At 33.6% G+C, this 139,162-nt stretch overlaps 17 protein-coding genes and 1 long non-coding RNA gene across 29 annotated transcripts; 4 read left to right on the top strand and 14 right to left on the bottom strand.

Moving 5' to 3' along the window:
• Nucleotides 1-16,740: 16,740 nt before the first annotated feature.
• Nucleotides 16,741-17,253, bottom strand: LOC144555246 (transcriptional activator hap3-like). Its single transcript, XM_078303509.1, has one exon. The coding sequence runs from the start codon at nucleotides 17,251-17,253 to the stop codon at nucleotides 16,741-16,743; it is 513 nt and encodes a 170-aa protein (XP_078159635.1).
• Nucleotides 17,254-28,642: 11,389 nt separating this feature from the next.
• On the top strand, nucleotides 28,643-32,041 carry LOC144556138 (uncharacterized). The gene is made up of 8 exons (XM_078304629.1): nucleotides 28,643-28,722; nucleotides 30,000-30,368; nucleotides 30,473-30,591; nucleotides 30,703-30,785; nucleotides 30,899-31,020; nucleotides 31,293-31,457; nucleotides 31,548-31,641; nucleotides 31,763-32,041. Exons 2-8 carry the CDS (start codon nucleotides 30,326-30,328, stop codon nucleotides 31,983-31,985), a joined length of 849 nt encoding a protein of 282 aa, XP_078160755.1. The 5' UTR covers nucleotides 28,643-28,722; nucleotides 30,000-30,325; the 3' UTR covers nucleotides 31,986-32,041.
• Nucleotides 32,042-34,406: 2,365 nt separating this feature from the next.
• On the bottom strand, nucleotides 34,407-39,292 carry LOC144556085 (uncharacterized). Its single transcript, XM_078304581.1, has 4 exons — nucleotides 39,177-39,292; nucleotides 37,572-38,138; nucleotides 36,406-36,671; nucleotides 34,407-35,588 (listed from the first exon to the last, which is right to left on the bottom strand). The coding sequence occupies exons 2-4, from the start codon at nucleotides 38,136-38,138 to the stop codon at nucleotides 34,568-34,570; spliced, it is 1,854 nt and encodes a 617-aa protein (XP_078160707.1). The 5' UTR covers nucleotides 39,177-39,292; the 3' UTR covers nucleotides 34,407-34,567.
• A 6,894-nt stretch (nucleotides 39,293-46,186) lies between these two features.
• Nucleotides 46,187-51,775, bottom strand: LOC144555233 (cysteine synthase). Of its 3 annotated transcripts, none has more exons than XM_078303493.1 (11): nucleotides 51,669-51,775; nucleotides 51,400-51,451; nucleotides 51,206-51,315; nucleotides 49,931-49,988; nucleotides 49,256-49,519; nucleotides 48,450-48,587; nucleotides 48,303-48,354; nucleotides 48,033-48,112; nucleotides 47,663-47,722; nucleotides 46,924-47,004; nucleotides 46,187-46,488 (listed from the first exon to the last, which is right to left on the bottom strand). In XM_078303493.1, exons 2-11 carry the CDS (start codon nucleotides 51,439-51,441, stop codon nucleotides 46,396-46,398), a joined length of 978 nt encoding a protein of 325 aa, XP_078159619.1. In that variant the 5' UTR covers nucleotides 51,442-51,451; nucleotides 51,669-51,775; the 3' UTR covers nucleotides 46,187-46,395. The 3 variants fall into 3 exon arrangements, with proteins under 3 accessions (XP_078159619.1, XP_078159621.1, XP_078159620.1); XM_078303495.1 differs by having other exon boundaries at nucleotides 51,665-51,713; XM_078303494.1 differs by lacking the exon at nucleotides 51,669-51,775 and having other exon boundaries at nucleotides 51,400-51,584.
• A 2,048-nt stretch (nucleotides 51,776-53,823) lies between these two features.
• On the top strand, nucleotides 53,824-55,158 carry LPA19 (photosystem II 11 kDa protein-like protein). The gene is made up of 4 exons (XM_078303392.1): nucleotides 53,824-53,972; nucleotides 54,075-54,188; nucleotides 54,322-54,731; nucleotides 54,843-55,158. The coding sequence occupies exons 2-4, from the start codon at nucleotides 54,095-54,097 to the stop codon at nucleotides 54,978-54,980; spliced, it is 642 nt and encodes a 213-aa protein (XP_078159518.1). The 5' UTR covers nucleotides 53,824-53,972; nucleotides 54,075-54,094; the 3' UTR covers nucleotides 54,981-55,158.
• LOC144555155 (uncharacterized) lies at nucleotides 55,141-55,707 on the bottom strand. Its single transcript, XR_013511989.1, has 2 exons — nucleotides 55,622-55,707; nucleotides 55,141-55,296 (listed from the first exon to the last, which is right to left on the bottom strand). It is a non-coding gene; the product is annotated as an uncharacterized LOC144555155 (long non-coding RNA).
• Nucleotides 55,708-56,013: 306 nt separating this feature from the next.
• On the bottom strand, nucleotides 56,014-61,599 carry LOC144555153 (uncharacterized). Its single transcript, XM_078303391.1, has 9 exons — nucleotides 61,381-61,599; nucleotides 58,703-61,171; nucleotides 58,200-58,285; nucleotides 57,736-57,980; nucleotides 57,475-57,561; nucleotides 57,279-57,378; nucleotides 56,969-57,185; nucleotides 56,396-56,890; nucleotides 56,014-56,290 (listed from the first exon to the last, which is right to left on the bottom strand). Exons 2-8 carry the CDS (start codon nucleotides 61,161-61,163, stop codon nucleotides 56,400-56,402), a joined length of 3,687 nt encoding a protein of 1,228 aa, XP_078159517.1. The 5' UTR covers nucleotides 61,164-61,171; nucleotides 61,381-61,599; the 3' UTR covers nucleotides 56,014-56,290; nucleotides 56,396-56,399.
• Nucleotides 61,600-63,599: 2,000 nt separating this feature from the next.
• Nucleotides 63,600-65,380, bottom strand: LOC144555983 (late embryogenesis abundant protein D-34-like). Its single transcript, XM_078304446.1, has 3 exons — nucleotides 65,085-65,380; nucleotides 64,371-64,736; nucleotides 63,600-63,850 (listed from the first exon to the last, which is right to left on the bottom strand). The coding sequence occupies exons 1-3, from the start codon at nucleotides 65,316-65,318 to the stop codon at nucleotides 63,677-63,679; spliced, it is 774 nt and encodes a 257-aa protein (XP_078160572.1). The 5' UTR covers nucleotides 65,319-65,380; the 3' UTR covers nucleotides 63,600-63,676.
• Nucleotides 65,381-67,867: 2,487 nt separating this feature from the next.
• Nucleotides 67,868-70,141, bottom strand: LOC144555245 (late embryogenesis abundant protein D-34-like; the record flags this gene model as incomplete). The annotated part of the gene is made up of 3 exons (XM_078303508.1): nucleotides 67,868-68,150; nucleotides 68,772-69,131; nucleotides 69,884-70,141. Coding segments are annotated over 3 exons (789 nt in total), but the record flags the coding sequence as incomplete, so codon positions are not given.
• Nucleotides 70,142-72,610: 2,469 nt separating this feature from the next.
• On the bottom strand, nucleotides 72,611-76,340 carry LOC144555444 (uncharacterized). Its single transcript, XM_078303774.1, has 10 exons — nucleotides 76,337-76,340; nucleotides 76,014-76,084; nucleotides 75,309-75,368; nucleotides 75,187-75,226; nucleotides 74,787-75,001; nucleotides 74,182-74,268; nucleotides 73,951-74,011; nucleotides 73,677-73,798; nucleotides 73,028-73,119; nucleotides 72,611-72,896 (listed from the first exon to the last, which is right to left on the bottom strand). Exons 2-10 carry the CDS (start codon nucleotides 76,059-76,061, stop codon nucleotides 72,782-72,784), a joined length of 840 nt encoding a protein of 279 aa, XP_078159900.1. The 5' UTR covers nucleotides 76,062-76,084; nucleotides 76,337-76,340; the 3' UTR covers nucleotides 72,611-72,781.
• A 3,153-nt stretch (nucleotides 76,341-79,493) lies between these two features.
• On the top strand, nucleotides 79,494-81,059 carry LOC144556102 (uncharacterized). Of its 2 annotated transcripts, XM_078304593.1 has the most exons (3): nucleotides 79,494-79,548; nucleotides 79,585-79,711; nucleotides 80,525-81,059. In XM_078304593.1, the coding sequence occupies exons 1-3, from the start codon at nucleotides 79,531-79,533 to the stop codon at nucleotides 80,920-80,922; spliced, it is 543 nt and encodes a 180-aa protein (XP_078160719.1). In that variant the 5' UTR covers nucleotides 79,494-79,530; the 3' UTR covers nucleotides 80,923-81,059. The 2 variants fall into 2 exon arrangements, with proteins under 2 accessions (XP_078160719.1, XP_078160720.1); XM_078304594.1 differs by lacking the exon at nucleotides 79,494-79,548 and having other exon boundaries at nucleotides 79,556-79,711.
• Nucleotides 81,060-82,436: 1,377 nt separating this feature from the next.
• LOC144555494 (CDPK adapter, putative (DUF1423)) lies at nucleotides 82,437-90,898 on the bottom strand. 6 transcript variants are annotated; one of them, XM_078303846.1, is made up of 14 exons: nucleotides 90,748-90,898; nucleotides 90,137-90,178; nucleotides 89,720-89,946; nucleotides 88,735-89,039; nucleotides 88,385-88,565; nucleotides 87,027-87,401; nucleotides 86,868-86,932; nucleotides 86,637-86,742; nucleotides 86,476-86,562; nucleotides 86,021-86,238; nucleotides 85,081-85,232; nucleotides 84,161-84,756; nucleotides 83,528-83,591; nucleotides 82,437-83,124 (listed from the first exon to the last, which is right to left on the bottom strand). In XM_078303846.1, the coding sequence occupies exons 3-14, from the start codon at nucleotides 89,783-89,785 to the stop codon at nucleotides 82,622-82,624; spliced, it is 2,718 nt and encodes a 905-aa protein (XP_078159972.1). In that variant the 5' UTR covers nucleotides 89,786-89,946; nucleotides 90,137-90,178; nucleotides 90,748-90,898; the 3' UTR covers nucleotides 82,437-82,621. The 6 variants fall into 6 exon arrangements, with proteins under 6 accessions (XP_078159972.1, XP_078159969.1, XP_078159970.1 ...); XM_078303843.1 differs by having other exon boundaries at nucleotides 89,720-90,178; XM_078303844.1 differs by having other exon boundaries at nucleotides 85,093-85,232; nucleotides 89,720-90,178.
• A 6,179-nt stretch (nucleotides 90,899-97,077) lies between these two features.
• LOC144555244 (two-component response regulator ARR11-like) lies at nucleotides 97,078-97,753 on the top strand. Its single transcript, XM_078303507.1, has 3 exons — nucleotides 97,078-97,204; nucleotides 97,294-97,446; nucleotides 97,584-97,753. The coding sequence occupies exons 1-3, from the start codon at nucleotides 97,078-97,080 to the stop codon at nucleotides 97,751-97,753; spliced, it is 450 nt and encodes a 149-aa protein (XP_078159633.1).
• A 2,279-nt stretch (nucleotides 97,754-100,032) lies between these two features.
• On the bottom strand, nucleotides 100,033-108,956 carry ATSUV3 (ATP-dependent RNA helicase). Of its 3 annotated transcripts, XM_078304059.1 has the most exons (17): nucleotides 108,687-108,956; nucleotides 108,295-108,409; nucleotides 107,324-107,445; nucleotides 106,479-106,669; nucleotides 105,968-106,108; nucleotides 105,304-105,426; nucleotides 105,145-105,222; nucleotides 104,429-104,597; nucleotides 103,808-103,920; nucleotides 103,358-103,438; nucleotides 103,158-103,223; nucleotides 102,759-102,823; nucleotides 102,622-102,667; nucleotides 102,209-102,325; nucleotides 101,758-101,849; nucleotides 100,940-101,041; nucleotides 100,033-100,241 (listed from the first exon to the last, which is right to left on the bottom strand). In XM_078304059.1, exons 1-17 carry the CDS (start codon nucleotides 108,745-108,747, stop codon nucleotides 100,202-100,204), a joined length of 1,722 nt encoding a protein of 573 aa, XP_078160185.1. In that variant the 5' UTR covers nucleotides 108,748-108,956; the 3' UTR covers nucleotides 100,033-100,201. The 3 variants fall into 3 exon arrangements, 2 of the variants coding, with proteins under 2 accessions (XP_078160185.1, XP_078160186.1); XR_013512078.1 differs by lacking the exon at nucleotides 102,759-102,823 and having other exon boundaries at nucleotides 102,622-102,758; XM_078304060.1 differs by lacking the exons at nucleotides 108,295-108,409; nucleotides 108,687-108,956 and adding an exon at nucleotides 108,152-108,289.
• Nucleotides 108,957-110,035: 1,079 nt separating this feature from the next.
• On the bottom strand, nucleotides 110,036-111,035 carry LOC144555152 (uncharacterized). Its single transcript, XM_078303390.1, has 2 exons — nucleotides 110,667-111,035; nucleotides 110,036-110,371 (listed from the first exon to the last, which is right to left on the bottom strand). The coding sequence occupies exons 1-2, from the start codon at nucleotides 110,986-110,988 to the stop codon at nucleotides 110,085-110,087; spliced, it is 609 nt and encodes a 202-aa protein (XP_078159516.1). The 5' UTR covers nucleotides 110,989-111,035; the 3' UTR covers nucleotides 110,036-110,084.
• A 426-nt stretch (nucleotides 111,036-111,461) lies between these two features.
• Nucleotides 111,462-115,730, bottom strand: TRM82 (Transducin/WD40 repeat-like superfamily protein). Its single transcript, XM_078303389.1, has 10 exons — nucleotides 115,496-115,730; nucleotides 114,839-115,003; nucleotides 114,581-114,743; nucleotides 114,433-114,489; nucleotides 114,244-114,314; nucleotides 113,690-113,768; nucleotides 112,966-113,025; nucleotides 112,726-112,829; nucleotides 112,416-112,476; nucleotides 111,462-112,151 (listed from the first exon to the last, which is right to left on the bottom strand). The coding sequence occupies exons 1-10, from the start codon at nucleotides 115,633-115,635 to the stop codon at nucleotides 111,744-111,746; spliced, it is 1,308 nt and encodes a 435-aa protein (XP_078159515.1). The 5' UTR covers nucleotides 115,636-115,730; the 3' UTR covers nucleotides 111,462-111,743.
• A 4,725-nt stretch (nucleotides 115,731-120,455) lies between these two features.
• Nucleotides 120,456-122,424, bottom strand: LOC144555739 (C-8 sterol isomerase). Its single transcript, XM_078304154.1, has 3 exons — nucleotides 121,677-122,424; nucleotides 121,320-121,472; nucleotides 120,456-120,747 (listed from the first exon to the last, which is right to left on the bottom strand). The coding sequence occupies exons 1-3, from the start codon at nucleotides 122,304-122,306 to the stop codon at nucleotides 120,484-120,486; spliced, it is 1,047 nt and encodes a 348-aa protein (XP_078160280.1). The 5' UTR covers nucleotides 122,307-122,424; the 3' UTR covers nucleotides 120,456-120,483.
• Nucleotides 122,425-123,763: 1,339 nt separating this feature from the next.
• On the bottom strand, nucleotides 123,764-127,379 carry LOC144555707 (serine/threonine-protein kinase 52-like). 2 transcript variants are annotated; one of them, XM_078304112.1, is made up of 7 exons: nucleotides 127,316-127,379; nucleotides 126,376-126,668; nucleotides 125,652-125,773; nucleotides 124,927-125,132; nucleotides 124,672-124,846; nucleotides 124,235-124,372; nucleotides 123,764-124,137 (listed from the first exon to the last, which is right to left on the bottom strand). In XM_078304112.1, exons 2-7 carry the CDS (start codon nucleotides 126,659-126,661, stop codon nucleotides 123,955-123,957), a joined length of 1,110 nt encoding a protein of 369 aa, XP_078160238.1. In that variant the 5' UTR covers nucleotides 126,662-126,668; nucleotides 127,316-127,379; the 3' UTR covers nucleotides 123,764-123,954. The 2 variants fall into 2 exon arrangements, with proteins under 2 accessions (XP_078160238.1, XP_078160239.1); XM_078304113.1 differs by lacking the exon at nucleotides 127,316-127,379 and having other exon boundaries at nucleotides 126,376-126,755.
• Between the last annotated feature and the right edge of the window lie 11,783 nt (nucleotides 127,380-139,162).

Below are 139,162 nucleotides of genomic sequence, written 5' to 3'. Positions count from 1 at the left end.
ATTTTTTTTTTTTTGAATCGTCCCCGCACAACTGGAGACCATTAAATAAACAATCATCTCACCCAATGATAAATACTCTGAGACATAATGATAAATATTTTATGTTACATGGGTAAATACTTTACATTATATGGATAAATACTTTATGTTACATGGATAAATATTTCTCAGGCATACTTGCAACTTTCAGTAAAACATCAATGATAAATACTCTCATGCATAATGATAAATACTTTATGTTACATGGATAAATACTTTGTATTGCATAGATAAATACTTCTCAGACATAATTGCAACTTACAGTAAAACATCAATGATAAATACTCTATGTTACATGGATAAAAATTATATGTTACAAGGGTAAATACTTCTCAGAAATAATGATAAATACTTTTTTGAACATCAATTAACAGATAAGCATTTATTAACAGTGATTGTTATTAGATAACAGTATAATTAATGCGCAGATTATTTTTAAAGCAATAATTAACGCGAGAATTGTTATTAGAGGAATGCATAATTAATGCGGGGATGGGAGTGGGGGGTTTCTTATAATTAGTGGGGGGATAAAAGGAAACTTTTAGGGAAATTAGTGGGGGGATATATGGCAGTTAAGGAAGAGAGAGAGTGCGGGGAAAATGGGGGGATGGGAGTGGGGGGTTTGTTATAATTATTCTTTTAATATAATAATGAAAAACTTAACTGAGCGATCGTATATTTTTTAATTTAATATAATTATTTCTAACAAAAATATTTTTATAAACACTTATTACCTTATAATATATTTTTTTAACCTGTTTAGCACTATTTTTTTTAGGAGCATGATAATTGCTTCCCAAACAAATTTCCGAGCGCACCGCTCAAGTACTTTATGTCTAATTAACTTCAATTTTCAACGCTTATGTCTAAGCTTTAAATCTCTGTTTATAACCTTTTACAATGCTACTCACAAGTTTTTAAACCTCTATTTACAAGTATTTAAATCTTAAATCTGAGTAGTTTTAACTCCTAACTATTTTTTGTCTTCAAGTCAAAAAAGAAAATATTCTTTTCAGCCACTATTTTTTTCCCTTGATCACTATCGTACATTTTCTAACGATCCATGATAAATTTTGCGAATCTAAAAATACAAATATTTTATACTCGATTTTCTCTTTTAAATTAGACCCATGAAAAAATATTTTTGAGTTATTTTGAAGTTTTTTTTTTAAAGTAAGTCAATAAGTATTTTAAATTCTCAAGCTTTTAAAGCTCAGTCTACAACCTTTTAAACTTGATGTGTAAACTATTTGAATGCTTGACATAACTTATTTAAATGCTTGACACAACTACTTTAAACGGTTGTAGATAGAGGTTTAAAGGTTTGACACAAGTACTTTAAATGCTTGAGTGTACTACTTTAAATGCATGATACTATATGATCGACATCAGAGGTTTAAACGCTTGAATGTAGTAGTTTAAATTATAGACATTATAAGTTTTAATGGTTATAGACCAAGCTTTAAAAGTTTGAGAATTTAAAATACTCATGAGCTTGACTTAAAAAAAAAACAACTTGAAAATAACTTAAAAATATTTATTCATGGATCTCATTTAAAAGAGAAAATCGAGTAGAAAATATTCGTATTTTTAGATCCGCAAAATTCATCACGGATCATCAGAAAGTGAACTTTCATTTATTAACTTAAAGACAAAAATAGTTATGAGTTAAAACTATCCATATTTAGGATTTAAATGTTTAAATATAGAGGTTTAAAAACTTGCGAGTAACATTGTAAAATGTTATAAACAGAACTTCAAAAACTTGGATATGAACGCTAGAAAAAGAAAGATAAAATTGAAAGGTTTTTGTTCAGTTAAACTAGTTGGGCCGCGGGGGGCTGCACTTGGGTATGATGGTTTGGAGAGCCAGAATATTTTTCTTTTTAGAGATTTTTTTAAGACAAATGAAGATTTAACTCTTTTAAATTCTAATATTTTTTTTAAAATTTCATCTAAATATCAAATATGTGGTTTCTAACGCGGAAGGAGTTATCCTATGTCACTAAATTAAAGACAGATTTTTGTCTTATTTTATTCTTAATTTGTTAATATTTTCAGTTAGCAAAAAATATATTAACATTAACAGGATAATTTTTTATACAATCATTTTTTTACATATATATATATATATATATATATATAGAGAGAGAGAGAGAGAGAGAGAGAGGAACTAGGGTGCTCTTAAGCTTACCAAAGTTTTGGTGAGTTTAACTCTAAAACTCATCAAATCGATTTCAAATGACGAATCCGAACCGTTGAAACTCACCTACCTTAAGTGTGATGCATCTACATGTGAAATTTTTAAACATTCGAATTAATTTAGTATAAAGTCAAGCGGTCAAAAACGTCCAAAAAATGAATGCACTAAAATTAATTTATTAACCTTCTAATTTTGACTGCTTGACTTTATACTAAATTAATTCGAATGTTTAAAAAATTTCACATGTAGATGCATCACACGTAAGGTAGGCAGGTTTCAACGGTTCGGATTCGTCGTTTGAAATCGATTTGATGAGTTTTAGAGTTAAGCTCACCAAAACTTTGGTGAGCTTAAGAGCACCCTAGTTCTACTCATATATATATGAGGAAGGTTCAAATACACCCAAATTTTTGTGCACCCAAATGCATCTTATCTTTCAAATCTTTTTTCTCTGTTTTCAAAGTCCGAATAGTCAATCCGAACCGTTAGATGCGATCTATATATTAAGATGTACTTGGAGACCAAATTTTACATTTTTTGGAACTTTTTTACTATTTATTAAGCCACTTTGAAAATCGCTGATTTTACATTTTCTGGACCATTGGATCAGCGATTTTCAAAGTGGCTTAATAAATAGTAAAAGAGTTCCAAAAAATGTAAAATTTGGTCTCCAAGTACATCTTAATATATAGATCGCATCTAACGGTTCGGATTGACTATTTAGACTTTGAAAACGGAGAAAAAAGATTTGAAAGATAGAGTGCATTTGGGTACACCAAAATTTGAGTGTATCTGAACCCTCCTCTATATATATATATATATATATATATATATATATATATATATATATATATATATATATTTATCTAACTGAAACAAACTAATTCAAAACCAAGTGAGCTACATGTTGATATGGAAATAAATTTATTGTTATTCCTTGGAAATAACATAAACATATTATATTTTAGAAATAATAGAAATCTGTTATTTCTTGGAAATAACAGGAATTTATTATTCTGGTCTTAATTGTTAATTTTTGTTAAAATTTGTGTATAAAAAAACTTACTTCGTTGACTTGCATAAAAAATAACAGCAGATTTATTTCCTGTTGATATAAAACTTGCTTCGTTGACTTGCCTTTAAAGGAATCTACCGCATTATGTATATGACGCACAATATGTCTAAGTGCGGATCTATATGTACGTGGTACACAATAGTGTCTATGTGCGGATCTATATGTACGTGGTACATTTAGTGTTATTTACGCAAATAATATTATAAGAATATATTTATACGGCCTCAAAACATATTAGAATTTTTATTCCATACGAATGGAAAATGACACAACTATTTTTATGTTAATCTTTTCATATGTTGACTCTTCCATACGAATATTATTTTTATGGAGATTTATTTCGCAACTTGCGGAAATTTTTATTAATACCCTAAAAAAAAGTTTTTAATGAAAATACCCTCAATTTTTTTTTTCAAAACTACCCCAACCGCCCCCTGGTTGGGCGGTCCACTCTGAGGACCTAACCGCCCATTGCGGTCCACCCTTTTTTTTTTAGATCTTAGTATTTTCATTTAAATAATTTTTTGGAGTTTTAGTTTTTCTTGTTTAGGGTGTATGCCAAAAAATAAGACATTTGATATATTGATGAGTGATATCGTAACTCGACAGCCACTGTTAAGATTTCAAAAAAAAAAAGAGTGATATCGTAACTCTTTATAACTTTGACTTGATTTGTCAGTTGGAGATAACAAGTCTAAAGATAACACTAGTTAAAAACTTGGCCTTAATTCTTAATAATTTATTTTATTCAAATATACACAAGTGAATATGGTTAGATTGCTTCAATGACCTTCAACTACATAAATATAACTATTTTTTGTATTCCAAACAATATGCTTTTGATGATTTTTGAATGATAAATATAACCATAATTCATGGAAAACATCAAAAAAAAAGTTTAGAACAAGATTGTGAAATATAATAGGAGACGGTTTTGAATTTTGAAAATAAAATAATAATTACTATGTAAATGACATATATTGAACAATCATAGATAATTTCAATTATCTTTGAATAATAAATAAAACCGCAATCCATTAAAAAATAAAAAATAAATGGACACAATAAATAGTAAATGCATTTTAAAGTTATAGTCGTTGAGAGAGCATTGGTGCGTCATCGATGTTTGACAATAATAAAGTTATGGCCATTTAGAGAGCATGGGTGAGTCATCGATGTTTTGGCAATGAAACATCGATGCACTTCTGCCATCGTTAAGCCGGGCATAAAACATCGGTCCGTTATCGGTGTTTTTGCATGGAAGCATCGTTTTTTTTCGAAAAAAAATTTAAACAGCTATAACTTTGTCTAGGAAAGTTGGATTTGCGCGTATGACCACAATTCGGAAAGGGGGACGTGACGGATCCGAATTTTGCTCGGGGGTAACCCCCGTACATCGACGGAATCAGAATTGCAAAAAAACATCGTTTAGTGCCTCAAAAATTCAATTTAAGTTTTCTATCAACGGTAGACACAACGATCGGTATTTTGTTTAGTCAAAATCCTAAGAGATTATTCAAGAATTATCCATATAATTATTTTAAAATGCATTTACTATTATTTATTGTGTTCGTTTGCTTATTCAAGCAAATGATATATGTTGACAATAATCCAATTATTCTCTCTCTCGCTCTCTAATTATTCTCTAAAAAAAAAGGAGTTGTGATATTTAGACTTGTGTATATTTGAATAAAATAAATTATTAAGAATCAAGGTCAAGTCCTTAATTAGTGTTATCTTTAGAGTTATGATATCCGACTGACAAATCAAGTCAAAGTTATAAAGAGTTACGACATCACTCATCAATATATCAAAAGTCTTATTTTTTGGCATACACCTAAACAAGAAAACTAAAACTCCACAAAATTATTTAAATGAAAATACTAAGATCTAAAAAATAAGAGGTGGACTGCCCCCCAGTGGAGCGGTCAGGTCCTCAAAGTGGACCGCCCAACCAGAGGGCAGTTGGGGTAGTTTTGAAAAAAAATTGAGGGTATTTTCATTAAAAAAAATTTTGGGGTATTAATAAAAATTTCCGCGCAACCAGATCTGTATTTATTAGTTTATAACTAAATGTTAGCTGCAACTACAATTATACATTGAACATAGACTATTTGATGATATAATCAACTTTACAACAAATGTTTTGAATCATAATTTATAGTCTTGAGGAAACAATGCGCTTGTAATATGATAATAGATGGTTTTATGAAACCGCCATGCACACTGCAATGATAAATAAAAGAAATGTTAAGCACTAATAACACTGACAACAACAGTAATAAATAACAACTGGATTATGTCTGGTTGACTTCTATTTAGAGGTGAAAACAGAACGGATACGCAACAGATAGTGGTAAAATCATATTTATATTTTTCTTTTCTTTTTTTTAAATACGGATATGGAACGGATATCATATGGATATAGATACGATATTTATTAAAATAATATAAACAATTACTAAAGTTCGTAATATTTATTTAATTATAACGGTGAATAACATAAATTTTTCATAATATATAATAAAATATATATGATATATATCTACTATTCAGATACAGATAATTAAAACATAAAATCATATCAGTATCTTATCCACACGAATATTCAGGATATCCACATCTAAGTTTTCAAATAAGAATTAAATACGGATCGGATATTATCCATACCGTTTTCATCCCTACTTCTATTTCATTATGTCCTTTATGGTTGTCTCAAGATCTGCATATTTTTATATAAAGAAAAAATGGAGTTTGTATTATTTTTGTTGTTAAATCCATAATGCTGCTTATTTTGAAATTTCTTTTAGTTTCATTTTACATTGCATTGTTGTTTTTGTTTTGCCAAATCGAACATGGTAACTAGCTAGAACGAACAATAACTACTACAAAAAAAATCCTTTTATATCGGTTGAAGTCGCGTTCCGCCATCGGGGTCCGATCCGATGCATATCGCCTCGATAGGAAATGTAAAAAAAAATTTAAATAATATTCCTTTAAATTATTTCAACGGAACAAGCCTTGTTTGGGTGTATTTTCGAAAACTAGCCTCCACTAATCCCTAGAATCGGTGGAGCAAAAAAAACCCAACCTACACCAGTTCTAGAGACTGGTGGAGCCAACATTTACTCCGCCACATATATGCTGCACCAAAGGCCACACTAAAACCTCCACCGATCCACATGATCGGTGTAGCTTCAAAAAATGTCTCCACCAGTCCTGTGGACCGGTGTAGGTTTAGGATTTATCAAAGGGGCCAGCTGCAAATCTGAGTTTGATAAGTTCTGTTGAAATTTGAATTTGAGTTACCGCGCTACAGCCGCAAATTTGAATTTGAGTTTAGGATTTATCAAAGGGACCAGCCTCAAATGCGAGTTTTTGTTAAAATTCAAAATAGGCTCCACCGGTCCTAGGGATCGGTGGAGGTATAGATGAGGGATCTTCTGTGGCGAGACTATCCTTGGTTTTTTTTTACTCCACCGATTCTAGGGATCGGTGGAGGCTAGTTTTCGAAAATCCCTTCAAATAAGGCTTGTTTCGTTGAAATAATTTAAAGGAATATTATTTTTAAAAAAATCGGAAATGTACATATATACGCTATCGGCTCAAACCGATGGCGTTAATTAATATACCATCGACAACGCACGTTCGGCCATCGAATTTGGCGAACCCAACGCCATCACTTTCGTTTCGCCACTGATAGCAAATGTGATTAACGCTGTTTATTGAATTTCAATAGCCGATTGCAATAGTATCTTGCACCATCTGTTTTGTTTGTGTTGGCGTTGACAGATCCCAATTTTCTAACGGGTCATTAATTTCTGGGCCGATGGTGATGTATATGTAATTATTATTATTTTTTATTATTAATTCTTGTATTACATGCTAGTCTAGCCATTTTTAAAACATATAATATAATCAACAACATATAGGTATCAACAACACATAAGTATCAACAACATAGGCATCAACAACATATATTATACATATACAAGTCATTCCCCTAGATAGGAAATACAAGAGTAGTTAAAATTAACTTGCAAGTCATAATTCAAATCATACAATAGGTACAAGTTGTCTTCATCATTCCCTCTAACCTGCAGCCTTTGTGCTTCATCAAACTCGTTAAGTACAGGAGTGACCAATATGTTGATTAAATAGGTACATCGTAGAGCCTCATCCGACGGTCCTCTCTCGGAATTACCTCCATATATATTCACTACTAGTGGCTGAAATTGGAACAAAATTTGAGTGCATACATTATTATTATTAATTAACAATGAATATTTTTCAAAACTTAAAACAAAATATGAATGATTAGCTTTACTACCTTTTGGAGATATTAATTGCAGTTTTTGTCTTTCCTCCAGTATCACGTTGAAGTTTTCCATGTCAGCCACTAACAAATAGAAAAACTGACAAGCATTACTAGTTTGTTATAATTTAGATGAACATATATGCCTTATGTTCAATGCCATTCCGGGTGCCACTTTCAGAGAGAAGATCGATGTAGGTGAACATACGTACAATAAGTAACATTGAATAGTTTTCTAAAATTGAAACAAAATACAAATGATTGCTTTACTACCTTTTGTAGATATTACAACATTGGTCTTTTCCACCAATATCACGTTGAAGTTCTCCATATCAACCACTAACAAATAGAAAAATTAACAATAATTACCATATTTTGTTATAATTTAGATGAACATACCTTCTGTTCAATGCCATTCCGTGTACCACATTCAGAGAGGAGATGTAGGTTCAGAATTGTACGGGAGCTCTCCTTGATAGATGAAATATAGAAGGGCTCCGATACCATTGGAAAATCTAAATCACCACCCAAGAATTGAAGCTGTAAATCAACAAAAGAAATTGACTCAGATCGAAAACCCAAAGTCCTAAACCCATTAGATTCCTAACCCTAGATAAATCCTAACAAAAGACATTGGCTCAGAAAATAACCTAATTACCTCTGAAAGAACAAAAAAATTAACCTTTTGGAGATAAATTAATAAGTAACAATGCAAAAATTGAAACATACAATTAGTAAGTAGCAATGAATATTTTTCAAAAATTAAAACAAAATACAAATGATTGGCTTGACTACCTTTTGGAGATATTGCAGCCTTGGTCTTTTCCTCCAATATCACGTTGAAGTTATCCATATCATCCAATAACAAATAGAAAAATTAACAAAGCATTATCATATTATGTTATAATTTAGATGAATAGACCTTTTGTTCAATGCCATTCCGTGTGCCACATTCAGAGAGGAGATGTAGGTTCGATCAAACATCACATTTATAAATAGCCAGTCTTCAGACATCCAAAACAACATGGTAATAAATCCTTCAGGCATCCCAAACAACATGCCAATTACTAAGTCTGATCAAATATCCAAAACAACCATCATAGTAGAACTCTAAAGTCCTCAGACAACAAATATGACCTAATCCTTTAAACATCACATTTAAAAATACCCATTCCCGATGGATAAAACCTGAAACATTCAGTGCTAGAAACGTCATTCTACAATAGTGTTCAAAACAAACAATCGTTGTAGCAAAGTTCCCAAAATTTCTCAATTCCCCTGTATGAATCATGAGATTATGTATCACTTGTTGTACCATGGTATCAAACCTCAACCATCTTGAGATTTCTTCTGTCAAATGCTTCAACCGGGTTGACTAAAACTAAAGTTGTTTGCCATTTATCACCATCCCGGGCACAAAACTGCAACAAATAATTCATCAAATATTGATAACTAGATCTTTGTACTTTAATCTTTCTTAAAAAAAACTTTAAACATCAAATTAAAAATGAAGAGAAGCTATGTATTTGGACCTAGCTAATGGTAATTGGCCGGTTCATGATAATGCTGATGACAAAACTGCAACAAATAATTGGCCGGTTGATAACTAGATCTTTACTTCAAACTTTCTTAAAAAAAAACTTTGAACATTACATTAAAAGTGAAGATAAGTTATGTATTTCGAAAAAAACTTACACAAAGCTGATGTTGTACCACTATAAGCTTTGTCAAATTTGGATAACTCTCAAAGATCCAAGTTTGCATTTCTAAATATGAATAAGAACATATAGAAACAGTGAGACGCGTCAAGTTCTCAAATTTGAGGTGATTTTTCTGCAACTCGTCAAAAAGCAGGGCCTACACATGTTTGGGAAAATAATATAAATATATATACACACACAATTAAACAATCTAACAGTAACTAATTATAATAATCTAATTGATTTGGTTTAGCATGTTTGGCTAGTCAAAACACAGATCTTTGACTTTGTCAACCTGTATTACCCTAGTCAAAATACTAACAGATTTGGTTTAGCATGTAACTAATTATAATAATCTAACTGATTTATTTTAGCATTAACTTGTATGTTTTCATGCATGCATATCAATTGAATCTTTTTAATTAATTCTCACAACATCAATTTAAAGATGGGTTCATCAATTGATAATTAATTAGGGGTCAATTGTTATATGAATGCATGCGCAGTATATAGTAAAAATGATACGATCGAGCTAGGTATATGCATTATACTGAGAAATATGTAACTTTGATAGCCACGATTGAGCTAGTATATGCATACCGTGTGCAGATGGCACCTGAGGTGAAACTCCAGAATATGAGCACCTCTAACCTTGTGTAGTAAAGTAGTGACTGTTCTAATGGAAGTCGAGGCTAAAGAATCCCCCGCACTGATGTTTAGGAAGGGCAAAGAGGTCCACAGGTTGCTCCACCTCTTCGCCAGCATGGTCGTACGCACCGCCTCCCTGGTGTCGAGCACCCCTAAGATCCTGTGAAGTATGTCATCCGACAAAGTACTTATGTAGTTACTAATGATTACGTAATTTGAAGGGGAACTAGTGAGAAGAGAGGAAGAAAGAGGTGATCACACAAAGAGGAATATAGAGAGATTTGAGAGTAACACACGGTACTTGATCATAGAGTTAATATGAAAGATCAGATCACAGAGTAAATGATCATCGGAAGATGAAGAGTCCAGAGCAAGCTAACCATCTTAGAAGTTAAAACATCTTCAAGTACCACATGGTTTAAATTTAGATCCAACTGTTGCATCTGAGCTAGCACGAATATTAATTCATGCAATTAAAGAACGAACGGACAAGATGTAAAATAAAAATGTCAAGTACCTTAGGCCCAACTCCGCAGTATAGTTATCTCTCACAGAAGGATGCGCCTCCCCAGAAATTGAATCACCATCGTAATGCACCGATAGCGATCATTGTGTTAATAAGGTACCTACACTATTGGTTAACCGATGGCGATTATTGTGTTAACGAGGTACACTATCGGTTAAATCGATGGCGATATTGTGTTGTCGTTCCGTCTTCCCAATATTTTTTTATAAATATTGGATCACTTTGTGTGTGTTATCTCCATATTCCTGGCCGGCCCCAATTTCAAATTTCGAAACTTCCTCTCTCACTAGAAACATTTTTGCCATCTTAGCTCTCTCTCTCTCCTCCAAAGGTTGCTCGCTATCACTCTCCGTCTAGGTTTTTTTTTATCTAGGGTTTTATGTAGTGTTTGCAGTAGTTTTTACCTATATTAAATACATAGGTCAAGATCTTATTGTTCTTTTTTTGAACTTAAAGTTTCTTGGTTAAATGTAGTTTTTCCTAGTGGTTTTCTAGTGGCTTTAGGTTAATTTTTTGGTTCTTTTAGGGATTGGGTTATTTTCTGAGCCAATGTCTTTTGTTAGAGTTTTTATAGGGTTTAGGAATTAAATGGGTTTAGGAGTTATGGTTTTGCAATTTGTTTAGGACTTAGGGTTTTCGATATGAGCCAAATTCTTTTGTTGATTTACAACTTCAATCGAATGTTGTTGCCTAAACACTAATTTGTAGTTATACTAGCTTATGTAGTTTTGTGCATGTATAGTTGTTTTGGATGTTAATCTGGTAATATTAATTATTATACCACTAGGTGCATTTCTTAATTGGGTATGTTTTAATTTAACTTTCTTATGTACTAACCTATTTGTTTTTAATTGTATGTATGAACTTATGATAACAAGTATTTATTGATTATGAATTAATTGGTACTTTAATTAATCTTGATAATAATGAGTATTTTTAATCTTGCTACTTAATTTAATCTTGATTATGAACTTATGATAACAATGAGTATTTATTGTTTTTAATTTAGCTAGTGATATTTTAATTATGAACATTTTATGTTAACAAATTATAACACAAAAATTTCAGGAGCCCGTACATTAATCCTTTTTATTTAATTAGATATTATTGAGTTGGTATTATATATATATGTTATTAAATAATTATCTCATTATATTAATTGCCGAGTATATATAGCTCCAAACTTAATGACACAATACATCACAAGGAATGCAGTTGGTATTGATCAAACTAATGCTGACGGCTCATCTACATCACGGATGGTAAATATCACCACATCTACACCATCGGATTAGTAGCCCAACTGATGTTAAAGAGTCGCTCAATACTAATTGTTCGTGAAATTTAACCGATGGAAAAGGAATGGGTCCATCAACGCCATAAGTTCGTTATCCAGAACAGACGGTAAAAAGTTCAACTTAATTACAGTGCTGCCACTCGTGATGAACGCCATCTGTACGGTAAAGGAGTGATGGGAAAAATGTTTTTTGTAGCAGTGAATATCTGCAAGAATAATTATAGTCGTATACTGTTAAAATTTGAGAAATTCAAAGAAAAATGATTTTATGTTGATTGGTTGATTATTTATTGCGTATTACAAGGGTTTATATAGGCTAATTAGTCATTACAATATTTTCTAATAATATATTTTGCTATATATACTAATTAATATTAATTGATATCTAATTGACCTCTAATTGATCTGCTACAATGCAATTGATTTCAAATTTATTCTTTATCTTCAAAACATACTCTATATAATATTTTTTAGTAAGACTATGGTAATATGCATATTATGAATCAATATGTATTATGAAATTATATTTTCAAAGTTCAAATAAGCAATCAGAAGAGTTAAATATGATATTCATACGAAATTATCTTCGGCGATCAAATTTTATATTTTTTTAGATAGGTAGAAAATTACTATTTTTGGATGGTCTTCTACTATTCGAAAAATAGTAAAAATTCTACAAAAATAAAAATGTAAAGTTTAGTCTCCAAATATATTTTCATATAGAAATAATGTTTAGCAGTTCATACTAATTGATTGTTTGAACTTTGAATATAAAAATATAGATCCACAAAATGAGTCGATCCGTAATATGTAATATGTGTATATTTATTGCACTAGAAATGCTTTTATAGTGCAACACTATAAATGGTTTTATAGGGGCGCAGATAAAAATGCAATAATAATTTCTCTCAATTATTTACATTTCGGTCAAAACTTCTGGAATATCTAGAAGAGTATGGGACTAACCAAATTGGTTTGCAACCAATCCGAAAGAGAATTTATGTGGTAGTGCTGGCTTGTTTTTGTTTTTATTTATTACACATCTCTCTTATTTTACTAGCTGACATCATAAATTAATTGTCTCCCAACTAAGAAACATCTTCCTTTATTTTATTATTATTATTTTTTTTTTTTTTTGGGGGGGGGGGGGGGGGGGGGGGGGGGGGGGGGTGTGTTTGAAAAGATGGGTTCACAAATTTGAGAAATGATGTGATTTTTTTTTTCCTTGTCAAAATAGGTTAGTTGAGATTGAAGCACAGTTAATGAACAGATTTTTACATCTTTTCTTGTACCATGATCTGTTCAGAATTTTTTTCCAAAGCAATTTTAATTGCTTGATTCTTTTCTTGTACCTACGATTAGTGGCGGACGAGCGCGTGAGAGGGAAAAAAAATAGAGGATGATAATTATTATAATATCTATTTTAAAATAAATTGAATATTTATAACAAAAATCTTACATTCAAGTAAACTTTTCAATTGCCAATTAATATTTTTTAAACTATTAAAATATATAAAAAATTAAAAATATGACTAACAATGTGAGAAAATCGCTTATAATTCATGACTCGCTTACATCTAGATTTCGAACCTACGATCTTTCACATAAAAAAAATATTATTTTTATCACTAGACTAAAAATTAATTCTCAAATATATATTTTCTTTTAAATGAGAAGAGAAAATATGAGTCATCCGATCTAAGTCCCACACCCACAGTGCTATGTGTCGTGCTTTAACGCTCTACCGATTCTATAAATAATAAGCACCCATTGGAGCGGAAACAAACGCATTGAGCTGCCATTTTTCCCACTCTAGTGAGTAGGACTGGGCAAAAAAGCTCGAACTCGTAACTCGCTCATTTACAGCTCGTTTAACTCGGCTCATTTACAACTCAGCTCATTTACAACTCGAGTTGGCCAACTCGTTTAACAAATGAGCTGAGTTCGAGTTGGCCCCAACTCGCTCATTTATAACTCGAGTTATATAAAGTTACATAGTATTGGTCACAATAAATTCCAAAATAATCAAATCTGAATCTCTAGACTGTTATTTGTACTTTGAGATTCATGTAAAATATGTTTGAACTTGTGTTGTAATACTATCACTGGTTAAACGAGTTGTGAGCCAACTCGAGTTGATAACGAGCTGAGTTTGAACTTGTGTTGTAATACTATCACTGGTTAAACGAGTTGTGAGCCAACTCGAGTTGATAACGAGCTGAGTTCGAGTTGGCTCTACAACTCGTTATTATCATCTCAACTCGAGTTGGCTCGCTCGTTTATTAAACGAGCCGAGTTCGAGTTGGAGGTAACTCGCTCAAACTCGGCTCATTTACAGCTCTACTAGTGAGCATAGAACGAATTATGCTTTCGCTCTTTACTAAAGAATAACGTGTCTTCCCCACTTCAAACTTTTAAGCAACATACATCAATTTTTTTGAGAAATATTTTGACAGAGCAGTTTGCTCATGAATTAAAAACTGCTCTGTCAAAATATTCACCCAATTTTTAAGTCTCTCTCCTGAGCTGTCCCTGACAAATTATTAACAAAGTTTTGTACTTTAAACTCTGAATTATGTACCAGTACTAGTTTGTCAGTTTGCTCTGCCAACACTGAGAGACAATGGGATATTAGGTTTTAACTTTTAACCCATTTTCCGGCCCAGGTAAAATAAATTGAGCCCATATATAATATCCTAAAATAATTTCTTACCCAGCCCAAGAAATAAATTTGAAAGATTAGCAATATATATACTAGTTCAGAAATCTCTCTGTTTATTTTTTAAGTAATATTGCCAGTATGACTAATCCAGAAATAACATAGCAAAGCTTGCTTATTACACTTTTTAGAAATTATTGTCCACAATTGTTTAGGATTGTTGAGCTTCTCTGTAAATCTGTTCATATGTTCTAACTACAAACAGATTAATCTTTAAGCATTGCATAATTGATTGTTATCCAAACATTTTTCTTGGGTAATTGCTCCATGTAGTGGTGTCGTATCTCGTGCATAATTAAGGCATTTTGATGCCAGATTATCTCACTTTGTAGAGAAACAATTGAAGTGCAAACATTTAGGGATCTTTTAAGCGATTTTTTCAATGGCAATAAGGCCATACAAGTTTTCTAATATTGATATAGAATGGAGGTGTATGTGCTTTATCTAACTCTCAGTTTTCATATCCAGTTATTTTGTGCCAGATTTCAGGTACACATGCTGGCCAACTCTTGGTAACTGGTATATGGTTTACATTTTGTCAGCATAAAGATAATCCTAATTAGTAAACAGTAAAATGTTCAACCACCCGTTCCGGTTGTTTATATATATGTATTCCCTGGATCTCATTCCATAACACTTGGAAGAAAATGTTAAGGTGTTAAGAAAGCAAAATTAAGGGTGTTGTACCAGAAGAATTTTGACCGTACCAGCATTGAAAACAAAACTTTTATGCATATTGGTGTTATCTTAACCTTTTCACTTGCAAAAAACTTTTGCATGAAGATTGAAAAGTTCAATTATTCAATTTTATTTTAGAAATTATGTTCTTTAATATATATATATTCATGTCTTCTCTATAGCATTTTCATGTGATATGTATGTATATTGTTTTAGGGATAACAATAAACAATGCCGATGATGTGACAAGGAGAATTACTTTTGAACAAAAGAGCAGTGTCTTCGCATGTAAGTTTTTCCCCTTTTATGTTATTCTCTAGCATGAACTCTCATTTGAAGATGGACAAAATGAATTCTATCTGCTTATTCGACTGTTCAAAACACTTGTCATTTTATTTATTTTGATTAATTAGCGCATCCACCTTTCGTGTACATTGTAATCGGCTTGGAAAACTTAATCTTTTTAATGTGGCAGTAATGGTGGTACATGACATAAGGTAGCTAGTAGCGTTAATAATGCTTATTTACCTAAATTCACCATCGGCGTGGTTATTCGAATAATGACATTCTCCTCGCAAAATGATTCCGACATTATATAGAAAAATAAAGGAGGACACTTCGCGTGCGGATCTTTTCATGATTTCGCCATCTTGTTGTATACAATATATTTATCGACATGCCCTTCTATGCTGTTCCGTGCCATTCAGTTCAACCTCTGATCTCACTACGCAACTTGACACTTGTTTAATTTTTATGCAACTTTATATATTCGATCGAATATATATATATATATATATTTGTTTATTTGTATATGTCATATCAGGGCTGAACCAATAATGTAGAACAACACATCTGATAAGAACTTTTAAGAACATGTTGCACCCTGCTGACAAAAGCTCAGATTATAAATATTTCAGAACTTAATGGTCCCCTCAAACTTTATTTCTGGAAAGGATAAAACCCTAATTAGCAAAACTATCTTTTTAGTTGTTCAACCCAACATTCCACCTTTGTGATTGGCTGATATATACATTGATAAAATGACTTGTTGGAAACTGAGAAAGCACCTTAACTACTTCAAATGTGTGCAAAGCACATGTGTGTTCTTTAGTAGTAAACTATAAACTGGTTGCTGTTCTTTCTTTTCTTAATTTGCTGATGCCTAGAGGCATCATATACTAGTGTGTACATTATATATACCATTTTCATAATAATATATTTCTATCAATATATGCAACTAATTAAAAGGATTCTTTTGGTGTTAACTATGTGGTAACTGTATAAAAGCAATTAGTAGTTTTGAAGAAATTTCAATTAAAAGTCATAGTTGTTACACTTTAGTTCGATAAATTCCAAAAGATGATCTCTACACACACACACACACACACATAATTAAATTGACTTGGAAGATAAAGGTACAATGCAATTGAAAAAGTTTCCATACAACAATAATTAAGTGACATTGCTAAGTCTTGCTCTTCTCTCTCTCACACATACAGATACACACAGACATACACTTACATGAAAACAAAAATCACAATTAGAGAAACTTCGTTGTGGTTGCAATAACATTTGAGAATGTTTGATCGTCTTCACACAAACCACCTCCAAAGAGAGATAATTCAGCTCTCGGGGAATCAAATTGCGCACTTGCATTCGACTTCAGGGATATCATATGATTTTCACATTCCCTATATCTTTCGACATACCTCTTCATGGCTTCTGCATAGTGATCAAGGCCAAGTGCTTCAAAAGCATGGCAAATGTCATCTCCATTTATAGTCTTGCGCCTTTCTTTTTTGCATCTATCCGCAGCTTCTCCTGACACAAATGCTATGAACTCAGATGCACACTCCTGCATTGTTTCCTTCGCCTTTTTTGAAATCTTGCTGTTTGGTGGTAGGACCTGCTTCATTATCCTTCCTACATTCGCAATAGGGAGTAGTTGATCTTCATGAATATTTTGAGTTAGCATCGCTCTTGGAAGAGCACAGTAATAGTTTGTGTCTCCCATTGGTGAACTCCCAAAAACCGACTGACGATCAACCTTCATTATTCTGCGTGTTCTTATAGGAAAACCCAAAAAAGGGGTTCGGTTCGGTCATGATATGGACAGAGATATTATCTCCTTTAATTTTTGTTGCATTTTTCGATCAGACGTGCTCAAAAGCCAAGAATAATGTTTTAATGCTGATGGCCTAACGCTGTTCCGTACATGTTTTGTCATCGTTGCTTCTACAATTAGTACCCACTTGGAAGGAATAACTATCTTTGTTTGATTAAATAATCTATCTTGGACACTCCAATAATAATGCTGTCTAATTTGGGCTTGACAAGTAGACATCCATATTTGATCGATACTGACAAAGTCGAGATGCGTGCAAATAAGAAAGTTACAAATGTTCTATCCATATCCAATGCTATATATTGTTGAGAAGAGATTGTCCCTTAAAATCAACAAAAAATTTGGCAAAATTATATATTACACATTGATTTCCATGCTAAAACTATTTTCTTAGTCTACACAATTGCTTTTAGATATGAGCATATAATTTGGCAAACTATTGGAAAGCACATGCAGTTTCTGTTATATATGTAGTTAGTTATCTCCACTAAGATATGATTACTTATTTTGTGATAATTAAATTTTTTTACATAATGAATATGAGAATATTTAGGCGACAATGGCCAATTTTAACATAGTTCTCTAGCCAAGCCCATAAAATGTGATCACAATATATAATTGCAGCCAGCGTTTTTCTGGTTCATCAAGTACTGTTTACTTGATATACACCCCCTTTAACTATTTTTAAAGAGTGTATTTTCTATAGCTCAGAATACTATGACAAATTTTATCTTCTTAATTAGTTATATAAGCAAGAAAGCACATCAGCCAAACATATTCTTTGTTATCTAAAATGCAAAGAATTAAAGTTTTCTATCAGCTCTTTCTGATTTTTCGACTTATAATTAAGTATATATGACAGCAAATTTTAATGTGTATATATGTTTATCTTTTGAATGTATTGTCATCTAGCTAAGTTGAAAAGATTTTTTTTGTCTTGCCTAATTAATAAAAGACAATGAGATATATACTCTTGGATGGTGACATTTGTTGATTGTCCTTTTAGTGCTGTATTAAATAAAGTTAATTAATACAAATATATATTGTAACTTAATTACAAAAAGAACAAAATTAAATATGGGCTTGACATGAGTGCAGAAATAGGTATTGCTACATTTAGTTCTTTGAAGAAAATAATATTTAGATTCCTAATTAATTAGAGATTTATTTAATGAAGACGATCAATTGGATATCGACACATGAGAACAGGTCACAATTAATTTAAGCATGTGGTAGAGTTCAGTTACAAATCCAATAACAGATCACGTGGCAATATTGATCTCTTATCATTGTGAGAATTTAGTTTTCTTATTAATTGTTTCATATAGTATGCTGTAAAGAGACTCCAGATCTAGTAGAAAGGCTATAAAATTTGTACTAAAGTTAGCATTTCATCTTTTCATGTGGTTGTTGCTTCCTAGGTCTTGACTTTCTCTTATTGGAATTAAGGAACACACTTAGTTATATATAAACACAAAACAAGACCTCTAACCAATACCAAATGGAACAAATTTGTTAACTATATTAAGTTGCAAAACTCACAGCAAAAAATTTCGGGTAAAGATATTGACAGTGTTGTTTTGACTTCATGTAGCGTACGTATAATAGAGTCAAAACAAAACAAAAAATTGTCAATACCTTTACCCAAATTTTCACCATAAACAAAGCATAGTATTAATTTATCTTTGGTCAAATAAGGTAAATGCAGCTTCCTACTCGATTTAAAGGAACAACTGTTGTATATAAATAATCCTTAATTAACAGCTGTATTAATTTTCTTATGATTAGGAAAGCTCATAATTCTTATAGGGAAATGAATTACTGTTTAGTTAAGCTTTTATATATTTCACATCCAGTTATATATGCATCTTACATAAATTGATCAACAAGACAAAAGATATTTTTTAAATTATAAGTATTGGCAATTCAAAGATTAATTTGAAGCCAGCAGATTAAGAAAAGTTGTGATAAAGTGATCCCAGAATTATAGAATATTAAACCAGCAAGCATATATCGTCCATTATAAAGGAATTAATTTAGCCAGAAAAGAGGAGTCAATGATTCTTAGCAAAAGATATTTAATTTTAAACTCAGTTCACTTATTTCAGGTAATGTATAATTTCTTATAGCAAGCATACATCTCATTACTCAAATTTGTGAAGATACCAAAAAGAAGAAAAAAAAAAAAGAAAAAAAAAAAGATATAGAAGAAATGTAAACCAATATGCCCAACAGATGGATGTATAGTTTATTTTTTTTTAGAAATAAACAATAATTAATAACCTATCAATTGTGATTATTATTATTATGTCTATCCATTTCTAGAGGATGACAAACTATTACTATGTATATCCATGCCATTGAACATAAAATGATCACCTTGCTCACCTCAAACATCATCCCCGATGTTCCCACCCGAGGCCGCTAGCTGCCCGGTCAGTTCAACATAATTATCTAATCCGAGCGTGTTAACTGTTAAGAGCTCAACAATAATAGTCTCCGACTCTCCGTTCACTGTCTTTCTCTTCTCCTTTTGGCCCTTAGTTATATATCCGCTGCCTCCTCAGTAACAAAACAGATGATCTCCATCAGACACACACTCTTGCATCGTCTCCTTGGGTTCCTTTGAGATCTTGGCATTAGGAGGAGGGGATCTTGTTGCCAAGTCGTCAAAGCTAGAGGCAGTTGAGGGACCTGCGCGCTAGCTCTCCTGAACCTCTTGATGAGGCGGCCCTCGGAGTCTGGACTGCTACCTGACATCAACTGTTTCACTTGCGCCTACTAGCTAGGTAAAAAAAACCACATTCCACTAATACCAGAGGTGGAGGGAGGAAGGATGAACGGGGTCAATTGACTTGTATTTTTTTTCCAAAATTTATATATTTATTTATGATTTTGTATGTAATTTAGAGTAAAATAGTATGGTACTGTAAAATTGATCATCATTCACTGTAGAAATTTTTTATATAATTAACCTCTATATGTATCTGACTCCATAGTCTGAAAGACTGACTTTTCCCCTAACTAATATGCTTCTATACATGCATATTTAGAGGTATATATTTGAAGCCTCCAAACTCATAGCTAGGTACTATTGACCAACCAGTATGCCTTCACATGTTGGGGTTGTTCAGCAACACAATTAGGATTAAATCTTAATCCGAAATAGACTACCTGACATCAACCCACAATTGGTCATGTTTATCACTGTTTCACTTGCGCCTACTAGCTAGGTAAAAAAAACACATTCCACTAATATGCTTCTATACATGCATATTTAGAGGTATATATTTCAAGCCTCCTCACTCATAGGCCTAAATGAATTATTTTACACGAAGTACTATTGACTATTGAGGGTGGAAGAAATGTTAAGATTTTTTTGTGTGCTTCTTTTGGGCAGTTGAGAAGGTTTGCTGATTAGGGAAATAAATATGTTGTTATATATTTCAAAGAGATCACATGACTATGTTATTTCGATAGATTCCAGCCGTTAATATTTGTCAAGATTCAGATACAAAAAACTTTTTTTCTTGAGATTCACGCATGAAGAACTTTGAACGGTTGTAATAGGAATAACAAGGTACTATGATCTCTTTGGAATAACAGCAGATTTATATATCCTGCATGCTGATTAGATGTATTAGTGACGCTGCTATTAGGTAATGGCTAAACCAACCATTATGCCTTCACATGTCGGGGTTGTTTGATAACACAATTAGGATTAAATTTAACTAAGGAGACTAATTCAAGGTAAAGGTGCCTTAAGGTCTGAGCAGGGAATAAGATCCAGATAAAAAGATGCTAAAGGAGGTGATCTTAATCACTAAAGAACCGGTGTTCGTCAGAATTAAGCGGTTAAAAAAAGTAAAGAAGATAAAAGAAAGCTTAAGGAGGCTTAATTTTTTTTGTTTGCCGAACAGGTCTATCGTGTCTACATCACTAGTGACCATCAAGGGCCTCAAGATTCTCGCATTTACTCGATGAATGGTTGACAAGGCACCAATTAATGGCCATAATCTCAATTCAACTATTCCAAAATAGTAGTTCAAATACTAAAGAATATTTAACTAATTATCAGTAAAAATCTATTGAGCTGTTTATATATAATCACTGAGATTTCTACAAGTACACTGGATGTATAAATAAAAAAAATAAAAAATAGAAAGTAGATATATAGACTGGGATTCACTCTTAGCAAATAGTGCGGAGACATCCAAAACATAATAAATTAAATACAAGTTCAGAAGATTCGAACGCGTATGTTAAGAACCGTACCGTTTTTTTTTTTTTTAAATCTCCATAATCTACATTGAGCACCTTCAAAAGTAAATTAAAAATGAAAAGAAGAGGCTGCTAGTAAAGCACGGTTTCCAAAGACAAAGTAAGAGCTGACCAATCACAAATTACAGATGTCAGTGCTATGATTCTTTCTTTTTTTTATTTTAATACACACTCTCTCTCACTCTATAAGAAATTTATATTTCTAGAAATTCAATAAAAAAATTATTGAAAAATGGATGGAGTGTTTTAGTTTTTCTGATTTCATAAAAAAAGTGGAATATTTTTTTTTTATTATAGCCCATAGATACTCACGCACACAACACATTCTATCTTATTTCTTGTAGGAGTTGAATCCAAGTTCTCATGTAGGTGAACGTGATGTTTATATCGTACGTTTGCGCTACGCAGTGGTGGTGAGAAAACTAAATCATTGATTCAGTGTTCCAATTAATAATTTAGTTCATTTAGTTGTTAGACTGCTATACATAAACCACACCATATGAAGGAATCAAATTAATAATTATGTATCTTTAGACATTTTTAAAAGAATCAAATCATTAACTCAATCGGTTTCTTTAAATTGCATCCATTTTAATTTTTTTTCATGTTTATCTTTAATTATTATTCAATATATCAGTCTATAATATTATTTTTGAGTAAAGGTTGAAAGTCAAGTCACCCAGCTATTTAATATCCATAAGAGATTCTCTCATCTGAATTTCGATCATGTTAGTCTATAATATTTTATAATTACAATTATTTTTATTCTTGATACTATAAATTATTTTTATTATTATTGTTACTATTGTTGTCATTTTGATTGTTATTTGTTTTACTGAAATTCAGAAATTTCAACTTAATTTTTTAGGCTTAAGATGATTTTTTTTGGTCTAAAACGATAACTCTAGACTTTGCTTTAAAAATCTGGTAGGTCTCTTTGCGGGTTTTATGAATTCATATTATTTAAAGTCAGAATTTTCATTCGCATTTTTTGTTGAATTTTTTCGGCATGCAAATTAATTTATTTTGATTAAAAATAAGTTAATTGTTGTCAATAAACAAATTAATTTTTTTTTTTTTTTAAATTGAATTTTGTTATTTATGGCTCCTAATTATTTTCAATACAAATTAATTGTATTATTTCTAGTTTTTTTTATTAATGCTGCCCATTCAAGTTTTAAATAAAATGATATAGGCTTAAATCATCACTAATTAAAAATCTAAAATGCAAAAAAAAAAAAAGGGAATCAATGATTTGGTTCATTTTTGTAGTTATTGTACACTCCTTCATACATTTGCAAGAATTCCTTTAAATATGCCTAAAGAAAACGGAATAATAATTCGGTTCATTCTATGTAATAAAAAATCATCAAAATACTCTATCTATTTTACTATGTTATTTTAATTAATTTCTAAAACCAAAAAATTATACCAAGATATATATATATATATATATATTTTTGGAAAGTGCGTCATGTGTGGATCCCTTGAGGCATCACCTCGAAAGATCAAAAGATGAAAGTGCACCATGTGTCAAGCACGCGTGCGGTCCAGCCCTTGAGGCATCACCTCAAAAGTTCAAAAGATGAAAATTATTTAATTGCCTACGCGCCACTTGACAACAACAAAAACAAAAGAAAGATGAAAATGTTAAATGATTACTACCATTTTTCATTGCTCCCCAAAATGTTAGCTATGATGAATTTTACAATTAGTGGATCCAACCGTTCATTTTAACTTGGCACGAATCTCAAAGCCCAATAATACTGCCCGCTATGCTAGTCCGAATCCCAAACCAGTTGAAATTTAATCTCAAACCGTAAAATGAAAGAGATTCTCTACGGTACCTGGGAGGATATGAATCTAAATTTTACAACCTTCTCGAGGAATGGAGCCGCATACAAAATTTGCCCCGGAATTTAAAAAATGAGATGAATAGAAACGAAGAAAAAATTATTCTATGTTATTTTAATGACCAAGTAAATAGGAAATAGGCGCAAGTATATATTTATTTTTGTAAAGGTTCAAAAAATGATGAAATATTAATGTATTAACATTAACTTATAAATTTGTATTTTTTTTACCTTTTGATTTAATTGGTGCTAAATTAATTAAAATTTATATAACTTTATATGTAAATGAATTACTCAAGAATAAATCGACTAGCCAATAATTTAATGGAAATTAAAAATTACAATAATTCGGATGGGCATGTGAGCAATTATATGCTATGAAATAGAATGATGATCTTGGTCTACCTGATAACTTGGTTATCACCCATTCTTAAATGCCTTAATTCTATAATTCGTATCCTATGCATTAACTCAAAAGGGAATCTTTTGAGTTAATGAATATTGATCATCTGATCTGCTTTATGATTCATGCAGACTACATACGCACCAATATTAAAGGGCTCCCTATAACATAAGCTGAGGCCAAATTGGTTCTGTTTAAAATTAGACGGTTGAGGTTCATTAACACAAAATGTTCCCTTTTGAGTTAATGCAGAGGATACGCATTCTTAATTCTAGGGGTGCAAACGGATCGGATAGTGGTAAAATCATATCCGTATTCATTTTTAATTTTCGGATACGGATCGGATATTAAACGGATACATATGGATATGGATCAGATATCGGATATCCGTAGATATATACATAAATTTTGTCATAATTTATGATAATCTATATGGTATATATATCTATTATTCGAATACGGATAATTAAAATCCAAAACTATATTTGTATCCATACCCATACAGATATTCAGATATCGGATATCCGTATCTAATTTTTAGATATGAATATGGATACAGTCGGATAATATCCGACCCGTTTGCACCCCTACTTAATTCATTAATGGCCTTAATAAGTGCAAATAAGTGGCAGGAGCACCATGGTAATTAATGAGAGTGACAACATAACCAATGAGAAATTAATCTCTGCATTAATTTTGAATTTTAGGGCAATTTCTAAGGTATTGCATGGTTTGTAGTGATAAGATAACTCATCAAATTTATCAAATAAACTTAATTTAACTTAGTTCTATTTTTATAATATGACACTACACTTATTTCTTCTTAACAACACATACATACTTTACAGTTTACATGTGTAAGTAACACATTTATTTAATAAAAATAATTTTGAGAATTAAGATATTTTCAAATACTAATAACACATTATTTTAAAGAAATAAAACATTCCAACATAAAATCACTAAATTTATTTTGTGATAACAACTAATTCATATATGAACATGCCATACTAATTGAAAAAATTACATCAGTAAGTAAAAGAAAATATGATATATAAATAATAGAAGAATAAAACAATTTCAAAGTATAAAAATTATATATATAAAAAATATTGAATGTATATCCAAGCACAAATAAAACTACAATATAAAATTTATGAAACTTATTATCTCACGTCAAGTAATGTGAAAATAAATATTTACTGGAATAAACAAAAATAAATAGACACTTAAACAAAAATAAACATAATAATCAGAAATAATCGGCCGATTAACCGAAAAAAAAATCCGTTAAAAGACCTCCAATTAGTGTATTCATAACAGTCTGGTGGTCGTTAACTATTATTAAACGTACATTTAATCAGACATTAAGATTGTTTTTTACAACACTGGTTCTAACAACTCACCTAATTAAGTCCCATGAACAGAAAATTCATATTGAAGAGGTAGAATGAATGTCAGTGGAGGTTCACTATGTAGAGTGTAGAGTTGTACATGTACAGCTTGGATGGATGTTGTATTTATTGACAGTCCTATTTTGATCTCATGCTGCACACGTACAACAATGTTAAGAAATGAAAAGGCATTTGACTTTTCACTTTTGAGTTGCATGAAGTCAAAATGTTACTGTCAATATTTTTATCCTGATGTTGGGCTCCGTTAACAAGCCACCAAAAAGGTCTAAACGTTATTTTGTTCTAATGTATTTTCTAATTAATAATCATTAACACAAAATTAATGGAGATTTCTCTTCGGATCACAGCCAATGAACTTTATATAAACCCTTTATCCAGAAGGAGAGCTCACAATTACTAAATATAGAATGAATTATATTATAAGTAGGATTGAAATGCATCATTGGTTTTGTGTTCCAACTATACCTCACATGTCTATTTTCGTTTTTAAAGTTTAAACAGTCAATCTGAACCGCTTAATGTGATATACATATTAAAATGTATTTATTGACCAAATTATATATATTTGAAAAAAAAATACTATTTTTTTAGATAGGTGCAAAATCATTGTTTTTGGATGGTCCAGAATGAGTAATTTTGTATCTATCTAAAAAGAAATGTAAAAAAGTTTCAAAAAATATAAAATTTGGTCTCTAAACACATTTCAATATGAAGATCATGTTGAACGGTTCAGATCGATTGTTTAAACTTTAAAAATAAAAATAGAGATATAGGTTATGGTTAGAACACAAAACCAATAATACATTTCAATCCTACTGTTCGCTTACAAAGGTATGCTACAAAGTCTCAGGTACAGCTAGCTGTACCAGTTTAAACCTTGAATCAACTCTCGTCTAAGATTGCAAGTGCACAATCCTATCCGTATAGTATAATAAGGTATCGATCCTCAGGGACGGTTTAATTCGATTCTAAATTCCTACAAATCCGAGTTAGGTACTAGAAGTGAAAGGTTTGGTTTGAATTCGTTTCAATTTCTCAATTCAATAACAAAAGATTGCAAAGGAAAATAAATGTTTGTTTCAGTCAAGTTTAAAAGGATTTTTCCAGGGTTTCAGATTTCATCCTCAGCTTTGCCTCTCTGGACCCTTACTCGACTCGCATCATCTCTGATGCGACCCTAGTGATGCGACCCGCATGGTCTCCCATGCGACTCGCATGGCCCTCGAGTGAATGCAGCATTGCACCTGTTTCTGAGTTATTCGATTGTGCAAGGTTCTACTGACCCTACCTACGATTCCTGATCCTCAACTCTCGTTTATTAGCACCAGAAACCTAGTAAGGAATTGGAATTTCACCTTCTTAGATCTACAACTTTCAACTCTCGTTTATTCGTGTTCAATCTAAGTCAATTGATCGGTTTGCTAAAGGTATCCACTATCTCTCAATAAATGGAAATCTCACCTTTCGGTTCAATTGATCTATCTTTTCATATTTCTAACCTACCTCATGTGCTTGATTAAATTGCAAGAAGGATCAAGTCAAGATATTAGATGAGATGCAAGAAACACTCAACAATAGACAATCAAGATTCAAACAATCAAAATCAAGCAATGAAAGAATAATACTCAATCAATTGATCACAAGAACAACTCAAATTCAAATGCAATACATACAATCAAAGCTTTAGACTACATCAACCCTAGAAACAAAGAAAGATCTACTCAAGCATCATAAAAGAAAATATAAGAGATGAGATAAGAGATAGGATCATGATGAAACCGAATCAAGCAAGGATCTTCCCTCCTTCCTCTCTTTCTTGATCAATACTCCAATTCTTGAGGTTTTGAATCTTCAAAATTGGAACTCCCTCTCTGGTGGCAGGGGTGGTCTATTTATAGACTTTTCAAAACGAGTCTTTCAATTCTGGGCCCTTATTGGGCCTTTGTTGTCTGCTCTGGAAACTCGCGATGCGACCCGCATCACCACTGAAGCGACCCGCATTGGAGTGTGATGGATGCGCCTCGCATGCAATGGCGCTGCGACATGCTGGTGCGGCTCTGAGTGGTTGATGCGCCTCGCATCAAGTCTGATGAGTGTCGCATCAAGGTCTCTCAACTTCAGCAATTCGCTTGATTTCACCAATTTTCCTGCAAGATAAGAATGAAAGCACAGCAGTACCAAATTCTACACATAATCATTATAATAGATGTTATTTGATGGCTCAGAATTCGTGTTTTGGTACTAAAATTGGTCAAAACAATAGGTCGGATATAGCAATATCACCTACTTATAATATAACCAAATTCTGACAAATATCTTTCCAAGGCTCTAGTAATTCTCTCTGCTAAAAACTCAGTACAATAATTTAAAGATCTATTAAATTTTTCAACAATCCAATACATTTAAAAAGGAAAAATTGTTGATATATCCATTAAATTTTAAATAAATTTTCTCAAATAAGTGGCTGAAGCAGATAACTCTTACTAGTAATTATGACAAAATATTGCATCGATCCCTACTAAAAACAAATAACTTTTTCCGTTTTTTCTTTCTTTAATTTAATTTAAAATTTTATTTGAGCTTATTATTAATTCATTATTCTTCTCTTCAAATGAACACATATTTATTATGAAACTACGATCAATATGCTCTTATATTCTTAATTTTTATTAGCTGAAGAACCAGTATTAATTTGATATAGTGACAAAAGACAATATCTTTCATGTGGGAGGTACCGAAATCCGGATGAAGAGTTCTTTATGAATATTAAAATTTTGAAGACTATACCTCCATTTTTCTTTCAAAGAAAGGAAAATAAAACCTTCTGTTTAAGGAGGATAATTAATCATGTTTTTGACACCATATTGCAATCCAAATTACCACTTAAAATTAAAATATATTTGTGGTTGGTTAAGAGGAAAAAAAATCCTTACTAAAGATGTTTTACTTAAATAGGCTATCAAGGCCCTGATTCTTGTGTTCCTTGTTCTATGAAACTTGGAACTAAAAAATTTCAATGGAGGATTACTTGTGAATATTTAAATTTAGAAGGCTTACATGTTCATCTTTCTCTTAAAAAAGAATTTGGAACTGGATAACTGTTTATAATTACTTTCAGTTTACAGGGCAAAACTCAATAATGAAAGATTTGTGAATTGTGGGTTTGTTCTTATCTGATGCTTTCATACTTGAACTTTTATATTATGGGCCTTTTACAAATGTTTTGGGCCTGGACTTGGCCTGTAAATAGTTTTTATAACGCTGAATTTTTAGAAGCAACACAACACAGGAATACTTCAATTCTCTTCCGCCCTCTCCTCTGTCTCTTCTCTTCTCTTCTCTTCTCTTCTCTCCCGTCATTTTCTTCTCTTTCTTTCCGTTTTCTTTGCTAATATTCCAGCTAGAAGGGAGGAAAGCAGTCCAGCGGTGCGCTCAAAGCAATCAGGTTGGTACATTTTCAAGATTTTTAGGTTTTTCAGAGAAATTTGATTTCTATGTTCGGTCGTTCATAAAATAGATTTCTGGGTTTGGGAGAAAATCGGCTCATCCCATTGTCATGTGTTATTGGGTTGAAACCTAAACCAGTTAACTTATTTGTTGAAAATTCAATGCCTTCTAAGTTTCTCCTTTCTAGTGCAACTCAATTATAAGAATGTTGTAGGCTCATGTGTTCTTTTGCAAATCATGTCATCAGGAATAAAAATCCAATTCCTTCTCAATTTCACCTTTCTTGCATATCCTAGAAACCCCAATGCCTTTTCAGTTTCACCTTACTTGCACAACCCATTTATAAGAGCAATGTAGGTCACAATATCGAGCTCCTGACATTTGGAAATGATGACATGCCGAAAATACAATGCCTTTTCAATTTCATCTTCCTTGCACATCGCAGCTATCAGAATGTTGTATGTCACATATGGCTGATGCAATTTTGAAATCATGATTTCCTAGAAAATCAAATGCTCTCTGGAATTCACAATTTTTGCACAACACAATTATAAGAGTGTTGCAGTTCAAAATATTAGGCTCATGACCTTTGGCAATCATGTCATGATAAGAGTTTGTAGGCCATGATATTAAGCTCAATCCCTTTGAAAATCATAACATCTAGAAAATCTAATTCCTTCTCTGTTTCAACTTTCTTGCACAGTGCATTATTAGAGTGTTGTCAGTCACGATATTGACCTCTTGTTCTTTGGAAATCATGACCTTCTCAGTTACACCCTTCTTGCACAGCTCGATTACAAGTGTTATACACCACAACATTATGCTCACCTTTACAAATCATTACTTCTAGGAAAACCTGAGGTAGTAAAATTTTTAGTATTTGGCATTGTAATTGGATTAATGTTTTCTACTTTTAACCATAAATTTTTAGCCAAATCCTCGAGTATTGTAGTATGTACTGCTACATGCAGATCATACTCTGTATTTCCTGATGCAGATCTTACTCCATATTTTCTAAATTGACGGAAGAAGTCAACATCTAACTTAAAAGTACTCACATCTTTAGATCATGAATATGGACATATGCAGCACTAATCATTGTTTTTTTAAACTGATGTTCCTTTAATGTACAAGTTGCAGGTACATATTTCTTAAAAAAAAGGTTTGCGTTGCCGGCAATTATTCGATATGATCTATTTTATGTTAAAACTATGTTTATACGGTCTATTTTTATAAATTTCTTCGCATTTTTGTGGGAATTGTATTTCTAATCAGGGAGAATTGAGGAGGCAACGAAGGCAGCGCCGCAGCGGTTAGGTCCTGCTCCGCTTAGAATAGCGGTGTCTCTCTTCTATTCCCTTCTTCCTCGTCTGGCGTAAATTTAAAATTGGAATTAGTGTCGTTATTCCGAGTAGTATTGGAATAGCGAGGGGATCGCGGTTTCAGGAACCGAAGGTGTAGTTTGAGAAACCCATAACAAATTGCCGAGAAGGGTTTGTTGGGTTCTGACTTCTGAGACAAAATTGTATATCGTTCGGGGCATGTCCAGAAGGAAAACAAAGAGAGAGATTGATTAAAACAGGGAAAATTACAAGAAAAGAATGACGCAATTGCTCCCCGACAAGAAATTAGTTGATTCTACTTGTGAGCTTTATATAATTTCAGTACTGGATTGTTTTCTGTTTTTGTTACTTCTCAATTTTTGTTTCCATTCACATTATCTTGAGCAACAATAACATTTTTGTCAGTGATTTCCAAGCAAAGAATTCTGATACCAAACCGGCATGGTGAGAAGCTGGTGGGAGTGTTGGATCAAGTTCAATCTAAGAATCTCGTGATACTGTGCCATGGATTTCAAGCTTCCAAGGTTTATTTAATCGGTTTTCAAAATTCAGTGCCAACTAGTTCATTATGACAATTTGTTAATGTTCTAAGCTTGATTGCGAAGCTTTAATGTAATTAAATTCTGGTAATTCAGGATGATAGCATATTAGTTAGCATTGCTGATGCCCTGATAAAGGAAGAGATATGCGCTTTTCGTTTTGATTTTTCGGGAAATGGGTAAAAAAATTTCATTCATTCCCTTTTTTTCTTTTCTTAAAGTATTCCTGAGGATAATTTATGTCTCCTGGTGTGTGATTTTTTGTGCTATTAATTGATTAAATTTAATTTAGGGAAAGTGAAGGTATTTTTCAATATGGACATTACTGGAGAGAAGTTGATGATTTGCGCGCTGTTGTTTCTTATTTTTCGAACCAGAAGTATAATATAATTGCAATTGTTGGACATAGCAAAGGTTTTACTCTTATTATATTAATAAATTTTAGGTATATTTTAGTGTTTCTTTTATTATCTTTGATATGCACAAAAGGGATTAGTGAAGTGCCTCTTTGTTGGGTCTAATGCCAGTTGGTGCCAGTAGAGGCACTAACTGCAAACCAGTTCATATATTCTGCTAATATCATGGTTAAAGTAAATTTATATATAAATTTCCCCGTTTCATGAATTGCATCTAGAAATACTGCATCTACATTTTTTAACATATTGGTATATTATGGGATATTTTAGGAGGAAATGCGGCGCTTCTCTATGCTTCAAAGTACCACGATATTCCTTTAATCGTGAATATGTCTGGACGATTTGGATTAAATCATGGAATACAAGGCCGTCTTGGTAAAGGGTTTATGCAAAGAATTAGAAAACATGGTTTTATTGACGTCAAGGATAAATTTGGTATATCCTCTCCTCCAAATGATTCAGGTTTTATATTTCTGTTTTAGTAACAATATCATCTGAAAAATTGTTCAATTTGGTCTTGTGCAGGTAATTTTGAATACCGAGTGACACTTGATAGTTTAATGGATCGTCTCAACACCGACATGCATGCAACTAGCTGTTCGATTCCCAAAGAAATCAGGTTAAAAATAAAATGCATTTACTAATGTTTACAGACACGTGCGTGTAAAATTAATTTCTGGTTAACAATGCTATTTTCATTATTCCTAATATTTTACTTGTTTTTTTTTATTTGTCCATAGGGTATTAACAATCCATGGCTCTAAAGATCAGACTGTCCCGGTACAAGATGCTTATGAGTTTGCAAAATTCATACCGAATCACAAATTTCATGTAATTGAAGGTGCAAACCATCGTTACACAGAATATATAGAAAACTTGATAGTCCTTGTATTGCAATTTATAAAAAGAAGTCAGATTTCTTCACCTAAAGGGGAAAAAGAAAAGTTAATGTCAAGACTGTGATCTTTGAGAAGACTGTTGTAGCTTAATAAATTAATTTCACTGTCAGTTTGGATAAATTTATCTTTTAAGAAATTAGTCCTGTGTAATTTCAATGATAAATTTCTTTTCTGCTTAGCCCTTGAATGGCTACTTTTTTTTGAAAAAATTTATATGAGAAAAGGTATTTAAGAATTTAAATTGAAAATTACTAAAATGAGAAAGACCAGACTTTAAAAGTATGGCAAGGTATAACTCTGGCCGGACTTTAAAAGTCCGGCCAGCCGGCCAGTCTGGTCTCCGGTACAAGTTTAAAGTGAGCACACGATCGAAAAATCAAGTTTGAAGATGGAGACCGCAGTTTGAGAGTTGTCCTTCTTTGTTTTTAATTATCAATTTTTATTGTTCTCAAACACCAAATTTCACCTTGATATGAACTGAATTATGTCAGAATATGAAGTTTTAATTTTCTACCTGTTTTCTAATTAAGCCTTCCCTATTGAGCTTATGTATTGTAGATGTTTGATAGGAAAAAGAAAGGTTTTTCTTCTTCAAATTTCTTAGGAAAAAGGAACAAAAAATAATAGCAAGATTGCATTTTGTTTTTTGGGGAAAAAAAAAGATAGGGGTCAAGAGAATATTGTATAAATTTCTGAAATCCCGCTCTTGAAAAACACAAATACTCGGGATCCTGAGTAGGACTGCTCATGAGCTGAGTTAAGTCCGAGTTGAGGACAACGTGAAACAATTTAATTTAATTATAACAAAAGAAATATTACATAGTTTATCAAAATAATACATAATTAAAGACAATACATAATGAGACAGATGCCAATACATAATTAAAAATTATGAAAATACCAATATAGTACATAATTAAAAATTACCAAACAAGTAAGGTTTAGTTGTTTGAGAAGCGGCGATTTTTTTTTAGTTTCATGCTGCAATACAGTAGATTGTGGAAAACATGTATAAGGTTTGGAGACGCAAAAAATTAGGAATATATGGAGTAAAATTTGGTGTGAGTCAAACTGAGTTGATTCCTAACCGAGTTGGAGGTAATTTGGATTCGACTTATAAATCAACAGAGTCAGTTAATTAGAGTCAGCTTTGACTCGAGTTAGTTTCAACTCGAGTTATTAGCGAGTTGAATCTGAATTGATTTCGAACTGATTTTTAAGTCGTGAGCTTTTTGTGCACCCCTAATCCTGAGTGTAAATTTCAGCCTTTGAAGACATGTCTCATGTCAAGAATGCATATGCAGGAAGTCAGGAACGAGATGATATATTTCACTGTGGGCAACTATCTAAATTTGATCTGTCTCGATATAACCATTTAATTTTGCTATTTGTCTATATTTTAGCTTTCATATTTCTCGTTTTTTTCAAGGAAGTTTCTATATTTCTCGTCGAATATTAAAACAGGAACTATTTTGTCTAGCAATCAAATCTCTCCGTGATATACATGTCAAAATTTCATGGGGGATTCCATCTAAACACCGAATTACACTATGTATTTTTAAAGTTTTTCAAAATCTAAACGGTCGATCCAAACTGTTCAACATGATGGATATATTAAAATGTGCTTGCAGATCAAATTTTATAAATATATTTTTTTACTATTTATTAAATATTATACAAAATTATTGTTTTCGAACCATTGAATTTTTGTACTCATCTTAATAAATAGTAAAAAAAATCAAAAAAATGTAAAATTTGACCTGGAAGCACATTTTAATATATCCATCATATTGAACGGTTTGAATTGACTGTTTGAACTTTGAAAATGTAGAATATATTCCGATGTCAGTAAAAAAGAGTGTAATAAGTGAATCCCTCCTCAATGAAATATCAAACTAATTCTAGCAAGATAAATTAAGTCTGATTTTTATAAGTGAATCCCTCCTCATTTAACTAATTATTTTCAAAGATAAATTAAGTCTTTTTTTTTTCCTGTAGTAAGGTTACATATATAGCTTCAATTTTAAGAACATTGCAAAAATATTGCAATTAAAAGCTATCATACCCTGATTTTATTAAATAAGCAAATTCTAACATTCCATTGACGTTTGCAACATTAGCATCCTGCCTATATTTTGAAATTTAATTGAGATTTTTCTATTTTTTTTCTATATAAAAAAAAATCGGTTATGTATCAAAGGATCTACCTAATTTTCAGTAGTGAAGTAGAAAAAGAAAATCAAACATACTCGACTATAAGACACATTTATTTTCGTAAAGTCAGATAGGAAAAAAAAAATAACCAAGAGCTTTTTCTTTTAGCTTGGATATTTATATTAGGAAAAAAAATATAATAAATGAATAACAAATTTTAACAAAAAATATCATTCAGTTTAAAAAATAATAACTTTCTTCAATGGCAGTTCAATAAAAAGTACTAATATGAACTTCCAAAGAGCAACCAAATATAATGAACATGATCATGTACATAGGTACCATTGCAAATTATGCAACTATAAAATCACAATGTTGACCAAATAATAAAATTCTATTTACACTTTTAATTTTGTTAACGCCATAATCAAAGAATAAACCAAATTTCTCTCCAGGATCAAAAATAAAACACCAACACAAAACAACTGGAAATTAAACCTGATCTATCAGGTCCTTGCTACATGCACATGGTGAAACACAAGCAGCCATTGGCACATTTTCATGGGACCTACTAATCACTGGTTCAACTGACTTGCGGGCCCGCCTTGTCGGTCTATTTGGGCAGATTTTAATTTCACTAGCCTTCCTCTTCGCTGTGCCAAGAAAACCCAGAGCAAGTGATTCCAATGCTTTAGTTGTCGGTGGTCGATTTCTTGTACCATGTCTCCGGCTATTATTCGAACTAGTCCCCTCATTTTCATTATTTTCATCACTAGTTGATGTTAGATCAGGCAGGTTTATTAGATCAATAGAAGGTTGGTACGCTTGGGATATTCGTTTTGCCTCTAAACTGAGTTCATCGGTACAAGGGGGAATACTTTGGTCATTTTTTCGGGTTTCTGTTTTGAACTTGGACAACCCCAGCTTTCTTCTTTTGCTCAGTGTTGTTGCGTCATTGACATATTCTCTTTTCTTAGACTTCAATTTTGCATCCTCTAAAGCATTTTTCTCACCTAAATTGATCTCGCCCGACTCATTTAGACTGTCAACCGGGCCCAAGCACTCAGGTGCTGATTTGTCAACTTCTGGTCTGTCAAGAAGATCACGTGTAGTAGTGGAAGTGTCAAGAGGTAAACTCCTAAGAGATCTAATTTTGCAATGTGCTCCTTCCCCTTCAACTATACTAGTGTCTATAACAGTATACTTCATGAGATTCGATTTGCTGTTTTGAAACTTGGGACGAATGCAGCTACTACTACTACTACTTGTGTTATTATTTTTATCATCATTTGCACCATTGTTTGGGACAGAGATCAAACTGGGGTCAGAGGTGACTTTTGATAATAAATCGGTCACGGAATCGAAATAGTGAATTCCCTTTACGAGATCTCCTCTGGGAAAACTGTCAATGCCTGGTATGAGAAATGTTAATGCGTGATCTTTTGGCTGCACAGAGATCCAGCCCTTGACCAGTAACCGTGGCCACACCGCCTCCCAAAATAAATCATTTGACCTAAAAGACGAAACAAATGAAGAGTGAGATCGATTTGATTAAGTTTTTTGTCTAAGAATGAGACATAAGCTATACCTAACAAGTAATATAACAATAGGTTGACTTGGGTGAGTCATGGAGTAAAACAGGTTTGTACTCCACATCATATTTTCATTTTGAAAATCCAAATAACTGATTCAAACCTTCCAACATGTTCTCTATATTGAAATGTGCTTCGAAACTAAATTTTACATTTTTTGGAATTTTTTTACTATTTATTAAGCCACTTTGAAAATCGCTGTTTTAATGTGAACAGTAAAAAACAGTAAAAATTTCTGGACCACCAGATCGGTCATTTTCAAAGTGACTTAATAAATAATAAAAAAAATACAAAAAATGTAAAATTTGGTCTCCAAGCACATTTCAATATGGAGATCATGTTGAGCGGTTCGGATCGGTTGTTTGAATTTTCAAAATAAAAATATAGTGCCATGAAGCAAAAACTTGTTTTACTTCATGGCTCATTTTAGCCCAACTCATATAACAAATACTATAGCATTTTGGTTTATCTTTTAGTTAAAACGGTTAAACCACACTCTCAATCATGAAGAAAAATACTAATACCAAATAACCAAGAAAATAATTTTGTATATTCAAGAAAAATCTGTAAAATATATTCCAGACCCCGCAAAGAGTTTTCTTTGAATCAACAATGACAAACATCTCTCTATCATCCCTCTAAACAGCAAGTGACAAGGAAAAGGTAAATGTGGAGAGTTCATTTGAAAAAGTGAACAAAAGTTGAGGGGCCAAATTGAAAACTTTTAGCTCAAATTACCTTGATTTTCCAAGCCTAAAACCACCAGTGAGAAACCTGACAACCTCCTCCGAGCAAAGAGATGACCATTCCTTCCCTACCGGCATCTCCAAATGGGTTTGGGTTTGGTTTCTGCCTCTAGTTGGGTCGGATCTAATTTTTGTCAGGTCATGCTTTCCTTTACCAATGCTGATAGCTTGGACAAGTGTGTGGGCCCCAGCAACCCCCTTAAGTGCAAAAATGAAATCTTCAAAAGAGGACCTATCCTCATTATATGACTTAAAAACCTGAAGACTTACAAAAAAGCCAAGTTAATTAACAACAGAAATTGAGTAGACCTTCATCTTTCTATCTTTTAAAAAAAAAAAAAAACTGAGAATCTGTAAATTGAAAAGGAATGTTGGTTTCAACCAAGGATAACAGTACAGGTTCAGGTCAGATAACAGTACTTCAAAAGTGCCAAAACAAAGGATGTATTAAACAAATATCGCACATGTTACAATCCCAGTTTGGTCCAGTACTGTGTTCTACTGGGATTTACTGGTAGTATCAGACTCAATAATGGATTCTAAAGGAAGCAAAAGAAAAAAAAAAAAAAAAAAACTAAGAAAGGAACAAAACTAGGAAAATCTAGTTTAGTATGACATTAGTAGCACCATTAGCAGTGATGATGGTAACGATAATGATAATAAATACGAAAACATATATATATAAAGAGAGAGAGAAAGAGATTGGCTGATATCAAAACGTTTGTTCCGGAGCCGTGGTGCAACCAATTGGTTTTCCGATTTTCAAAGTCCAAACAGTCGATCCAAACCGTTAGATGTGCTTGGGACCAAATTTTACTATTTTTGGAATGTTTTTACTATTTATTAAGCCAGTTTTAAAATCGTTGATTTTGATAAAAATTGAAAAAAATTTGGATCATTGAAAACAACGATTTTAAAACTGGCCTAATAAATAGTAAACAAATTTCAAAAAATGTAAAATTTGGTCTTCAAGCACACTTTAATATAGATTGAATGTTGAATGGTTTGGATCGACTGTTTGTTTAAAATTTGAACTTTGAAAATGTAAAAACTGAAACGTTTGTTACACAGCTAGGAACAAACGTTTTGATATTAGCCCATCTCTCTATATATATATATATCTATCTATATATATAAGACATGCAAGAAGAATAGTACCTCTTGTAATGCATCATGAGACTCCTGGAACATCGACTCTGTAAGGCGAGACAGGATCTGGTCCTGCCGCCAGCCTTGAAAAATGCGGGGCCCAAGCACACAATTTTTTATCTTATACTTCTTATACGGATCTGATTTGTAAAAATCCCCATAGTAGTATGACAGCACATCCCCCAGTGTCTTGCTATCTCCCTCCAGAAACCGACGCACCAGGTTCAGCCTCTTTCCAAATACGTACAATCCAAGAAGAAACATCTCTTTCTCAGACTCACCCCAAACAGATGGGTTGTGCATGCCGGGAAGGGGGATGTGTTCTACCTCACTTCCATGTGGGGCCCAGATGAATGGGATGCCTGGTGCCATTTTGACTTGGGTTTGGTAGACTGTTGTTGTGTCGGGTACTTGTACTTGATATTCATCTCCTACACGGGGTAATGCACTTGGCTCGCCACTGATTCCTTTGTTACAACTAATATTTTGTGAAATAGGAAGTTGCTCAGTCTGTATTTCTTTTGTCGGTTCATCGTGACTTTCTAGTTTGTGACTTTGTAGTTCTGGAGATTCCATCTAATAGGCCCAAAAAAAAAATGTATTTTATTAAGTCCATTTTTTTTTCTTTTTGATAACACGCTGGATCTATCTAAAACTGATTAACTAGTTCATGATTTAGAAATTCTTCCAAAGACAGGTGCTGTGCAAGGTTAGGGATAGAAAGAATATGTCTGATCAATACCAGGACATACCAGTTGCGGTACAGGAATCCATTTTACTTCCGTTAGTTAGAGAAACTGGAAACAGATGAATTGATATTTTAGTCAAATAGACTCCCTCAGTTACATATAAGATGTGAACCTAAGGCCAAACCGAATTTGCAAATTGGACCTCACATTATTGCAAAATTTGCAAAAAAAAAAAGACCCATATAAATTCAATGGGAAATGCCATTAGCACCTTTAGGTTTTTAACAGCATTTTTTTATCAGTTTTAGAATGCTGTTAACAATGGGAAGTTGACAAATTTATTAAAATTCTTTGGTATATTGATACTCTCTTTTTTATGAGGATGCATAAGCTTATTGATCTAAAATATGAACTGTGTGCTATATTGATACTCTTTTTTGTTTTTGCAACTATGTGAAAATTAAGGGCAAAAATGGCAGATCAAAGGCCTGAAATAAAGCCAAAGTGAGGACTATTTTGCAAATATTCTCCAATAAGGAAAGCTCAAACAATCAATCAGAGCTCTCAAATTAACATTACATACATTCTACAACTGGATAAGCAAGTTCAGAACTTAAGATCCAATTACCTTTATGTAAAATATAAATCCAATTTGATACATCTGATTCCCTAAATAATACTTTCTAACTAATTAATTGAAGTTTCACAACAACCTCCTGATTGCTCCCATAAATTTTTAAACAAGATCAGATATCCAATAAACCGTGCAAATCATAATCAAAGAGTTATGGATCAATTACCACATTCCCTTCAAAAGCAAGCACAAGTAACACGCGTCACCAATTGAACTAAAGATAAATTCGCGCTAATACATAACAAGATTATATGGCAGGATAGAGAAAGAGTGATGAATTGATATAGTTACCTCAAGTCATGCACCAGAGATTCCTAGAATGGAGATGGAGCCGATTTAAAGGAGAGAAATTGAAATGCGAGATAAAGAGAGAAATCGAGCTTTCTTTCTTTCTTTTTTTTTCTTTTTTTCTTTTTTGTCGCGAGAGATACAGAGAATAAATAGTGAAGAGAATAATAAAAAGACAACGTTAAATACAAGATCCATGAGGGTCAAAGTAAACCGAATCCGATATCTTATTGGATCGGGTACGATCGCAGCATACATCTGGAATTTGGTGATCTCTACCGTTGGATCAATAAAAATGCGGATCGGATTAAAGAAGAGGTGTTGTTTACCCATTTAAGCAATGGATAAACAGAAATTAGAATAAGATGTATATTTTGCGTGTGTAGACCTACTCGGGGGTAAACAAATATCGAATCGGGTTTAAATAGCTTATCGAATTTAAACCCACTAACTAATTGAGTACTCGATAAAAAAAATAATGCTTTGACTTATATTTTTCAATGCTCTAACTTATAATTTCTAATGCTTTAACTTATAATTCTAATTATCAATCATAATTCAAAAAAAATTATTTTGATTTTAACACTAAATTTAACCCAAATTACAAATCAAACATTCAAAAAGGGGCAAAAAAAATTCAGAGAGATGCAAAATCAATTGGTACCGATAGATCACCACTAAAACTCGAATTCCAGAGGAGCGGCTATCCCCTGTTCTACTCTAGATCCGCTCTTGGACCTATCAATTATTGGATATGAAATATATTTGTTGGAATTAATTCCACAATATATACTTGAAAGTTGAAAATAAAAATAAAAAAGTTCTTTGTTGCAAAATTTGGAATTGATTCTTGGAGAAGAGGATTTCTATTTGGGATTACCGATGCATATAGAGATGATTCAAGCTGTTCATTATTCTAAATAATAATCTCATTAAAAATATATATATATCTTAATTTTTTTATTAAAAAAATCATTTGTTGTTAGTGGTCTAGTAATTTAACAGCAATACTTTTTTGTTGGCTCAGGAGCGTCTGACAACCATCACCTATTACTATTCTGGAGTCCTTGATGCTAAATTATAAATTAACCAAATATTTAGAAGGGTACATGAATTCATGATCTCCTACAACTAGGGGTGGAAACGGAGCGGATACAGAGCAGATAGTGATAAAATTATATTCATATTTTTTTTTAAAAATTTCATATATCAGACGGATACAAATACAAATCCGGATCAGATTGGATTTTTATTAAAATAATATAAATAAATATTAAAAAATATTCAACTTCATAATATTTATCTAATGATAATGATGTATAACATAAATCTTCATAATATATATTAAAATATATAGTATATATCTACTATTCGGATATGAATAATTAAAATGTAAAATTATATCAGTATCTTTATCCACATGGATATTCGAATATCGGATATCCACATTTAAATTTTCGAATATGGATCAAATACGAATCAGATATTATCCATACCGTTTTCACCCCTACCTACAACACATGAATCAAGAGATTTAGAATTAAACTTTAATTCTTATTAAGAAGTTTGTGTTCGGCGAATATTAAGTGTAAAATAAAAGGTTTATTTTGGACATGTTGTATAAACTTTTTGTTTCGTAATGAAACCGGTGGTAAAATACCACTTTTGTCAAAAAAAAAAAAAGTGTAAAATAAAAGGAAATATAGCTCATTAAAGAAAAAGAAATGCGAGAGAAGGTGAAGGCCAGCAGACTAAATCTGATTAAGGTTGTTTTTCTGCTCCATTAGAAGAAAATCAGAGAAGAAGCGGAGGAGAACAAAGGAAAAATAAGAGAAATTCGTGTATAAACTCTTTCAAATTTATCACACCCAAATCAAGGTGTAGACAGAGTAAACTGATATCTGTTCTCTTCCTTTCTTTTTCATTCGTGCTCTCTACTCTACATTTTCTGAAGCACAGCCTTAATAACTAAGTTATTGACAATCCGAACTTTTCAATATTCTTATCTTATAATCGTTTTCTACTATTTAATTTAATTTGTATCAAGATTATCAATAAAACAATTAAGAAGTATTTTCTTTTTTAGTTAAAACCATCAACAAAGAAACTATGCAGCGTTTCATGCAATGGATAGCAAAAGTAAACGATAAAAAAATAAAATAAATAAAAAGTTAATTTGTAGTATTTTATTGTAATAAAAATGTCATTAAATATGGAACAAATAATTCCTCTCATCTGTATCATTAGAGAATTTCAATTCTCCCCAATTTTTTTAATTAGATGTAAATGACCAAAGTGCCCTCTCTTATTATTTTTGCAATGTAAATTTGTTTACTGAAGCAATTTATTTCCATGCTGTTCAAATGTAATAAATCTCTGGTTTATCAAAGCAAATCGTAATTAAATTTTCAACGGTCGACATGAGCTGGAAAATTAGAAATTAATCAACCAATACAAGGTGGCTAATTAAGAAAGTAAGTTTAATAACATTTTATGTTTGAAATTTTAAATTAAGATTTTGTTCATTATTTCTTTTTGCTATGATTTAATGTATATATAACAAAAGAACAAAAATAATTATTTATTTCATTTTATTCTATTTGTATTATATTCAATAAGATAGGTATAAATAAGAATTTATTTCATTTACGTACTAAGTAAAGATACAGGTAAAAAATATTTTTGTTTGATTAACGGGTATGGATACGAATAAAGAACTATTTTATGCATGTTATCCTACATAGTAATAGTAATAGTAATAGTAATAGATAAATATAAAATGACAAATTTATATTCGTACATATAACAATATAAAATTTGTTACTATATTGAGATTGATTTGCATAATATTTTATATTTTTTTTTTGCTGAGTATAGGGCTGCTAATGATTAATGTTCGGTTCAATGAGAGAAGCAAAATAATTTGGTACTAACTTGATTCAATTTTAAAATAAAAAGCTCGATTCGACTCATATAAACACTTAGCTTGACTCGTGAACCAGCTCATATTTTATAACGTTGATAAGTTCTTTTTTATTTACTTTTTTCTCTTTTTCATTCTACGTACGGTCACGTTTTGCTGTCTTGTCTTCTTTTATTTATTTTTTCTCTCTTATTTTTTTTTTAAATGGTCGGAAACTACATGGAGTATATTGACCCTTATTTAATTATTTAACCATTATTTTTTGTAATTTTTGGTGGTTAGTTTAGACTTTAGACTTTAGACCAAAGAAAAGAACATACAGCTAATTATGAAATTTTGATTTTGGAGATTTGTGGGGTTAATGCTGCTGGGATGAAATTCTGTGAAAATCTCTCTGCATTACCTCACCGTTTTGAGTTTGAATCTGGACGGTCCGATCAGGATTTTGGGTCAATCCTATTCAAGCATGTAATGTACGAAACTCTTTAAGAGTCGTGCCAAAATATAATGAACGGATCCGATTCAAACTCAAACGGTGAGGTGCTTCAGATGATGCTGGTTCTGCTGCACCTCTTTTATGAGCTTTTATTTGTGGTCCCCACAAATCTGACTCAGCTAGCCAGCTGACATGCATATATGTGATAATTAATGCATGCAATATATAAACTTAGAAAAATAAGTAAAAATATGAGCCAGCTTGCGAGTCAAGCCGAGCCGAATTGAGTCAAATATTTACATGAGCTGAGCTGAGCCAAGTCGAGTTTTTTCTTTCAAAATTGAGCTGAGTTGAGTTTGGACTTTTTTTCAGTTTCGAGTCCGATTCTGTAACATCCGGTAATTTTAATTATATTTTTACAATTTATATTGGATGTATTTATAATGTTGCAAAATCCTGAGGTTACTTATGTAAAAATCTTATATTTTGAAAATAAAAAGAAAAGGTGGCACTAGTACTTCCACGTGGCCAATGCATGTGTTGCCACATTTGTTTTTACCACCGTTGAAACTTTTTTTAAATAAGATCATTTTTTTTACTTTATCCGATCAGTATGATAGAAAAAAATGAGGAAAAAAAAAAGAGAAAATGAGGGAAAATAAAGGGAAATGTTTTGATAAATATTTTTGTTTCATATCTGATTGAAATTCCGACTACGTCGCGTTGATTCAAAACAAGTGTTGCATCTCGAATTGGATTTCTGAACTGATCGCTGACAGGTAACCGGACTTCTCTATAATTTGTGTTTTCGTTTTGTTTGATTTAATTGAGTTTTGAATTGGATAATTGAATTGGGTTTTGGATTATGATGCATATTTAACGGGATAGCGGGTTTGTGGTTCGAATTTGATTTGTGAAATGATATGATCGTGTGTTATGAGAATTTGAGAAATGATATGATTGTGTGAAAGGAAATGATATGGATATTGTGTGACTTGTTTTATTGATAACCCAGACCCAGGTGCTATCACCGGTTAAATATGTATTCATAATTTGATTCGAATTTGTGTGGATTAATCCAGTCTATTTGAATGGTTGTTTAATTTAGCCAATTATAGAGAAGCGCGTCGTTAAATAACCGGTTACTGAGCTTTGTAGCTGACTCCGTATTGTTTCTGTTTGTTATTTTTGTTTGCGACGTAGGTTGACGGGACGATGGATGGATGCGAGGGTGCCTCTCTTGTCGCGAATCCCGGCCCGGCGGCGGGGTTGTGACAATTTTGGTATCAGAGCATTCGTTCCTCGGACTGTGTTTGGGTCCAAATTTCGTTTGTGATCAATATTCTGTCTGAATTTTGATTTTTATGATTTTCGAGATCAATCCAAAAAGTTTTGAGTGATCCCGTTTGATTATCAATATTGAAATATCTATTATTTGTGATACGATGTGATTGTTACTGAATTTATCCATCTTATATGATTCTAGTTGATTATATTTGCCGATTAATCTATATTTAAGAAATTTGATTTCAATTTGGTTATTGTGTTCCGTTCGATTTGAATATCATCCGTTTGAATTTTGAGGACAAAATTCTTTTAAAGGAGGGGAGATTTGTAACATCCGGTAATTTTAATTATATTTTTACAATTTATATTGGATGTATTTATAATGTTGCAAAATCCTGAGGTTACTTATGTAAAAATCTTATATTTTGAAAATAAAAAGAAAAGGTGGCACTAGTACTTCCACGTGGCCAATGCATGTGTTGCCACATTTGTTTTTACCACCGTTGAAACTTTTTTTAAATAAGATCATTTTTTTTTACTTTATCCGATCAGTATGATAGAAAAAAATGAGGAAAAAAAAAGAGAAAATGAGGGAAAATAAAGGGAAATGTTTTGATAAATATTTTTGTTTCATATCTGATTGAAATTCCGACTACGTCGCGTTGATTCAAAACAAGTGTTGCATCTCGAATTGGATTTCTGAACTGATCGCTGACAGGTAACCGGACTTCTCTATAATTTGTGTTTTCGTTTTGTTTGATTTAATTGAGTTTTGAATTGGATAATTGAATTGGGTTTTGGATTATGATGCATATTTAACGAGATAGCGGGTTTGTGGTTCGAATTTGATTTGTGAAATGATATGATCGTGTGTTATGAGAATTTGAGAAATGATATGATTGTGTGAAAGGAAATGATATGGATATTGTGTGACTTGTTTTATTGATAACCCAGACCCAGGTGCTATCACCGGTTAAATATGTATTCATAATTTGATTCGAATTTGTGTGGATTAATCCAGTCTATTTGAATGGTTGTTTAATTTAGCCAATTATAGAGAAGCGCGTCGTTAAATAACCGGTTACTGAGCTTTGTAGCTGATTCTGTATTGTTTCTGTTTGTTATTTTTGTTTGCGACGTAGGTTGACGGGACGATGGATGGATGCGAGGGTGCCTCTCTTGTCGCGAATCCCGGCCCGGCGGCGGGGTTGTGACAGATTCATTATGAAATATTGAGCCGCTCAACTCATTGATTCCTGAGCCGGCTATACTCATTAGCAGCCCTAGCTGAGTACTTTATGCCTAAACTAATTTATGCAACATTTTATAAAATTTATACGTAGTAATTTATGACAAATTTTATTTATATAATATTTTATACAGTTTTATTTGATTAATAATTAATATTTTAAATAATGAGATCAATAATTGTAACTTCTATATTTACTGATATTATGTGTTTAATATATTTATTTGCTTTTTTTATTTTAGGTTAGATAATATAAACTATTAATTTATTCGATAATTACAACACCCACTACTGAAAATTTATGTTGCATAGATACGGGTACAGGTATTGTATCGAATACAATACGGGTACGAAGATACAACAATTTTCAACATGATATGAGTATTGAGCAATACGATGCATATCTAGGGGTGCAAACGGATCGGATAGTGGTAAAACCATATCCGTATCCGTTTTTATTTTCCGGATACGGATACGGATCAGATATTAGATGGATACGGATACGGATCGGATATTAACCGGATACGGATACGGATATCCGCATTTTATAATAGTGAATAACATAATTTTTTTCATAATTCATATTAAATTATATAATATATATTTACTATTCGGATACGGATAATTAAAATTCAAAACCATATCCGTATCCGTATCCGTATCCGTATCCGCACGGATATTCGAATATCGGATATCCGTATTAAATTTTCGGATACGGAGTCGGATACGGTCGGATAATATCCAACCCGTTTGCACCCATATGCATATCGGATACGGATACAGAACCATATATAAAGTATCGGGGTAACATAGCTGAAAACACATTTATCTTTGACAATCATAATTGATTTTATGATACTTAAAAAGGCTTATAAATTTGGTAATTTTCGTTAAACATTATCATCATGGTGTTTTTCGATCAACGTAAATTCATATACAGATTTGAATAGGGATTTGAATTTCATTCTTGCTTTGCATTGTTCAGTTTAATTTTTTCCTCTTTTCTCCTTTTTCTTCATGTAAATTTCGTTTAATAAAATCCTTTGGTAGACATTTCGCCTACTTAAAAAAAATTCAGAGGGATAAACAAACTCATAAACAGCATAAAACAAACAAATGCATAAACAGCATAAATTATTTCAGAAACACCACAATAACTGAATAAAATCACATGAATTCCAAATGAAATTACAAGGTTTGTTTTATTTCTCCTTAATTCTAGGCTGTTGGAAATACCTAAATTTCACAAGCACTAGCAGTTTATTCTGATAGAGTGAGAGGCCAAGACAAGGTCACACAATCAGGAAAAACCGAAAAGTGCTCGAATCTATGGCTCAAAAACCATATTCTCTGCCTCCTTTCTGATCGAGTCGAAGAGCACGGATGAAAGATAACGCTCACCAAAGCTTGGGAAAACAACCTGAATGAAACATAGCATGTGCTTGAATTGAATCAGTGCTGAATTGGGAAGTGTAATTTTGAACTTTTATTATTTTTCTTATTTTGCTTCTCCTTTTCTATCAGTATAGTTAATAGTTCTTATCAGGCATAGATTTTTATGTTGAGTGCTATTATTGTACTATTAAACTGACCAACTAAAATTGGTTGAGAACCATACAGTTTGTTTCATTGCACAAGGAATTTCACTTCATTATATATTTATTTATTTCCTTTTCCCTCTAAAATTAATGTAAGCTTCAAACATATAGTTCCAATAAAATCATATTGAAATTCTGTACTAGCAAAAAGATATAGTATGTAGTTTACTAGGAAGTATTTTAATTGTTAAGTCAAAAGGCATGTATACTAAACCAAAGTACTGGTAATGTAGAAAGAAAGAAGAAAAGATGCTTACAACAATGAGCTTTCCATCATTCTCTGGCCTCTGAGCAACTCTAATCGCTGCAACTGCAGCTGCTCCAGATGATATCCCAACCTAATATGAAAATTTAGTTCATCAAACTAAAAGATCAAGCTTATCCATGTGACAACTTTATCACTGAAATATACCTGAAACTGCGCCGCCCCCCCCCCCCCCCCCCCCAACGATTAATGTCTAGTGTCATTGCAAAGATATTGGAGCGAGGCTATGGTACTATGCATACATACTATGGATCAATATCTCCATGTTCAAAGTCCAAACAATCGATGAGATCAACATGATTTTCATATGAAATTGTACTAATAGATCAAATTTCACATTTTTTTTAGAATTTTTTTAGATAGGAAGAAAATGACTTGATCTAAAGATTATAGACCATTCAAAAGTAGTGATTTTCTACCTATCTAAAAACATAGTAAAAAAAAATGTAAAATTTAGTCTACAGCTACATTTTCATATGGAAATCATGTTGAACGGTTTAGATCGACTATTTGGAATTTGGAAACGAAAAATATTGATTCGTAGTACAGACCAATCTGCGCTATGCATAGTTCCATAGCCTCACTCAAGATAGTTAATAAAATAAAAGAGGTTATATCATGTTAAACAACTAATTGTGAAATAAGCCTGCTGTTCAAGCATTCAAATATAATTATTTTTTATCAGTTTTACTCTTACAAAATGTTATTAAACCAAGTGCATTGCAACTTACCAACAGCCCTTCCTGTAAGGCAAGAACCTTTGCCATCTCAATTGACTCTTCACTTGAGACCTAATCAACACCACATATGACATATGTATAATTGCATTAGTCTTGGATCTCAGCACAAAATCAGTCAGAACCAGTATCTATATTCTGGTACCTGTATAGTACAGCTACAGACCTAATATATATCCTTTGTTACAATTACTGTCTAGGATTGTAAGATATTTTGTCTCTACACCAATCAAATAGTTACTAGTACAGGATTTGAAGTTTGAGTTTGCTTTAGGTTCTATCAAGGGATCAAAATATGTGTTCTGGTGAAATGAGAATAAAATTCACTTAAGTGGCTGCACAAGTGCATTTCCTCATTGCTTACTTGTAGAACTTCATCTAAGATGTCAACTTCCAAAACACCAGGAATGAAACCAGCACCTATCCCTTGGATCTTATGTGGTCCTAAAGCACGCGAAGAAGACATCATATCAAAATAAGATTGCAAGGGGCACAAAATAAAAGGGAGATAGTTCATACCCTCTGAGGTAACAGAACATTTCTGTTTAGATCCAGAACCGTGGATCTAAACAGAAATATTATGTTACCTTAGGTGATATGAATTCGGGGGAGCGGGGGAGCGGGGAATACCAACCTGGTTTTCCTCCACACAAAACAGCACTCTCTGTCGGTTCTACTCCATACAGCTTCGCCAAATGATCAAAATTTCAGTTGAAAACAAAATGTCAAAGAAAAGTAGGATGCTTAAGGAATACAGAATAAGGTAGTCTTGTGATTGTACCTTAATATTGGGGTTCTTCTCCTTGAGGTACTTTCCAGTACCTGTGATGGTACCACCAGTTCCGATGCCAGATACAAGAATATCTATTTTACCAGCTGTTCCTTGCCAGATCTCGGGCCCAGTTGTTTCATAGTGTACCTACAAAATACATGACCATATATCATCAAAAAGAACAAACAGAATACTACTACTCTTATCATAAATAAAAATACTTTTTTTGTAATTTGCAAGAAACTTCCACTTTTAAATTTCAAATGAACAAGAATCAGGAGGATTCCTAAATTCTTTTCAGTAGTTAGATTTCGTTCTTAGAAAAATTCGCCCCTTCAATTTTCGAGTCACAAAATCATTCTTTGTTCAATTTACAAGCTAGAGTTAGGGTCATAGAGAGATAGAAGAAAGTATAAGAGCAAAGAAGGAACTTGATCTAGAGAAGAAAACCATTTTTATTGCCCCCAAAATGTGATCTACCTCGGTAAAGTACATGTAAAAGTTTTAAAAGGTCCGGCAAAGATTCCATTGTTTATTTTGTTTGGTACACTATTAACCAAACCAAGATACTGGACAACTCCAGTCAAAAGGAAGCAGAATGGTGTGCTGGCACACAGATTCCCTGATACAGTAACAATCAAACCTAGTGCTTAACCCAAGTTAATCATAAATGCCTAGTTGAGTTAAAAAGAAGTTTCACTATATTTGTATCTGTACAATCAATGTTTGAATGTAATACAGAAAATAGAAAACAAATTTACAAATGTTCTTGTGCAGTTTGTACAAAAGAAATTACTTGCTTAACCTCACAGTACCTTAGGGTTTGCAGGGTTTTCGAATTGTTGAAGGATGTAAGAATTGGGGATCTTGGATGCCAACTCCTCAGCCTTTTGTATAGCACCTTTCATGCCGAGAGTGGGATCCGTCAGCACCAGCTCAGCACCAAATGCCTTGAGAAGGATGCGTCTCTCTAGACTCATCGATGCCGGCATCGTTAGTTTCAGTTTGTATCCTTTCGCCGCTGCCATGAAGGCTAGTCCTATGCCCGTGTTACCACTTGTCGGCTCAATCAACACACTCTTTAAAGTGAAGGAAAAACATTAATTTATTAGTGATTTTTTGCTCAAAGATTGTAAACAACAACAGAGATTTCTCATTATAACTAATGTTCAGTATTTGTCAGGCTTCATTACAAATAATACCAACTATTAGAAAAGTGCAATTGCAAAAGTATGACACCAATCAAATGTTGACAGCTTGACCCCTTATTCTATGAACTCTTTTCTTATTTTAGTAAGAATAAGCCAAAATTGAACTGAAACTACGCATATCATGGTTGGTACACTAACTGTAGGGAACATTTTCAGCTTTGCACGACTCGGATTCCATGTAAAAGTCGGAGAACAATTGTGGATTTCCCGACAGATGTTGAGTTGGTAGCAAACATGAAAAGTTTTGGTGCAAATAGAATAAAATGTTAGGTTTTTAACCTGGCCTGGAGTGATCAGACCCTTTTCCTCAGCATCTGCAATCATACTATAACCAATCCTGCAATTACATTTTGTCAAATTTAAATATATTTTTTTCATCTTCCCGTTCAAAAAATTAACTCCGAGTAATTAAGATATTGAGAAGTTCATTTTGTACCCTTTCAAAAAATTGAAAAAAATAAAAATAAATATATATATATATATATATATGAGATGGGCTATGGTGCATTGCAATGCATAGGCCATGGTATGCATTGGACCATAAATCACCGATTCAAAGTCCAAATGACCGATCCAAACCGTTCATCTTGTTCTCCATATTAATATGTGCTTGGAGACCAAATTTTATATTTTTTGGAATTTTTTTACTATTTATTAAGCCACTTTGAAAATCGCTGATCCAACGGTGACTGTTTGGAACAGTAAAATCAGAAGCCACCGTTGGATCAACGATTTTCAAAGTGGCTTAATAAATAGTAAAAAAATTCCAAAAAATATAAAATTTGGTCTCCAAGCATATATTAATATGGAGAACAAGATGAACGGTTTGGATCGGTCATTTGGACTTTGAATCGGTGATTTATGATCCAATGCACACCATGGCCTATGCATTGCAATGCACCATATCCCATCTCATATATATATATATATATATATATAGAGAGAGAGAGAGAGAGATGAGCTACGGTGAGTTGCGAAGTAAAACACATTTCTACTTCACGCCGTATTTTTATTTTGAAAGTCCGAACGACCGATCCGAACCGTTAGATGTTTAATCCATATTGAAATGTGCTTGGAGACCAAATTTTACATTTTTTTGAATTTGTTTACTATTTATTAAGCATTTTTGAAAATTGCTGTTTTGCTGTGAACAGTAAAAACAGTAAAATTTTCTGGACCATCAGATCAGTGACTTTCAAAATTGCTTAATAAATAGTAAAAAAATTCCAAAAAATGTAAAATTTGGTCTCCAAGCACATTTCAATATGGAGAACAAGATGAACGGTTCAGATTGACGTTTTGAACTTTAAAATCGCAAAATATGAGCGTGAAGTAAAATAGTCGCTTTACTTCGCAACTCACCGTAGCCCATCTCATATATATATATCCTATAAGCCATGAAGCCCCATCATACTTGCTATCTCCTTTCAGCTTGTAATATTTTGTAAAACATTGCTTTTATTTAATGAAATTGCCGGTTGCTAATTGCTGGTTAACCTTTGGAAAAACAAAGGAAATTGCCCAAAAGAAGCACAGATAATATAAAATTAGCACCTATCCTTAACACTAGAGCATGGCTCCATGCACTCGAGCTTTGCTGCAATGCGGGCCCCGCATCCAGTCACCACCTTGTTCAAGTACACCAATGGTGTTTTCCCAATCAACTACAACATTTTCATAATATTAGCTCATAATATCTCAGTCAAAAATTGAAATTGGGGAAGTTGTTAAAAAAAAAAAAAATTTACCTCAGTGATATTCTTAGCGATTCCAATTTCCAACTCAGTCATTGCTATGATTCTGTGAAAACAAATTAGTTTAAGCTGTGAATTAGGGTTTATCTGACAACTAAATAAATTAAGATCAGAGCTCAATTATTAAAGCTAAAAAATGAAAAGGAAGATATAAAGCACTCAATTATTAAAGCTACCACAATATACAAAAAAAAAAAAAAAAAAAAAAAACCGTAGGAAATCATACAAAGCTAATCAAAAAGGGAAAAAAAAATATTACTTACCAGAGAGAAGGCAAATCAAATTTGAAGAGAAAGGCGAGATCTCTTCGCTTGGGTTGTATAATTGTGGTTCAGTCGACAGGTGGAAGTGGGTACATGATAAAGTAAGCCAGGAGCAAGTTTGGTGAAGTTTATATTATATTATATATTAGATAAGCAGATATGCAGCTACATCTGTTACATGCAATTACCATCATCTATTGGTTGTTATAACCAATAGTGACAAACGAATAGTTTGATTTCGGTTTGGCAGAATTAAAATTTAATGATTCGGTACAACAAAGAAGCGAAAAAAAAACTCCAAAATTATTTATTTTTAAATATATTTTTTTAATTTTGCATTTTCCTCATGAATAATTTGTGATTCGCATTTTATTCGGAGTTCGGTTTAAAAATGTAAAAAAAACGCAAATTATTCACGAATTTATCGCATATATTGTTACTATGGTTATAATCATTGTTGTTAATAACGATATGCGCTCGTCGGACGAATAGAGTATCGTCAAGCGATTAATCCAGAATAATCGACCATAATCAGAAATAATCGATCGATTAGTGAGGAAAATCCGTAACGGTTTGGTTATTACTAACGACTAATCGACCGATTAATCGATCTAAATGGACGTGTTTTACAACATTGGTTATTACAATTGGATTTTGTTTAAAGGCTTTGAACAAATTTTATTTAAAGCCGAATCTAAATTGTTTAATCTGTAATGAGACTTGTACAAAAGAATTTAGAACTAAATAAATTTAAACAGTTGCATCAATTTAAATTGTTCGCGCAAACTTTGACAAAAATCAAACACTTTGGATCAAGTTTAAAATTCTAATTATTGAAATCATCTGTTTAGTTTAAATACGAAACTCTCTCTAAAAAAAAATTGTCTTAGTAAATTGCGATAGACGTGATCATCATCAACCAATTTCTTTAATAAGAAAAAAAATAAACTAAAATTAAATAACAATGCAAAAATATTTCTTTATGAATCAGTATTTTGTGAAAAAATGAAGTGGTAATTCACAATAAAAAGAAGTAAATTTCATTATTTTTTGTTAAAACTATTGTAAATAGATTGCGCATCGTTTTTATTCTTTCTTATAAAACCGAACTTTGCTTTTATATCATTTATACGCCATTAAAAAGTACGAATCAAAGAGAGAGACTCGAATCATTTCTCAATTCTTTAAAACCAATACCATAACTTTTTAAAGTTAATCTTACGAAATTCGTCACGCATCTGAGATTCTGAGCTGATGATTAATTCTGATTAGGTCTTGCTCCTCTCCAAATTGAAAAGAACGCATTGATGGTTCCAACCAAATTTTGACCGTTTATTTCATATCCAGCGGTTCAGGCCTCCCTAAAACCATCAGAGAATTCCGATCGACTGGAGAGGATCCGACACAATTCTAATCTTGGTTTGATACTAAATTAGCTGTGGCAACGGCGTCGCAGAGCAGAAAATAGCAAGCATTTAGGATTTAAACTGGATCTTCTGTACCACCGAAGCATGTGGCAGTTCATGTAACGAGTTTTCCGTCAATCTCCAAAAGAGATGGACATGTGAGACTTGAGAGAAAACAATTGATTAAAGGAAATAAAAATATACAAATATTGGAGAGTAAGGGTAAAGCTAAGGTACTAATCAATTTGAAATTTTGAATTGTTTAACATGATTTACATATGTAAAATATAATTTTTTTTAAATTTCTCTTACTATTTTTTAATAGGTAAAAAATTACTGTTTTTGAATGGTCTATAATATTTAGATCAATTGATTTTCTACCTATTTAGATAGTAATCCAATTAATTGGCTGATTAGTCATTGGCGGTAACCAAAGCGTCATGGATTTTTCTGATTAATTGGCCGATTATTTCCGATCATTCCCAGTTAATAGCTTGGTGGCATGCCGGCACCATGTCCGTCCGATAATCGCATACTGTTATTTACAACACTTGTCAGAATACACACCTTTTGTCACAAAAGATCTCATAATTGGGTTGCATAGACCATGACCTCATCAATTGCAAAAACCAATTGCGCCATCAGATATTCAGATCTGGTTTCATCAATTGGAATTAAGAAATTAAAATATTATATTATGTTGTTTCAGGATGGATAACGGGTCCCATATAGCGACCACATATTTTAGGTAGCAAAGTGATAAGGTTATGGATAGGAAAAAAGAAAACAATTTTGCTTTACACTGCTTCATAGTTCATACAATCGTTTTAACTCTATAAATATAAATGGAAAGGGAAGTTTGGCAAATACTTTTTTAACACTATTGCTTGAACCCAAGGTTCGTTTTAATTTTGGTTCTATACTTAGAAAACATTTATTTAATTGCAAAAATACATGATAAATATTTGGTTTGAAATATTTTTTTCCCCTCCCTTTTCAGAAAGCACAGATTAATTAGCAATGGCTATTTCTATTTCTTTCTCCTTGCTAAGCAGATGCTACAGTTGTAACCATAAACAGCAAATCAACACAAACCATCCCAAGCTAAATTACAGTAATTCTCACCTAAATTTATCTTTGATTTCAATTCATATTACATGGCCATGTTGCAATAATTTTACTGGTAAACTAATTTTCTGAAATCCGTCGAGTAATTCCGTTGCCTCTTATTATGCGCAACAGAACAGACAAGAAACCTCGCTTGAAGGCTTGCCTAGCATCTCCACAAGGCGATTTTCTAAGCCGAAGAAATGTGCTTCTATCCCCATTAACTATATATTACACAACCTTAATCAGAACAAATCCCCTCAAAGCAGAAGAAGATACTCAGAGAAAAGATGGAGAAAACAATGAGGAAGGCGGGGGTGTTATCGGTGCAATTAAGTCAATATTTGATCCAAATGAGAAAACAAAATCAGGAAAAGTGTTGCCAAAGGCGTACTTAAAAGCCGCAAGGGAGGTTGTAAAGACACTAAGAGAATCACTAGAGGAAGATACAAATGATATCACCAAGTTTCGGAGAAATGCCGATGCAGCTAAGGAATCGATCAGAGAATACTTGGGTGGTTGGAGAGGACAAAGCACTATTGCTGCTGAGGTAAACAAATTTGGTAATGTATATATATATATATATATATCTTCTTGAAAATTTAGTATTTGCACAACACAGAGCAGATCAGACTCATTTGAAATTTGGTTTCCTAATCAGGAGTCATATGTTGCTCTGGAGAGAGCAATTAGATCACTCGCAGAATTCTACTCGAAAGCAGGGCCATCGGCATTGCTGTCAAACGAAGTCAGGTCGAGAATTTTGAATGACCTAAAGACTGCAGAGGAAAATCTGTAATAAATAGGCCATTTTTTTTCTTGCAAGCCTCTTCGGTTTTTCGTTTTTGTATTTTCTTTAGAAATGTATTTGGAATCATTGAGAGCAGACCAATATCAGTATGAAAATACCAGACACTGGAACCATTAAGAGGTTGGAAAAAAGGCATGCTGAAATTGATTCAGGTTGGGCCAAATCAGGCTCGGTTTTCTTTTTTTCTTTTTTTTTTTAAGATTTTCAGATCAAGGGCAGTACACTACCATGTAGAATGAGATCTACATCATCCTTTTAAACTGACACGAATCTTAAAGCAGATCCTTATAAATCAAATAGTCACCTAAATCTAGGGGTGCAAACGGGTTGGATATTATCTGACCGTATCCGAAAATTTAATACGGATATCCGATATCCGAATATCCATGCAGATACGGATACGATCATACGAATATGATTTTGAATTTTAATTATCTGTATCCGAATAGTAGATATATATTATATAGTTTAATATATATTATGAAAAAAATTATGTTATTCACTATTATAAAAAGCGGATATCTGTATCCGTCTAATATCCGATCCGTATCCGTATCCGAAAAATAAAAACAGATACAGATATGACTTTACCACTATCCAATCCGTATCTGATCCGTTTGCACCCCTACCTAAATCATTTAGCTCAGCTAGGAGCTCATTCTACCACATGCGGTACCTAAAGAATATGCATTCAAACACAAATAGTGCCTTTTGACTAATAAACTTCTCGTCTAATGGTATTTGAAATCTAATTTGCCCCAATATGATGAGGTTCATGTCAGCTATTTACACTGGAACAGTCTGTAGTAAGGTCATCTCAGTTTGTAACCTGTTAGGCCTTTTACGCACCCGAGTCCAGTTGGGTTGCACCAAATTGTACCAGTTGTAATATCAAAGGTATGTAGCCATTAAAAACCAACCAGGCAACTACGAAAGCGCAGCAGCGGAGTGGGACACACAAGGGAAAAAAAAAAGGCACAACAAAACATCTTGCATGACCATGAATTCAAAAGCGATCTCAAATTAGGAGAAAAGCATCATTGAATAAATGCAACATAAAAGCAGAAATTGCCCTAGGTACAAAACCATATACAAAAAAGGGCAAGGCATCAAAAGATATGCTTCTAAATAAAAATGCTGTTAGCACTATAAGAGAAGCACCATTTCTAAGACTATTAGTCTCTAAGCTTCTCACAGAGTCAACTACCCCTTAACATTGGAGAAACAAACACCTCTACCACTGCTGTCAGAAGCCAAAATGGTTTGCGACCCCACAAACTAAGGATTTTGGAAAATTCCTGAAAAATAACAGTCCAAAGAATTTGTAATATTAAATAAAATTTCCAAAAATGTATCAGCACTTTACTAACAGTTGAATGAAGCTATATTTAATAAAACCATACCTAATTAGCTGCACTTGCCAATGACTGCATCTGGAGATGCCAACTGAGGTCCTGTCAGGTGGCAAGCCCCATTCTCTGCACAGCCCTGTAGCCTGCCATTTTCTTCACAGCCAAGCGGACCAATCTCGTCAGTACTATCCAAAACATCTGTTTTGTCAGGTGTACCCTTTACCAGAACTGAACCAGACTTGGGTTCAGCCAAACCCTCATCGGATTGGACAGCTGGCATCGGGTCAGACTCTAGTTCAGCCAGCCCGTCACTTGGCTTGCCGTCATCTGGTTCAGCAGAGCCACAACAGCACTTAACGGATTGCATCACATCAGAGTCGGGTTTGGTGGGGCCCGCAACATCACCTTCTCCGCTGGCTGTAGCATAAGACGATACTTCACCAGAATCATCAGGTTTTATTTCTGCGCATGCATCAACAAACTCATGTGGTATGTCACCATTTGAGAGTTGCTGATTCTTTGGAGATTCTAGAATTTTTTCATTGCCTGCATGAATAATTAATTGGTTAAATCAATGAATATTTTTACATTTTTCATAAGAAAGTTATTAAGATATATATGAACCTTCTATAGGGGTTGTATCGCAATCTTCCCTTGAACTGGTACCAAGCATAGGCTTCTCCAAGAGACCGGTACCAGGGAAAACAACAATGCTTTTGGATCTGAGCTCCTGCCTTTCCGAGCCCTCGAGAGGTCTGAATCCAAACACATTTGTCCAGGTGTCCACTAGCTCCGTTATAGCCGGTATGATTAATTTCTCAACTTTCAGGGAGCTCAGAGCCTTTGAAAACAAATTAATAAATTCTAGGGTTATAATTGGTAAAAAAAAAAATTTATGGAAAGCGAAAGACAACTAATATAAAACTTGCAATACCGATTCAATTCCATCTAGGAGGTGACGGCACATCCCTTGGCGCCTGTACATGTACCGCGTCCCTATAAAGGGCATCTCAGCTAGCTTGTTACCATGTACCCTGTAATAGCAATGATAAAATAAACAAAATCAAAAACCAAAAGAGAAGGGGTGAAGGGAGATGGAAAGGGTGGCGGCAGGGGAGAAGAGAGTATACCTAACAGAGGCTGCACATATTATTTCATCATCTCTCTCAAGGAGAAAAGTGTAGAAACCTCTAAAGTTCAATCGAACGAAATTTGATCTGCAAACACCCGAAATAAATAAGCATATCCTGTCTTATTCATCTTAGCCTACCCCAACTTGTTTGGGACTACGGCTTGGTTGTTGTTGTCTATTCATTTTAGATCAGATATTTTGGACCTGAAAAGAAAAAAAGAAATACAAAAATGACCAACATGTAAAATTTTGAACATACTTGCAACTGTAGACGACATTTTGAAGTAGGTCAATCCCGCTTCTCTGATCATCAATTGGTAAAAAGCACTCATCCATGACAGTCATAGCAACAGCAACTTTTGTGTTGCACTCAGCACGTACCTCCGGCGTGTGCACCGGGTCTATGGAAGACTCATCCTCAGTTATACGCCTTATTAACCTCCATGAGAAGCCTCTTTCCATTTTGTGATTCACTCCCAACATAGCCTCCAACCCCTCAAAAAGCTATCATTAAAAATTTATATATGTTAGCATGCTATACTTTTGCTCAGGCAACATTTCATAATTCATGTGAGCGTGAGTTCCATCCATTCAACTAAGGAAAAATTATATTACGGTGCATTTAAAATAAAACACAAAAAAGCTACACAGAAATGAAGACATAAGCATTACCGAGGTTACCAGGTTGGGATTGTAAAGATTCAAAAGCAAAATATTTTGTACCTTTTTGCAACTTTCACCACAGAAAGAAATCCCGCCATCCTGGCCAACAGATGCTCCGGTCTTCTCAGATGCACACAAAGAGTGAACTGAGAAAGAAATTTGAAATGAAAATTGATGATGGATGGTAAATAAAATAAAGACAAAACACAACCTTTTATCAGTGTTTACGGAGGTCCACAATTTTGCAATAATTACAAAATTTCCCCCAGCTAACATGACCACATGAGCACTAAAGTTTTAAACAATTTCCTTTTTTTTTTTTCTGTTTTTGGCAAAAAAAAGGTCCATTTTGGCACTTAATTAGCTAATTAAGACCAAATTTTGAGACAACCACATGTTTTTCTTCTCTTAAATCAACATTTTTCTAATCATTAATTCTATCTCAATTCTTGCACCCTAAACCCTAAAAAAAGTCAAAAATCAATATAATAAACAACAATCTTTTTTGCAAATAAGGAAAACCAGTAAAAGCCCTAAATAAAATATAATTTAGTAACACGTACATTTGTCACTGCATTGGGTGCAAGAAAGCAGAGGAGAAGAGGAGAGCTTTTTGCAAAATGCACAGGAGCAGTAAGGGCAATGCCAGTCACCGGAAGGAAGCATCTCCATGCCGAGGCAGCTGAGATGAAACGTTGAGGGGCACTCGTCACAGCACACCAGGTCGCCGCCATCCCCACAAACACCACAGGTGTCATCGTTCTGGTCCACCCCATCAGCCTCGGCTGATGAAAAAAAACCCTTTGGCTCTGAGATGCTGCACTGTTTCTCCCAAGCCAGCACCAAGCATTGCAAGAAATTAAGACCCACCTCCTCCACAAAAAGGTATGACAGGCATGAGGTACCATTCTCCGCGACCATCGCATGAACCGCAAAATCAGAAACTGTAAAAGTCTTCGCACAACAATCACACTCAATCCCATCACGGCTGATCTTGCCCTCTGCTAATGGGTCGGGTTTGTTTGGGTCAATGTACTTAATCTTACCATTCTCTGACACCACCTCTAAGTCAATCATCCAGGAAACAACAGTGCGCTTCCATTCATACGGTATGTAGTCATTCTCACCACTTGCCTCCCCCTCCTTGTGGGACCCGCGTGCAAGCAAGGTAAGCCGTGCCTTCTTCTTTCGACCTCTTTTCGGATTCATCTCGTTAATACCACTACTTGCTGACTTTTCCCCTTCCTTCTTAATTTTCTTCTTGAGTTTTCCTTTCTTCTTGATTTTTTTGGACTTCACTCCAAGCCGCCATTTCCCTTTCTCTTTTGTCTTTCCTTTCAGTTTGTTTTTCTTCTTTTTTGCATCACATCTTTCCTTACAGACAGTTTTCTTAAGTATGTCAAGCAGTTCTTCCGGAATGGGTGTAAAATCAGCGACGTGTTTACCTTTTCCCTTTGACGGGCTCTGCAACGACTCCCTTTCTCGAAGAAAAGCATAATACGCCTTGGTGATAGACCAATGAGTGGTACCATCAGGTGATACATGTACCTGGTCCATATATTCTCTACCATACCGAGGCCTCAATTCAATTGTCCAGCCATGTTTTTTGAGCAAATCCTTTATCATATCCCTTACTATTTCCTTCGCAACCCGTCTCGGTTTATCATCCAGTTCACTCATAGACTCAACTTTGATAACCTTCTCTTTATTTTTGGAGCCAAGTGACCCTGCCTGTCTTTTCTTCTTCGTTTTTATCATTTTACCAAATTTGGCTTTTCCAGTTTTGTGTTTGGAGCCAGGCTGCCGACCCTGTCTTTTCTTCATTGCTGGCATCGCCACATCACTACCCAAAAAGTCCGAGTTGGAGCCTGAAGAGTCAAGCTCCTCACTCTCGACCTCAGGTTTCTTTGGTCGGTTCCGCTTTGTACCTGATGCAACTGAGAAATCCTTATCAACCTCAGCATTTGCTTGTTTCTTTCTGACTCTTTTTCTCACAGGATTAAATTCCTCATCAGAGTCGTCTGTCAGATCAGAGCTCTTTCTCCTATCAGATCTCGTTTTCTTGCCCTTTTTTAGCTTGAAATTTTTCAAAAGTTTATTATCGTCTGTATCAGTCTGGTCTAAACCGGAACTTTCTTCCTCCATCTGCCCCTCCACAATTGGTGCACCTTCAATTTCAAGGGCATTTTCGTGATTAACCAACTGTTTTGCAGCAGATGACCTTGTAATTCTTCTTTCCACAATCACAGACTCAACCTGGACCGGGGTGCTTCTTTTACCAGAGAAAAGTTTCTTTTTGGCCTTCTTTAGTACATTAAACTGCTCTGCCTCAACCGTTTTTCCCCCCTGTACGTCAGTGGACCCTGCTTCGACATTCATGGTTTCTATCTTAATTGCTCCTTTGGAGTTCTCACATGAAGCATCAACCTCTGCAGTTTCATGTCGAATATTTTCATTGCCGCTCTTGTCAGAGACAGCACAGGCTGTCACCTCATCTCCAGTGACACCCTTTCCCTTTCCTATCAATTCTTCTTCAGAAGGAAAATCACTTCCTGCAACTCCATTTGCAGCATCATCACCTTCCTTCCTTTCACCGACACCAAGCTCCTCATTACCCAGATGCTCAGTTTCGCCAATTTTAGTTACTTTTTTACCACTTACTGAACTCTCTTTATTTACCTTTTCATTTGCGACTTGCAGATCATCTCCGCATTTAACCCAATCCATGCCTTCCAACTCAGAATGTTTGAAGCCATTTCTAGCACCTCTTGCTTCAGTCTCTGCAAGTAGCCTCGCCACGTCAGATCTTAAGACCCTCCTCCTAGCCCCTCCATTCTCACTGGCAAATGCTCTCCAGTCTTTCCTCTTTCTCTTGCTTCCATTTGGGGTTATCTCATTTCGTTTTGACATGGAAACAGGATCTAATGGTACTTTGTCATCTATTGACTTTCCTTTATCATCTCCTTCAATCGATTTACTAGCATTGGGTTCATCACCTCCCTCTTCTCGATCAAACGTAGACATCAAAGAACCTTAAATTAAACAAAACAAGAACAAAAAAGTAAGAATTAACCAGCAAATAAAAATCTATTCCCAATACTTATCAGGTAAAAAAACAAAAACACTAGATGAACAATGTAGTCGAAAAACCTTGTCTAGTAAAATCGAGATTAAGGTTCTTAAAAGTTAAAAAATCGATGATTCTAAGCAAAACGAAAAATTCAAAGCCGATCAGAATTACCTCTTTCTTAAAACTGGATTACGCCTAATGGATTTCCCACATCAAGCTACTTAATATTGCGAGATCAAAGAAGGAAGGAAGTTGGGGGAATGAGAAATCGAGCGACGAAGAAATCGCTTTGATTTCCAATTTGAGAGAGAGAGATTGGCGATTTGGGGGCAGAGAGGAGGAGACAAGGGGTTTGGTTTTTTTTTTCCTTTTCTTTTCTTTTCTTTGTTCTGGGAAGAGATTTTTTAACTTCATGGCTTTTGGATTCGGATTCGATAAGTCGTACGGGTGCGCAAACGGGTTTAAACTATTAACCTTTTCCTTGGACCCGGTCTACCACGAAGCAGTAGAACAAAGGTTAATATATGGACACGGTATTTTTTTGCTTTACGCAGCTCATGAGTCATTGGAAAGAGTTTTTGACTTTATCGTCTATGCACTTTATAAGTAAAAATAGCTCTGTTAAATGTTGCGGGTAGGGGTGCCGTATTTAATCGTTTATTGGCATTTTTTTCTCCCGATGAAATAGGTTCATCCAAATTTCCACCTAAGAAATGCTTAGACTCATTCTTTTACCTATGCAACCCCTGTAAATTTCATTATTGAAATTTATCCCCAAAATAGAAATACATAATTTTAGCCAATCAGAAATAAAGTCTTTATATAAATGCAATTTTAAAATATGACGAGCAAATTTTAGAGCTGAATTCACTCTCCAAAATTATATAGCCGATTATAAAAAGGAATAATATGACGGATTATATAAAAAAAAATCATGCAAACCTATATATACCGAAATTTTTATTTATATCATCCTAAAAAAAATAAACCAAAAAAACTATGTTTTGGGAGATTTCGAAAAATACCAGGGTCTCTAAACCAATTTGTTGTCCCATTCTTGGAGGACAGCAGATTGGCTTGGCGACTCCCCCAAAAACCAAAAAATGCATCGTAATATTAAATATATTTAGGTTTTTAAGGAGCCTCCAAACCAATCTGCACCCCCTTTTCAAAGATGGAGCTGTATATTAACTTGGAGGATCTGTTATTTTTCAAAATCTCCATAATTTGAATTTTTTGGTTTATTTTTTATCGGGTATATATACAAGTGGTAGGAACAAATTGATAGAGCCAACAAATATTGGGAAACAATTGATAATTTGATAAAAACAGTGGGCTTCTATAAAATTTGAAAAAGTGTGGGGTGAACAAGCAAATATACTTGATGATTGATGATGACAATATCAACAGTTCAAAACAAGTCAAGGAGGGAAAGAATGATGTGCGTTTAGGTAACTTGTTATTCCATTGTTTTTAAATTTGAACTTGTTTGCTCATTTCTTTCCCTCCATAAATGGTGGTTTGTGAATTGTGACTGAAATTAAATGACGTTGATAAGGAATATTGGCTCAAGTGTACAACTAAATGAACAACTTTTAAAGGTCAATAACCAACTTCAAATGATGAATTCAAAAATTATATTGTTTTGAATGTTAAATAACATTATTTTCCCATATGAAAATATATTAGATAAAATTCCAAGATCATAAAATACTTAATACGATTCAAATTGTACATTTGAATCTCATAAAATAATATTTGCCATTTCAAGTGCTAATAGCAATCGTTTCGTTTTTTGTTGTGTTTTATTATTATTATTTTTGACATAAATATTTCTATTGCAACCATGCCATGACCTCTCATTGCTTATTCCTAATTAATCGACACTAACGAGGCGCGTGTAAAATACCTTATCTATATAGCGACATTCAAAATACCATCTTATGTTTAGTTAATTTCATTTCATTCTCTTGTAGTCGTTACCAATCTTGTCAGATAATTTTTTTGTTTTTTTTTAAATAAAAGAATCACAATATTATTGTATTTATCTGTATTTAAATATAAGTAATTTTTAAACCGAAATTAATAACTCAAATTCAAAATATTTTTATTTTTTATAACACACAAATAAATATTTTAATTTTTTTATAATTAATCGTAAAAAAATCAACTTAAAAAATATTAATCCAAATTATTTATCAGTCTATCTAATAAATCAAATTATATTCCATCCCAGCAAACTTTGACACTTCCAACTTTTAGTTGAGCAATTCTGAGCAGGTTCAAATTAGTTGTTAATTAATAAGTTCACACATGCTTTTGAATTAATTGTTAATAAACCATTATTCTAGACAATATTTTTAATATATTTGTATTCAAAATAACAGAGATAAAAAACTTCAATCTTAGCTATACCATATATAACTAATTATACATACACACAAAACCCAACAGCCAAAAACATGTTTCAGATTGTTTTTTTTTCAATGTCTTCATTGAGGCGAGCAGCGGCCGCCATCATCGCCGCAACTCCAGCCCGTGTCGTCCTGGCATCTTCCTTGTTACTGATCTCTGCTCCGACCACCCTCGCCGCATCATCCCTCTCCACAGGTTTGTCGGCCGCAAGCTTGCTCGCCGCATCCTGCTCAAAATCAAATCACATCACATCACATGCATGAATTATATTACCAGGTTCAGTTCAACACAGGTGGAGCTAACAGGTTTAAATAAGAACAGAGTAAAGAATGATAACAACAGTTGATTAATTTTCTCTGTCACAAATTAAGAATGGGAAAGAAAATGTCAACCAGATGCATTGGTTGATTAGTAAGTAGACTATGTTATAACATAATATATATATATATATATATATATATATATATATATATATATATAGATAGAGAGAGTTGGGCTATGGTGCATTGTAATGTATAGACGCTCTTGTACAACTATAAATCGTTGGTTTTTATTTTCAAACAACTGATCCAAACTGTTTAATTTGATATCCATATTAAAATGTAATTGGTGACCAAATTTTACATTTTTTTGAAAACTGTTTGATGTGTGTGCGCGCGCGCACACACAGCTCAGCCCTATTTATCATGCAAAGTAAACAAAAATAAAGGGACTAATAATGTAATTAATTTAATTTGGCCAATTACCAAGAGCACGTCGCCGAGCTTGGCCTTGTCTTCATCTTTGGTTGTCCAGAGGTTGGCATCGGCCGCAGATTGGGCATGCGCAGCAATGCCTAGAGGCATTGTTACGTTGAGTCCGATAGCCCGTGCCTCTGCGACTTGGATGGCCGCCGCGTCACTCTGCTCCACCGGCTTGTCGTACAGAGCATTTCCCGCTGCTTCCAACGCCTCGCCTATTGTAATTTTTATCGGGTCATCATTTTCACTATTGTCAATGCTGCCATCACCATCGCCACCCCCGCCTTCACTGTCAAGCCCACCTCGGTAACCTCCTCCTCGACCGATTGTGCCGGCATCGCCTGGTCCAGGTGCAATGTGCTGACTGATGACCTAATTAAATCAAAGCACATCAGTTAAGTTGAACATGTGATTGTTTCTAATGAGATTGCTCTCTAGATGACATCACCAAAACTAATCTATCTAGAAATTTTTTTTCATAAATTAAGCTTCTTGATTAGATGGAAGAAATTAATACAATAATCCAAATCTAAAAAAAAATGAAAACCTATATGAGAGATGCTTAAGTGTATATAAGCTAATCAATTCTCATATTATTTAATAAACTCTTAAATTTGTTTATTCTTTAACATACCCATTGCTCTATGAGACTAAGATTTATAAATAATCTCTCTCTCTATATATATATATATTATTTACAATTATAAATGCCATATATACCTGTCTAGCAACAAATTCGGTAATGATCCGACCACCCGGAACAAAGGTCTCAGTGATAGTCACAGTATTGTCCTCCGATAAATCGGTATCGGAATCATGGTCGGCGTCGACTCCGGCATGCTCGTTTTGGGTCTCTCTCAACACCTCGTTACGTGGCACATCATGCGGCGACAAGTCATGCTGTTCCTGCTGTTGCTGTTCTTCCTGATTTCTCCTTGGTTGATCTTGGCTCATGATTTTTCTTAATTTCTTTTCCTTTTATGGTTTATTTTCCTATGTATTTCCTTTCCCTTTTTATGGTGTCGATCTCTTCGGATTATACGGTGAGGAAGGGAAGTGGGGATGGTGACAGATCATGGGGTCCAGTGACACGTGGAGGGCTAGAAGGGGAACACGTTGTGAGGTCAAATGGTCAATAATGAAAATATCTAAGGAAATATCTATGCGGTCTGTGACTGTGCCGCTTGGAAGATTCTCTTTAGTTCCAGAATTCTTCACGCTGTATTTATTTATTTTAGCCAATCAGAAATAAAGTCTTTATAAAATGCAATTTTAAATATGACGAGCAAATTTAGATCTTAATCCACTCTCCAAAATTATATAGCCGATTATAAAAAAAGAATCATACGACGGATTATAAAAAGAAATCATGCAACCGTATATATACCGAAATTTTTATTTATATCATATAAAAAAAAATAAACCAAAAAATCATATTTTGAGAGATTTCAAAAAATATCAGGGTCTTCAAAACCAATTTGCTGTTCTATTCTTGGGGGCTGCAGATTGGCTTGGCGACCCCAAAAAACTCAAAAATGTACTATAATATTAAATATATTTAGGTTTTTAAGGAGCTCCAAACCAATCTGTGGCCCCCCAAGTAGGGGTGTTCATTGGGTCTGGTTTATTCGGTTTTGAACCGAACCGAATTAGTTCGGTTTAAACGGTTCGGTTTTTTCGGTTTAATGGTTCGGTTCGGTTTTCCTTTTAAAACCGAATTATAACTTCGGTTCGGTTCAGTTTGGAAAATGTCGGTTTAATGGTTCGGTTCGGTTTGAATTTGATCCGAACCGCCTCGGTTTATTTCTTAATACTCCGGTTTATTTCTTAATAAACTGCTTTAAATACTTCGGTTTATTTCTTAATATCTTAATTCATTTCTTAATATCCCGGTTTGTTTCTTAATATACTTCGGTTTATTATAAATCAATTGTTTTAAATAAACAAATTAATATATTTCGGTTTGAACCGACCAAACTGAAATAAAACTTTGGTTCGGTTCGGTTCAGTTCGGTTCGGTTCGGTTCTATTTTTAAAACCGAATTATAACTTTGGTTTGCCTAGTTCGCTTCGGTTGAAACCGAACCGAACCGATGAACACCCCTACCCCTAAGAATGGGGTCGTAGATTGACTTGGAGGCCCTAGTATTTTTCGAAATCTAAAAAATTTAGAATTTTTGGTTTATTTTTTTTGGGTATATATATAAGTGCTAGGAACAAATCGATAGAGCCAACATATGTTGGAAAATAATTTGATAAAAACAGTGGGCTTCTATAAAATTTGAAAAAGTGTGGGGTGAACAAGCGAATATACTTGATGATGACAATATCACATCAATAGTTCAAAACAAGTTAAGGAGGGAAAGAATGATGTGTTTAGGTAACTTGTTATTCCATTATTTTTAAATTTGAACTTGTTTGCTCATTTATTTCCCTCCATAAATGGTAGTTTGTGACTGAAATTAAATGACGTTGATAAGAGATATTGGTTCAAGTGTACAACTAAATGAACAATTTTGAAAGGTCAATAACCAAACTCAATTGAAGGATTCAAAAATTATATTGTTTTGACTGTTAAATAACATTATTTTCCCATATGAAAATATATTAGATAAAACTCCAAGATCATAAAAAACTTAATTTTAGTGTTCATATCACATTCAACAATTCAAATTTTAATTTGAATCTCAATTAATGAGAATTGGAGCCAAAATTTTTACCTAGGGTGGAAAAATCCACAACATGTCGTGTCATAATATAATTAAGTTATTTTTTCACGTATCGTGATCAAAATGATAAGAAATTATTTACATCACACAAATAATCACATAGTCACAATTTTATCAGCATACATAAAATGATAAGAAATTGAACGATCTCGTACCAAATCATGATCGGCATTCCATAATCGTTTTGTGCCTTGTTCCATATTGTTACCGTATTATTTTTGTCAAAAGTTAATCACAGCTAGGAGTGTCAACGAGTTGGCTCGGTCCGAGCTAGGTCCTAGCTCAGTTTGTCAATTCTGGACCGAACTACAGCCGAGCAAGCCGGACCTAGGGCATCCAAGCTAAAACCTAAGCTTGAACTCATGACAAGCCAGCCCGAACTAGCTCGCGAGCTGACGAGCTGGCTCGCTGGGTCTGACTGGATCTTGTTTTAAGAAGAAAATAATAGTTCAGATACAAAATATTTTTAATTTTTTTCAATAACACACAAAAATATTTTAATTTTTCTTGCAGCCACGAAAAATCCAACCTGAAAATTATTAATTCGAATTATTTGTCGCAGTTTATCTAATAAAAAATAAAATTGTGTAATATTCCATCCTATAGTCGTTACCAGACCAAGCAAACTTTGACAGTTACACCTTTTGAGCAATTCTGAGCATGTTCAAATAAAGTAGTGCATTAGTCACTATCATGCCTATTATTTAAATTAGTTGTTAATTAATAAGTTTATATATGCTTTTGAATGAATTGTTAATAAATCATTATTCTAGACAATATTTTTAATATATTTGTTTCCAAAATAACAGAGAGAAAAACTTCAATCTTAGCTAGTACCATATATAACTATTTATACATACACACAAAATCCAACAGCCAAAAACATTCAGATTGTTTTTTCAATGCCTTCATTGAGGCGAGCAGCGGCTGCCATCGTCGCCGCAACTCCAGTCCGTGTCGTCCTGGCATTTTCCTTGTTACTGATCTCTGCTCTGACCACCCTCGCCGCATCATCCCTCTCCACAGGTTTGTCGGCCGCAAGCTTGCCCGCCGCATCCTGCTCAAAATCAAATCACATCATATCACATGCATGAATTATATTAACATGTTCAGTTCAACACATGTGGAGTTAGAAGGTTTAAATAAGAACAGAGTAAAGAATGATAACAACAATAAAATTGATTAATTTGCTATGTCACAAATTAAGAATGGGACAGAAAATGTCAACCAGATGCATTGGTTGATTAATTTTACTGTTTGGTTAAGCCACCGTTGGATCAGCGATTTTCAAAGTGGCTTAATAAATAGTAAAAAAATTTCAAAAAATATAAAATTTGGTCTCCAAGCACATTTTAATATGGAGAACACATCTAACGGTTCGGATTGATCATTTGAACTTTAAAAATCGAAAAATGACTTGGTTGCACGGGAGGCGTGGTGCAAACGTTTTGATATTAGCCACACACTCTCTCTCTCTCTCTATATAGAGAGAGAGGTGCATTGCAATGTATAGATGCTCTTGTACAACTATAAATCGTTAGTTTTTATTTTCAAACAACCGATCCAAACGGTTTAATTTGATATCCATATTAAAATGTGTTTGGGGACCAATTTTTACCCTTTTTGAAAATTGTTTGAAAAGGACTCACAATGTAATTAAATTAATTTGGGCAATTACCGAGAGCACGTCGCTGAGCTTGGTCTTGTCTTCATCTCTGGTTGCCCAGAGGTTGGCATCGGCCGCAGATTGGGCATGCACAGCAATGCCTAGAGGCATTGTTACATTGAGTCCGATAGCCTGTGCCTCTGCGGCTTGGATGGCTGCCGCGTCACTCTGCTCCACCGGCTTGTCGTGCAAAGTATTTCCTGCTGCTTCCAACGCCTCGCCTATTGTAATTTTTATCGGGTCCACATTTCCACTATTGTCAATGCCGCCATTGCCATCCCCATCTTGACTGTCAAGGCCACCTCGGTAACCTCCTCCTGAACCGGTTGTACTGGCATTGCCCAGTCCATGTGCAATGTGCTGACTGATGACCTGATTAAATCAAAGCTCATCAGTTAAGTTGAACATGTGATTGTTTCTAATGAGATTGCTCTCTAGAAAACATCACCAAAATTAATCTATCTAGAAAAAAAATTCATAAATTAAGCTTCTTGATTAGATGGAAGAAATTAATACAATAATCCAAATCTAAAAAAATGAAAACCTGTGTGAGAGATGCTCAAGTGTATATAAGCTAATTAAGTATGGTATTATTTAATAAACTCTTAAATTTGTTTATTGTTTAACATACCCGTTGCTCTATGAGACTAAGATTTAAAAATAATCTCCATATATATATTATGAGGAGGGATCCGATTACCACAATTTTGAGTTGCCACAAACTTACCACAACTATTTTTTACATTTTCAAAATTCAATTCGTCGATCCAAATCGTTCAACATGATTTTCACAATAATATGTGGTTGATTTTCACAATAATATGTGGTTGGAGATCAAATTTTACATTTTTTTTTAAACTATTTAATTATTTATTAAGATGGTTACAAAATTCAATGATCTGAATTTGACTATTTTTTGTAAAATAGTTAATAAACAGTAAAAAAAATCAGAAAAATATAAAATTTAATCTGTAAGCACATTTTATTGTGGAAATCATGTTGAACGGTTTTGATCGACGATTTGAACTTTGAAAATATAAAAAATAGTTGTGGTAACTCAAAATTGTGATAATCGAATTCCTCCTCATATATTATTTACATTTATAAATGCCATATATATATACCTGTCTGGCAACAAATTCGGTAATGATCCGACCACCCGGAATAAAGGTCTCAGTGATAGTCACACCATTGTCCTCCGATAAATCGGTATCGGAATCATGGTCGGCGTCGACTCCGGCATGCTCATTTTGGGTCTCTCTCAACACCTCGTTACGTGCCACATCATGCGGCGACAAGTCGTGCTGCTCCTGCTGTTGCTGTTCTTCCTGATTTCTCGTTGGTTGATCTTGGCTCGTGATTTTTCTTAATTTCTTTTCCTTTTATGGTTTATTTTCCTATATATTTCCTTGCCCTTTTTATGGTGTCGATCTCTTTGGATAATATGTTGAGGAAGAGAGGTGGGGATAGGGACAGTCGGACAGATCATGGGGTCCTGTGACACGTGGAGGGCTACAAGAGGAACACGTTGTGAGGTCAGTAATTAGTCGGTAATGCGTGTTCTCTGCATTAACTCAAAAATGAATCTCTGAGTTAATGAATCTCAACCGTCTGATTTTAAACGGAGTTAATTCAGTCTCTATTTATGATATAGAGGTTTTTAATATTAGTGCGAATTTAGTCTGCACGAATCTTAAAATATATTGGATGGTCAAGATTTATTAATTCAAAATAAAATTATTTTGAGTTAATGCAGAGGATATGAATTCATGCTAATATCTATGCGGTCTTTTCTGTGACTGTGCCGCTTGGAAGATTCTCTTTACTTCTAGAATTCTTCACGGTGTATTTATTTATTTATTTTTCACTTGATTTACATCAGCTCTACATGCAATTTTCTTTTATTTTTAAAAATTAGAAAAATTTATTGAAAATAGTATTGATTTTTTTTTTTATGTGATGATGGATGAAATCAGGGGTGCACAAAAACCTCATAGCTCATGATTTGATTGAGTTTAATTTGAAAAAAATCGGCTCGAAACGAATCAAATTAGTTCGGTTCTGAAACAAATCAAACTCAGTTTAGTTTGAAATTGGTTTGAAATGAACTCGAACTGAGTCTGATTTGGTTCGAAACTCTTTTTTTAGTTCTAAACCCTACTTCAATTTTTAACTAGTTTGGTTTAGAACTGATTCGAATCGCACCGAATTAAACTCGAACTCTTCTTTTTAGTTCAATCCCTACTTCAATTTTGAATCAGTTCAGTTTGAAATTGATTCGAACTTGAACTCAAACTGGGTTAAGTTTGATTTGATTTAATTTGTTGCAGTCATGAAACTGTGTTCGATTTTATAAATTTTAATTTAAATATAAATTAATTTATACATTATTTTTGTTAGACCAAAACAATAATTCAGCTGAATTTTTAGTAATCAAATCACACTACAACTTTAAAAAAATTACTGGAATCAAACTATTAATTTAGTCTCAATAAATATTCAAATAGAAACAACCATCTATTTGATTGTTAAAAAAATGTTTGTTAAGTCAAAGTAAAATTATAATATAAATATAATTATTATCATTTTAATTATCAAGATAAAAAAGTAGCGAGACTTGTAATTTGATATGGAGACTGGAGTAGAGTTTCTATCTATTGATGATATAAACATAAATTTTATAGATCATAAGAATAAAATTTACAAAAATGATTGAACAATAAATTTGGTTTGGTCAATCAAATTATAGAGAAAAAAATGACTAAAACCTAAATTACTGAAAAAACACATCATATTGTTTATTTTAATTATGTTAAAATTAAGAGCCTTATATTACTTGTTTGGTGCAAATTTAAAAAAAAAAATTAGAACCATATTATAACGTTGAAAGGAATTTTATATTGAACTTGTTATGTTCAAAATAATGAAACGAATTACAAAAAAAAATCGTTCTGGCCGCACAAAGAGATACCTAATTTAAAGAGAATAAATAATTATTATGTTTTTTTTAAATTAATATTGTAAATTTTTCGGGTTCATTTGATAAATAAAATATGCAACCATCAAAATAATGCAACAGATGTTTAATATAAACTCATCCTACATTTAAACAACGAACGAACAATTTAGAAAAAAGAAAACAAAAAAAATACACGTTAGAGAATTCGAATTAATCTTGTTAAGAACATTTTGTAATTAAAAAAATAAAATCGACAAATTTTATTACAAAATATATTGCACGATTATTAAAGCAAAAGCGGTGATTCCAATGTCAAGTCTGGACGGTTCAGAATAGCACTATTCAACTATTTCTTTCTGATTAAATGAAACTATTTTAACAACATGTATTTTTATCCGTCATTCAAAATATGTATATACCTATTTTAAGAACATGTATTTTTTTTTTATTGTTGTGCAAGGATGCTTGAATGTTTAAGAAATTATCAGGATTAGAAAGTGATAAATGCTCAAAGAATGGGTGAAGGTTTTTTCCAAACGAAGACTTAAATTGTCTGATTTGCATCAAAATTCCTACAAACATTTAGATTCAAAGAGTCATTTAAATTTATTAAGTTTTAAATATATTTGCACGAATTTCAATGCAAATCAGACGTTTAAGTTTAGCTTTGGATGAGGATTTTGTCCAAAGCAATCCCTTCCCAGATATGCTGAAAATGATGAACAATCAAAGAATATATAACAAAGAGAGTCGATTGAAAGAAAACAGTATGCTAAAATAAAGCTTAGTGACTAGAATTATAGAAACATTTCATTTAAATACAAAATGAAAAATCAGTGGTGATTCAAACATTAGTTCATGGTAAACTCTGTATCAACTAATTTGGGATGTAAGCACCAAATGGATCTTTTCATTTGCAGGACTAACCGTTTAAACAAGTCCCCATTTTTTTTTAAAGGCAGCATCTACAAAGGACAATGCTAAACCTAATCCTATAATTGAAAATTTGTATCCCAAAACAAAAAAAATATGGCACACAACAGATTCAAATTGAAAATTTGAACTAAACATCTGTTAAAATTATTGAAGATACAATCATGACATAGGCAAGAAAGAAGAATATTGCGATTTGTACGATGAACTTTGGATTATCCCTCAAGCTTGGCGAAGCAACCGTTCTACAATTCATTCAAAGGTGCAAAAGGAATTTCTCAGTTAAAATCACAACAATAGCACATTTGATTATTTACTTTTCTGTCATTACGCAGTAAGTCAGTAACCCTTTTTTCTTTTTTTTAGTAATATATACCTGGCTATACGCTGAGAAAGGCGATGAAAGGGTAGGCTTTGGATGAAAACGACACCAGGACCAGTAAGAGTTGCCATCAGTTGATTATCCCCCTACAAAAAAATGCATTTCCTTCTCAATTTCCCAATTTTACCAGGAGTTTCAAAATTGCGCTACATTTATGCAAATTTGGGTTGGTGGAGGATAGAAAGGGTTTAATTTAGTTGAAGATTAGTTGGATTTAAAGCTTAATCACATTAGAGTGAGGCTATGGTAATATTCACATTATGCATCGACCCATACTATGAATTCATATCACAAATTTCTAAGTTCAAATAGTTGATCCGAATCGGAACATGATCTCCACATGAAAATGTACTTGCCGGCAAATTTTATATTTTTAGAATATTTTACTATTTTTTTTAGATAGATAGAAAACCACTGTTTTTGAATGGCCTAGAATTAATCAAGTGATTTTCTACCTATTTAAAAAATTAGTACAAAATTTTCAAAAAAAAATGTAAAATTTAGTCTACAAGTACATTTTCATAAGAAGATCATGTTGAATGGTTCATATCGACTGTTTGGACTTTGAAAATTGTGATATGAGTAGCCTCACTCGTCACATTAATAGTACATTAATAGGGGTAAATCTCTATATTTAACTGACCCCAAATGCTCGTCGCATCGGATTGGAGTTCTTCAATTGGAAGCTGATAGTACTTGTTGCAGCTACAATGCTAGGCGCATCAACAGATAAAGTCTCGCCAACTCCCAGAATTTTCTGTACCACTGACCCAAAAAAAAAGTAAAAATAAATTAGATATGTTTCACTAATCCTATAGCAGCAAGCCATTACAGTTGTCACTTCTCTTTCTACTTTTTGGTTTTAATTTCTCCTAGAAAGAGACAAATGAAAAAGGAGAAGGTTAAAGAGTTCTTACCACAACCGCCACCTACAAGAAAAGCCATGCCTTGACCCTTCAATTTTTGTTTAAGGATAACCTGGAAAAGTAGCAAATAACGTCAAAACTAGGGTTTCATCTGCATATCCTACATGTAGCCCTTTAAGTCTCGAAGCGCAAACATGTGAGAAGTATCTTACAAAAGTATCTTTTTGGAAGTCTACGCATTAATAAGTCAGAACTAAAAGATAATAAAGAAAGGAGAAACACCTCAGCACCAATCTCAACATTACGTGCTCTTGGATCAATGGAACTTGATACTGTCACTTCATTTACTGAGCAAAGAAACGCATCTGGCTGCAAATCACAGAAAAGAAGTTCTTTTCTTATGCTATTTGTATGTTCAATTGATGCAATAAAAACACAAAAATATTAATAATAGAAATAACAAAATCTTGAATTCACACTGTATGCAAAAGAACACGAGCTTAAGGCAATAATACGATGGTACAGTACCAGCAACTGACTTTGACTGGAACGGCATAGGTATTCACTATAATTGATCCTTTATTTATTTAGTTTCGCAAAAGGCTCTTTCGCAAATTCCCCCAAAAATTTTGCGATTTTCAGAATAATAATAATAACTTTCCATAGATAGTCTTTTCAGCCTAACGGTGTCCCAAAGTAAAGCCATGCCAAATAAGCTCATCATGCTTTTATGTGGAGATGTACATATATACTAAGAATACTGACAAAATTAACTGAGGCGCCTCCACATTATTTTTTCTACTTGTACCAAGGTTTTATGATGAAGATTCACTAACCTGAAAACCATACAAATAGACAAGAATAAAAAAAATAGCCGTACTACATACCTGGCAGAGGATTTCTCCATTGAAATTAGAGAGGTCAATTGGAAGAACCCTAGAAGGAGACGGAGGGGCTATGGCGACAAAACCGTCACTTTCTTGATTTAGTAAAACCACACTAGAAATGCTTCGTCCAAAAAGCCACTGCCACAAACCACCGTCGTTTTCCCCGACATATACATTCTCCATTTTAACCGGCCCCGACATGTAGCACACACTGCCTGATAAAGTTTTCACATTTCAACAAATTATTCACTGCTTTAGCTTTTAGCTTCCGTCCTCTTTTGTAATTTAATTAGTGCTTTCTATTGCTTGTGTAAGGAAAATATCGGGAATTATTTACAAACGCAAAGACGCGTAGTTTAAATTCATGAAACTGGTTAAAGCACCTACGATCAAGGCCTACCTGGTCTCGATGTTACCTTCTCCCCCGGTCTTAGCATTATCTGAAAAACAAGCCCGAATCACATTTAAACAAAACTGTAATTAATTAGCTTGAATTTTGATTCAGGTATCTATTCATAATACCTGAACAATCTGAGAGTCTCCGCCGAGTATCTGAAAGGCAGTGACGGTTGACTGTTGGCTCTGGTATCAAACATAAAAAGAAAGAAAGAAGCAAACACTACATGAATAATGTGATGTTTAAATAAATATTTATATTTAATTTTTTGATAAATAAGTTAGAATTAAAAGAAAAAAGATCCACAAATGGAATTTTCTAGTCATGAACAGAAAAGAGCAAGTTTGATGCCATAGCTAGTTCAGTCTTAATATAAGAACTAGTTTTATCTCACAAAGAGAAGCAACACTCTGTCCAAGTAATTATTCCAAAGCATCACTTCTCAAATAATAAAAATAAAATAAGGCCTTAATCTCAATTTTTGCTAATCCCCTAATAACTGAAGAGAACTGATTTGTCGAATACATATATTTTGGTGCTGCTTTCTTTGCACATCAATTATGAGGTTAAATCAACCACACTTCAGATAGCAAACTAGATTGATCGGAGAAGCCATACCAAATTTCAGATTGAATCATAAATTCAACAGATGTCGAAAAATTAAAGCAGGTTTACAAAATTTAGCTCAGAAGTTGCAGTAAATCAGAAACAGCCATGAATTTACTAAATATATCCAGATCCGTGGACTTCCAATCCAGGTACCAAAAGTTCGTACGAAAAGGGACAGATCAAACTCTGATTCGATAAAAAAAGTACAGACAATCAGGCACCTGATACACATAAGACTGGAAAGGCGTGGAGAAGAAGGGCGCTGCCATGGCTTCTCTCTCCCTCTCTCTCTTTCTTGACTTCCCTTCTCTCGTCTTCTCGTCTCTCTATCTCTCTCAATAAAATAATTTCTTAAACAGGCGCCATTAGATACCTCAAATTCGGTTGCCCTAAAGTAGCCCACATTTTGATTTTGAATCTAAACCGTTGGATCTGTCTTGAGACGAATAAAACAAGGGGCAGGATTGGCCTAATTTCTGATCGGACGTTTCTGATATAACGACAAAATTTGCAATACTGTAGGGGATCTAGATACCTCTCCTAGCTTGATTTCTATGGTCGAAGCCTGTATTAAATAATAATTAAATCCTGCTTCGGGAAGGAAATTAGTGCGAGCACCGTTCGATTCGATTCGGGTCGGATAATGGACGGATGGATTAAAGCGGATTCTTCTTTTTAAAGGCGAGATAATGGTATCTCACGTTGTCATAGCGACGCACGTGGCAACTTGTCATTGGATTGTTCTCCTTGCGTCGACGTGTCTAAGATGAGTGCGTATCCTCTGAGATATCTCAACTTTTGCGTGACTGACGTGTCCGGTGTCTATTCGGGGATGATGTAGGGGTCAGTATTATGTGTGCTTCGAGATTTGTGTAGAACGTATTTAAACGATTGGGATTTTCCAAAAAGTCACGCAAAGTTTGAGATATCTCAGAGGATACGAATTCGTCTAAGATCCCCTCCCGGAAACCGACGTGTCTGAACCTATTTGTGAAATTCGCATCCAATATTTACCCGATATAAACGGGAAATTTGACAAATTAACCTACATTTGAAAAAGTTCAAATAAAATGCCTTTCCTATAAATCTTTTGACAAAATAACCTTGTGGGTCCCATATTTTCCTTTCCTCTCCCTCTCCTCTACTTCTCTCCCATTTACTCTAGTTTTTATTTAACTCCTAAACATATTTATTACTATCTATATAATATATTCCATATCATAAACCTCATCTCCGAATATATGGTTTTGACTTTTGAGAAATAAAATATTCCTCACCCATATAGTTTAATATTACCATATATAATTTTTATTTGAAGAAAGAACAAATAAATTCATATGCAATTATTTAACTAATTTGTGAGAGTAACATTTACATCATCCAACAGAATGTTATTCTGTAGTAAATTTTTGAATTGGTCAAGCGAATCATCCATGGTTCTATATGGTTCTATATGCAAACAAAAAAAAACCAATTAGAAATACTTCGTATGAATTATGTAAGTAATTAAAAAAAAACAAATAGATGTAATTTTTTATATTTATTAACTTTTGGTGGTGGAAAATAAAAGCTATGATTAAAAGCCGAATAAATTATTAAAACGAGTTAGTTAACCATGATAACAAATCTCCAACCATTCTTAATAAAAAAAAAATCAAAATATTAATCTCAGACTCGACAAAAAATATATTTATAAATATTTCATCATTCACTGGACCATTTGAACACCAATTTATCATTATGTATTTTTATTAAGTTTTCTAAATTACTACATATAGGCTCCCAAAATTGATTAAAAAAAAAAAACTCATGCTTGAATTTGAGTGGATTGTCTCATTGTCTGACTTTTTTATCTCCCTTTCGTTTCGCAGGGCAAAACTTGCCTTTTTTATTTTTTCTTTTGGGGCAGGGGTTAGATAATTTTATCATGAGGAGAAAAATTTTGTAGTTAAAAGAAATTTCTAGCAAATTAAGTACGAGAACTAAATGGAATCGGACTGCAACATCTATTTAATCATCTAACAATGAAAAAATATTGAACCAAAGAGGGGGAACGGAGTACCTCTGTTGAGGACAGAGTTGAACCATAGAAGCAAACTTGATGAGGCGAAGAGAGATGTTCGGAGAAGAGACAGTGGGCGGAGTCGAGCTAGGGGAATAGAGAATGGAGGAAAGTCAAGAGGCGGTGTTCTTTAACATAGACAGATCAAAATTTTCTAGGAAGGTCAAGAGACAAGGAAAGATTTAAAAAAAAATGGAAGTAAATTGAGGGAAGGATAAAAATTTTGAGACCGAATCATCTGCCCCCAGAGTCTCTGCGGGTGGGGTCCATTTAAAAACAGTAACAATAGTTAAACTCTTAAACAATAACTGGTTCCACCCCGCAGAGACTCTGGGGGCAGACGATTCGGTTTCAAAATTTTTACATGTGTAGACCCCACAGGGTTATTTTGTCAAACAATTTAGACATAGGGTGTTTTGTCCGATTTTTTATGAAGGTAGGTCATTTTGTCAATTCTCCCGATATAAACACTAATATGGGTGTCAATGACACTCTTTTATCCGTTTATCCGATCCATTCGAATATGAAAAGACAAATAAAACTAAAATATTTTTAGTGAGCTTATTGAGTAGGGATAAAAATAACGGTCTTTTTTCGTTATCTTATATATTATCCTATAATATATTTTTAAAAATAAAATTATGTATATAGATATATATTTGTATGAGGATGTTATACGATTAATTAAAGTTTTGTATTTAAATAAATTTATATAATACAAATTAGTTATATTCATTATTATTTTTTTATTTTGAAAAATATTTTATTGAAAGTATTGATTGAGATGTCAATGGTATTTTTTTTATTTGTTTACTGTACTGTATTCAAAAAATTGAATAAGGATAAATTTCTTTTTTTAATTATCATAATAGATAAGGATATGAAAATGTCTCCATCTGATTTGCATCGTATCCGTTGACACCCCTAAACACGACCAACACTTAAATACCTTTTGAATTATTTATAGGTTTCCTTAATATCCATATATGATTTAGAAATTTTTGGCATGGATTTATTGGAAACTTTTAACACAAGCGGTCGTTCTATGCTATGTATTTATATTTTCGGTTTTAAATTCTAAACAGTTAATCTGAACCGTTCAACATGTTCCGCAAGTACTGATTTTCTACCTACTTAAAAATAGTCAAAAGTTTCTGAAAGTAATATTTAAATTTGGTCTTTAATATATTTTTATATGAAAAATGTGTTGAACAGTCCAGATGGACTATTTAAATTTTAAAAATTGAAGATCTGATATAAATTCAGCCGCATTTTGAAAAATATTATAACCTCACTCTTATAAATTAGGAAGTCTAATTATAATTCTGTAATCTACGTGATTCGTTTAGCCCACCATTAGCTAGAGCTAAATGTGATTTCTTGCAGGATTATTATGAGACGGGCCGGGCCTGTTATAACCTGCATCCGGCCCATTTGCCTCCCCAGAATTCAATTCTTCTGCACTACCTTAGATTTTGTGTTTAATATCTTGACCGTCCACTGTAATGCACCGTGCTTTAATAATCGTGCCAAAACGGATTATACGGTGAGGATTCGTTCTACAGAAACTCAAAATTTGAGTTACTGTAGACAATATAGTTCACTTAATACAGGGAGAAAATCGAAGACGCCATTTTTTCCTTGTGGTTAGTAGTAGAACAAAAGGGAAGAGGGTAATGGAGAGAGCAGCTGAGGCTCAGTTTTTTTTTGAGATGAAGAGAGCAGCTAAGGCTCAGTTGGAGAAGCCTAGTGACGTGTCATCTAATGATTCGTCAGATTCTGATTCTGACGAAGATGCCGCGACAAACGGTAATAAGTTTGGACTGCCCAATTCAGCTAAAGGTTCTCGATCAGATGGTATGTGGCCATAACAATTTCAATCCCTTTTATTTTACCAAGATTGAAGCTTTTTCTTCTCAGTATGCTATCCATTGATTATTGTATATGATAATTGTAAAATTTTTGCTAGGGAATAAGCAAAGAATGTATATTAGGGTTTTTTAGTTTCAATGTTCTTTCTGTGCATTTTTGCTTATTACCAGTAAAGCCTGTCTTTATTCATTAGTTCTGGTACTATTAAAGCCGATTCCTTGTCCGTATTCCGTGTGCAAATTTCTCAAATCAACTATACCTAATTAGTTTAGATTGCGGTTGGTATCCGTAGGTACGGGAATAACCAAAACTGGAATAATGAACTTAATTTTAATTCAACAATGTCTTGGAATAAGAAAGCTTTGGGTTTAATACCTCTTTTTCTGTTTTGCATAAAGCTAGTTAGTACCAAAACTTTGGAATTGTTAGTTTGAAACTCTGGAAAAATGAATCCCTAAAAATGAGACATTTTATAGGAATAAGAAAGAAGAAAACTAATTCCAACCAAATTCCCCAACCGAACCACTACAGGTACTCTGATTCGAAAGGCTGAAATTTAACAGCATACATGAAGCGCATACCAATACCCTCTGCACGTGGGTCCCAGGTGTCATTCACATCTTGACAGAATAGATATATCTATCCAAAATTACAAGGGCAAAGGTCTTTATTTGGCTTCATTTATTTCCGTAATGCCTACATAAATAGATATATCTAATAAAAATTAAGTCTGTACCAAGAAAATACATTGTACGTGTCTTTCATATTATGACGGAAAACATTTTATGAATGTGGCAGCTATGTCAAGACAAAAGAAGCTTGCTTTTGATGCTTTAAGCCGGCATGGGTATCGAGGTGGCCCCTCTGTGCTTAAAGTCCCACCTCCAAAGGAACCCGAGAAAGAAGCTGACTGGTCTTGGTCCACGGGAAAAGACCGAAAAAACGAAACAAAAAATGGTGACAAGGACGGGTCAGCTGAGGAGTCGTACCAGGAGCGAGAACGCACTAGAGCTGCTCTGGTGCAGGGAGAACAACTGCTCCATGTCAATACAAATAAAAGAGAGAGGGAAAAGGAGTCATTCTCGCAAAAGGAGAAGAGAAAGCGGGATTTGGGGCAGGCCAGCAGAGGCAAGAATTATGTCGAGGAGGAGAAGAGGCTCTTGCGTGACAATGGTGTCTATTCTGGGTTCGATTAATTTCTAAACAAATGCTTTAGCCTTGGTGGAGGTAGAAGTACAAGTAGAGTTCAATCTTGCTACACTTTTGTGATGTAATCTAATCTACTAAGTAGAATTTATGATTATTTTCTATGAGATGTGGTTCCTCATTAAAATGTTTTTCTTTTTTTATAAATTGGGAAAGACAAAAGCACAAATTATGAGCCTCATTTATAATTTAACATAACATCACAGTTTGTATTGAACATTTTGGGATATATAGGAGCAACAGAATGAATTATGTGGCTCACAAAGAGGTTTGTTTTTAATTGAACATTTTGATTTCAACTTGAGCCTGTCTGAGTTACTCTAATCTACCAAGTAGAACATTTTGCTTTACCAGTGGTAAGGCTGTACAAAAAGCTCGCGGTTCGTGAGTTGCTCAAACTCAGCTCGATAACGAACTCACTAACAACTCATTCGTTAAAAACTCGAGTTGAATAACTCGTTTAACTCACGAGTTGAGTTCAATTTGGACTCAGCTCGCTCATTACAACTCGTGGACTCGATTGATTAATCATTACCTGTGTCTCATACCCCGACTTGATTGAATTCAGATCCAGTGAAGTAACCCAATATTTGGGTTTTAAATCGGGACCGTCCGATTTGAATCCGAGATGATCTATCCGAAGTGGAGCGCACATATCCCGAGATGTGAATTCGAATCCTGAAGCAATCTTGATCGACGGATTTGAATCGAACGGTCTTGATCCAAAACCCAAAGATTGGGTTACTTTAGGGGATCCGGACCTGACTTGATTTGACCCAACCCATTTAAATTATGTATTGTTTGTGTTTTTTAAATTTGTGGATTGTTTGTTTGTGACATTTTGAACAGTGTGATATGTTTTCTAAGTGTGACATGTTTTTTAAATTATGTATTGTTTTCGTTTGTTAAATAATTTATGGATTGTTTTTAATTTGTCCTTGCTGGTAGGTCTTTTGTCCCCCCTTAAACAAATAGCAGTGTTTCAAGGGATGTCTTTTCTAACCAATAAATAAAAATAAGTATGACATACATGAATATTGCTAGGATTGTTGTTTTTGAATTAAATAATTTTTCTTGAAAATAGGTTATTACATAACAAGAGTTCAACACCTTAAAATTCAATAGGATCACTAATCACGAGTCAACTCGAGTTACTCGCGAGTTGAGTTCGAGTCAACGAGCCAGCTCGGTTCAGACTTTTCAACTCGAGTCAACTCAACTCGTTATTTCCCGAGTTAAATTTGAGTTAACCTGAACTCGAGCTAACTCGGCTCGTTAGCAACCCTTAACCAGAGCGATGATACTTTTTCGAGCATAATATGGTCTTCAGTGACAGATGGGACCACCTGCACCACCTTTTACTATTGCGGTTCACGGTTCACCAGTCAAAAAACACCACTTGGCCACATTGTCAACACATGCTCCCCGGTACCCCGATTGACCATCATACAGGTTTAATCACACAAGTACAATTAGTAATTGTCATGATTTGAGATTCAAGGTACACTATAGTACTTACGGGTTATTTGCACAGCTAAGAACGATTCTACAAACAGTGTTAAACTATGACCAATTTGATGAAAAAATGTTATTTGCAAAAAAGAAAAAGCAACGGGATTTTCACTAAAAGAAGCTACACTATCCAGGCTATTACTACAAAATTTTGATCAACTGACAAGTGTTTAATTGTCAGAGAGGGCCAGATCCATCAACCGCAAAGTGCTCCTTTAGCACCTTGTGCGTTTGCACAAACTTCTCCACATTTTTCAGCATAATTTGCAATTTCTCCTCTTCTTTCTTAACCTCCTCAGCCCTAGCATTAACTCTAGAAACAAGTGCACTGTATGTCTCAGCACTGTTTAACTGGCGCACAATTGGGTCCGCCAAGTCATCTCTCTCTGATTTTATGACCTTGTACAATCCAAAGAGGTGGTCTTTCTGGGAAAGAAGCTTCTTCTCTACAATCTTATACTCCTCTTGCGATCTTCTCAATTCAAGGAGCACACGGCTGACCTCCTTCTCAGCTTCTAGAGGGGAATTAAAACTGACAAATGGATTCTCTTGCTTTTTTGATGGCCTTGTTGTTGTATTATCATCAGCATACCCTTTTCTTTTACAAGGGAGGACATATTGACAATTTGAGTCCAGAGAAGATTCCCTTTTTCTATGATCTTCCTCATGCAAAGTTTTTGCTGTTATTTGGAACATAAATTAGTATCCCTTCATATCAACACAAACACTATAGTGAAATTTTTTTAGTGAAATATGACCAAAATGCCTCCATAAAGTGCCAGGAGTGGAATGTGACCTATAGTGTAAATTATTAATTGGATATTCATTTATTTAAATGATTATGTGATTTTTGCTTACAATACTACTACGAGGTGCTGCTAGAAAATAGTCTCTTTTGCAAAAAAACTTATAAATGTTGGAAACTATCCCAGTCTTGGACCACATTTTTGACAAATAATAATTTCCCACATACATAATTTTCGTATATATCAAAACTAAAGATTCATATTTCAACTGTTTTTATGACTACAGATGCCACATTTCCAATTTTTCCTGCATTAGCTATCAAATTATTATACTAACCTGAGTCAATTGATGACATCCCATCCTCCTTGAATATTTCATCAAGCGAAGCCCCATTTTTAATCTGAAATTATAGGCAATAAGCTGTAAAATTACAAAAAAGAAGAATAGATACATCTTTATAAATTGGCTCTGAAATGTATGATTTTGTGCCACTGCCTCCAAAATGTGGGGTACTTTTACACTTCAAAGTTCCTCTATGTGACCCTCATACCAATTTCACATTGGAAGAAGAAAACAATAAGAGATGAACCTAACTTTGGTCAATTTTCTCAGAAAAAAAATGAAACAATAATCAATAAACGGGTTGTGACTTGTGAAAGAAACACTCACTACTCTTCATAAATGCAATTGGTAGAAAACATTATGACCCATTAAAACATGAAGGTTAAACCGAAACCTTGTATAACTTCTAAATGCTTAGCTTCTAGTTCAATGCAAGCTTATAAAAAAAGGTTTAATAGAAGTGAGGAAGCAGTTAATAACTTGACTTCGCATATCACATTCATCACAGTAACATAGTGTGTTCAGTTTTGCAAACTCACAAATGGTGGATGTTAGTTGCAACTTGCAAGTACAATAAAAGATCCTGAGTAACTTGCAAATGAGACCCTTGAGATTCTTTTAATTTACCTTGCTTAAGGCAGAATTAATATGACCATGTAATTTCCTTCCTGCTGCACGTTTGGTGCCCGACAAAGCACACAACCCCAAATTCAAAACCGACTCGGCCTCCTTCCTGGACCCAGCCGACTGGCAATCCCTAAAAAAGCCAGCCACATGTGGCACCAGATCCATCTTATTATCACACCGCCGACAGTAATACTCAGCATCCAGCCCTATACTTCCCCCAACTGTACCGGCCATGAAACACTGGAGCGCGCATTTAATGTGTGCACCATGCCCACATATGCACGAACCATTGACTGTGGCCAAGCACCTGATGAATGTGTGACTGCTTTGTTTCCAATCAACAGTCTTGCTACATAGGATGCAACAGCACTCACGACAGAAGCCAGGTTCCGAGCAGCATATGTCGCAAGAAAATGGTTCTGATTCCGATTTTATTTCAGATTGCTCCTGCTGTTCTTTCCGAAGGTTGCACGTCTTGTTGCGCGCCTTGCAGAGACCCTCAGGAATTGGGGATTCTGGTCTTGGTTCGGGTTCTGGTTCAGGTTCGGGTTCTGCTATTGGTTTAATTCCGGGAGATTTACCCAAACCAGTACATCCTTTGTCAATAAAAAGAGAAAACAATTTAGAAAGTACTTCTTAATTAACAATCAGCATTTGCAATTTAGTTTTTAATAACTACACGCACAACCAAAATTGAAATGCCTGTAGGCAATTTAGTTTAAATTTTTTTCACTTAACCTTATTTTTGTTATTGTCAATGTTATTTGCAAATAATTCAATGAGTGGGGGCGCTACTTGCAAATATGAGGGATACTTGGTGTTCTTTCAAAAACTGCAAATGACTGAATGTATACAGGCCAAAAACCCTAAAATTAGGTCTCATAAATTGGGGCGTTCAGAGTAATTATAGTCAATGCAACCTCGGCCTTTACCAGGTATCTTCCAATTAAAACTGGCAAAGAAGGAATCAACATCAACACCCGGGAACTCCTTTTTGACAAATTCTTCGACTGATAACCTACTTGAGAGAACCAACCTTCCTTTAGTGTACTGCTCTGGAGGGTAAAGGTACCTGTCGGAAAACACCTTTAAGTTATATGCAAGTAACAAAAGTTTAATTTGGAGGAAAACCAACTATAAGAGGTGGTCATGTATTGATGTCATGTCATGTCTTTGTTTAGATATTCAGTATTCAGGTCAAGCCAGGCGAGTTCTATCAAAATTTTGACACTTCGAGATTGACCAATTGTTTGTTTTAGATACATACTGGATTTTTTTTTCTTCTTTATATTTATAATAACAACAATCTATTGCAGTCAGAAACACCAAGCTAATTGGAATTTATTGTTCTTGTTTTCACAAGAAGTAAATTAAATTAATCAGATCTGATAAAAAAATGCCAGGAGGTCAAGAATTCCTGAGCAGAACCCAACTAGTTAAATATCAGGTCAGGCTTGCTGATTGGATCAGATCTGTGAACAATTGATACCAAATTTTTCATCCGTAGCATATAAAAGAAAATCCATCCATACCATCAATCTCAGTAAATTTCGATTTATACCAGAACCATTGAATCATCAAAACAGTTTCGACCGCTAAATTATTCAGCCGTTGAAATCTGAGTTATGAGAGAGCTGGTACTTTTTGAAATGATAACACAGATTTCAACCGCTGAATTATTCAGCGGTCAAACCGATTCAGCCGCTGAATTCAGCGTTCTTGGTATATATCAAAATTTACTGAAAAAGATGGTATGGGTGGTATTTTCTTGTTTTTTTTTTTTGGTGTTATAGATAAAAAAAAATCAGCAATTGATATCTCAAAAGACAGAGAACTGCAATTACATATGAGGCACTGTACCTGTCCATATGATGGCCAGATCTTGCTACTCTCTGACCAACCCTCCAAGTCCACACATCTCCCTTCTTTGGCCAATTTTCAGGAGCATAAGGCAACCCTTTACCACTCGAACCTGTGCTAACAGGCACAAGTTCCAAATTTGATCTGTTACCACAATACTGTGAAAGATTTATATCCTTGGAGCCATTATTCTCCTCTACCAGTGATATACTCGCATCCTGAACAGAAATCAGTGGAAGAATTTGGTAATGAAATGCTACAGCACACTGGTACACTAACCCGTTAGCACGAGTCGTGAGGTTTTCATTCACTACAATTGTGTATGGTTCGTTGTACAACCATAGTCTTTTCTTTTCTTATAAGGGAACAAATAATAGAAACATTTTCTATTCAACCATCTAACAAATGAGTAGAAACACTTTTCGGGGGACAAAGAAACATTGGAAGGAGATGACCTTCGATCGATCCTGAACCACACCATTTGCCATTCCATAGAAGGCAAGAAGATCCCCACAAAAGGCAAGAACATCGAAATTTTTGTCCTGTATACACACCAATCTGAGGACATAAACACCTCAAAGAAAAAGATATGTAAAGGTTGACTCAACAAATTTACCTTGGACATTAGATAGTCACCGACATCTGGACCAGATGGAAGATCAGTAAATTCGTCTTCATATAAAACCTCATCAATTCGGGGTAGGAAGACACCGTCAAAGTCCCTAATGCAATAAAAGCTAAGATTAGTGTTCATAGATTAGAGATCTAGCGAAGTTTTCACATTTTATGTATTAGGCCTAGATTTCATGTTTATTATTAGGGAATGCGACAAACAAATTTCACAAACCTTAAAAAGCCTTGGCTAACATTGGATGCAACATTTTTCACATCAGGCAGAGGAAAAGCATTGGCCTAAAATCAGTAAAACAGCATTATTTTGGGTGTTGACAACAAAAAAAAAAAAACAATGCCAGCAAACAAAAAGGTACAAAAAAGTCTTTTCTACCTCTTCTTGGGTGGTAGAGTACGGGGAAAAGGTGGGGACCACATGAACCCTTGATTGGTCTTTCTCATCCCAGACATCTACTCTGTTGTCAATTACCAGAGACATTTTGGGATGGCATTGCCTGTAATGGAATATGTCTTGTAGCGACCTGCACGAATTCGCTTTAAGACACATGATTTGGGAGTGAAGCTGAGAAGAGGCAATCAGTTCAAACTGCGGATCGAGTAACCGCCACATTTCCATTGCTAACTCATGCTCAGCCATAGTACAGGCATATACATCAAATGACCTTTGGTGGTCCCAAGTGGGTGTTAGGTAGATTCTTATCTCCTCCCATCCAGGCCTTATCTTTACAAGCACACTAGTGTCCCTTTTCTACAAAACATATGTACTATAATTTACAAAAGGAAAAACAAAGATAAATAATAAAAAATGTAAATTCAATATCTTTGGACACCAAGAGTTCACATGATATATTGGTGGAAGGAGGTTAATTAATAATAGATGTCTCATGTATGTGTGATATAACTACAAATCTCTAGCTCATAGCCAAGTGCACCAAACCTCAAATGAAAAGAAGCTATTATTATTTGATGCTCTTAGTACTTTGTTTACTTGTACATGAAATAGAGCCTTTTTTCACCCCCTATATTTAATGCATCACGCGCGCGTGCGCGTGTAGAGAGAGAGAGAGACACACACACACACACACCCCACAGTCTCATACTTCAGAATGATATATAACAGGCTTTGAGACTATAACAAAGAAGACCTAACAGTAGTTAGAGTTAAAGGAAACTTGAAAAATTCACCCTGCACCTTATGATGCAATTCCTAATTTAGATGGTAAAGGAAAAACTATGTTGCGTAGATATGAATATATCATATTGTATGTGAAATGCTTTTGAAAATATTTAGGATATTGTACACTCTACATATGCACATTTTTTATATTTTTTAGACTATTAAATATAATTACAAAATTCCATCATATAAAACATATTTGAGAAGGTATGCTATGGAGGACTTCTGGTGCTTAAAGATGATTTATCCAATTAAAAGTGAGGGCATCATATTTCGTAAATGCAATTTTATATAAAATAATATTAAGGTAAATCTATGCCTAAAACAAAAATATATTAAGATGAATTGTAACATTCTACTACTCAAAATTGTGAGCCTTATTAAATGCAAAATATGGGTACCAAGTAAGAAAGAAAGGGGTGATTTAGTCATTGTTTATGCTTGACTTAATCTTGGTTTTACCGGTTAAGCATTACTCGAGAGAGCCCCAAAAAAAACACTCGGCGTATTTTTAGAAAATAAAGCAAGACATGGCAAAAAAGAAAATAAAATACCGAGGGATTAATTCGGGTCAAGATGATGCCCCTATCCAGCAACCTTATAACGGGCCGGGTCCTTGACAAATGTCCCTGTAAGCTTGGGACCACCTCTGACTGTACTTTGTATATGTTTCCATTGTCGACCACTTGATCGTCCTCTGCATACTGCTCCAATATCAGCAGGTCTTGCCTATACCTAAATAAACCCTGCTTAGTACCTAACTTTGTTGTTAACTAATAATCTACTTGATGATTGCTCTTTTCCAGCTTTATGTAAATAGGTAAGTTTTCCAATTGAATTTATACCAATGCATATCACATATATTATGTATTCAACATTCAATAATAATAATTGGTCGCAATACCTTTCAATCTGAGACTTCATGCCCGATGCACGGAAGGGGTCACTCTCACAGCTTATCTTGTGTTTCAAAGAATTGATCTGGTCTTTGAATGTGCAACTTGTGTTGGCGACTATAAGAGTATCGTCTAGACCAAAAACAATTCCAAGGCGCCGCTGTTTCAACATAGCAAGGCATGTACTGAACAAACTGCGTGAAACTTTGAAGCCCCAAAAGCATGCCCGTGTTGTGGCACCAGTAGTGGAGTTTTTTGGGGACTTCATGGCGACCAAGTGGATGTCGTCATGTTCTTCCTGGATAACAGCAGTCTGAAAACAATACATAGACAATTTGTATTGTTTAAGTTGCAATGAAACCATCAAATCTGAGGAGTTTATAATCAAACATTTTCTTATTTAAACGAAATAACCTCATTTTAAATTATCTCTGCGAATTGGTTCTACTTTCATCACGAAAATAAAGTGAATCCCGTTAATTGTCACGAACAAGGTCCCTTTTGATGAAATCTATATCATTATCCTTATATCATCAAAACAATTATAGAATCATATTGTCAAAGTTTATACATTGGATCAACATTAATGAAACTCCAAAATTACTTTTTACGGGAAATCGTGTATATTAGTCATTCATCAAGGGGATCTTTTGTGGGGTTTTGAAAAACTATGTTGATAAGAGAAAAGTCTTTTTCTGATGTCGGTAAGATATTTCTATTTCAGCCTTATATGCTGATATTGGTACTAAAGAGGAAGATGCTCAAGCTAACGATGCATCATGTTTTTTTTCTCTGAGACTTATCTCCAGAGGATCTGTCAGTGAGACAGTTATCTCCATGGTCTTGTTTCTATGGTTTTATTGTAAAGCAGTGTGTTTTCGTTTAAATTAAAACAGGCGGGACCATCTTAGTGTACCACTCTCTTACAAAAAAAAAAACTGTATTTAACACAAAAATAACATTTTCTTCTATTCTTTCTTGAAGAAACGATACCTGTTTCTCTCTGAGACAGGTTGTGTAAATCGAAACCAATTTTGCAGCTTCATCCTTGCATACCATCTTAAAGCAAAGACAACCCAATCCAACAGTTTGTAGAGCACCAAGTGGTGAGCACTGCTTATTGTGGAATGTAGTAAAATATGAAATTTTAAACTCTCTCTGTGAACTGATCGAATTTGCATCCTTGGGGTACACCTCAACTTCCCCAATTGGATCAGTTCCTGATTTCAGATACACATATGATATGAACATGTTTAAGGAAAAGTCATGTCAACCCTCCCAATATTTTGTACCCAGAATTGGAAAAACTCTCTTAAATTTGATTTTATTCCACCAAGCAAAATAACCAGCCCAGTCAAACTCTAGCTAATGGAATGAGTAATAAGCTCAAACAGTCACCGCGCTCATTACCAGTGAATTTGTTATTATCTCTGTAACTGATATATTTGTGACCTGAAATGATCAAAAGAACAAGTCAGTAAAAAAAGACTACAGCAGCAGTGTACCAGAATAAATGAGGCACCAGAGATGCACACCTGTTTCTCTATATACCGAAAACTTACAAGCAAAATTCAATGGCATTACCAGTAGAACCTCTTATGGTTAGTTCCATAGAACATTCAATTTGTGGATTGCCTCAGTGGTATTCTCTCAAGCAACAAAACTCTTGGTGTCATTTATTTTATTTTATTATATAGATATTTTTTCTAGTAAAGGTTGGAGGTCAAGCCACCCAATTATTTAATATCCATTTATTTTATTGTTATCAACCCCATGTATATCGCATAGTCATAATAATACAACAAATGAAATACTAAACTAATCATGAACCTCATCGAATATTCAGGCTTAGTAGAAAGTATATAAGATGGCCACAGAATTAAAGTTACCATGACACGCCCCACCCCCTCATCAAAAAATAAATAATAAATAATGAATAAGATAAACGAGACAATACTAATACAAACTTTAAACTCAAACTAGATCATGCGAACTAATTTGCATCCCAAAGGGAAACTTACAATCAATCACACGAGTCTTCAGTGGGGATCATCGATGATGGACGAATACTCAGCTTTGCACCTCATTTCTTTATCTCTGTGCTTTTATCTCACAATTGTGTGAGCGGAGAGAGAGAGAGAGAGGATTTGGCGTTGAGCCCTTAATAGAGGGTTCGACGAGGTAGCGGGATTCGAAAAAGAGCACATCACTCGCGATTTCAGGATCTGGACCCACCTCTTACTCTTAGTCCAAAAGCATCACCTGAGTTAACTCAAATTTTGAGTATAGATTCAGACCTTCCGATCTGTTTTAGCACGAATATTAAAGAGATCCTGTGCATTCCACCCTTCCGAATTCTGATCGAACGGTCTGGAGATAAACTCAAAATTTGAGTTACTTCAGAGGAACCGGACTCGTAGTCGGGATTTCCCCATTTGGAAGGAAGGACCGCAGGAGCACTTATTTTGTTAGACTCGAGTTTGGATTTTAGATCTGGACCGTCCGATCTACTCCCACCTCGGGCCGAATTGGCCCGGATCCTGATCGAACGGTCTTAATATAAAATCAAAATTTGAGTTACTTTCAGAGGATCCGGACTTCTGGTTCTCCAGCTAAAACTGCGCTGGAAGCCTGCAATTGTCTGTGTTGGACCACTTTTTAAATACGCCCCTGTTTTTCATGAATTCATATCAAATGTGTTAATTTGAAAAGTTCAATTGGGTGTTTTAATTGGCTAGGTTGACTCATTTTCTGTTCTGTAATATTTTGCTTAAATTTGTTCCCTTTTTTTAATTTTCTTAAATTCATAATAACTATGTAAATATTATAAGAATCATCTTTTGATCTAGTGACGAAAGACAGTATTTTCTATATAGAAAGTCGTATATTTGAAATTCATTCAGATGACATTAAAAATTTGAAAGACTAAACTTTTATATTTCTTATCTTCATTGTATTAAGTATATGATACATGACAAAATTATTTGGAGGGGGACTTCTAAGGTATTAACAATCTTTTTATTTTATTTTTTAAAAATTTGATACAGTTTGGAGATTTCATATACGCTTAAAAGTTAAAGCATTATTATTGTTGCTTAGAAAAAAAAGAAAGAAAGAGTTGATGTTATGGTACTCCATTTAAACTGTTTAACATAATTTTCATACAAAAATGTATTTGCAGATTTTATTATATATTTTGTAAATTACTATTTTTTAAATTAGTGGAAGATCACATGTTCTAAATTCTTTTGGATCATTTGAAAGAAGTAATTTGTTACCTATCTAAAAAAATATAAAACAATTTAAAAGATAAAATAAAATACTAAAATCCAATCTCCAAATACATTTTCATATAAAAGTCATATTTAACAGTTTATATCGAATATTTAATTTTTAAAATGAAAATATGAATCCATATTATAAACTGATTCACTCATTGTAAAGTAGCATGCATAGCCTCACACAATAAAAAATTATAAACCAAAGATGTACAGCTTAATTAAGAGAGGATGTCGATGTCAAGGTTATGATGTAATTTCAATTTTGCGTCAAGATTCGTGCAAATGAGTTTAAAATTTAAATGATTCTGTCAAATTATTTGCATGAATTTTGACACGAAACATGACAGTTTAGATTAGTTCGAGACGAGACTTTGTCTAAAACTCTTTAGACAAAAACCCAATTCTTAACTAACACTATATCTATAAAAAAATTTGATCATTTACTATATATATTTTTGTATTGTGTAAATTCTAGAAATTTATCTTTTAATAAGAATATCTTTCGATTTATTAACGTCCTCCCTATATTTGGAAATAATATATGAGTGATTTATGCATTTTTTTTTTCTTTTTTTTGGTGTCTTAAAATTTTATAATAATTGGTTGTGTGTGGCAATTTTTGCTTGTGTTATTTTTATTTTGGTAAATTCCAAATTATAAATATAGAGAGCTATATACAAAACTTACCGACATTTTTATTTTTACCCCATTAAAAAATTATTTTAATAATAATAATCAAAATTTAGTAATAATTTTAAAAATACCCCACCCGTGAAATTTTTCCACGGGTTGGAATTTTAATTCCAATTTTTTTTTTATAAAACAGAAATTTGTTTTTATTTTTTATTTTTTGTATTGAAATATTAGAAATGTTGGATATATTTCTTTGAAAATAGATGGAATACAATATAATTTGATTTATTAGAAAGACTGTAACAAATAACCCGGATCAATATTTTTCAGGCCGGATTTTTCGCGGCTGTAAGAAAAATTAATATATTTCTTTATGTGTTATTGGAAAAAAATAAAAATGCTTAGATTCTGAGTTATTGATCCCGGTTCAAAAGTCACTTCTATGTAATCTAGAAAATATTGTGATCCTTTTAGGACATTTAATTTATAAAAAAGTTGTATCTATTTTGAGAATTCTTTTTGAATAATAAATATTAAATAACTTAAAGTTTTTGTTTTTTTTTCAAAAATAGATACAACTTTTCATAAATTAAATGTCCTAGAAGGATCACAATATTTTATAGATTACATAGAAGTGACTTTTGAACCGGAATTAATAACTCAGAATCTAAGCATTTTTATTTTTTTTCCAATAACACATAAAGAAATATATTAATTTCTCTTACAACCGTGAAAAATCTGGCCTGAAAAATATTGATCCGGGTTATTTGTTACAGTCTTTCTAATAAATCAAATTATATTGTATTCAATCTATTTTCAAAGAAATATATCCAACATTTCTAATATTTCAATACAAAAAATAAAAAATAAAAACAAAATTCTGTTTTATAAAAAAAAATGGAATTAAAATTCCAACCCGTGAAAAAATTCCACAGGTGGGGTATTTTTAAAATTATTACTAAACTTTGGTTATTATTATTAAAATAATTTTTTAATGGGGTAAAAATAAAAATGTCGGTAAAACTTACATGAAAAAAAATAATAATATCAATTTTAGGATAAAAAAAATTATAACAATAGTTTTTTTTATAAAAAGAACTCTCAGTCAAATAAATTTTGAACTTAAATAATTTCTTTTTTCAAAACTCTAAAAAATATATATTAATAAAAGACGACACAATTACTCTATAAAAATTTCTGCATGGAATTACAAATATATGTTCTCTTTTACAAATAATATCACATTAAATTATATAATTTAACGATTAAATCACGCAATTGATGATCCATAATACATAATAATTTATTCAAGAGAAAAAATTATTAAAAAAAATGCCGGATACTATACTTTTTGAAAGAAATAGAGGGAAGAGAAGAAATAACAAACAAATTTCTTTCTTTTATAAACTCTTAAAATTCTCTCACATTACTTCTTTTATAACTCTAAACATCAAAAGAAAACTCTAAAAATTTGTACAACATTAGAACATAAAAAACAGAATTCTAAACAAACACAATAAATTCTAACAACCCTTCACTAGAACAAACCATAACTTTCTTTTGGGAAGTCCAACTGACTTAAAACATTCACCATTTCTTAAGCCTCCTTAAAGGGGCTGTTCAGTAACACATGAGAGAGTAAATATTAGAGTAAAGATGTTGTCCCCCTTGAATCTGTCCCCTATCTATCCCCCTAACAACCTTTCTTTTTTGTTCCCCCACGTGGTCAAAATCCACCATCTTCAATCTTCTCTTAAAAAAAAAAAAAAAATTCAACACAACTCAAAACCCACTCTGTTCTTCTCCTCTACTGCTCGCCACCGGCTACCCACGCCGATGGTTGTGATGGCGGTCGAGATTCGATGAGGGGAGCGTGGTGCACCGTCGAGATCCGGCGAGTAGAGAGTGGTGCACCGTCGAGATACGACGAGGAGAGCGTGGTGCACCGTCGAGATTTGACGAGGAGAGCCTGGTGCACGGTTGAGATCCGGCGAGGAGAGAGTGGTGCACCGTTGAGATTCGGCGGGGAGAGCATGGTGCACCATTGGAGGGGGTCCATGCTAGCCCAGCGAAGATTGTCACAGTGCAACATATGAATACTTTATTAGTTAGATATGAATACTTCAGTTGTTAGATATGCATACTTCATGTTACATATGAATACTTCTTGGAAGAGGTGGGATGAGAGAGATGAATCTGACTTTGAATTTTGAATTGTATAAATTATTTCGAACATGTATGAATACTTCGTAATCGTCAGTATGAATAATTCTTTAGTTAGATATGAATACTTCATTATTTTAGATATGCATACTAGTCTGTTGAGAATATTTCTTGGTCCCAATCTGGACAGGTGTGAATATTATTAGTGTCAGATGTGAATATTGCTAGTGTCATGCGTGAATACTTCATTAGTTAGATATGAATAGTTATATATAAGAATATTTCATTTGTTAGATATTGAGTACTTCATTAGTTAGATAAGAATACTTCATTTGTTAGATATGCATACTTCATGTTAGATATGAATACTTCTTGGAAGAGGTGGGTGAAAGAGATGAATTTGACAATGAATTTTGAATTGTATAAATTATTTCGAACATGTATGAATACTTCGTAATCGTCAGTATGAATACTTCTTGGAAGAGGTGGGGTGAGAGAGATGAATCTGACTTTGAATTTTGAATTGTATAAATTATTTCAAACATGTATGAATACTTCATTTGTTTAGATATGAATACTTCTTTATTTAGATATGAATAATATATAGATTCGCTGTAGTGGTCCCCAATCTTGGCAAATGTCGCTTTCAGACGATTGCGGTCCCCAATCCAGGCTGTCACAAGACGTCAGCGGTCCCCCTGATCGTTACTGGTCCCCTCCAGCTTGTGTTTACATATGACGAATGGTTCTGATAATAAGTATGAATACTATAAATTCGTAGGTATGAATACTATACGTTTTGACTATTAATAAAATAACATTAATCTTGTTCTTTGGTGGTAGTTAGCACGTTTTAACTATTTTTTTTGTCTTTTAGTGCGGGGGACAGATAGAGGACTGAAGTAGGGGGACTGTTAGTCGATCCCTAAATATTAATCCACGCTAAGGAGGGACTGTTTGATAAGCTAAAGGGGTAGGGGATTAAGATAGCTAAAGAAAGTTAAAGGAAGAGGGGAGGTGCCTTAAGAAAGAGGGGATTAAGATGCGGGCAAAAAGAGGCTAAAGGATGTTGTCTTAATCCGCACTAAGGAACTAGTGTTCGACATGATTAAGCGGCTAAGTAAATTAAAGAAGGCTTAAGGAGACCCTTGTCGAACAGAGGAACAATGATACCACAATCATTTGATTAATGCTAAATCCTACCGAATACCGACTCCTTAGCATAGATTAAGACCACCTCCTTTTGCCCATATCTTAATTCTTTGCCCGAGTTTTAAGATACCTTTACTTCTTTCTTTAGCTTTCTTAGCTATTATTCACGAATTAAAATAACTGAACATTTAATCAGATTAAGAGGTATTGCCGAATTACTCCATATATCATACACCCAAAACAACCAACGACTGCCCTTTCACAATTCCTCTTTAATAAACCTCGAAATTTTGGCCACCGTAGAATTCAAAAGGTTTTGTTCATATTTCTCAATAAACCTAACTTCATTATAGAAAATTAAGTTTATAATTCAACAGAAATAACATATTATTTATAAAACATAAACATATATTACAATACATAATCTAAAATATATCACTAAAATACTATATATACAATGTGTTGTTACTAGAATTTGAATTCAAGTCTTTACAACCACAATGTGGAATTCTAAGCACTAGACTACATAATGAATTTTTTTAAAATTATAAGGATGGTTAAGAACCTTTTGAACTACCTTAAGATACGCGCCAGACGACACGTCAGCATAATCATACTCAACCCTGGCAGTGAGTGTTAAATTAAAATTTTCTGGTACATGGCTGTCACCATATCTCCAGATTCTTGTGCAGATTGTGAAAAAATTCTGACAGATTTACTCTTATATAACAATATGGCAATTGATTCTTGGACATTTACAGTCAAATATAACTGAATGCATCTCAGATTCTCAGTATATCATTGTTGATTCTTTCCACATATATAGTTTGTGATGTATGTATACCTAATTGATCCAATTGAGAGAGAATATATATTACTGATATGAATCAGTCTGAAGCCTGAGTTTATCACATCATATCATTTTTGGCAAGTAAATCTTTGCAAAATCACTCTATCTAAACTTACAATAATTGAGAATCAAAAACCTCACCTAATTCTCTCTGCTAGCTAGCTAGTTATATAGCATATATATAGAGAGAGATCTTTCAACTGTACTCTCTTGCTCTCCTCTCCTCAACTTCAGATCGAACAAATTCGCCAATTCCAAGAAGAGGAACTGAAATGGCAGCCGCTGCTGACCTGGCGCTTGAGGAGGCTCTTCCAGCTGGTATAAGAGTACTAGTCATAGATGATGACAGAATTTCTTTAAAAGTGGTGTGCATTATGTTGAAAAAATGTGGTTACGAAGGTGAGTTTAACATACGTACGTAATGAACTGAATGTATTCAATACATAGCCAGTTTTTTCTTTTGCCAATATATATTTTTTTTTACGCAGCAACACAATGTTCAAGTGGAAAAGAGGCATTGGAGATGCTCACACAGTACGAAGGAGAATTCGATATTGTATTAACTGATGTTCACATGCCAGATATGGATGGTTTCGAGCTGCTTGAAAAAGTCGGCCTCGGAATGGACCTTCCGGTTGTTAGTAAGTGTACCTAAATCTTGAATTTTGCTTGCTGTACCCGAGATAGCATCTCCAATTTTACCAGTATTTTGTCCATAGTTTTGGTACAGAGGAACAATGGCACCACAACTGTTTGATTAATGGTTAAAATTTTGCAGTGTTATCAGAAGACTCAAGCAGAGAAACAGTTGTGAAAGGGATCAACCATGGTGCATGTGATTATCTGATTAAGCCGGTACAGATCGAGGAACTGAAGAAAATAGCGGTACATGTACTGACATGGAGAAATGCCAATTCCAGCATAGATTCCGACCTAATCGAAGATTAGCAAACAGGCCGGCTAAAGTAGAATTTTTTTTTTTTGTAATAAAAATAGCATATTTGTGAAATCATTTTTTTTCTGTGAAATGTCAATCAACAGGATTACCAGAGAGGATCAGACTTTCTTTTGGACTGATTATTCATTCTATAGTCACCTTCCATTTATACCAGTATTATTCTTTTTGCTTATATCATGCAAGGTAGTTATGAATTACCCCTTTATAGTCGTCACCTTCCATTATTTTCAACATCTTATTGTTTTCAAGTTCCAAATATAGGACAAAATTTTGTTTCAGGTTTCAAAATTTTAAAACCTTGCTTTCAAAATGCCTTATCCTATAGCCATTGAGAGTACGAATCAATTATGATTTTTAATTTTTAATTTCAACAAGTTAGTTTATTTTCACTTTAAATTTAAATTATAATCTAATTAGTTCAAACAAGTGAATTTACTCAAAATATAATATATCAAGCTAATTGTTTTTTTTTTAAAAGATAATTTTGGAAATCCAATATGATTTTAATCTAATTTGTCAAACAGTACAGGTATTGAAAATTTAGAATTTTTCGAAACTCAGTATTATATAATCATAAAAGAAGAAACGAAATGATTGATCTAAATTTGAATTTTATGACAAGATTACAATTAATTAATATAGAAGCTAATTATTTAAAAATTAGCTCATAATTTAATCTAGTTTGTAAACATTGATATAGTAATAGTGCCCATTGTTGTATTGCCTCTCTTTTCCGTCGTTTTTTAGAATAATGACAGTACGAATTCAAATATTAAAATGAAAAATCAGATCGAATAAATTAAACCAAACAGCCTTTTTTTTAAATAGTACCTAATAAATTTCGAATCCTCTAAAGATATCATTGGATAATCTGAGACAGATATGGACTGCCTGTCTTAAATCGGACGATTCTCATCAATTCTGACTATGGTGCTGTTTGGCAAGGGCCTCTTTAAACCTCTTTAAGGTTAAAGGAGGCTTCTTTAACTTCTTTAGCCGCTTAATCTTGCTGAACACTGATTCCTTAGTGCAGTTTAAGACAACCTCTTTTAATCTCCTTTTGTCCGGATCTTAATCCCCTGTTATTTTCTTAAGGCACATCCCTTTCCTTTAGCTTCTTTTAGTTATCTTAATCTCTTGTTCCTTTAACTTATCGAACAACTCCTTAGTGCGGATTAATTTTAATTCCCATATGTGTTGCCGAACAGCCCCAGTAAATTTTCTCTCTTTGCTCCTTTCTTTCTTTCTTTCTTTCTGTTTGTTTTTTTCCTCTTCATTCACTTTTTTCTGTTGATTACATGCATTAGTTGCAATTTAATAACTTGTGTTCTTTCAATTTGTTATTAGTACTGCATATTGTTCCATGTAACTTAATGGTAAAGATATTGACAGTGGAGTTTTTACTTCATGCAGCACACAAACCACCAAGTCAAAACAACACTGTATAACATCACTCCATATGTCTTGTGCTATGCATGAAGCAAAAACTGCAATGTCTATATCTTTATCCTAACTTAAAGGGGGCCAACTTTTAACAAGCTCTGAACATACAAAATTTATCCAAGGTAAAAGATGAGAAAATAAACAGAACAAATTGGCGTCAGTAGAAAAAAGGTGAAAATAGTTTACCATTTTTAATTTTACTTTCTTCTTTTCTAACACCTCGTTTGGATGGAAGTAGAGGAAGGGAGGGAATGGAAAGAAAATAAAATTTTCCGTCAAATCGTGTTTGGTTGACAAAATTATATCGGAGGTGAAAGGTATAAAAGATGAAATATTTAACCTTGTATAATTGTAATTAATAGAATCGGTTTTCCTTCCAATTTAGAGTGTAACAGATGGGAAAAAAATTTGTTGCAAATACTTTTTGAAAAAATAATACAAATACCCAATCTTATATCTTATCTATAAAATTCTCATACAAATATAATTCTCATGCAAATTTTTTATCACAATCCTACAACAGTCACCAAATTTCTCATTAACCTTCTAAATTTTAATCAACCAAATAAGAAATAAGACAGAAAAAAAATATATTATTTTTTCTCATTAATCATCTAAATACGAAGAGGTTAAATATGTTAATCTTCCTTTCTATTTTATTCCATTTCCTTCTATTCTTCACCTCCCCTTTTTCTACTCTCCATCCAAACAGGGTGCAAGTAAAGTTGAAGATCAAACTACTTGTTTGGTTTAACCCAGAGGAATCCCATCCGGATTCGAACATGCAATCTCTAACACAGAGGGCATTGTCTTTGCCACTAGATCAAAGTCCGGTTCTCCATTTTTAATTTTACTTTTAAGAGACCTTTTATGTACATAAATCGGCAACACCAATTAGAAGAAAAAGGGAAATTACAAGGCTCTTGGCCAAACATAAGCTTACATTTCTATGGGACAAAAAATAAGCTACACTAAACAGGGGAGGAAATTTTCTTTCAATCTGATTCCACATTTACTTCCGGGAAGTATTTTTGCCTAGTATCAAGAAATATTGACATAAATATCAGCTTGTAACCATAAATAAAAACACTGAATGAGACAACAATCTTTTGCTACTTACACGAACATTACAAATTTATAATGTACACAAAAGAGCTCAGCTATGTGACATTGGTAATATTTCAGGCTAAATGCCACCACTCATAAACCTATTAGATCAACTTCAAATGATGAATTCAAATCGTTTAAATAGATTTAAACCATGAGTGGTGCGTTTACATGCAAAATTTATAATTTAAAATTTATCTAGTTTCAAGTCAAGCCGTTAATTTTTTTTTTTAAAGTTAATTTTAATACATTCGTTTTTCATCATTTGTCTACCACGTGACTTGATACTAAAATAATTCGAAAAATTATAAATTTTGTAGGTAAACACATCACTCATGAAGTAGATCAGTTTGAACGGTTTGAATTCATCGTTTGAAGCCTATCCGATAAATTTTGGAGTTAGTGGCAATACCTCCGATGTCACGGTAGCCAGACTTGCACCCAAAAGGATAACCAACATATCCAGTATATGCAAGTTGCAAGTAATACTTATTTCTTACGTCAACTGCGACAAAACCCCAAAATATAATGTCATCGTTGGTAAAATGGGAAATTTTGGTGTTATTGCCAAAGCAACCCAAGCGGTTTCAAATTAAATGTTTCTACATTGGCAAGAAAAAACTTACATTTCCTTTTTCTGATATTTATTCTGTAGCCATTGAGCAGTAGGTTGTGCCTTCTTAAATGGTTTGTATCCTCCTGATCTCTCCAAAAACTCTTCAATTAATCTGTGTAACAAAAACCCTAATTAAGAACACATCTAGAGATCCCAAGAGTTATCAAACTATGAATTAGAATTTGTGTTATCTTCACTGTGTAGTTTCTGCACGGCTCTGAAAAAAAAAAAAAACATGAATTTGTGCTATCTTTGAGAATATGCGTCTTAGTTTTGGAACGTTTCTCTGAGGGATATCTTTCTCTAACCAGCACATCTCTACTTTCTCTCTCTGATGCATCTATTTTGGGAAGTCTGTATTTGAGTATTTGGTATTCCACATAATATAGAATTGTATTATGCTAGTAGGTATTCTTCTACAAGAATATGCTGCAATTCATATATATTAACCTCAGGATATTGTCTTTTGGTAACAAGAAAACTTTTGACAATAATTATTATTTTTCAATTTCAATTCTATCTAAATCTTGTCAAGAGCACCTGCATCAACAAATACAGTTCAGCTCTAATTTTGTTTCTAAATCTTGTCAACGAACACTGAATATGGTCCCTGGAGTGCAGTTGAGCTCTAATTTTTTATTGCTAATTTTTCCAAAATTCCCATTGCGGTCATTAAACCTATTACTTAATGTCATTATCATCATCTTTCTCTCAGAAAAATCATATTCAGTGCTCGCAGTATGGTTGTATGTCAGGCGATGCTGTTTAATTTAGAAAGCAACAAGATGCTACTACAAAAATTGTAAGCACATAAAATAATGAACATACAAGCTGCACATAGATTTCTGAGAAGCTGCCACCTCACGATCTGGAAATGATTCCTCCATGCGATAGCTCAACCATACATACAAATCCAAAACCTATAATTCATAGAAATAAATAAATTTTTAATAGTTTAGCACATACCAATTAACTTGTAGTTGTGTGTTAGACCATCATATGAAGTAAATAGTAAATTGTATTACACACATTGTTTCAGTTATGGTCTTTAAAATGTCCCATTTTTTTCCAATTTTGGTTGGGAGCTGTCATTTATCAGTCAACAAGTGAACATAAGTACTAAGTGTTTATGTGACATGATATTTTTTATAGTTTAGCATGTATCAAATCAATCACAGGACCAAAATGATAATTACTGGGATTGAGATGAGAAACCGACAAATTTTAAGGGTCACAACAAGATGTTGATGCTTTGAAGTACACTTATATGAGATCTGACCTTGTGAATTGATTCTAATTCTTTGAGTTGATTTTGTGTTTTTGGAACTTGAAGAGTGCCAGGCATGAAAATTTCTTTAAGCCGAACAAGTCCTTTCTTTGAGAAGTTTTCTGCAAACTGCAATAAGAAAATATATCAGATTCGGAATAAACTTTTCAATTCCATTTTATAGGATATAATAACAAGTACAAATATATCAGATTAAATTGATTCTAGTTCCATTTCAATAATAAATGAAGGTGGGACCATAATGGTAAATTCTGGGCACTCAAATCCCAAACAGGGAATTTTAAAAAACTTAAGGGACCAAAATGGGTTGATACATTAAGCACCAATTTTGCAATTTAATAACAGTACCGTAGTGTAAGCAAAGAAAAATTTGAAAGAAAATAGTGAGAGCGAAACTTGCATGCCTGAATCAAGCCTTGAGCTGAGATATCATCTGCCATGTCCACTGGACTGAAATAAGCAACACAATATTCTCATATGCGTTACCAAAATTGAATTTAGTTTCCCAATACAATTGGCATTTACGTAATTTCGATAATACCTGAGGCAAAAAAGGTACTTGTCATACAATGCTAGGGGAAGTCCATCAACCACAGCTGCAACTTTCTATCCTCCAAAATATGTCAACCAACAGAAAAAAGTAAAAGAAAAGAAAAAAAAAAATTTTGAGGGTTTTGAGAATTTAAAAAAATTCAAAAACTCAACATATATCCTACCGATTAATATTCTGTTCATTTTGGAATAAAATGAAAACATCTTTATGTAATTTCAATAGAAAAATTATATTTTATTTTTTATTATAGAAGTTTCAATTTTATTTCAAATGAATAAAATACTATTCCATAGATAGAATTCATTAATACATGCCCAATTATAGGAGTCAACCATTAACCTATACAGGTGATTTAATTGCATGAGCGAAAGTTCTATAGTATCTTACCATCAAATCCTCACAATCTGAGATAAAATAATCAGAAGATAACTTTGCTTTCGCCAAAAACTTTTCCTGTATTTAATAAAAGCTAAATGTTATGAGATTTTCCACCTTACCAAGTAGTTCAACAAAAATGTCCAAGCTGCATTCATAAATCAACGTCTGTGTATATAGATAGATTTATAAAAAGAGGAAGAGCTGTGTACCAGTACTGGATAAAAGGCTTTAGTGGAGTGCATTCGCGAGTAGAGGGATAACAGATCAAAGGTAGGAAAGAGCCCAGCACTCTGATACAAAACAATTTTTTAAAGTTTAATTACAACAGATCAACTGGACAAGTCTGTTTTCTTCTTGTTTTAATTATTGTTATATGTACGACCTTCTCTTTAATTAATACAATTGTCAGTTAGTACTTAGTACATAGTCAACTAACATTCAAAAAAAAAAAAATCAAACACTTTTGTCAAAATGGGTAGGTTAAAATGATCTGAAGTAAGAGTATCATAACACAGTCTTCTTGAGGACCTTGGCCTATAAAGCAGTACGGGTTGGTTTATGAGAGGATGATGAACAGTGATTTTTAATCTCTGATAAGGGACCTTTATACAATTTTTTTCAATACCACTTGTAACTAAATGGACAAACAGGATGGTAACCTCCAAAACAGGAGAAGCGGCATTGAGAGATGAATGTAGCAGAGGCAAATCCTTTCCATTTAAGCACGTCACTTCCCCAACAGGAAATTTGGAGCCATATCTACCAGCTCTCCCTAAATGCACAAACACATATAGCACAATTAGTTAAAAAATGACTAGAATTTCTGCTTTGTAATTCGTTTTGCTTTAGGCCCATTTGGCAACATGTGGAATGGTGAAAGAATAGATGAGAAGTGGAATTTCGAATAGACTTCTATTTTGTACTATTCCGATCGTGTTTGGTTGATGGTGAAAGAGTGAAATAGTAGAAGAGTATTGGTAAATGAGCCAATATCATCTCTTGGAAAAAGGCCAATTCCACTATTTCTCCATCCCCATGGAATAGAGAATTGACTCATAGAGGAATAGAGGGACCAAAGTGTAAAAAACAGGAATTTGACTGCAAAAGTTCATACTCAATTCCACTTTTCCCATTTCCACAATTCCACTCAATTCTTTTCTTGATCGGCGGGAATAGAACCTCTATTCCACTCTATTCCCCTTTTTCCACACTTGCCAAACAGGCCCTTTGGGATTTGTCAGGAAATACTTAAAAAGAGTACAAGAAGAAATAACAAGTACCTGAAATTTGCTTTATTTCAGGGACAGTTAATTCGCGGGTTGATTCCCCGTCAAACTTTTTCATTGTAGAGAAAATAATTCTTGAAATGTTCAAATTGAGACCCATTCCAATTGCATCGCTAGCTACCAACACATCCATTTCACTTTTATCATCATTGAACAGTGTAGCCTGAAAATTTAGTTTCAATTTTATCAATGAATTTAAATTCATGACTCAGAAGAAGAAACACTATACTTGCCAAATTGTTGTAACTTTTGTAGGTTATCATGTTTTGAGGTTTTGCATATTATCAAAACTTTCATTATGCTTTTTTATAAAATACGCCAACCAATTTAAGATGTTTCCAGAGAACAACTAATAATTCTAATAGTTGCAGACTGCCAGCCATTTTTTTTTTCTTCACAAGATGTTTGCAAAGAAACCCATAGATTTATATGTTGGGTTCCCAGTTTATATGTACCCATTAGAAAGCTAACTTCTTGATTCAAGTTGACAAGTTTGGTCGTTTCTCAGTAACTTTATTATTCATTCATTTACAGATGGTTCAGACAAAGTATTGGGCCTTAGTGATAACATACATAATCTTGGATGCTTTCTGCAAAAACTAGAAAGATTTTGGGTAATTTGCATCAAAGGAAAAAAAATAAAGATGAATGTCCATTGAAGTTTGTACCAATCTCTATCAAACAAGGAATATATTTTCAGATTGGACTACCTGTTTTGTTCGAGTTTCTGGTGGCAATGAACCATAAACAACAGAGCATAGATGCTTCCCACGTGCTTCAATTTTTTTCTGTTATACCCAAAAATGAAAAAAATTCTTAGTCCTAATATATATTTTTTCTTTTCTGCAGTTTGAAGCATTGTTGCTAACCTTCAGCCTATAAATATCAGTCCGGGAGAAGGTAACGATGCAATCTCCCTTTTTGATGTTCGAGAAGGATTCCAGGGGAACTTTCAAAGGAACCAGTGGTGATAGCCGTTCGTAATATTGAATCTGTAAAAGTAGCAGTAATATTACTTAATCCATTTTTTTTTGTTCTATTTTTATTCAGTGGCATCCGCTGCTGAAATTTGATAATTGAATAATCACATATGCACATGAAATGTAAATTGCATCTTGAATACCACAAAACTCGAGAAACATGCCGAAATTTTTGATTTGAGAATTGGAGATGTGAGCAGATATATGTTTTTGCGTTTATAATATTTTCTTGTTCTTTTGACAAGCATATTATACTTTGAGGTTTTACATAACTGAAGGAAACATTTCTGTTCTTCCATTTCACATTAATCATAATATAATTGATTTTCTTTTATATAATATAATTATTCACAATGGTATAGTAACTTCATATTTATTTGCATAAATATAATTATTTTGTGCAGGATAAACCTGGGAGACGTTTGTCCATTTTCTCTTCTTCATTTTTTTCTTCAATCTCTTGTAGGGTTTTACATTTAGATCAATTAATGAATAACGATTATATAGCCAATCATTTTAGGCATACCATAATTTGTTAAAGGAAGAGAAATACCTGAACATTATCACCGGTAACTTCAAGTATTCTTTGGATAAGAGGGACTGAAGCAGGATCACCACACACATGTAGTTCATCAGAGCAAATCCCTAGCAATGCACGGGTGAAAGCGAATCCTCTTGTTTTACAACTCACCATCTGTAAATATAAAAATTCTATCAAAACAAACTCAGAGAGGAGGTAGAAACTAAATATATAACTTTACAATATGAATACTTTCAACCTTTCTATTTTACTTCATTTTTTTATTCTATCATTTTTTTTCTCATCGGGTGTTATCAAACAGTGACAAGAAATTCAAACAGTTGTCACTTTTATTGGAAAGCTCTGTCGGGATACTCTACAATTTCTTCATTCTTTGTAGGCACTTCTGCACGCTACTATGCAAGTTCTTTGCACTTTCTGGGCTCATTTTTTTTTTTTTTTGCAATGTTCAGGTAGATATCCAAAAATCACAACCTTATCGACAAGGCATGCAAAACAAGATATAAAGGGCAAAAAAAGGAACCTGAATTTCATCAATAACAGCACACTGGTATTCGCTAGAAACATCAGCCATCTCAACTGTTACTGAGGTGTGCTGGGCACCGTCAATTTCGTCTCTTTCTTGACCTGTAATAAGGTTGCATGGCACCTTTGCTTTGTTCATTCTCTGTGCAACCTCCCATGCCAGCAGTCTCAGGGGCCCACAATACAGACCTTCACCATTTCAATTACACAAAGTTTAATAACCCATTTTTATAAACTCCAATCTAGAATTTGACATTCACTCCACATAATAGCTGTGTCAACAATTAAATAATCCAACAGAATGCACCCAGATCCAAAACAGCACATGCAACCTGACCGTGTTATATACATTGAATTTCTAAAATATCAGATTAGACATATATCTTTAAAGGTATTTTCGTAACTTTTAGATAAAACAACATGTTTCATTAGTGTATGTTAGACACTCTCTCAGCCCCTCAAAGTTTCAAATCAATATGAATTCAAGATATTTCTTAAGTAACAATGAAAAATTGAAGGAAAAAGATCTCTTCCATATGATACCATTATTCCTCTAGTCCGATATCCCATTTATAGATATCAAATTTACTGAATTACCTTAGTTTGGCCCTCAATTGTACACTTAAACATCCTTTCTTCTAACATAAACCACATTAACCTCAATTGTGAAAATGGATACGGCGGGGTGAAAGAAATGAATTAAACAGGGAATAAGAAAAAAGCAAAGAATTCATCAATTCAATAGTCAAACTTATGCTGGCACCATACAGACTGTCATACTATCAAATACCAAATGAAGCCTCCGTGCTTTCATTGAAATTATAGAAAAAAATGTAGTAATACCTGAGGAACTTGCCTCTAACCGCTTGAGTGCATGGTATGTCTTCCCGCTGTTTGTGGGACCCATGTGTAAAAATACATTGCGTTTCTTTTTTCTAGCATTTGGGTACCATAAATGCGGTTGTCTGTCATAAAGAGAAAGTGGCATTTAAGAAATGTCCATTGACCAAGAATTGTCAACTATACTAACCTTTACATGGACTTACTTCAAATGATGCACATTAATCAACAGTTGGCAAACACCTGATACTATTTTTTTGAAGGTTAGCGGGCGAAATGCCCACTTAATTTGTATTAATTACAGAAAAGTTTGGCAAACACCTGAACTTGTCCAGGGTTTCTCTATTAAGCCTCATTCAAGACCCACATTAGGAAAAAAAAAACCAATGAAAAGAAAAGGCCGGGAAGAGAATAAGTTTGAGTTCAAGAAGCAAAAGACAGATCCTAAGGATTGATAAAGTATGGTAATCCTTGGTACATGTGCTATGCCAGAAATCTTACAAGTGAAAAAAAATAGGTATTTTGAAAGAAAAAACAACAGTAAGTCATATACAAAACAAGACCCGTGATTTTAATATTTGTAAAAAAACCACCAACTCGAGGAATCAGAAATGACAAATTCATGCTTGAGAATTGATTTATTAAGCATGTTGTTGAACATTGGACCACGTTGACTAATATCAAACCTCCAGCAATCAGATTTTTAGATACGTAATATGGCTCAGAGAAGGAAACCAAGTGGATTTAACATTTCGTTTAGCATTTTGCTTTTTCGACATGGAAGAGTTGTCCAAATCTTTATGACATTACAGAATGTACTCCTTTTGTTACTTTTCTGGTCACTCTGAGGGGTAATCCACACATGGTCGATTAACTTTTGGATTCATTTGTAAAATCAGGTCGTTTTCTGCAAATATAAAAAAATTACAGGTATTTACTCTCTATTGGCAATAAACTCAAAGAAGAATTCTTACGTCAAATCAGTCAAGTCAAACTTAGCAGAGCTGTGGTAGCTATTTGTAGAACTTAACTGGCAGTATAACCAAGCATTGCAATCCATATTCAACAGACATGATCTGATCGTGGTATCTAAAATAAAGACAAAATTATGTGCTAAGTTAATTAAACGAGATTTATTTCATCTTTGTATCAGATGGCTAGATGAGCAATACAATGTAGAAACCCAATTCTGTACCAGTCTACAGACTAACCTCGATTTATTATTTTACCAGCTCAGTTAGCCCTGAGACTATATTTTGGTGTAGAGACAACATGGTTCTCTTAGACAAAAACACAAACAGTTGGTGTGCAAGAGAGATGCCTAAGCACAGAAAGAAAAAAAAAAAAAAAAATGGATTGCACGAACCATGAAAAAGAGGAGAGGAAGAGAGGCTTTTTCGAAGAAGGAGAGCACGCATCATCGCCATTTTTGCGTCGAAGAAAGGAATCAACTTCTCTTCCAAATCGCAGAAAAATTGGGAAAAAATTTTAATTTATATATATATTATATATAACGAGAGAGAGGGAGGAATTGGAAATGAATGGACGAACTAACAATCGGGCATTGGCATTGCCTTATTTCGCTCAAGCAACAGAGCTTAGAATATTCCTTTCGTCTACTGTTCTTTTAATCTTTTTTTTATTTTTATTTTTTGTAAAATGAAATGAGTATCTGAAGTCTGAACCGAGTTGATACTGAGTATCCTCTGAGATATCTCAACTTTTGCGTGACGGAAGTGTCCGGTGCGTATCCTCTGAGATATCTCAACTTTTGCGTGACCGACGTGTCCGGTGCCTATTCGGTGATAGCGCAGGGGCCCGTATTATTTGTGCTTTGAGATTCGTTCAGAACTTATTTAAACGGTTAAAATTTTCCGTAAAGTCACGCAAAGTTTGAGATATCTCAGAGGATACGAATTCTGTCTATTCGTGGTTAGCGCAGGTGCCAGTATTATTTATGCTTTGAGATTCGTGCAGAACATATTTGAACGGTCCAGATTTTCCATAAAAGCACGCAAAATATGGAATTCGTATCCTCTGAGATATCTCAAACTTTGCGTGACTTTATGGAAAATCCCAACTGTTTAAATACGTACTACACGAATCTCAAAGCACATAATACTGACCCCTCCATCACCCCCGAATAGGCACCGGACACGTCGGTCACACAAAAGTTGAGATATCTCAGAGGATACGTACTCCAAAATATGAGATATCTCAGAGGATGCGAATCAATTTGGGTCCAATGAGCATCGGACTCAAACTTGAGTTTAATGGGTTATATCCGTCCGATCGTTTTTATGATTGTGCGCACAAATATTGAAGCTGATGCGCACACTTATTAAAGCAGTGCACACGGATCTTAAAGCATATTGTACGGACGTAAAACCCGTCGAACCAAATTATAACATTTGTCCCGGTTGAAATATATCCACCTGATGAAAAGTCCAACTAGGAATTAATTTTTAGGCCCAAATAACCCACTAGCGGCCCATAAAATTTAAGTGAGCACTTGGCATTTTTAGGTCCAATTAAGTTTTTTGAATTGTTTAAATCTCAAATTTCTATAATTTGTTAAAAGTACAAGTAAATAGATATTAATTCTTGCTATGATCTGATTTAAAAAAAAAAAAATCTTGCTATAATTCTTCATAGCTTTTAGAAGAGCTTTCTACACCTCAAATAAAATCAATAACTTTTTATTTACGAGGATTACTGTAACCAAATAAAAACATAACAAAAATTTCAAAACTTAGTTCTGGCCTTAGATCAAGCTAAGAAATGGTTGCCCAGATATCACTATCAGTATGCATGCTATGCAGAGGGCATGATTGATGATCTGTATTTGTTCCGAACTGGAGGCTCCAGTTTGATCGATGCAACCTGATCGTGATGTCAAGTCCATAGGCTCCTGCCCTTCTCTCACTGGTACAACTTGATTATCAAGTGTGCTGTTTGGTACAAGAACACTTGCCATTGGACTTGGTATTGTTGCAACTGTTGAATTTGTGTCAATTGCTGGAGGTGGAGTCATAGCAAGAGGCAGTACATCTAAAAGAAAAATAAAACAACTAAAATTAATAATTTCTACTCCATATTATAATACATCTCCTCCCCTTCCCCGGTCCGGATCCACTAAATAACTACAAATTTGAGTTTGGATCCGAACCGTCCAATCAGAATCCAGATCAATCCGGTCCGAGGTAGAACACACGGTTTCTATTTAATATTCGAGCAAATTCTGATTTGTTGGTCCGATGTCAAACAGTAATTGAGAGGATATGAAATCAAACACACAAAAGAGACACGGAAAGAAGATTTTCCTTTTTAAAATAGAAGGTTGAACCTTGACAAGCAGATAGGGAAGGCATGAAAAGATTGCAGCCGGGAAGCTCAATTCCATGTGGTGAAGTTGGAACGGGATTTCTCGAATCTAAAAAGAGATTAGTTGAGAACATGATTGAGCACGCGCACTTCTGGCCAATACTGAGCGCCTGATTCAATGCCTGGCAACAGACCTCAGTTGTGTTACCAGCTGTTCCAACTGTCAAGCACGGGACTAAGTTCACTTCCTGGAAGTAGCAATCTGGTAACTGTGCTTCAGTTGATTTAGTCATGAAAGCAATTGCTAACAAGAGAACTAAAACCATTTTTTTAGCCATTAGCATTGATAAGTTTTGCACAAATAGGTTTCCTGCTTGAATAGAGCTACTAATATATTTGATATCACAGAGGCCCTATTTTAGTTCATGGTAAACTCATGACAGGCAAGTCCAATTGGCATGATTACTTGTGAGTTGATACCATGCCAATGACCAAGGAAAGTGGAACTCAGTACCATACCATATCAGCCTGTACCAGTACCAGCCAGTATGTGAACTTGTGCATCCAATTGCCTAGTATAAAAGCCAGTTGTGAGTTTATTTCAGTTCTTCCATCTACTTTATTTTTGTTATTTTTTTCTTCTTTTAGTTATGTTACATTTCCTTGGCTTGTGCTCAGATCTGAGTAACTCAATTGCCATGCAAATCTCTACATATAAGTCCTTTCACTGCAACAGCAAATTGTACAACCGTACCAGAAAAACTACTGTTGTTGTATGCTTTATGTAACGACATTCATATCTAAATCAATTTTGCACAATCTATTTTTCAGGATTCAAACTAATCAGTTCCCAGTAAACCCAAAATTATTCGTGCATGGATAGGTGCATAACATTCATATAAAAAAGGACACCACTTTATCCCTGTCACAACCACAAACCAAGCATGCTCTACCTAATTAATTGGTTTATATCAGAATATAATTTCCTAAAGTACCCCTACAAAACTTTGAACATATCTCATCTACCGCTACAATTACAAACATATTCCCTCTCCAAAGAAAACACAAGCATTCTCTCTCTGCAGAAAAACAAAATATACTAACTCTTAATCTTTTTATCATTCCTGTTGCGTTTCCTTAATTCCCTTCTCTCGACTGAGTACTGCTTCTTTATCATCATATTTTGCAAGGAATTTCTCACAGCTGCAGATGCAGCTGCAAATGCTGCTTCTTGAGTTGCGGTATCTAGACTTCCCTGTAACTGCATTAGCAGCTTCTCTCCACCTGGAACTTGGCTGTCTTCCAACAGTACAGGGACTCGACTGCAAGCATCCGATAAATCCTTTTGGATAAAGGATACAATTCTCACACGTGTCAATAGTTGTTCCTTGTTATTACTAAGATCTGAAGAAGACAGATTGGAAGCACCCATAACTGTCCACAAGTGATCTTTTGATGAAACAAGTGCTAAACTTGTAGGTATATATGATTTCTCCATCGATACATTCTGCAAAAGAGAATCATGGCAGTTAAGGATTTTGAGAGAGAGACTATAAATTAAAGGGGCAATGTTCAAATTAGCTCTTTATTCGCATATTTTAGATCAGGGATAAAGTGCATCTTGTCCTCTATATGTTGGGAAAAGTAAATGCAGTCTTTGAATTATTTAATTCAGAAATTTATTACCTAAACTATAAATTAAAGTGCTGCATGATCGTTTCTCAACTAATTAGTAATATTGCTACAAATTGTCAGTTTTGTAAGATCTCACCTTGACACAAGACAGGGTTTTAGCCGAGAAGTCACAAGACAGCAACATTACACCATTATAGCTGCATTACAAAATCAAATAACATCTAAAATAAACATATCATCTCATAATGCCTTTCATGTATTATCATCACTTTTCCTTGGTGCAATCAAACCCTACTAAATGAATCTGCAAATAACACCTGACATCTCAAATATTAGCAAATGAAGAGAATATGATAACAGAATCCAGCTAGTAATCCATGAAAAGCTTACTGTAGATTAACAATTTAAAAAACAAATATTAATCCTCTATTACAAGGCAACCTTACCTCTGAACTGCTACAGCAATTAGCGAACCATCAGACGAGGCACATATATCTGTCACGGCTGTTTTGTTGTTCTCCTCTATTTCACTTGCGTCTAAAATTCCTTCCTGAAAACAAAAATTAGTACCTCAAGAAGAAAGGAGAATAATTTTTTTTTCCATTTGTCATCTCATATATAGGTACCAACCAACATGGATATAAAATTTAGGAAGGAGAAAAGTATTGCATGAAGCATGAAATTACCTCGTCACCCAGTGAACATGTATAGAGAAGCGTCCCATTAGAGTAGTCCCATAGACGAACCTAAGTAACAAATGACAATATAGCATTCAAATTCAAAACTACTAACAATATATATTTATAAAAAGCAAGTTTAAAAACTGGAGGTCGAGGTAAGGGACAGGCTTAAACTACTTAGCTTTATTAACAATCTCGCACTGTTCATGAGTGGGTAATTAATTTGCACCCCATACAAACACACACACCTCATTCTAAGATAATGTAGCAGTAAACAGGATATTTGTCAACAAATATAAAGAGTTAGGATCGGGTGCTTTGTGTAATTAGTGACATGTTTAGCTACGACCTCCAAAACCTATCGAATAAGTAGCTTCAAACGATGAATCCAAACCTTTGAAACCGATCAATTCCGCGAGTGATGTGTTTACATGAAAAAAATTTCAAATTCATTCAATATAAAGTCTAGCGGACAAAAGAAGAAGGTTGTTAAGTTATTTTAAGCATACATTTGTCATCACTTATTAACTGCTTGACTTTACATTGAATGAATTTGAAAATTAATAAATTTTGCAAGTAAACGCATCACTCGTGAAGTAGATCAGTTTCAACAGTTTGGATTTGTCGTTTGAAACCTATATGATAGGTTTCGAAGGTTGTAGCACAACATGTCATTAAATGTGCGCAGCACCCTAGTCCAACTCCAAATATAAAATAAAAGAATGTATACAGTTAAGTCGCCACCGCCTGATAAGAGGAACCCCTTGCTTTGATCCTGAGTGCATATGAAGGTAAGGCATGACACAAAACTGGGGATGAGAAAATAACAAAAAAAAATAAAAAAATTGAACTAAAAGATATAGAAGTTGATCAAGACCTTTGATATCATGAAATATGCAATCATGATAATAACACAACAACTATTACAGCCATTATTGTACCTAGCATAACTAAACATTTAGGTTCAGCCGCGTTACTGTTCCCGTGGGAAAAAAAAAATTCAGTTCTACTGAATTTTTTTTTTCCCACGGAAACAATACTTTTCAGTTAAATTCCTGTGCCCATGCCCATTCCCAATTGGAGGCCGAACAGGCCCTTAATGTACCTAGCTTTGTAGAATTCGAAGACAAAATGTCACAAGTAACAGAAAGTACCTAAATCCCTAACCATTGCCTTAAGTTCACAAATCAGACATAGCGGATATACTAGATGCCTTTGTGTTTTCATAAAATATTAGACTAAAATAAAAAATATTAAACTACAATGGAAGAATAGAGAACTCACTCAGTATGCCCAAGGCAGAAACACTGTATTTCGTGCGCGCCTTTCAAAGCATTTCTTGGGAATACAGTGATCTAAACATTCATTTAGAATATGGTATAAAGTGAGAGCAGTCAGATAATAATATTACATGTTTAAACAAAAGTGCACAAACTCAAGTAATTATAAACATGAAACCAAGTGCTGCCATACACGAATTTTGTGATCACGGTCAGCTGTTGCGATAAATCTTCCATCAGGAGAGAACTTCTGAAATAACACAAGAAATTCTAAACAAGTTATTCAATAAAGCAAAAAAAAATTGACAGCAATATGACAAAAGGTGAATTAGAAATAATACCATGCTAGTAATAATGCTACAATAATGGCCCAGAATTGGTAGAGCTTTCGTATCTCTATCTTCCTTCAAGCTCATTATCCATACGACACCAAATTTATCAGCAAAAGTTACGTACCCACTGTCTTGGCTAATAGAAACTGCACTAACCCTCTTCTCAGATTGACTGTTCAAATAAACATAAACAGATCCCAGATATAATAAAATATAAATTTTCATTCAAAACAACATTTTATGATTAAGGACATGATCACTTATTACATGGTGCGAATGCAGTTCCAGGAATTGGTCTTCCATATCTTAACAATTTTGTCATCACCAGCAGATACAAATAATTCACCATCAAAACTGAAACTGATAGCTCTTATGGAGGCTGAGTGGTGGGGCCCGCCCAAGTCATCCAATGGAGAAACTGCACAGTCTTCTCTGATTTGGTACAAAAACAAGGAAATAAAATTGTAATGAATACTAAAACAACGGAAAATATTATTAAATCCATAGCAAAAATTATTCAAATCTATATTACAGAGCTAAATAAGGTCCAGCGTCATATTTATTTAAGAAATACTTCCTCAACAAAATATCAAAATAGGTGTATCATAAACCGAGACCATATGAAATATGATAAAGGATACAAACATGACAAATATCTCTCTCCTAAATTCTCCAATAGTGCACAAGTTTGTTCTTTTCTTCCTCAATTGCATAGGAAAGAACAGCGACCATAGAAGGAGTCTATGCACATCTTTAAATGTAAATACGAAAAAAAAGGTTATCGATTTTTTTTAATGTTTAGCAGAAGTACAAGTAATATTTCCTAATTAGGAAAATTCGCACTCACTCTACTTAACACTTGATCAGGTCAAAGCCTCAAACTTTTTACTATTAACAATTTAACATCTCCAAAGAAATTCTGACTTGAGATCAAAGACGCGAAGCTCGCATCCAACAGCAACGACGACAGAGCTCTCCGTCGGATGGACGGCGATGAGCGCCGGAGCAGCCTCGTCCGTACAAGCATTTACGCTATCGGATTCTTCGATCAAACTCTCCTCCATTCACAACTCCTGAAAAACGAACTCTCGAGGGCTATAATTTGATTCGAGAAAGTCGAGAACAAGAGCAAGAATTAGGGTTTTGTCTGAGTCTCGGTGGAAAGGAATTCGTATCCCCTCAGGTTACCTGACTGAGTAGAATTGAATCGGACGGTCCAAAAATGGCTTGGAACGTATCTCAAAGCACAAATAATACTGCCCCTAGTCATGCGAACACCGGCTGAAATTAAATCTGGACCGTCCATTTCAATTGTGTTAAGTCAGGTACCTGGGAGGATAGGATCCCGGTGGAGAGTTGGCACGAAAAGAAAGGTTAAAATTTTGGGCCGGATCCGTTTGAAAAGTGGATCTTAATGAAAGGTTAAAAATTTGGGCCGGCTTCGTTTGAAATGTGGATCATTATGGGCCTCTGTAAGACATGAGGGATTTTGGGTTTTAAGTCTAGCACAGGAGCCCAACTGCCGAAGGAGGCTAATCGTTGATTGAAGATGGGCAACATTGACCAATGAGTCCCTCAAAAATGTTGTTAATATAAATAAGTTAGTTCTGACATTCAATGTTCGAAAAAATTGTCACTAAGTTTTAATTTTATTCTTGCAATGAATTTATCATCTTATGATGAACAGTTGAACACAACTAAATATAGTAAAAATATCGAAAAAATAATGTTATGTACTTTTTTGCAACGAGCTGAGAAATAAATGAAATCAGCACAGGCCAAGCTGGATAATGCTCAAACTCATTAATAAGAAGCCGATCAGAATCAAACGATCTAATTATGAGTTTTATTTAAACCGAACTCGAATCAACCACGAACTATGATTTTTTTGTTTTTTTGCTAACTCTAGATCAGACGAACTATATACCTCAAGGGTTTGTTTGGTTGCAAAATAAAAAAAGCAAGAATAACTAAATCAAAAATAGCTATTGTTTATCTTATTAGAATAACTAAATTTCAAAGCCCTTAAAAAATAATCTATTCTAATAAGACAAAAAATTTAAATACACTGCAAATGTTATTTTAAATGTAATTTCTCTTGTTATTTTACTGGTTAGGCAAACTTCCTGAAGAGGTGCAGCAAGCAGTTCAGGAATGGCTACCTCAGAATCTGGATGATGAAGTACCTTAATTTGGAGGTGGTACCACTACCTCCTGATGTTGAGCAGATGATTGTTTGGCTGTCAGATGACTCCTCTTCAAGCTAGATATCATGTGCTAAGCACATCATAACTCAACCTTTTGATCATTAGCCCTGCTGTGGCTTAGCTAGACTTATCTTGTTATGCTTATTTTTGGTACTTTGTTGGAACAACCAAACGTTTAAATGTGCTGTCATTAGTTCTATGCTTTTTTCATTTTCTTTTTTATTTCTTTTTTTTTTAGTTTATGCTTTGTCTTTTTGTGTATATAGACTTTGAAGTTTCATATTAATGAAACAGACTCTTGCCTCTTTTAAAAAAAAAATTACTTTTTTGCAACGAGTTGAGAAATAAACCAAATCAGCACAAGCCAAGCTGGATAAAGCTCGAACTCATTAATAATAAGCCCATCAGAATCAAACGATCTAATTACGAGTTTTTTCTAAATCAAACTCAAATCAACCACGGACTATGAACTTTTTTTTTATGCTAATTCTAGATCAGACGAACTACTTCAAGAGTTTGTTTAGTTGCAGAATAAGAATAGCAAGAATAACTAAATCAAAAATAACTATTGTTTATTTTATTAGAATAACCATATTTCAAAACCCTTAAAATATAATCTATTCTAATAAGACAAAAAATTTGGATACACTATTCTAGCTATTCTAACTCAACGAAACACTGAATAGACTATTCCGTATTAGTGCTGTAAATAACGGTATGCAGTCATCAGACGGACAGGGTACCGCCAAGCGATTAATCGAAACTAATCAGAAATAATCGGCCGATTAGTCGAAAAAAATCCATAACAGTTTGATCACTACTAACAACTAATCAGACAATTAATCAGCCTACGTTTTTTACAACACTTTTCTGTATAGTCTAATTTTAAAAATAATATATTCTCAATACAATCAAATATATCTTTGAGACAGATTTCATACTCTTTTTACCATATCATATCATACATGTGAATAAGTCAAATCATTTTCACACCCCGGGTTTTAGAAAAAAATCTCTCTCTTTTTTTTAAAGTATTTATCCTTCTAACACGTTAAATTAAGTCCAATCAAATTAATTGTCGTGAGAACGTTTAGCACGTAACTATGAAGTTAAGATAAATACCAGAAGTTCACAAAACAAGATAAAATGACAAAGACCTTTAATTTATTTTTATTTTTTTTTCTCGCTCAAATGTAAAACATGAGAGAATTTAAAAAGAGAGAAGAAAGACCGACCGCGGAGCAAATTGATTGTACTACGCACAGTTGTCTTGTGCAAATGCAACCAACACAAAAGTGCGGTCAAAAAAGAAAAAAAATGAAGGTTATGACATCGATTGTTTTCATTTCTTGCTAACGCGCAAAAAAAAGAAAAATAATTAATTGCTTTGTTAATTGATTGGTCGGTTTCTGTGGCGATTCCCTTTATAGGTTGCGTGTGGTGTACAGTTCTATGAACAACTATTAGTACAAGTCTCGTCTATTTTTGACAAAACAAGTAACAAACGATAACGCCAATAAATATTTGGTCTCATTTATGCTTGCCATCCTCAATTCTAATAACAGTATGTGTCCATCGGACAGACAGAGCACCATTAAGCGATTAATCGGAAATAATCGGGAATAATCAACCGATTAGTTCCGATTATTTCTGTAACGATTTGGTCACCTCCAACGATTAATTGGTCGATTAAATGGTCTAAACAGTCATTTTTTACAACACTGGTGCAATCTCGTGATTTGGGTCACATGTTGTGTCTTGTTGTGACTAAATCAGATATTTACATGCTGTGTTGTAACTAAATTCAAATGAACGGTCATAGCACATTAGTTATGCTATGACTACGCGTATTGTATCTAAGTATAATTGATCACATTTGTCATTTTTTGTTATCTTTAACTATTCGTCACTACGCGTGTGTCGGTCATGTACCGTGACCAATTCGTGTGTAGTGTCGTAACACATAATCAACACACATACCGTATCAATTTTTCGAATAATAATCATATCACGCACGTAGTCACAACACGTAATCGATACACGTGCCATATCGTGATTTTTTTTATCAACAGTATATATCAGTATATCTGGCTACAATATGACTACTATAAAAGATCCCATGCAACATTTTATGATAAAATAGAAGCTCTTAGATCCTTCCTACACCGACTTCCATCACTCCTCCTTAAGCAAACTAAAATTAATTAATTAATGCCCCACAACTGCTTAAAGAAAAAAAAGATCTTATCCGTTTAATTAATTTGTGTGATGAGCCTATCTTTAAGTAGACTCTTCAGCCTTCTTCAAAAAAAAAAGTAGACTCTTCAGCCAACAAAATTTTGAGCAATATCTTCAAATTGAACCTCCATCAAAAAAATTTCAAATAATTAAGCAAACTTGTATGATACATGTGCAATGGAGATAGAATCAGCAAAATGTGAGTGTTGTGGGTTAAGAGAAGATTGTACCCAAGACTACATAAGCAATGTCAGAGCCGATTTCGGTGGCAGGTGGTTGTGTGGTCTCTGTTCAGAATCGGTGAAAGATGAGGTCGGCAAAGCCGGTACGAGCGAGATCGAGGATGCCATGCGGTCCCACATGTCATTCTGTGGTAAGTTCAACTCGAACCCGGCTTTCCAGGTTGCGGAAGGGATGCGTCATATGTTGAGATGTGCTTCTTCTAAGAGACTAAGAAGGCCTTTAATTCCTAGTTCTAATTAGCTTATGAATTGGGAATGGAGGTTAGAGTTGTCAATGTGTACGAATTTGATACGGATCGGACGGCTCTGTTCTAGCATAGCACTGAATTTGATTTGATGCTCATCAGAACGCCACCGATTCCTACTAAATGACTTATGCACTTCTATTATAACTGTGTAAGTCATTTTCACGCGTTTTCTTTACTGGTATTTGGATTCAGAGTTATTAATTTTCCCTTTTTGTGTTTGTGTTGGTTGGAGTAGCTGATGATGGTTTTACAGGGAATTTGTAACATAAAAAAGACCCCTTTGTGTCTTTTTTTCTTTTTCTTTTTTTTTTCTTATTTTTGTTGTCCTGTTGTTCTTTTCTATTGTACATTTATATTTCTGATGTGAATAGAAATGCTGTTTCCATTTTCCATTTGTATTTCCATTTTTCAAAATTTATAAAAATTATATTTAAAAAATAGAATTATGCATGATGTTTTCTTTAATAGATAACAAATTTTAATTTCTAAGAAAGTTCAAAGTGAACTTGGAAGTCAGTTACAACAATAAGCAAATGTATTTTCATCATAGCAAAATCTCAATACTGTTCATGTTCTCCAACCAAAAATGTAACCTACTAACCTCTAATTACTGACATAACCTTTTTGAGACCGTTAATCCGTATAACTTAGAAATGCATAGATTTAGGCAAAAGATGATTTTATCCACATCAATTGCATGGGTAACTTTTAGCTGGTATAGATCTAATCTGTACTGATAATTTATCAGTACAGATTGGTACATATTCATTTTCTTCGGTATCAAGTTACAAGCAACCTCAATGAATCATAATCATCAAACTTTTTTAAGTTAATATCTCAGCCACTTTTGACAAAAATCTCACACGAAATGAGACTAAGACCAACAATATACAAATCAAACTCATTTGAACCCCCCCCCCCCCCCCCCACACACACAGAGACACAAAAACCCTCAATGGCATTTCAGCTAATTAACTCTAAGTGGGTTGAACAATTTGACCTACCTTATGATATCCCAAAAACAATCTCCGTTTCAGTCTCCTGACCTTTTCTGAGATTTTAAACATTACCATTTCGCAAATTGCGGGGATTAATCTTGGCCCTTCAAAGAAGGCATTCCTCCTATACTCTAAAACCCACGTCTCTGGATTGAGCTGTATTGCAGCGTAAGTCCACTTCCTGCAAGCCCATGAGCTGCTGTTTCTTCCTCTCTGAATAGGAACTGGTGTCCCGTCGGACCACTGTCAATCAGAGAATTTAAGACCAAAGATTATTATACCGGTACCTGATTTATACCAGTATCTATTACTGCACCTATCCTAATGTGTGGTTTTCATGTCTTTCCCTAGCTAGAGATTTCAAGGCCAATTACCACTGTCAATCAGAGAATTTAAGGCCAAGTATTATTATACTGCTACCTGATTTATACCAGTATTTACTGCTGTACCTATCCTAATGTGTGGTTTTCATGTTTTTTTCCTAGCTAGAGATTTCAATGCCAATTACCACTGTCAATCAGATAATTTAAGGCCAAGATTATTATACCGGTACCTGATTTATACCAGTATATACTACTGTACCTATCCTAATGTGTGATTTTCATGTTTTTCCCTAGCTAGAAATTTTAAACCAATTAACTCTCAATAACCCAAATTGAAATTAAGTTGTTACATGTACCCATTTCATACCTGCCATTACTGACATCTAGTATTCTTATATTTCCTCCTTTTTAATTACAAAATCCTAGTTGTATCGGACAATTACTAACGATATAGCAATAGAAAGGTTGACAGAAATCGGCATTCCGAATTACCTCGGTAATTTTACCAGAGAGAATAGTAAGGTGCCGACTGGAGAAGGTCGTTGACAGTAAACCTGAGGTTCTTAAAGGGCTTCCCCAAATGCTCACTTCCTCTGCCATTGATTCATATATCACACACCTCCAATGGAAGAATTGACTTCCTCCCTGTTACATTAAAAATAAATTAAACCAAATATAAAAGAAGAAAAAAATAAATAAAATACACTTCAAGTTTAATTTTACTTGTTAGATAATTACAACTAATTAACAAAATTCTTAATAAATAGCTAATAGATACAACATATTAACACCTCTAAAAATAATTAGACAGTTAATCCTGGAAAAGATGAGAGAATGACAAAAGAAAACCTGATTTAACTCCCAGTCTGACTTGTGGGCTCCACAATCTCTAACCCTAGCTCCATCTCTAACTAATGGCCTAAGCTTCTCTTGCACAAATCCAACTCTCCCCTTCAAATCTCCCAAAAGAAACCCCGATTCCTCCCCAATTCTCCCTATTACTTCCCTTTCCAATTGAGGTCCAAACGATTTCAACAGAAAACCCGAATCCACAATCCACAGGACCAAAGACAAGGCAAGAAAACCGATAGCCCGGTAACCCACAACACTACGAGACCTCTGTCTCTTCTCCACCTTCTTTCCATTAAACGGGCGTGATTTTGCAGTAGACCGCAACAGAGGCGGAGTCATTGGAGCAGTAACAGTGGATCGGGTCTGTGGCGAGGCTGTTCGTCGGTTTAAGGGAATGAATGGCCGAGATCGATCCTTGGAAGAGAGGCGGGTACGGGACATGAGATCTCGGGTGGCATTTATGCTCGCCAAGCAGATCTCACAGTGACAGTTGGCATCCTTACGGCAACCTAGGTAGTACGAGGAATTGGTGGAGGCAGGACCCGCCCCTGACACTGACACTGACAATGGGGTTTTGCTTGAAGCGGTCGGTGTTAAGGCTTCGTTCTTCGCTGATTCATCATCCATGTCTTGGTTTCAATTGTGGCTTTCTTGATTCTTTCTCTGTTTTGGTTTTTGCTTCTGATTTGGGGAGTAGGCGGCGCTTGTTTAGAGAAATGGAGAGATTTGGCGAATTTGCGGAGAGGAGGGTTTAAAATTTGAAATTACAAAAGCGGGCTTCAATAATATTGTTCCAACGGTAAAGTCGTAAAGAGAACGTGACTGGAGAGGAATTCACATCCTCTCCATTACCCGATGAGGGAATCTTTTACAATTAGTAGATCTGGACCGTTCTTTTTAACTTGGCACGAATCTCAAAGCTCATAATACTGCCCCTGCGACCTGCGTTAGTCTGAATCTCAAACCGACTGAGAGGGTAATCCTTTACAGTACCTGGGAGGGAGGATACGAATCGGACTGGAGAGGGAGGAATCCAAAAGATTTCAATTTGCAAAGTTGATCGGATGGCAGATATTCCCTCGAGATTTGAGTACTTTTTGTCCCATCAAAACTCGTCTAACAAATCAGACGGCCCAGGAACCGTCTAGATTCCATTATTATTTTTAGAGAAGAAAACCATTTTGTGGAATACTTAGATTCCATTATTTCTTTCATAATTAATAATTCAAAACTCAAAGAGAAGAGAAGAAAAGTAAAAGTACATGAAAAATTGTCGTACAAGCAGAGAAGCGTTCAAATACTTCTCTTGATGACATATATTCCCACAATTAGATTTTGGTCTCATTTAATCCTTAAAAATGCTTTTAAATGCATCAATTAATGCATGTGCTCATTTATTGGCTACTTCATCCTTACATGCTCCACCAATACAAATTTGGATCGTTTGATATTAATTAGACAGTTCGAATTGATTTTATAATATACCCCATTTAAATTACAAATAGAAACACAATTTGAGCTGTGCATTGCCGATTAGATAATCTAAATTAGGATGTCAGGAACCTCCTTTTTAATCAGGAATAACAGCAGATACTTTCCCCACTACATGTATGAAATATATAGCTGGTACACATACACAATTAATAAAACAATATACCAGTCTCAACAAATTTGTACAATGGGTGTCATATGACACCAATTTCCAAAATTAATTAGATAGACTTCAAACGACGATTCAAACTGTTCAAATTGATTTACTCTATGAGTGATGAGTTTACATGCAAAACTTATATTTTTTTTCGAGTTATTTTAGTATCAAGTTAAGCAGTCAAAATTGATGAAAATGAATGCATTAAAACTAACTTTAAAACTCTCACATTTGACCGCTTGATTTGATGGTAAATAAATTTGAAAAATTATAAATTTTACATGTAGACGCTTATTTGAATTCGTCGTTTGAAGTCAATTCAATAAGTTTTGAAATTAATAGTATATAGATTGAAATAGCACTAATATCGTACTAGCCAAACTCAGCAATCAGCACTAAAAGCAGGAATTAAAAACAGATATGAGAAAAAGGCAACAAGCATCATTTTGATTACTATGCAAAATTTGTGAAAAATTGTGAGCCCATCACAGCAAACAGCGTTACAGCAGCTACATAAAAAAAACTGCTTTGCAATAAAATAAAAGGAGAGAAAATACAATCGATATGCATACTTAAAAAAAATTAGAAATATGCACAATCAACGGTCGAGTAATAGTAAAAAATGAATCAAGCAAAGAAAAATGGGAAGCAACTTGGAGACAATTCACTTTTACCAGAATCCCTAATATTCTCTAGTTTCTGTACCACCTCATCCATCTCAGGTCGGTTGTCAGGGTTTGCATCCCAGCACCTTTTCATGATCTTTGCTAGCTTGGTGGGGCAGCGTCGCGGTATTTTCGGCCGTAAACCCTATACAACCACAAAAATTGTAAACAATAGATTTTTCATATGTTTTACTAGGCATATGCACGTACAAAATTAAATACAAAATAGGGGAATATATAACCTGTCTGACGACCCCAGTCGACAGTTCACTGAAGCTGTGAATATCTCGATATGGCATCTTACAGCAGAACATTTCCCAGAGGCATATGGCGAAACTGTACACGTCACATTTCCTGTTATATGGTTTGCCATCCAAGACCTAAATGCAAGAATTTTAGAAAAAAGCTAGACAAAAAATTATGGACTCGAGTTTCTTTATTTTATTGCTTCCTCTACATAACATTAATGGTAGATTCAAATTAGTAAGTTTAATTAATTAGTTAAAAAGAAAAGCATTAAGTAGAACACAGAAATTAATCCACAGAGTTTTTGAAGCTATATATATCATTAGAACGAGATATAACATTTGAATTTACATTACTATTATGTTCTGTATCTATATTTCATGTTTCTTTAATGAATTTCTTTACTACATTAAAATTAGACCCTTTTTTTTACCTCAGGAGCCATGTAACCGAGAGTTCCAGTTTCTCCGGTCATGTCATTCGCGTTTTGGGCCTCAACACGGGCAACACCAAAATCAGCGATTTTCAAATTTTTCTGTTTATCAAGTAGCATGTTCTCGGTCTTCACATCACGGTGCACAATCTTTTTTGAATGAAGATACTCCAGTCTGGATTCCAAATAATACACACACTTACACATGGTTTTTTGAACAAAAAATTGAGAAAAGATAACAGAAGCAAGTGTTACCCTCTTGCAAGGTCGAGCGCAAGCTGCAGAAAGACGTCAAAGGGGAGTTTTTTAGTTCTATTCTTTATGAGGTACTGTTTTAAGGTCCCGCCTGACAGAAACTCGAGCACCACACATACTGCTCTGGTTGGTATCGAGCTGTACTGCGCTTTCCCCTTATCAGATGGGATCCTCAAATCAGATGGCACCATCGATGCACCCACAAACTAAAACACAAAATTAAAAAATGTACTAAGATCTTTGAATTTGTTTTATATTGTAGACACACATAAGGAAAATAGTAAAACGAAAAGAGTGAGGCTATGGTACTATGCACACCGCATATTAGTTTGTACTATGGACCAATATATTTTTCTCAAAGTTCAAACAGTCAATCTGAACCGTTCAACATGATCTTCATATGAAGATGTACTTGAAAACTAAATTTTACATTTTTTAGAAAGAAATTTAGTATTTTTTTAGATAGGTAGAAAATATGGTCTAGAATACCTTAAAAAAAGAATGGTCTAGAATCTTTAGATCAAGTGATTACCACCTATCTAAAAAAGATAGTAAAAAAATCTAAAAAATGTAAATTTATCTACAAGTATATTTTTCCTATGGAGATGATGTTGAACAGTTCAGATCGACTATTTGAACTTTGAAAATAGAGATATTGGTACATAGTACAAACCAATATGCGCTATACATAGTACCATAGCCTCACTCAATATATGTTTAATTACCTGAGTGACATTGGGATGGTCAAGCTTATGCCAGACCGCTACCTCTTTGCAAAAGGATGACCTTCTTTCGGCAGTTTCGGCATCTGTGACAATATTTTCTGAGCCCCAGTCGAGCAGCTTCACTGCAGTGTATTATTACCCAACAGTTGTTGAGGCTTTTTTGCTGTTCAAATACAAGTTTTATGATTTTTTGTTGGGTTTTTGGTGTTGAATTTCAATGTTGGAGATTAACAATGCTTGAGACTTAAAAGTAGAAATATCAGCAACGGTATCAAAGCTTTTTTTTTTTTTTTTTTTTCTCTCTTTTTGATACAAATATGTACAAGGAACATTATATATGTTTTTCTCTCTCTCTTTCATTATATGTAATTTTAGATAATATATAAACAGCAAAGTTTAATTGAAATGAGGATTCTAATTTTATGTGTGATTAGTTATAAAACTTCATTTATATATATATCATGAAGAAAAAGGACTTGGAAAGATTTAAATTTAACTTTTTCTAAAGTAGAAGGATTAGGAATATTTAGTTTATCTAAATTCAACCCTATTAAGTTTGCGATGGAGAATTAACACATCACCAAGTCGAAATATGGTCCGAAAACGATACTATCACCGTACCAGTTCAGCAATTGCAAGCTGCAAGCCTGCAACGAAACGCAAGAGAAAAAAATACTTGCAACTAGGACAACAATTCTCCACAAAAAAAGAGATAATTGATTACCAGCAACATCTTTCCTGTCGTATGTACCACGAAAAACAGTACCATAAGTGCCCTTGGCGATAACGTACCGAATATCAAGCTTGGAGACATCAATCTCCCATTCCTCAGATTTACACTTGCTACTTGGAAAGGAGGCACCAATTTCCTCAATCAATACCTTAGACAATTTTTTCTCCAATTGAATATCTAGATTTTTCAAATCGAAGGCGTCGGCTCTGGTGAAAACCTCATTGCTACTCATGCTCCTCGTTAATTTCGCATGCTCTTTCGATTTGTTCAAATCCATGATTCACCTGGTTGATTAAATTTAAAATTTGTTAGCAAATATTTAAAAAGAAAATATTGGCGTGTGAAGTAGACTCTGTGTTTTATTTAATTATTATTTTTTTTGTAAATTTAACAAGTATTACATGACACCAAACACCAATATATCTTAAATTTATATCAAACCAAGAAACTACTTCATATATTCACAAAATGCAACTGCGAAAGTGTTTGTTCAAGGAAAACAATTTTGCAAAAGAATAGCGCCGTTGAACGAAATTATTGAAGGTTTCCAACTTTTGAAGCCAAATTATTACTAAAATTGCATTTGCTAGTTATAAATTTAGATCGCTTAAAATAAAACGATTTCTTGCAATAGATGGCTTAAATAAGAGATTGACAAGAAACTTCAATCCTGATCATATTTGGATTTCATCTCTGTTTAACGAATTGAAAAATGGTCGTGTAATTTTAAAAGGAATTTCAATAATGGCATTAAAAGCAAAATAAAAAGGAAATTCAATCAAAATAGGTGGCAAGATGAAACCCTCCCAAATCGGAACAATGCACGAGAAAACAAAATTCCCGCACGTGTTTGTGAATTTTGACGAGAAATCAATGCAAAAGTAGAGAAAAAAAAAAAAAAAAGGATAAGAACGAAATTCTAGTTAACAACCTGAGCTTCAATAGCTGAGAAAAGGAGAGAAATACGAGAGGAGAAGAGGAAATTACAGAGACGACGATTCGAGCGTCTATATGGATCTCTTATAGAGAGTCTATATGATTGGATGAACCTGGATTAGAAAAGAAACTATAGTGGTCCCCACATGCAGTGATACAACATTCATGGTCCAGGCGCTGCTTTCATGAGAAATGCACGAGAGCTTTAGTTGAATGAATCTGGAATAAAGAAACCGTAGTTATCCCCACATGCAGTGATAGACGGAATTCATGCTCCAGGCGCTGCTAAAATGAGAAATGCACGCCAGCTTTAGTTGGATGAACCAGGATTAAGAAATAAACCCTGGTGGTCCCCGCTTGCAGTGTCAAACGGCATTCATGTTCCAGGCGCTGCTGTCATGAGAAATACACGTCACCTTTCGTCCCTTGAAATAGACAAATTAGTGGGTGGTCCAGCCGTCAGGAAATTTGATTGGAAATAAAACCTCGGAGGCTGACACGTTGGACCCACGTAATATTTTGCTAATTAGCCGCTATTTTTAAATACGGGGATGTCACCTTTCTTCCGCGACGCCGGGAAAATTTGCGTCAGAATTTGTAAGAGATTTTATTAAGTATGTGTTACCATCGAATCTTAATATATACATTAATAAATTAGATTTGTGTTGAAAAATTCCAACGCAGAAGAGAATTTATAATTATAGCGCAGTAGCTTCCTCAGAGTATTTCATTGATATTGCCACCAGCAAAACTATACAGAGGGATCATTTAGCTTTCCTTCAAATATAGTTCTGTTTCTTTCTTTCCATATAATCCAGCACGCTGCCAAAAAAAAATGCCCCATTTCTGTTTGGACACTTCCTCTGCAGCTTTTTCAGGATCTGTCAAAGGTTATTGGAATTGTGTCGCCTTCACATAGAATTCTATATCCCAGTAGCCTTGCTATCATGTGCCAGTATTGAACCACGTAAGAGCATCGAACAAATAAGTGTATATATAGCAGTTTCATATGTACATTCTGTACATGTTGCACACTTTAGATAGCAAGTTAAGCCTCTGTGCTGCATCATGTTGTGTGTTAGCAACTTTTCCTTTTAGCCACAGATAAGAAAAAAATTAACTGTACTTGGTGGTAGTTTTATCCTCCAAATATATTTGTACTGCCAATTTGTTTTGCCCCCAGTTATGATCACTTCATAAAGAGATTTAGCCGAGTAGCATCCATTAGATGTCCAAAGCCAAATTACACAACAAGAATTAGACACTTTTCGCGAGGATAAAAAAGTGACTTTTTGCGACAGACTACCTTTATTGTTCAGTTTTTTCTTTTTGCGACGGACGACCGTCATAAATGCGTTTTTTCTCTCACAAAAAGTGTCTACTTTGTTGTAGTGTTAGCTGATCTGTATGCTCTATGAGGGCTATACCTGGCTCATGTGAACTCTGCCAAAGACACAGTCGCGTCCCTTAGTGAAAGTGAACGGTATGTTATGCTATTTACTATCTCCATTTGTACAGTTGGATAATGCCAAGTGTCATACCAGTATGATATACTACGAGTAGTAAATTTGAAGGATTAATATGAAGTAATATTTGAGTTAATCCAGAGTAAGTTACTTCACCTCTCTAGATGTAATAACTTATTTTACCTGTGATCTCGCGGTTAGAGTAACATACACTTATAATTTTGTCTTTCTTCATTAAATAACTCTACCAACCTCCAACCAAATATGATTAATTCAAACATTCTTAACTTAGAGTAAGCAATTTAATTTGGTGCAACTTTACTCCACAATCAAACATGACTACTTTATAGTCCTTAAGGTCGTGTTTGATTGTGAAGTAAGAGGTGGAATAAATCTCTTACTTCACACTTAAATAGTTAAATGAGAAATAAAATAAAAGCAGTAAGATGAAGTTAAGATAATTTTGGAGAAAACGAAAAGTAACTTTATTGATTGATTAGCAAATAGTAGATAATTTTGGAGATTCAATTACCCAAGAACAGAAGACTGACAAATAAATCTCAAATCTGCGTCTTCTCTAATGTAAGAGCTTATTTATAATAGAAAACTAACTATTATAGAAGATTGTGATATAAGATAAAACATCCAACAAGATTTAATTATATTTTCTCATTAATTAATATGCATGGTCTCCTTCCTTCTAGCTAATTGGCCTTTTTGAATGCTATTATTTGGTCAAAACCACCTGTGCTTTCCTTATTAAGATTGTGAAATTGGCTGCATCAGTTGTCTATCTGTTATTGAAAAGGAATGGATAGAAAAGATGGAGTATATATATGCATGGCCTACTCAAATTGAAAGGAGGCAGGAAGGATTTGTTGTTTGCAAAAAGCAGGAGCTTATTAATTACTAAGTTAATGCAAAGAAAAAAAATTGAGTTAACCACTAATTAAAAAAATATCAAGCTATCTATATGTTTGTCATTTAAACTTTTATTAAATAACAGGTGAAATTATGTCCGTTTTAATGAAAAAGGTTAACAAGATTCTCATTAAATTATGTTTCCTAATTTGAATTCAAAATCTCTAGTAATTTATCACTTAAACTATTAGTTGGATTTTTTTTTTTTCTAAAATAGGAGACATATCTGCTAATGACTAAAAATATATATTTACATCTTCGAATGATCTAAAAGATTAACCATACAAATTTCAAATTTCAAATCAAAATAAAACATAACACCACAAAACTAAATATTGCCTTATAAAACAGAGAGCATCTAGTATCTTCAAGCACTTCTGTAAACCTTTGATTACATGTATCTTCCTCTAAATTCTCTATTTGAGCAACTACCTAAACCTACCCCTCTTCAATATTACCAGTGTTGTAAAAAACATCCGTTTAGGCAGATTAATCGGACGATTAGTCGTTGGCGGTGACCATTATGTCATGAATTTTTCCGACTAATCGATCTATTATTCTCAATTATGGCCGATTATTCCCAATTAATCGCTTGGCGGTACCATGTCTGTCCGACGACCACATATTGTTATTTACAACACTGTTAGATACAAGTAAAAATAATGTATTTATTTTGAAATTGACCTTCCAATTTTTCAGAAAAGTTTCTATAACTGACCCATACTCTTCTCAAAAAAAAAAAATTTCATTAAATCTCATTATTTAAAATTGTCTATGTCTCTGCATGGATCACTACAAAATCACAAGTTCAATCACCTTACAAGCTTTTTTAGCAAAAAATAAATTTAGACAAGATTTGGAATCAAATCTTCATCTTTGAGACAGATTTGTACAAGTCTCTCACGTTTATACATATTCATGAAGAACCTTTTATTCGAATTTCAAACATGTGACCTCTCACTCTGTTTTTAGCAAAAATACTTTTAGTTAAAAGTTTTCTACCTCTATACTAGTCATAAAAAAGCTTTAATTTTAGCACATGTAAACTCTAGCCATTTAAACAATAATGTATAATAATTAATAAATAAAACTTCAGATAACCATCTTCAAATAACCATCTCTCAATTTGAAACATCTCTAAACCTGCCCTGCTCAGTTGAAAGAAAAAAAAAAATGCAAAAAACAATTCTAAATCAACAAATTTGTTAAAAAGAAGAAGAAGAAGCAGCAGCAGCAATCAAGGAGATACCAAGTTAAAAAAAAAGAAAAAAAAAAGGATGTACTTCAGACCACCATATGGGAAAGGCCATCAAAATGGTGGGGATGAATATGGAAGTGAGGTGGAGGAGGGAAACGGGCCGGAAGAGTTCTACCCGGTAACACTGATGAATCTGGAAGTAAGATGGGCATTCTTAAAGAAACTGTACTTGATCCTTTCCATCCAAATGTTGCTTATGGTTGTGGTGGCGTCGACCGTCGTGTTCGTTCCGCCAGTTGCTAATTTCTTTGTTTCGACTCGAGTTGGTTTCGGATTGTACATTTTCTTGCTCATTCTTCCCATCATTGGTACACCACTTTTTTACTTTTTACTCTGTTTATTTTGAATTTTTTTAAGGTGTGATGGTATAGAATGAATGTATATTCCAGTTAATGGTAGTTAAAAAAAACTTTTTACTATAGTGTTAGGAAAATCACATTGTTCTTTCAATCATCCCAGAGAATTCACATACAAAAAGAAATTTTGTTGCATTTAATTTGTTCACATATTTTATCCCTATTGCTGTTAACAATATCATGAATCTTTGTCTGAAAATCTTGTCCAGTGTTGTGTGCTCTGTACTTCTATTACCAGTATCACCCGTTCAACCTATTACTTCTAGGTGTCTTTACAGTGGCTATGAGCTTTGCGGTTGGTTTGACATGTGCTTTCACCAAAGGTAAGTAATTTTGTTGCATCTTAATATTAATTACATTGTTAAATCATGTTTGTAATTTCAGTATTCACAATACCTTAAATTGTATAGATGTAACCGGCCTGTTAACAGAACCATAATTTTAGTTTCCGACAGTTCATAACTTCATATAATGGTACTGACAAGATTTCATTTTCTCTGTGTGAATTATGATTTGGCAGGGGAGATAATATTAGAATCAGTGATTCTAACAACGGTCGTAGTCATAAGTCTCACTATGTACACATTTTGGGCTGCAAAGCGTCATCACTCCTTCTTCCAATTCCTTTATCATGAAGTTGCTCTTATGATCCTCATTGTTTTTATTCTTATTCAGGTTAGTAACTAAAATATACATTCACCATAGTCATCAATAGTTTATAAAATTGAACATTTGGATTGAGGGTCTCTGTACCATTAGAACCAGTACACTTACTGGTTTATTTTCTTCATGTAGATATTCTTCCCGCTTGGAAGAGCATCGCTCATGATATACGGTGGTCTGGCATCTCTGATATTTTGTAGCTACATAATATACGACACCAATAATTTGCTCGAGAGGTACACCTACGAGGAATACGTATGGGCTGCCGTAGCTCTGAATGTTGTTGATATCTTCAATTTATTCTTGCCTCTTGGAAATCTGTTCCCGGCATCAGACTCATATATAGGTGTTGCAGATACAAATTAAAACACTGTTGTTCAAACTAACAAGGGGTTATTAATTTGAGGTATTGAATTTTTGAGATTGTATTGAGATTGTGATCTAAAGTACTGTTTGATTGAATTAATAATAATAGCAACTGCAAAGAACTTAATTTATTCAATGTGCATTTCTCAAGGAAGCCAATGAACACCTGAATTATCAAGCATTTCCAGATGAAAAAGGAAAATTTGAGTTAAATTGAAACTAAAGGTTTGGAATTAACAAGGGAATTAGCTTGATTTCAGAACCAACAAAAACTATTTCAATGCAGAGTATTAAAAATAAAAATATTTTCACAACAGTACTCAAATTTTTTATCAGTAACGAAATTGGTAATAGCATGTTTGTCTGTGTTACATGTGAGATTTCATCTCCAAGAGAAACTCAATCTTAACCATCCAATTGCTTATCACTGGTACAGTAGCATCGACTGCTGCATGTGTAATGTCGATATCTCATTTCTATGCCTCGCATGCCAGCCTCACTGTGTTCATCGTTGCTCTCTCCTTAATTTGTGCGTCTCTTGCTCTTCTTGTTGGATGTTTCATTGCCTTTATATAAAATTACTGACAATTGGATTCAAACAGGCATAATTCTGGAGAAAAGGGTATAAAAAAAATAAAAAAATAATGTTCTTACCTCATTTCTTTCCATTTCTCGTTGAACGCTATCACGTTTTCTTTTACAATATCATTATAAATCTTATTTTGACAATTTACACTATTCAACTTGAACTGAAGCCTCTTTCTAATCATGGTCATGTTTATTGGTCATTAATTGTACCAATTTTATCGGTAATTTGATTTTGTTATGAAGACTGTCTTAAAGGCATCCATACTGACAACAATAATTGTAGCAACACTCACTTGGAAAGTTGGTAAATATGATTAATAGGTCTGGTTGCACTGCTGTTTACTTTCTTTCGGTTCTACGACACATACCTGTTGGTTGAAATTCTGAGTACGATAAATACAAACTGGTAGTCATACATTTATATTGATATTTGACAAGATCTTGTCAAACCTCCATTTCTAGGCAGAATCTGACTGTGTTTGCAGTAATAGTTCATAGCAACAACATAACTTTCTGATTGTTGTTTAAATTGATTTTCTCTATTGTTAGTTGCTTTATTTTGCATATATACTGGTATTATAAAAAGAATGTTGTTTAGCCAATAATGAATAGGCTTTAATTTTCACTTTCCATTAAGCAAGCTTTTGTTATGAGCATTGGAGTAATTCTTATGAGGGGTTAAAATCAGACTATTGCTCTGCATTTCTGTTGTAGCAGATGTTTCCAAAGCTTTCAGTTGTACTGACATCTGGTTTCGTTTTACTAAATCGGTGGAAAATATCTCACTTTTGTACCAGCCATAACCTAGTATTTTCATTTTTCACAATTAGAAACATTTGATGCAAACATCTCACAAGTAACAAAGTTTCAAACCCTCCCACCAAAGATCTTTAAATCAGATAATTTTTCTGACAAATTGGTTTCTTTCTTTCCTTCTTGAGATAAAAATAGTGGTCATGGTCTCTCAATTTTCAATATCCACAAGTGATTTTAAAATTAGCATAATCACTAAATTAAGCATGATTCTCTCCTTCTTTTCTTATAAGTTATCCAGCATTGCAAATTAATTGGAGCAGGTGCTGCTGCTCTATTCACCTCTAATTCCAAGTTTTTTTTTTTTCTAATTTTTTTTTTTTTCTAAAGAAAGAACTGAAGTTTTTCTATTGACAGTATAATTTCCTAGTGGAATTTACAATGCAACTTCCTATTTTTTTATTAAATAGTCCTGGCCCAGTTCCGGCCTGTAAGGCCTAATTTTATTCCAATTAAGGGAGTATTATAGGAGACCGAATCGTCTGCCCCCCGGGATGCAGGAAATTCCTGCCCCCAGAGTCACTGCGGAGTGGGACTAGTTACTGTTTAAGGGTTTAACTATTGTTACTGTTTTTAAATGAGGCCCCACCCGCAGAGACTCTGGGGGCAGGAATTTCCTGTCCCCCGGGGAGCAGACGATTCGGTCTCGTATTATAGACTTTGCACAGAATCTTTTCTCAAAATAAAATAAAAATAAATAAATATTATGTGAATCAGTCCCTCTAGTTGCCATAAACAGATAAAAGATGTACTATTGACAGTGGCAACTCACTAGATTTCCAGAACTATTGTTGGGGCCAGTAGGCCTTAATAGGCCTGGCAGCTGGCAAATGCTACATGCTAGGAGAATGTTACTTAACGGTACAATGTAACAGTCACCACTTTGGAATTAGAATTTAGAGGAGGTTCAATGGTTGATGTTCAGCTACAACTGTTATGATCTGCTTTGGGATATGGGTGCCTCAGCTTTAAGATTAGCATTGATTATGTGTGCACGAATTTTGACGTAGATCAAATGTTTTTGACCGGACATTGAACCGAATTTGGTCCGATGTCTATCAAGCTGAATTGATATCCTCTGCATTAACGGAATGTGCGTTAATAAATCTGGACCATCCGACTGAGATCCGCACTAATATTAAAGGACTCAGTGCGTCATAGGTGTGGACTGAATTTGCTCTGATCCTGATCAGACAGCCGAGATGCAATAAACTCCATTAAAATTCAGAAAGAGCTCTCTTTCTGACTCAATTTTTTTTTTTTTTAAATATTTTTTTTTATCATGTTTCTTTTAAAATAATTCTATAATTATGTTTTATTCTAAAATTTAACCACTGTATCATATTTTCTAACAGTACAACTGCAACTCTGAGTTGGCTGGCTCCATACTCGGATTTTTTTGATAAACCATAATTAGGAAAATGTTTTTACTGATCCAGCATGATTGCTTTTTTTTTTTCAAAAACCAGAAGGACCGGAGGGCTCCTCCGGTCTCACTTTTTTCCTTTTCTCAAGACCGGAGGAGCCATCCGGTCTCAATATATATATATTTTTTTATTATTTTTTCCACTTTTTCCGTGCGGCGATCTGTGTAGCATCTCTATTTTTTATCCCAACAAAATTTATTTTCAAGACCGGAGCCTTGGTCCGGTCCCATTTTTTTTTTTTTTTTACTTTTTTCACTTTTTTTTTATAAAACAGAAATTTGTTTTTATTTTTTATTTTTTGTATTGAAATATTAGAAATGTTGGATATATTTCTTTGAAAATAGATGGAATACAATATAATTTGATTTATTAGAAAGACTGTAACAAATAACCCGGATCAATATTTTTCAGGCCGGATTTTTCGCGGCTGTAAGAAAAATTAATATATTTCTTTATGTGTTATTGGAAAAAAATAAAAATGCTTAGATTCTGAGTTACTGATCCCGGTTCAAAAGTCACTTCTATGTAATCTAGAAAATATTGTGATCCTTCTAGGACATTTAATTTATAAAAAGTTCTATCTATTTTGAGAATTCTTTTTGAATAATAATTATTAAATAACTTAAAGTTTTTGTTTTTTTCAAAAATAGATAGAACTTTTCATAAATTAAATGTCCTAGAAGGATTACAATATTTTCTAGATTACATAGAAGTGACTTTTGAACCGGGATCAATAACTCAGAATCTAAGCATTTTTATTTTTTTACAATAACACATAAAGAAATATATTAATATTTCTTACAGCCGCGAAAAATCCGGCCTGAAAAATATTGATCCGGGTTATTTGTTACAGTCTTTCTAATAAATCAAATTATATTGTATTTCATCTATTTTCAAAGAAATATATCCAACATTTATAATATTTCAATACAAAAAATAAAAACAAATTTCTGTTTTATAAAAAAAAAAAAAAAAAAAAAAAAATGGGACCGGACCAAGGCTCCGGTCTTGAAAATAAATTTTAATTTTGAAATAAAAATAGGGAGACCGGAGGGCTTCTCCGGTCTTGAGGAAAGAAAAAAAGTGAGACCGGAGGGCTCCTCCGGTCCTTCTGGTTTTTGAAAAAAAAAAGCAATCATGCTGAATCAGTAAAAAACATTTTCTTAATTATGGTTTATCAAAAAAATCCTCCATACTCTACGCACTAAATACCTGACAAGTGTGAACATGAAGTGCTCATGAGCTGTCCCATTCCATTCTTTAATTTTCATGATATTTATATGCTTTTGTTCGCTTAATTATTTTTAGTTTTAAGTATTTGGGTGTACGATTAGTATATCATTTCCCGACAGGTCGGTGTCAGAAATATCTTTTGCGCCTTATTCGGCTGTACTGTGGGAGTGGGAATAGGAAATTTTTGAACTGAAATTTACTGTTCATGTGGAAAGAAAAAAATTCAATTTGATTGAATTTTTTTTTTCACGTGAACAGTAACTCACTGTTTGCAGCCGAACAGGGCCTTAGAGCGTGACCAGTATATTTTCTGTGTTTGTTTTTTTTTCAGATAATCATAGAAAACACAATAATTTTGATCTTTTTCCTTGAATCAGGTTCAGGTACCTATTCTACCTGTTTTACTGATGCTTGTTGGTCAATTATGGGTGGCAACGAACTGGGTCCAACTTGAACTCATTACGAGCTAGCTTGTTCGAGTTACGAGTGAGTTGACTTTAGGGATCTGAGTTGAATTTCAGCTTGAAATTGTCACAAGCTGGATCGAACTAGCTCGTGAGCTGATGAGCTGGCTTGCTGAGTTTGGCCGAATCTTGTTTTAAGAAAAAAATAAAGTTTTCAAATTTTTGGACTGTGGTGGACCGAGCTGAAACTAGGGATGTAAACAGATTAGATATTATTATTCAATCTTGTCCGGATCTGAATCTGAAAAATTATTTAAATTATCCGATTCATATCTGTATCCGAGACTATCCGTATTTGTATCTGAAAAATTATAACGGATAAGAATACGGTAAGATTTTTAACTATCCGTATCCGAGCGTTTACACTTTTAAACCACAACAAATGTACTCTATGTTCTTAAATTTATTTATTAAATTGCATATTCATACTAATGATTCATCAAAACATATACATATATATTTTGATGAATAATATAACACTATGATATAATTAGTGACTAATATTTTGATAATATGATATATGTTTTGTAACCAACAAACTTATTATAAAAAATATTAGATCTAATCTATGAATAAAGAAGTTTTATTTAGATGTTATTTTTTATTCTAATGTAATTTACTTTTAATTATCTAAATTATATTCATATCCTATATGTATCCGTCCAACATCCAATCCGTATCCGTATCTGAAAAATTAGGATACGATTTGACCACTATTTGATTAATTCGTATCCGACCGTTTACACCCCTAGCTGAAACGAATTGAATAGTATGAAATGCAAACAAGCTAGTGGCGAATTAGCTCGTTAACAACTCAGTCTAATAACAAACGAGCGAGTCAGATACGAGTCAAAGCTTTTTCGCCACTGCTATGGTTAATAGATAAGTTTCTAGGAATGGGTTCAATTGAGGTACCTTTTGTATCTAATACGTGCTAGTATTATAAATTTATAATTAATGATTCTATCTTATTCGCTGAATAAGAATTAGGTTACATATTTTAAATAGTTTCTGATATTCTACGTACATACATCCGCTACATACAAAAAATATTGAGGTTAGTTAGCAGATATATCTTACTATGATATATAGTACAATCTAATAATGCATCATTTTAATCATTTATTACTTTAAGAGGCAAGATACAAGAGACAAGTTGCCAAGGGATCTGGATTCTTTCCATTTAATTATTGCGTGAAGTAAAAGAAATGCAATGTTGATCAAATTTTTTAAAATTGAGTAGAACTAGGGTGTTTTTAAGTTGACTGTAACTTTTTGTCAACTCAACTCTAAAACGTATTGAATTAGTTTTAAACAACGAATTCAAATTGTTAAAATCTTTTTATATTGCAAGTGATGCAACTATATGTGAAAATTTTAAACGACAGTAGATGCATCAGATATACGCACCAATGACAGTAGTTGTGTCTCTATTAGTATCTACACATGAACATGTTGACAAACTACTACAAGTCTTTATACCAGAACAGAAATTCGAACCATTACTGAAACAACCCAATAAGAATAAACACATATTTAATATATTAATTTGACCAAATCATTTGACATTTCTTACATTTCTTCCATTCTCTTGCAACTCGATCTGTTAACAGAAGCATGAGCAAACAAGTCATCAAGTATTAATTAATTATTAAAAGATACATAATTAGTAAAGATAGCATGTATACATTATTAATCAAAGATGGATTAGTGAAGAAATCAACTTTGAACTTTTCTTTGAGGACTGAGGTGAATTATTTCTTTCATTGCAATACTTTTGTTACGCAACCTCCTTTAATTAACAAGTATTTTGTGCATTTATTGCACAGAGAGAAAAACTTCAATGAAAAATTTAATACAGAGAGATAAATTTTTCTCTCTCTTTAAGATGAATACTTAATTGTAATATTTTATTACTTAATTTCCTTTAATAAGTAGGAAAGATAAAAAGAAAGTTCAAAGGAAAGAGAGAAAGTTCAATGACAAATTTGAACAGAGAGAAATTCTTTTCTTAATTATTAATAATTTTCACTTTAGAAAAATGAAGTGGGCAAACAATCTACGACTGGCAACGAGCTAACTCGTTACGAGCCGACTTCGAGTTGAAATCACATCTTAAAATTGTGACAAGGTGGATCGAGCTCACGAGCTGGGTCTAACTAGACTTTATTTTAAGAAGAAAATAAATTTTACAAACTTTTACAACTGAACTGGACAATATAAAATGCACACAAATTCACAAATTGATATCTAATTGAGCTAAATCGCAAACTGACGAGCAAGCTAG

This window comes from Carex rostrata, chromosome 6 (assembly GCF_964058835.1).
Source record: "Carex rostrata chromosome 6, lpCarRost1.2, whole genome shotgun sequence".
NCBI lineage: Eukaryota > Viridiplantae > Streptophyta > Magnoliopsida > Poales > Cyperaceae > Carex > Carex rostrata.
The sequence above is the reverse complement of the archived record's forward strand: the minus strand, read 5'-3'. Positions and strand labels throughout refer to the sequence as shown.

Bases quoted from the DNA above. Each gene is read 5' to 3' on its own strand.
- LOC144555707 (XM_078304112.1), bottom strand. From the start codon at position 126,661: ATGGATTTGAACAAATCGAAAGAGCATGCGAAATTAACGAGGAGCATG. The intron at 124,847-124,926 runs GTAACACTTGCT...TTTGGAATCCAG, and splicing joins GCGCTCGACCTTGCAAGAGG to ACTGGAGTATCTTCATTCAA. The intron at 124,373-124,671 runs GTAAAAAAAAGG...TCTTGCATTTAG, and splicing joins TCGGTTACATGGCTCCTGAG to GTCTTGGATGGCAAACCATA.
- LOC144555244 (XM_078303507.1), top strand. From the start codon at position 97,078: ATGGCAGCCGCTGCTGACCTGGCGCTTGAGGAGGCTCTTCCAGCTGGT. The intron at 97,205-97,293 runs GTGAGTTTAACA...TTTTTTACGCAG, and splicing joins GAAAAAATGTGGTTACGAAG to CAACACAATGTTCAAGTGGA. The intron at 97,447-97,583 runs GTAAGTGTACCT...AAAATTTTGCAG, and splicing joins AATGGACCTTCCGGTTGTTA to TGTTATCAGAAGACTCAAGC.
- LOC144555739 (XM_078304154.1), bottom strand. From the start codon at position 122,306: ATGGATGATGAATCAGCGAAGAACGAAGCCTTAACACCGACCGCTTCA. The intron at 121,473-121,676 runs GTTTTCTTTTGT...TTAATGTAACAG, and splicing joins CAGACTGGGAGTTAAATCAG to GGAGGAAGTCAATTCTTCCA. The intron at 120,748-121,319 runs GTAATTCGGAAT...TCTGATTGACAG, and splicing joins TCTCTGGTAAAATTACCGAG to TGGTCCGACGGGACACCAGT.
- LOC144555246 (XM_078303509.1), bottom strand. From the start codon at position 17,253: ATGAAGGTTGATCGTCAGTCGGTTTTTGGGAGTTCACCAATGGGAGAC.
- LOC144555494 (XM_078303843.1), bottom strand. From the start codon at position 89,977: ATGTTCATATCATATGTGTATCTGAAATCAGGAACTGATCCAATTGGG. The intron at 86,563-86,636 runs GTAAATTTGTTG...GTGTGTATACAG, and splicing joins GTGACTATCTAATGTCCAAG to GACAAAAATTTCGATGTTCT. The intron at 84,757-85,080 runs GTTGCATTGACT...TTATTGACAAAG, and splicing joins GATACCTGGTAAAGGCCGAG to GATGTACTGGTTTGGGTAAA.
- LOC144556085 (XM_078304581.1), bottom strand. From the start codon at position 38,138: ATGGAATCTCCAGAACTACAAAGTCACAAACTAGAAAGTCACGATGAA. The intron at 36,672-37,571 runs GTACTATTCTTC...GTAAGTCTTCAG, and splicing joins CTCATGATGCATTACAAGAG to GTTTTTAAGTCATATAATGA. The intron at 35,589-36,405 runs GTAATTTGAGCT...TTCGTCTTTTAG, and splicing joins TTTAGGCTTGGAAAATCAAG to GTCAAATGATTTATTTTGGG.
- LOC144555152 (XM_078303390.1), bottom strand. From the start codon at position 110,988: ATGCTAATGGCTAAAAAAATGGTTTTAGTTCTCTTGTTAGCAATTGCT. The intron at 110,372-110,666 runs GTTCAACCTTCT...TTTTTCTTTTAG, and splicing joins TTCCCTATCTGCTTGTCAAG to ATGTACTGCCTCTTGCTATG.
- LOC144555233 (XM_078303493.1), bottom strand. From the start codon at position 51,441: ATGACTGAGTTGGAAATTGGAATCGCTAAGAATATCACTGAG. The intron at 49,989-51,205 runs GTGCTAATTTTA...ATGTAATTGCAG, and splicing joins TGCTCTAGTGTTAAGGATAG to GATTGGTTATAGTATGATTG. The intron at 48,113-48,302 runs GTTGGTATTCCC...CGCGTGCTTTAG, and splicing joins TTTGTGTGGAGGAAAACCAG to GACCACATAAGATCCAAGGG.
- LPA19 (XM_078303392.1), top strand. From the start codon at position 54,095: ATGGCTATTTCTATTTCTTTCTCCTTGCTAAGCAGATGCTACAGTTGT. The intron at 54,189-54,321 runs GTAATTCTCACC...GCAACAGAACAG, and splicing joins CCATCCCAAGCTAAATTACA to ACAAGAAACCTCGCTTGAAG. The intron at 54,732-54,842 runs GTAAACAAATTT...TTTCCTAATCAG, and splicing joins AAAGCACTATTGCTGCTGAG to GAGTCATATGTTGCTCTGGA.
- TRM82 (XM_078303389.1), bottom strand. From the start codon at position 115,635: ATGGAGGAGAGTTTGATCGAAGAATCCGATAGCGTAAATGCTTGTACG. The intron at 114,744-114,838 runs GTAATAAGTGAT...TTATTTGAACAG, and splicing joins TGGAACTGCATTCGCACCAT to TCAATCTGAGAAGAGGGTTA. The intron at 113,769-114,243 runs GTGAGTTCTCTA...TCTCATCCCCAG, and splicing joins TTCTGCCTTGGGCATACTGA to TTTTGTGTCATGCCTTACCT.
- ATSUV3 (XM_078304059.1), bottom strand. From the start codon at position 108,747: ATGGCGATGATGCGTGCTCTCCTTCTTCGAAAAAGCCTCTCTTCCTCT. The intron at 101,850-102,208 runs GTCAGATCTCAT...TATGAATTATAG, and splicing joins AATTAGAATCAATTCACAAG to GTTTTGGATTTGTATGTATG. The intron at 100,242-100,939 runs GTAAGTTTTTTC...TCTTGATACTAG, and splicing joins AAATATCAGAAAAAGGAAAT to GCAAAAATACTTCCCGGAAG.
- LOC144556138 (XM_078304629.1), top strand. From the start codon at position 30,326: ATGACGCAATTGCTCCCCGACAAGAAATTAGTTGATTCTACTT. The intron at 30,592-30,702 runs GTTTATTTAATC...CTGGTAATTCAG, and splicing joins ATGGATTTCAAGCTTCCAAG to GATGATAGCATATTAGTTAG. The intron at 31,642-31,762 runs GTTAAAAATAAA...ATTTGTCCATAG, and splicing joins TCGATTCCCAAAGAAATCAG to GGTATTAACAATCCATGGCT.
- LOC144555153 (XM_078303391.1), bottom strand. From the start codon at position 61,163: ATGTCTACGTTTGATCGAGAAGAGGGAGGTGATGAACCCAATGCTAGT. The intron at 57,379-57,474 runs GTATACTCTCTT...TTGCTATTACAG, and splicing joins ATATGTGCAGCCTCTGTTAG to GGTACATGGTAACAAGCTAG. The intron at 56,891-56,968 runs GTTCATATATAT...TTATTCATGCAG, and splicing joins CGATACAACCCCTATAGAAG to GCAATGAAAAAATTCTAGAA.
- LOC144555444 (XM_078303774.1), bottom strand. From the start codon at position 76,061: ATGGCAGCGCCCTTCTTCTCCACGCCTTTCCAGTCTTATGTGTATCAG. The intron at 75,227-75,308 runs GTATTATGAATA...CTTGTTTTTCAG, and splicing joins GAGACTCTCAGATTGTTCAG to ATAATGCTAAGACCGGGGGA. The intron at 75,002-75,186 runs GTAGGCCTTGAT...AAACTTTATCAG, and splicing joins GAAGGTAACATCGAGACCAG to GCAGTGTGTGCTACATGTCG.
- LOC144556102 (XM_078304593.1), top strand. The intron at 79,712-80,524 runs GTATGTGGCCAT...TGAATGTGGCAG, and splicing joins TAAAGGTTCTCGATCAGATG to CTATGTCAAGACAAAAGAAG.
- LOC144555983 (XM_078304446.1), bottom strand. From the start codon at position 65,318: ATGAGCCAAGATCAACCAAGGAGAAATCAGGAAGAACAGCAACAGCAG. The intron at 64,737-65,084 runs GTATATATGGCA...TGATTTAATTAG, and splicing joins CCGAATTTGTTGCTAGACAG to GTCATCAGTCAGCACATTGC. The intron at 63,851-64,370 runs GTAATTGGCCAA...GATTTTGAGCAG, and splicing joins AGCTCGGCGACGTGCTCTTG to GATGCGGCGAGCAAGCTTGC.